This window comes from Hippoglossus hippoglossus, chromosome 20 (genome assembly GCF_009819705.1).
Source record: "Hippoglossus hippoglossus isolate fHipHip1 chromosome 20, fHipHip1.pri, whole genome shotgun sequence".
Classification (NCBI taxonomy): domain Eukaryota; kingdom Metazoa; phylum Chordata; class Actinopteri; order Pleuronectiformes; family Pleuronectidae; genus Hippoglossus; species Hippoglossus hippoglossus.
Window position 1 is genome coordinate 136,505 of NC_047170.1, and position 121,896 is coordinate 258,400.

Consider the following 121,896-nt stretch of genomic DNA (forward strand, 5'->3'; position numbering starts at 1 on the left):
AAGTGCACCACTGGCTTTTCAGACTTAAAAATTATTAACTTTAACTTGGATGATGGAAGCTAACTGTGTTAGCAGCTAGTTTCAGCGCAGTCCGGAGTTCGGTGTGGTCAGTAGCCGGTGTAGGTGGGCACGTTCACACTCCACGAGTTGGAGTTCAGAGGTCAGACCCAGCTACTTCTTTCTGTCCAAATATGGTAACGTCCGGCTCAACCTGGCTCCATATCGCCAAAATGGCGCTGATCGAATTTAAAACTCTCAGCTTCAAAATGGCAGTTCACAAACCAATGAGTGAAGTTCCGCATGGTTGCCACTTGGTTTCCTGCAACATACTTCATAAATGTATTTACTTCGTTTTGTGAGAATAAATTAAGTTTATTTGAGTTACCAGTTCCTGCTGGAGTCGTCAGGCTGGCCATCAAAAGGAGGCCCAGCTGCAGCAGCCAGCCTTAAATGATCTTGAATAGTAATTGGACTGCACTACGTTCCTCGTAATCATGGGGAGGGACATTGCTTCGTTATTAAGATTTTTAGTTGGGACATTTTTTACTACTGTTTTGATATTGATGTTTAATTATTTTTCCTTAGTTAATATTAGATGGCATAATACTGGCATGTTTTGTGTTTTTTGCTGTAATTTGTTTAGTCTTAGTCTATCCCCCTATGTGTTTAAGTGGCCTGATCAACCACTATATGTTTCACCTGTGTGTCAGTTGAGTAGGTTAGTTTGTGCTGTTAACTTCAGTTAGTGCCTGAGTTTAGTTTTTTTAGGTTGACCTTTTATGGGCCCAAATTTGTTGTTAAGCCTATTTTTGCCTTTTTGTTAATAAAAAAAACGTTTTCTTTTGGTAAAAGAACTACCTGTGTCTCTCTGGTCTACCTGCTTGGTCCCCGACAAGCACCTACAGTCTCCAATAAGGCAGTTGAAAAGTCATTTCCAGCCTAACCAAGACCAGCCTTATTGTCATTCAGGTTGAAACCCTGACCATCAATTCCTGTCGCTTTAAAGGGATACTTCACCCAAAAAGGAAAATTCTCTCATTATCTACTCAACACTATGCCGATGGAAGGGTGGGTAAAGTGTTTGAGTCCACTAAACACTTTTGGAGTTTCAGGGGTAAACAGTGTTGCAGCCAAATCAAATACAATTGAATTAAATGGCGACCACTTCTTCAAATGTAACAAAACAAAAGAAACAAAACATAAAATGCCTCCATACTGCTCCTGTGTTGTCATCCAAGTGTCCGTAAGCCTAGACATTCAAATACTGCAGTAACTACAGTTATCATGAGTTCTTGCGACAGCTGCTGTTACTGCAGCAGTAACTAGGAGGAGGATACCAGCAGACATTTAGGCTAAAAACATGCTGTAAATGACCTCTTTTTTAATGTTAGCGTTTACAGGCACTTGGATGAGACCACAGGATCAGTAAGGGTGCTGCACGAAATTTGTATGTGCCCCTCATGCTTGAAGGTGCACTTACACATGAAGCACTCCTTAATATGGCCTTTGTTGTCACCTTAATGTCCCCAGCTTTTTTCAATAAGTTGCCAGTGACATTACACCAGAATAAACAAAATGACTTGAATCTCCAATCTTTTTCTCTGAACATCCAAACTTATGCTCCTTCATGTCACACTGTGAGTACAATGTAGCTGATGCAGGTGACTATTAGACCCACGATGATGATCCACCCAGTGTACATGTCCCCTTTTGAAGCCATCCCTCTAATCATTGGCAAGGACTTCCTTAATCGAGTTGAAGCACTCATTGACTTTAAATATTTGAAGCTCTGGGCACAAGTCCACCAAACTCTGCCTCTCTCTCTCCTATCAAACATGGAAGCACAGTGCTGCTGATGTGCTGTGGTGAGCGTATTGTGTCACTTCTGTTTTTTGCTGGTGTTTGTGTATCGATCTCTGCTCTTCTTCATCTCTGCTAATTCTGATATTATCTGATCCACTGAGGCTAATTTGGAATCACATTTACACTTTACACAGTTTTTCACACTCATATCTCTCCCTCTTATAGAAACTCGTTCGCTAATTCGTGGTAATTTACCTGTCTGGTGTTAGCTTTGCAACTTAGCTTTGGCAGCTAACGATGGCTTTTCCCACTCACTCTCCTGCTCTCTCCTGCTCAGTGCGCTTGATGTTCAGTTACTCTTCTGCCTCTTTTAGTGATAACTGTACGTGTATTAAATGTAGTTAGGATGGAGGCGAGGATTAGCCATTTGGAATGGCGGCTCTGCACCATGTAAGGTAAATAATTCGCTGATATTGTTAGCCAGTCCCCGGTAGCTGGTGCAAGCCAAGCAGCTGTAGCTTCTCCAGCCCCCAAGCAGCCCCCGAGCAGCTGGGAAGCCAGGGCGGCTGGGTGACTGCCAGAAATAAGAAGCATAGGCCTAAACCGAAGCTCCTGCTTCACCACCAACCTGTTCTAATACATTTTCCAGACTCAGCAACACACCCGCTGAGTGACCAACTCTGGTTATCGGTGACTCTATTCTATATTCTATATACACTAGCGACCACAGTTAAATGTTTTCCTGGGGCCAGAGCGGGCAACATAGAGTCATACTTAAAAGTGCTGGCTAAGGGTAAGCGTGAATATAGTAAGAATGTTATTCACGTTGGCTTTAGCGACATCAATGTCAGTCAGAGGTCACAAAAATCAATATTGATTCTGTGTGCACTTCTCAGGTTCTCCAACAGCTATTCTCCCAGCAACCATCCTCTGAACCCGTAGAGGACGCGAAAGAGCCAGACCGAGAAGCGGACGGACAAGGAAATGGAGAAGCAGACCGAGAAGCAGACAGAAAAGCAGACCGAGAAGAAGACAGAGACGACGGTGACTACGAAGACGATGACGGCGACAAAGACTACGACCCAGTGGGTGATGCTTCTGCAGATTCGTCATCCTTGGAAGAAGAAGAAGAAGAAGGACAAGACCACGGCGACACCACCACCACCACCACTGGACTCGTGGAAAGAGAGACCTTCCCGTCAAGAAACGGGGAAATAACATGGTCCTCGAGGGCATACGGCCGAGAGGAGGGCCACTGCTCCTGCTCCTCCTCCTCCTCCTCCTCTGCTGCGGCTCAAAGAGGGGTCCCCCGGGGCCCCACGATCCACGCGATGTCCTGCACCGTTGACCTAGCCTCGACGTTCCGCTTGTTCATCACGCCGACGGTAGAGAAAATCATCCTGGAGATGACGAATCGGGAGGGTTCGGAATATCGGCGATATTTCAAGATGCCCCTAAAACTCTTCCACACGTACTCCAGACTGTTGCGCTTCGACGACCGCGAGACGAGACGAGCCACGGACAAATTGGTGGCCGTGCTGGAGGTCTGGGACGCGTGGGTGTCGCGGCTACCGCACCTCTACAACCCGGGGCCCGAAGTGACCGTGGACGAGCAACTGGTTCCGTTCAGAGGTTATTCTTTTTTTTTGTTTAAAAAAAAAATATATTATGTTATGTTATGTTATGTTATGTTATGTTATTATGTTATGTAGATAGTCCTGCTAGTCCTCGTCCTCATCTCATCTCCTCTCATCTGCTCCTGTTTTTCTCCCTAGGCCGGTGTCCATTCCGTCAGTAACAAATACATCTGCAAGGGCTGCTCACTTGTCTATTGCCCTACGTGTGCGTCCTAATATGGGGTGGGCTATGTGAGGGGGCCAACAGCCGGGGGAAGCAGGGAAAACACAAGGGTTAAAGGATTTTTTTTTTTAAATTTTAAGAATTGACTCCTCTGGCATTAACTTCATAGCCATGTGTCAGTACAATACAGGAAAGTAATCAAAACTTCACTCCCACACTAGTTGATAACTTTGTTATCAGTACAGCAGCCTCATTACAAACAACCCTGGAAACCATCGCCATGCTGAAAAAGAGGAAAGTAAATTCCCATAGTATAGTTCTCAAACATCACAGAAGCTGGGGAGGAAGTGGCGTTCCACCAATTTCAAATTAAATAAGAATTCTCAGATCGAACTGTCTTTTGTGAATTTATTGAAGCAGGAAATACAACAGAGAATATAACAAAAATAACAAAAGAGTAAATCAAAGAATATAATCGACAATCTATCAGAATATATCAGAGTCTATATTCAGCTGAATAGGACAGAGTTCTCAACATCACACTGATGCAGAAATCTGACCAAGAGGAGTTCACTCCTTGGATATTCATGATATTCTGGTCATACCACTATGGTCAGAAAAGGAAAAAAACCTTGAGCCATGATCAACGCAATCAGCACTGGATCAGCGCCAGTGCTTTTGGTTGCAGTAGATCTTGTTTCTTACAAGGTCAAGGGAGGTTCATGCACAAAAGGTAAAATAAAGTCCATGGAGGACAAACCATTGCCCTGCGGCTAAGGAACTCCGCGTTACTTTGGCGTTGACTTCCAGATCTAGTCCTGTAGCAGCCTCCTCCTCTTCCAGTAAAGGGGGAGCCGGGTCGGAATCCTAGCTGAACAGCCCCTGTGCTGATTGGAATGAGCACTCCTCTGTGTAGCAGGGTGGACACCCCAGTGCTGAGTTGACGTCCTACAGATACCCAACCTTGTCTGGTGTTGCTGCACAGTTGACGCATCCTACTTCATTCTTGAAGATTTCAATGCTTTTCTGTAAACGTAATAATATTGTCTGGTTTAAGCATTTTTGTAGTTAGCTTAAGCTTGCATGTGAAGACCCTTTTTAGCCTATTGGTCCACATTCTGATCTCTTCTCAGAGCGCCTTTTAGCGATAGATGGCAACCATGGGGATACGGAATGCACAGGAGGAGTTGCTCCTGGGCTTGCTGGTCACTCGCTCATTTGGAATAAGTCTAGATATAGCATGCACCAGGCTACTAGATTAAATGACCCCACCAACTTTTTCCAATAGAGAAGTGATAACACTCCCCAGCCCATGCCCCAAAGCATCACGACACAAGCTTCTTAATCCAACGTTTTCTCTCTTTTTGCATTGCCAGTGTCATAGCCGCCATGTACCCAACTATGCCAACCACCATTAGAGCCTTGTATATCACATTTAACATGATTAAGCTGTTATAGAACACAGCAGCAAAGTCAATGATCATCCAACTGATGACAATTATTATACTCTGATCAATACCAGTAGGCTTAGTAATGATGGTGACTCTTCCCAATACATAGATGATGAATAGAGACAATGAGAGATGAGGGTCCTTTCGCCAGATGTGGATCAGGCCTGCTTGGACAACTCCCATGACAAGGGCCATGATTCCTAGTGGTTGTTTAATCATCCAGGGCCCACTGCAACAGTAGAGAAACCAAATGGTCCAATGTTTTTAAAAGGAAGAACTCACGTCAGTTTGGTTGGTATCTGTTTGTATGGTGATAGTCATATTAGTATCTATTGTTCTAAGCCACTGTATTTTGTTTCTAACCTGCTCTCAAGTTGTTAGGTTGCTGCTCCCTTCGATCCATAGGAAATCAGGAAGTGCAATGACCAGTGGCGCTGTGGTGCCCTACCTTTATAGGGCTCGCTCCTCCTCCTTCCACAGGGCCAAGAGATGGCTGCAACTCCTCCTTTCACAATGGCAAGTGCTAACACTTGCAGCAATGAGTAGGCCTTCAGCATATAAATCCAGAGTTCACTAACCCATCCTCTTATCCAGCCTGTTACTTCCATCTCATCCGACAGGAGTCCTTTTTTTGGCAAATTCCAATATCTTCAAAGCTTTGCCTGCCCAAAGCCCTGATTATTCTCTTCTCCTTGGATTCCTCTTTTCTTAAGTAGCACTGTGTTGCTATTAAGATCTGTTCTACTATATCAGCTTCTTTGTACTTCACCTTAACTGCCTTGTTGGTTGGATGATCACAAGCTTTTACCAAAACTCGTTGTCCAACGTGGAATGACACCTTTTGGTTTGGGACCTCCTTCTTCTCCTCTTTGCCCGCCCCACTTCTTGTGACGTGAATGGGCGTTGGTTCAGCTCTCCCAGGACGGACAGAAGTGCAATATATTCCAGGTGTAATGGAGAATATCAGAAAAATAAGAGTATGTGTTTTAACGCATGTCACAACCACAGCAACATGTGGATAAGTGTCACTTACTCTGTACAATTTACTTTGAATGTTGAATTGGCAAGGTGCACCATTCTGGACCAACAAAATTCTTCATATTTCAACTTGTGTTTTGTATCCAAATACACATGAGTTTATACCTTGAATACATTTTTTAACTAACAATTTAGTAGCACTTAAATGGCACTTACTTATAGCACTTTGTAGTTTTGCTTTTTTGAAGAAATTGTACTTTCTTGATTCTTGTTGTTCTGGGTTTGTACCCTCATGGTTGAATGCACTTATTGTAAGTCACTTTGGATAAAAGTGTCAGCTAAATGAAATGTAATGTGTTAAGGTGATGGATAAAACAGTAAACAAAACTTTTAATTGTTTTATTTTAAAAGATAAGTGTAAACCAAACTTTAGTATAAGTTGTTGATATCTTGAGTGATTCAAATTAAAAATTCAATTTGGTGATTGGTTTGAAAATTTAAAAAAAATGTTGTTAAGTTATCTGTATTATATTTCAAATAGTTCCATCCACAGTATTAAACTCTCAAATTCTGTTAACCAAATCACCCATAAAATGGAGACAGTTTTAATTTGTATGTTTATTTTATTTTTTTGCTTCAACTGGAGGAGAGACTACGATGGTGTTCGCTTTAGTACCGCCCACTGGAAGTGGTCCGCTTCTTCCCGTTTGATCAGTTTCATACAGAACAAAGTGAGAGTAACCTTTCATACAATGGAACATGAGGCACAGCAACCTCGAGCGAGTGCTCATTAATCTGCGCTACTTTATAATAAATTGTATTATTTATTTAAAATTTCTGTCATAATGTTTGTTTTTGCATTTTGCTGATTTTGAACTGTAGTGATTCTTATTCTTTATTTTCATCGTGTGTCCCAGATAGAAGAGGAGGGTATAGAGACTGTCTGTCTGTCCCTGTTCTCCTTTGGATATGAACTCGAAGGTCATCTAGTGTTTTGATACATTAAACATAACTTAACTATCTGAGTAGTTGAGTACAGTCGCTCTATATATTTCCATTTTTATCATTTTATTTTCATTCTACTACGTTTATTTTACAGCGCTAGTGCTGTTAAGATCAAGACACTTTTTTACACAATGAATATACATGGACTACTTTTACTAATTAAACGGATCTAAATACCCAATTCAACACGTCCTAGCACATTTCATTCATTCCCTCAAGCATATCACACATTATCTAATGTATCTAAATCCTTGATGGATTTTAGGTCAGGAGACAAGGAGGAGCTCAGAGCTGTTCAGAAGGAGCTGAGGAGGAGGATCCGGGAGGGGAAGAACAGCTACAGGAGGGAGATAGAGGACCAGCTGCAGCTGAACACCATCGTCTGGAGAGGCCTGAAACCACAGTCTGGAGAGGCCTGAAAACAACCTCTGGCCACAAGAAAGCTGAGTCCCAAGCTGCAGGGGACCAGAAGTGGAAAAATTACCTCTACACATTCTTCAACAGGTTTGATCAGGCACCTGCCCCTCCCCCTCCCTGCCAGCCCAGCTGCAACCCCCCTCATCTGCTCCACCAGTACACTACCCCACCTCTTCCTACACAGCACTCAGCTCTCAGCCACCCATCACCAACAGCCCAGCCCCCCCTCCCACTCCATCCATCACACTCACCCACTGTTCCAAATTGTCTCTCATAACTAACCAGGGGAGAAAAGAGCTCAGCATGATAAAGGCAAGAAAGGCGGCGGGTCCTGATCCTGCGCTGACCAGCTGTGTGGGATTATGGAGAGGGTCTTCAACATGAGCTTGACGCTAGAGAGAGTACCACAGCTATGGGAGACCTCCTGCGTGATATCGGTGCCAAAGACTCCGCACCCAAAAGACCTCAGCAGCTACAGGCTGATGGCACTAACATCCCACCTGATGAAGACCCTGGAGCGGCTCATCCTAAAACACCTCCGCCCTCTGGAGAGACCATATATGGACCCGCTACAGTTCGCCTATCAGCCTGGCATCGGGGTGGATGACGCCGTCATCTATCTACAACACAGAGGTCTTTCTCATCTGGAGAAGCCTGGGAGCACTGTGAGGATCATGTTCTTTGATTTCTCCAGTGCTTTCAACAGACGCCAGTATGTGAGGATCCGGGACTCTGTGTTGGACACGGCTGTCTGCAGTACGGAGGCCCCGCAGGGAACGGTCCTGGCTCTGTTCCTCTTCACCCTATACACTGCAGACTTCACCTACCACTCACCTTCCTGTCACCTGCAGAAGTTCTCTGATGACTCTCCGATTGTCGGCTCATCACTGACGAGGACAAAAGGGAATACAGAGGACTGATGCAGGACTTTGTGGACTGGTGCCAGCGGAACTGCCTCCAGATCAATGCGGGGAAAACCAAAGAACTGGTGGTGGATTTCCACAGGCGCAGACACTACCCCCCGATACCGGTTAACATCCAGGGAAGGGACAGAGAGTCAGTGAACTCATATAAGTACCTGGGTGTTCACCTGAACAATAAACTGGACTGGACCGATCACACAAGTGATTCAAAAAGGGCCAGAGCAGATTGTATCTGCTCAGGAGACTGAGGTCTTTTGGAGTGCAAGGGGCGCTCCTGAAGACTTTTTATGACTCTGTGATGGCATCTGCCATCTTCTTTGGAGTAGTTTGCATTTCAACTGCTGACAGAAAGAGACGGGCCAGCTCTGTCCTGGGATACCCACTTGACCCAGTGGAGGTGGTGGGACAGAGGAGGAGATGGTGAAGCTGTCTTCTCTAATGGACAACCAGTCCCACCCCCTGCAGGACACCATCACAGCACTGGGCAGCTCCTTCAGCAACAGACTGATTCACCCTAACGCCGGGTTTACACCGGACGCTGAAGCGTGGCGCGGCGCCGCGCAGTGCCAAGGAAGGCCAGGCGCCTCCTATCCGCCCCCCTGTTACACAAATGTGCTGTTCACATGGGCTGCGATGCGCCGCGCCGCGCCCTGCACCGATGGTTTCGGCGTCGTGTCTATTTTTTTCGCTTGCCGCGAGTGTATCGCGCCAGGAAACACACTGAAGAATGATTTTAAACTATATAAATGACATATTTTATATGATATAAATATTCAAATATGCATCCCATACTTTGTATTCCCCTTCTGTTGTCCTGGAGTTTTAATTTTCCCAATTTTCCCAATCACATAATTAAATGTCCCCCTCTGCCCATCCACTACAAGCACACAAGCAGAGAGAAAGAGAGGGGTGGGGGGCTATGAAGACCATCATTTACCCCCGAACCCCGACATTCAATGGGTACAACAACAAGCGGAGAAAGCAGAATCGTGGGCTGACCGGCTCGGAGAAATGCGCGTCCCGTGTGAACAGCCAGGTGGCTGCGCGCTTGAGAATGGTGCTGCGTGGCGCGGCGCTTCCGCGTCCGGTGTAAACCCGGCCTAAGTGTCTGAAGGAGAGGTATCGCAGCAGTAAGACTGTACAACCAGCTCTGCTCCCAGTAAAACTACATGCACCAACACTATGGACTGTCACTTTAACACTTCTCAACTGTGCAATATTCACTGTACTATATTCATTTGTAAATATAAATGTGCAATATAAATGGTTATGTGCAATCCATTCACTGTACATATTCTGACATATAATACAATATGTCTTTACACTGTATATACCGGTTTAATTATATTTTCTATATATTTGTTCTATATTTCTACACACTTCTTTATATTCCTTCACCCAAGTACTGCATGCTACTTATTTGATGTCTTTCTGCTGCTGTAACATTGCAAATTTCCCCATTGTGGGACTAATAAAGGACATACAGTTGCAAGCAAAATTATTCAACCCCCATTGCGTATTAGGCTTATTGGCAAATTGTACAATTTTTCAGCTGTTTGCAATAAACAAAGTAGACAAGAACAGTTGAAATAGTTCAATAAAACTAATATTACCATGGTTTTCATCCAAATTCAACCCGAAATGCTACTTTTAATCACTACTGCAGTCTCAAAATTATTCAACCTCCTGTCTCAAGCACACCTGGTGCAACTAATCAAGGGCTTCATTAGTTCAGGTGTGCTTGAGATAGAACACATAAATACCTGGACTGGCTAGGGGTTTGTTGAGAGTGACGTTTGATTGCATGTTAGAAATATGGCTAAGTCAAAAGAATTGTCCAAAAAGTTCAGAGAAGAGATCATTGCCTTGCACAAACAAGGAAAAGGATACAAAAAGATAGCAAAAGCACTGAATGTCCCTAGAGATACAGTTGGAAGCATAGTTCACAAGTTCAAAGTTGAAGGAACAGTGGCTACACTACCTGGACGTGGCAGAAAGAGGAAGCTATCAGCGGCTGCCACCAGATTCCTGAGGATGCAAGTGGTCAAAAACCCTCGAGTGACTGCAAAACACCTGCAGCAAGACTTGGTGGCAGCAGGCACTAAGGTTTCAGTTTGCACAGTAGGGCACATACTAAACACTGATGGGTTCCATGCCCGGACTCCAAGACGTACACCACTACTAAAACTAAAAGCACTACCTAAAAGCACAAGAAAAGTCGGCTCCAATATGCTGGAAACCATATAAATAAGCCACCAAAGTTTTGGAATTCTGTTCTGTGGAGCGATGAAACAAAACTGGAACTTTTCGGGCCTATGGATCAGCGGTATGTCTGGAGGAAGAAGAATGAAGCATGTGCTGAAAAGAACACCCTGCCTACAGTGAAGCATGGCGGTGGCTCAGTGATGCTCTGGGGCTGCTTTGCTGCCTCTGGCACTGGAAACCTGCAGCGTGTGGAGGACACAATGGATTCAGTCAAGTATCAGGAAATCTTAGGAAAAAACGTCATGCCGTCTGTGATGAAGTTGAAGCTTGGGCGTCATTGGACCTTCCAACAGGACAATGATCCCAAGCATACCTCAAAGTCCACCAAGGCTTGGTTACAGAAGAAGAAATGGAAGATTCTAGAGTGGCCGTCACAGTCGCCTGACTTGAACCCCATCGAAAATCTCTGGTGGGATTTGAAGAAGGCGGTTGCAAAACGCACACCCAAGAATATTACTGAACTGGAGGCCATTGCCCATGAGGAATGGGCTAAGATTCCTCAGGAACGCTGTCAGAAGCTGGTGTCTGGCTATGCATCACGTTTGCAGCAGGTCATAACAGCAAAAGGGTGCTCTACTAAGTACTGAAGATGCTTGTCATGAAGGGGTTGAATAATTTTGAGACTGCAGTAGTCATTAAAAGTAGCATTTTGTGTTGAATTTGGATAAAAACCCTTGTAATATTAGTTTCATTGAACTACTTAAACAGTTCTTGTGTAATTTGTTTATTGCAAACAGCTGAGAAATTGTATATTTTGCCAATAAACCTAATGTGCAATGGGGTTGAATAATTTAGCTTGCAACTGTATTATCTTATCATATTTGGTCAAGAGACTAAGCTCTGTCTTAGAGTGATCAATTCAGCTATCAGTAGTGGATTCCTCAAAAGAACACTCACATACAGGAATGTCAGCACTTATACATTCAAACTTTACTTCCTATTAAATCCATTAATATTGTAGGCATTTGGAAAAAATCATTGCTCATTTTATCATCAGATTTTCTTTTGAAACTTTTGTACATTAATTCATCAGCATTTATCAGGAACATTTTATCACTGATATTTGTGGATCTGGGAACATAAGGCTTCATCTGCTCGAGCTTCTTTAATCTCAGCCATCATTTTTTTACTTTCTGGGGCAAATGACCCAGCAAATGGCCATTCACCATTAGTTCACTCACACATGAGTGCAGTAAAAGACATAACATGCTGTATGTCGATCCTTTTTATCTGCCTATAACTCCTGTTGGAGCAAAACATTTCTTCGGACCGGGCACCTTGTCTTGCCTGTTTATCACTGGTGGACTGATTTTGCTTACTTGATATTTTTTTTTAAAACAAATTGTTCACAGTTTAGTTTTAACCTCGGCTGTGGACTGATCATTTCCCTTGTTGACATATTCACTTCAATTTGAAAAATAAAAAAACATTCACTTATACATTCCTTAAACCCTGCTGCAGCATCAGAGCTTCCACAATTACATTTTGCTTTACTACATCAGTGGTGGCGAACTTAAAGGATTCTGAACAAAAACTCACAAAGTATTTCGCCTTGTGTACACACTCTGCACCTACGCTCCGGGATCAGAAATCCGCATGGATCCCTGTTATGATTCAAACAGAATTGGCCTATTCCCACAACTTCAAAAATGTATTTTCTATAGTTTAAACCTCAGGTGGGTCACTCTGTGTCGAGTGCAGCACATTTTCACTACAGCTCAGTTCAATTCCTTTAATTTCAGTTTTGATTCAGATAGATCAATTTGGATTTGACTCGTTGGGCATGAGGCCAGTCGTCTAAGAAAAAAAACTACAGGTGACTCCTCTGCACACACATACTGGCCTTTGATTGTTTTGTTTTTGTTTTGTTTTTGTCAAATAGCAGACATTTTGCATGTTTTCTTTATGATCTTGTCAAGCTCTGACACGGTAAGGCAAAATCAAAGAATAACTATAAATTTGCAACTGACCGAGGACGGTTGCCGTGTCTCAAGCTCGCCCACAGCTCTGCTCTTATTTCAGTTTTTTTGTTATATATTCTGCTTTATTATGCACACTGACCAAGCGAGCCCTATCATACAATATGAACGAGAACAACTTATGCACATCAGGTCGACGGGAGAAAACACATTTTCACTGCCACCAGCAAACAAAGGGAAATAGGTGGTGTTTACCTGTTGTACCTGGAGCACGGAGGCAACGAAGGAAACAAGGGTCGTGGGCCGGCATCCTAGTCAGGCTGAGGAAATGTGAGAACCGGCCTCCACTACTGAGTATTCTTCGGGCTAATGTTCAGTCTCTGGATAATAAGCTGGCCGGATTTCGGAGCAGGTTGGTTTTTCAGCGGGACATTAGGATCTGTAACATTATGGTTTTCATGGAGACTTGGCTCGACCCCTCTTCAGATCTGGAGATTATTACTTCGGGCTGTTCTCCGGACCTGTAGCAACTTGCAATCAGATCTCCTGAGGGAGTTTACATTCGTCATTTAGCAGCGGTATATATTCCGCCACATGCCGACACAAATCAGGCCCTGGACGAGCTGCATGCAGTTATCGACAGGACAGAGACCTCACAGCCAGAGGCTGCATTTATTGTGGCCGGAGATTTCAACAACGCCAAGCTGAGGAAAGTCCTGCTGAGATACCATCAATTCAATCAGGAGAGACTTGATTCACGATTTAACAATGTTTATTTGACAAGAGCACACAGTAATGTGAATGTTTTAGTCTTTGGCATTTTAGACCCCTGTGTGATGTCATCAGGTTTAGAAAGGGGGTGAAGCAGAGCGCAGAATAGGAATACCCCCCCGGGGTCTAGACACTGGTGGTGGTTCAATTAGTCATGCAACATCCTCTGCCCTTAACCCTCAACAAGAGTAAGGAAAAACTACAAAAAATCTATTAACAGGGGAAAAACGTAGAAACCTCAGGAATAGCCACAGGGGGATGTGAGGGATCCCTCTCCCAGGATGGACAGAAGTGCAATAGATATAATAGGTCTATTGTGTCAGGCAGTCTTGTTGAATTTAGTCCGCGATCAGCCGCCAACATGATCAGATGCCGCCATAATCCACAATCCATCGTCATGATCCATGATCGGCTACCAACATGATACAGGATTATACATATGATCACCATCAATTGAGGTCGGCGATCTGGAAGAGGTGATGATGATTCTGCTGAAGACTGGAGGAGATTGGGGTGGAGGTGGGTTATGCATGTCAATGAATGACGGCTGACTGGGGAAGAGAGGGGATTCAAAGTTTGACAGGTGCTGAATGATTGGCTGAAAGAGACCGTGTTAGATCTGATTGACCATTTAGGTACGCCCACAATCAGCTAATCAATAAGGAGGTTAAGTCTTTCGGACTGAATTTACGGTAAGCTTCATTTCGATCAGGAGAGACTTGATTCACGATTTAACAATGTTTATTTGACAAGTGCACACAGTAATGTGAATGTTTGAGTCTTTGGCATTTTAGACCCCTATGTGATGAAAATTAAGGTCCAAGACCAAATAATGTAAAATGCCAGCAGAAATTATAAAATTGGTATAGCCCGCAACAGAAATTAAGTTGCTTGACAGACAGAAATTAAGGTCCACTGGACGGAAAGTAAAATAGCATGGTGAGTGCAAGATCTAAATGTAGAACCTAATAAAAGGTCAGCAAGGACCGAACTTAAATAAAAGGTCATATGACTGAACATAAATTAAGGTCCAAGACCAAATAAAATAAAATGCCAACAGAAATTATAAAATTGGTATAGCAACCACAACAGTAATTAAGTCAGCTTGACAAACAGAAATTAAGGTCCGCTGGACCAAAAGTAAAATACCGTGTGAAGCACATACGTCACCATGCACGTATGGGGTCTTTCCGACCATGCAAGCTACGAAGACCGTGTATGCAATGAGAGAGGGGAGAGTGACCAGGTGTGAGTTCTGAAGAAGTTGCAAGATAAATGACTTGCTTTGCTAGCATAACTCGAAACAGTGAGCAGATAAAACTAAACCACCTACAGTTATTGCGAGATTTACTTAACATCAGGTTTTTTAAATCTTTGATTGGATGGAAAGTGTTTATATGAGGACGGATATAGGAAGTGAAGGCAGAAGAAGAGCATCTTCCCAATTGTTGTAGGGAAGAAGAGGAAATACCTTGGTTGGCTGCAGAAGTAGCAGCTCCTATCCTGAATGAATGAGTTGAATAGAGTGCGGGCTATAGGTGGCTTTTAATTAGACTTGTTTTAGATGGTGATAGAACCATGTTTTGTTTTTTGATAGAGGAAGTTTCCGGGATGAGGAATACAGGACAACGGGGCTAGTAGAAGGTCTGTTTTGTAGATGCCAGTTGCAACTTGGGAAGGACGGGGGCCATGATGGGCTATGAAGACCATCATTTACCCCCGAACCCCGACATTCAACGGGTATAACAACAAGCAAAGAAAGCAGAATCGCGGGCTGACCTTATATATACAGTCTATGGGGCTGACCAGCGCGGAGAAATGCGCGTCCCGTGTGAACAGCCAGGCGGCTGCGCGCTTGAGAACGGCGCTGCGCTGCCTCGCAGCCTCGCAGCCTCGCTGCGTCCGGTGTAAACCCGGCATAACGAGTGTGGGGGCTCTGTGTGTTTGTGCCAGTGTTACAGTAGTGCTGAACACTGCGGAAGTCTTCCACACTGCTGGCTCACGCATGGGAGAGCGAGCGGTCGCGCCCGAGCAACTGCTGCAGCCTCCCAGTCCCAACGATCCAGACAAATGCCACATGTGAGTGAATCGCGGGCTGACCAGCGCGGAGAAATGCGAGTCCCGTGTGAACAGCCAGGCGGCTGCGCGCTTGGGAACGGCGCTGCGCTGCCTCGCACTCGTCACTTCTGGTGTTCGCTGGTGTTTGTGTATTGATTTCTTCTCTTCTTCTTCAACCCAATTCTGCTATTATCTGATTCACTAAAGCAAATTTTGAGTCACGTTTACATTTGTACTGTTCTTCACACATATCTCTCCCTCTCTTGGCGACTTGTTCGCTAATTCACGGTGATTTACACACTACTCGTGTCTGGTGATAGCTTAGCAACTTAGCTTTAGCAGCAAACGATGGCTTCTCCCTCTCACTCCCTTGCTCTCTCCTGCTCAGTGTGCTTGATGTTCAGTTACTCCTCTGCCTCCTTTAGCGATAACGGTATGTGTAGTAAATGTAGCTTATTCGCCAGTATGGAGGCGAGGATTAGACATTTGGAATCATGGTTCTGCACCATGGAGAGTAAATCTTTAACTGATGTAGTTAGCCAGTCCCCGGTAGCCGGTGCAAGCCAGGAAGCGGTAGCTTCTCCAGCCCACCAGGCAGCTCCCGAGCAGCCGGGAAGCCGGGTTGGCTGGGTGACTGTGCGAGATAAGAAGCGTAGTCCTAAACCAAAGCCCCCGGTTCACCACTAACCTGTTCACGTCTCTACTAAATTTTCCCCACGACAGTTAAATGTTTTCCTGAGGCCAGAGCAGGCCACATAGTCATATTTAAAACTGCTGGCTAAGGGTAAGCGTAAGTACAGTAAGATTATTATTCACGACTACGTCAGTCGTAGGTCACTAAAATCAATATTGATTCGGTGTGTACACATGCAAGGACAATGCCGAACTCTGTAATTTTCTCTGGACCCCTGCCTAATATGACCAGTGATTACATGTATTTGACATTGGCGAAGTTTTTTGGGGAAAACCTGGTCTGATTAGGAGAGGTTGCATTCATCCAACTTTGGATGGAGCGGCTCTCATATCTAGAAATATGACAATGTTTATTAGACAGTCCACACCATGACAATCCAGAGTTGAGACCAGAGTTGCAGTCTTACATGCTTCTCTGCACTTCTATTAGCGCAGTCACCCTCACAATTTACCTCACAATACTTTAGAAACTGTGTCTGCCCCCAGACCACCTAAATTAATTTTTTTTAAAGTAAACAGGAGAGGAGTAATACACTCAAACCTAATAAAATTTGACACAACCAATATATCAGTACCAAACAATAAAAGTATATAATGCGGTTTATTAAATATCAGGTCACTCAATCCAAAATCCCTACTTATAAATTATCTGATTACTGATCATCAGATCGATTTACTATGTCTAACCGAAACCTTGCTGCAAAATGGTGAATATGTAGGTTTAAATGAAGCGACGCCGCCCACCCATGTTAATACTCATATTCTTTGTAGCATAGGCTGAGGTGGAGGGGTTGCAGCAATCTCTAAATCTGAGTTATCTATCAATCCTTGACCGAAAGATAGTTATGACTCGTTTCAAAATCTTATAATCAGCCTCATACATCCAAGCCTGAAATCACATAAACCAGTTCATATAGTTATCATAAATCGTCCACCTGCCCTTTACTCTGAATTTTTATTTGAATTCTCTAAATTTCTTTCTGAGCTCGTTCTTAGGACAGATAAAATCATTATAGTAGGTGATTTCAACATTCATATAGATGTTGCCAAGGACAGCCTTAGTTCAGCATTTAACTCATTAATAGACTCGATTGGTTTTACTCAACATTTGAATAAACTCACTCACTGTTTGAATCACACTCTTGATCTTGTTCTGACATATGTCATAGACATCAAAAACGTAATAATATTTCCCCAAAACACTATTCTGTCCGACCATTTATTAATTACATTTGAATTTACAATTATTGACTACACTGACTCTGGACAGAAATTCTATTATAGTCTGTGTTTATCTGAAAAACCTGTGAACAAATTTAAAGAACTGCTTCTTTCTACACTTACCTCACAGCCATGTGTCAATACAATTCAGGAAAGTTATCAAAACATCACTCCCACACTAGTTGATAACTTTGTTAATAGTACAGCAGCCTCATTAAAAACAACCCTTGACGCTGTCGCCCCGCTAAAAAAGAATAAAGTAAACCAGAGATTAGCTCCATGGTATAATTCTCAAACACGTGTTTTATAACAGACATCATGGAAGCTGGAGAAGAAGTAGCATACCACCAGTTAATATGATTTTCACCTAGCCTGAACAAATAGGAATTAAAGGAACTCTGCCCCCACCTTCATTTGTTTACATGTCACTAACTATCTCACTTTTTCCTCCCATAGTCTCTTTCTCTCTTTCTCTGCAGGTATCTCTGACTCCAGAGCTGCAGGATAACAACTATCATTATTATTATTGTTACTATTATTATTAACAATAATAATGTTGCTGCTATCATTAATAATCAATAGCATCTTTACACTGTAGGCAGATGGCAGCCCACATTGAGTCTGGTTCTGCTAGAGCAGGGGTCGGCAACCCGCGGCTCCGGAGCCGCATGCAGCTCTTCAGCCCCTCTGCAGTGGCTCCCTGTACAGTGTTGTGCATGTTGCGCATATTTTCCGCGAACGGTGAACTTAATGAATCGGTTTTCATATGATGAACGTGAACGTGAGTGAACGTCAAGATGGATGTAAGTGACGTTTTTAAATCATCATCGTATCAGGCCATCATGAAATACCAGGAGCGGGCGAATGTATGTCTGTGTGTTTTTGAGTGTGCTCCCAGACAGCGCACACACACACAGGCCCCAGGGCTCCGCCCTCCCGACCCCGCTCACTCGCTCAGAGAGACACACAAAGTGAAACAGCCGGTCAGTGACTCACCAGCTGCTTCTTAACAGTGGAAAAAGTGAAAACAGAGTTTCTCTGGTCACAGCTGCTCAGAGATAAGCGCTGCAGCTTCTTGATCAGAGCAGAAGCTGCAGTTGGTTTGTACCAGCTTCAGTTCCTGTGTCCGCCTCCAGTCTGACCTGCTCTCACTTTTTGTTTTAATATTTCGTCAACTAAAATATGCGTCACATCCTATTACGTCTAGGGCCCGGCCCTTTTCCCTGCAGGTGGCTAATCTAGAGTTTCTGACCCCCGGCCTTGGTAAGCTAACAATGGATAAATCCCCAAAAAGAAAAGTCTCGGAAGAAAATAGAGAATTTCATTCTGCGTGGACTGATACATTTGCTTTCAATGCCAACGATGCTGGCTTACCTGTGTGTTTGATTTGTGATGAAAAATTAGCAAACAACAAAAAATGCAATGTTGAAAGACATTTCCATAATAAGCACACAGCATTTGCTGAAAAGTACAAAGCTGGAGATGAGAGAAAAGGAGCAATTTCGGAACTGCTGCAGAAAGCTGAGCAGAGCAAATATACTTTCAAGAAGTGGACCAAGTCTGTAAACTCAACTACTGCTGCTAGTTTTGTGGCCACTCAGGAGATAGTAAGGCGTGGAAAGCCGTTCACAGATGGAGAATACATGAAAGAATCGGACTTCGGACTTCAAAAACAAACGTGAAATTGTTTCACGTTTGTTAGAGATATGTCTCTCTCTGCAAAGACCGTCAAGGACAGGGCCATCAAAATGGCAACAAACATCACCAGACAGCAAATTGAGGACATCAATTCAGCTCAAGCATACTCAATAGCCTGTGATGAGTCAAGTGATGTAAACGATATGTGAACTCTGATGGGCTGCAGGAAGAAATCATTGAGTTGATACCGCTAAAAGGCCAAACACGGGGGGAGGACATTTGTGAGGCTGTTGTGAATTGTTTAAAAGCCAAAGAAATAAAAACCACTCACATGGTGTCAGTGGCTACTGATGGGGCACCTAGTATGAGAGGAGCACATAAGGGCTTTGTGACTTTACTTCAGAAGTCGCTAGATCGAAAGCTGCTGACGTTTCACTGCATCTTGCACCAAGAAGCACTGTGCGCTCAAACATTTCCCCCCAAATGTATGGAGGTGATGAACCTTGCTATTCAGATAGTGAACAAAATAATGGCAAAAGAGTTAAACCACCGACAATTCTGTTCATTGTTAGATGAAGTCGACAGCGCATATTCGGATCTACTGCTACATAACAAAGTCCGGTGGCTGTCCAGGGGAGACGTGCTGAAACGGTTTGCTGCTTGTCTGGAACATGTGAAAACCTTCCTGGAAAGCAAAGGCCTCACCTATCCCGAACTGGAAGATCTAGATTGGCTGGAAAAGTTGCACTTCATGGTGGATATGACAAGTCACTTAAACACGCTGAACAAAAGCCTCCAGGGAAAGGGAAGAGCGGCCCTGCAGATACTGGAGGATGTTTTGGCGTTTGAGCGCAAGATGACAGTGTTTGCCAGAGATGTACAGAGAGGTACGTTCTCTCACTTCCCCTCCCTGGGAGAGTTCAAAGAAGAACGTAATCACATAAATTGTGAGTATTTACAGCGTGCAATCATCGTAATGCAAACTGCATTTGGGGAAAGATTCAGCGAGGCAGCAGTGGACACTGCATGAAAAGAAGAATTTGTGTCAGTTAGTGCCCCTGTAAATTTCTGTGAAGGTTCAGGTTAACGACTGTTCACACGAATCTACAGGCAGCACAGAGGACTGCCAGGAACTGCCGGAAATTGACGTGGGGTTCCAGTGAGAAGCTTTGCAGTTGACCCCCCTGCTCCTAGGTCTATGGGGGGGGGGGGGGGGGGGGGTCTTTCACATGTAAATGACAGAGCTGTGATCTTTACAAAAGCAAATCAGAATAGTTTCACTCAGTGCTGCAGAGGTTACACCTTTTTAAAAGGTACTAACTCCCTTTTAAGAAAATCTCTCCTATAAATACATCAGGCTTAGTATAATTATAGAATCATTGATTGTAGCTTGAATAGATTTGCCTTATATAAGTAAGTATGCTATAATGAGTGTAATCAGTGATACAATTTTCAGGGTACATCTGATGATACATCAGAGATGTCTTTCTGCTGACACCAAAACACTGCTTCACATAAAGCATATCAGCTGTGTCATCGTGTGACAAAGTCCCAAACATCTGTCCTCCCAAACTACTGGGAAAAACTCAGCACCATATTCACATGTCCATGGCATACTAAGCTGTTGACTCTGCTGAAATTGCCTCATGGTTTGGACTTCCTATTGTTATTATTAACACTTTTATCCAAAGCGACTTACAATAAGTGCATTCAACTATGAGGGTACAAACACAGAACAGCAAGAATCATGTATGTACATAACCTTAATACCAGAAAGAATAAACTGGTCCTCAGTCACATACTCATCCTATATAAATGTAGAGTACAATTTAAAAACTGTTATAACCGCAGCTTCAAAAGTGGAAAGGTCACTTGTGAGGTTTTACTCTGAAAACGTCACACTCCTAATATAATGGTAGGGGAAACACTGCTGAGCCCCCCCCCACACAACGAGGCAGTCACTGCACATTTGGCCGAGACTCTCACTGCAAGTTCGGATTTGCAGTGTGGAAAATGACGCCATTGTATGTAAGTAACTGTTTAGTAATTGTTTTTTTACTGTGGATCTTCCAACGGTGATGTAGTGAGGCTATTTCCGTTTATTAATAATATACTAATGTTACTCATGTTGTTTTCCAGCTGCCTGTGCTATGACGTACTATGATGTACTATGAACCAGTATGAAGGAACTTCCGGTACATCCAACCCGACCTTGCAGCTCTTGTGGCAGCATTGAAAGGTTCAGGAGTCGACAGGGAAGAAAGAGGGTAAGATTAGATTCATATAGGTGTATATTGTCATTGAACTGTGCTGATTGTACTGATTATGTTTACAGCTGATTGAAGCGGGGCAGATGACATGGCACCATCCTTCCACAGCCAGGAGCTCACCGACCTGTGTGCCACACTTCAAATAAGACAAAAGCTACACTGAATCTCACAGCTACACACCACAGATGTCTACACACTGGAGCAGATTCGGACTCAGTCCCACCAAGAACTTATGACCCAGAGGCAGCAAAGAGACATTTCAAGCTTCCTTGAAAATCTGATTAGTTTTTCATTGGCTAAGCTAGTTGTGTTTTTACAATATTTGTACCTTGTAAATGTTTTTTTCCCCTCTACAATATGTACAACATATAACATCAAGCATCACATGAATAAATGTATAGTCTTCAGTATATGCAGTGCTTTTGGTAAAGGCTAACTAATAATTAATATTAATATATAAATTATTAGTAATATAACTATGTATTAATTATTATTAATTTTGTGTGGGAGGGGTTTACCCACGTGTGTATTATAATGAGCCAGGTTGACCAATAGCAACAGATCTACCAGCCAATCACAAGTGACTTTTCGTTTCAAAGGTCTGTGGTTTCATCCGATGGTGAAGTGAGATAAGTTCTGACAAGCAATTTTGCTGCGATTCATATGCTAATTCGATCACACCTTTGCTCCACGACTCCTCGGTGGCACTCCCCCCTCCCCAGCCCCCCCACTGCGCTACCAGGATTATGTTTCTGCCAATTTGTGTCATGGGACAACGCGGAATTCACAATAACTGCCAGGAATTAGGCGAGTTTGCAGGTGTTTGCAGGGGGGGAAATTCGGCTTTTCGTGCAGTGGTGTGTGTGAAGAGTTGAACTATTTGTGTGTGTGTGTGTGTGTGTGTATGTATGTATGTTAACTATGTGTGTGAACTAAGTGAATAGTAAAATCCCAGGAGATAAGACACAGACACATGCTGAAGTCCTCCTGGCCAAGCCAAGACCCAGACACAGGCTGAAGGCTTCTTCGAGTTCTTGGTGGGGGGAGACGAGGACAGTCTCAGATTTGTCGCCCTGATGTCATCTTGGCAGTTACAAAAGCAGAAATAGTATGCATGAGCAGAAATAACATATTTTGTGGTATAATGGTAACATTTTCCATTCCAACACTTTTAGTTTTTTAAACTTAAATATGTCTCCCCACGTCTCTACAGACTCCCCAAAAATGAGAAAAAACACTATCTCGTGTGCTCAAACGATCCATTCTGGTTTCAAACCCTGTGAGACACCAAATGGGGCTCCAGGTTTCAGGTCTGCCCACAGAGGGTTGTTCCACCCACTGTCTCAGATCAAATTTACCTTTCAGCTTAAGTTTATTTTCCTCACTGACGCTGCTCCAGTGAACAGAGATGTCAAAGGTACAAGGAAAGCACCCCTGTTGCTCTGTTGTAGGCTGCACAAAGCAACAAAGAAGTCTCCATCTTCTCCCTACATCTGAGGATTTGATGGCCCAGTGGGTTAATTGTACACTGCTCCAAAAAATTAAGGGAATACTTAAATCACACAATCATCAGATCTTGATGAACGAATTATTAAAGTTGAGGACAAAATGACGTAACAACGGTCAATAGAAACCAAAATCATCAACCCATTGAGGGCTAGATTCAAAACCACACCGAAAATAAAAGTACAAAATTTTAATCACAGGGTGATCCAACTTGCGTGAATTCCATTATGGCAACTCATAATGTGACTCAGTAGTGTGTATGGCCTCCGTGTGCCTGTATGCACTCCCAACAATGTCTGGGTATGCTCCTGATGAGTCGACGGATGGTGTCCAGGGGAGTCTTCTCCCAGAACTTGATCAGGGTATCAGTGAGCTCCTGGACACTCTGTGGCAGTGTCACCAACAGGTGTGACTGATAAAAAACCCAAGTACACAGCCCTACACAGAGAACCTTCCTTAGTTTAAAAATAAACACTTTATTTTAATCTTTATACATTATAAACACAGTAAAACTGCCAGATGGGGGAAACGGCACCAGAGCACCACCTGAAAGGAATGCAGAAAAAGGTTGTCACCTACTCCTAGGCCTGCTTATAAATGCATACAACCCACACCACAGCACATCATTTAAATATAATTTGCATGCAAGCAATAGAAAGACCATCACCCCCTACAACAGGCACACAAGAATTCATCCTGATATATAAAAACAAACCAAGTTTCCACCCGCACAACAACCTCTTAAGGGCGAGGACACCTAAAGGGTTTCCCCTCCCCCTTTTCAGAACAGGATGCTATGTCTCTTTAATGTGACTGATCTAGAGCATATACACCCCCAGACTTGGACCTAAATTAATCGAAAGGGGAAATAATTCATAAATACACTCTAACATATCATCAGAGGAGACAAACAATAGGTAACAAATTACAATAAGGAAAAAAGTTATTGTCCGCGAGTCTCGGTCGACACAAAAGAAAGAAAAGAACGAGTCCCTCTACCAGTCTCTGTATTCCAAGCCTCGTCGGGATCTTCAGGAGCTCGTTGACGTCACTGACGCTGTCGTCAGATGCACCAATTGACCTCGTCCCGGTGAGCCACAGCGCTGTCGGCTCCGCATACCTCCGCCTGAGGAGGAGGCACACCAAGACACAGACCATGTAAGCCAGCTGATCAGCGTCTACTCAGCGATTACTCACGCAACAAACAGTGCAGCTCGAGATGGTGATCGACCGTAGCCGGTGTGGAGACTGTAATCCGTGGCATACAATACACTGTACTTAAACTTGTTCTCATACCTAACCTTTTTTATATTAACAGCCTACCTCCCTTAGCTTTATTCAATATCACACATACATGAATGCACTGTGCTTATAAGAAACTGTGACCTACGCCTTAGAAAGAATTCAAGCAGCTGCCCCAGGTTCTGAAGGGCAGATAGGAAAGGCGTTGTTTTGTCTGGAAAATGCGCATGCTTACACACACAGAACATACAGCCGTTAAAGCAGGAACACAATGTTCCTCACTCCAATGAACAACAACACCGTATAAACAGAGTCAAGGCTTGTTTGTAAAACACAAAACCAAACACTGTCAGAATGTGAAGATTTGCCCAGCAACTGTCAAAGGAGGGGCGAAACAGGGAGCTGCTCCTCATCATTCGTGGATTCCAGTGCCAAGAGGCTGGGACCACGCTTGCACACCATCTAGGGAGAGCCAAGTCTAAACCACGGCGACTCCCCCTCGTTATTGACCAATGAAGTTCTACCTACTATTATAAGTATTGCACCCGCTGTCCGTTCGGCGCGACTCTTGACTACCCCGTGCTACTAGATGGCCGAGGCTGTGCATTGAGTGCCCATAGCTATGCTGTAACTTTTCATAGCTATGCTGTACCTTTTCATTGCTTCTAAATAAATACTTGTTGAACCAAACCGAGACCGGCTCTTCTCATACCTCGGGACAAAAGAACACGACACCGGCAGAGCATGGAGATTTGAACATACAACTGGTTTGGGAAAGTATGGGCACAGAAAACGGGGCTAGGGGTTAACAAAACCCTGGTACTAGTGGGTGTCTGCTACCCTGACCTACCAACCCACTATCACCCTCTTGAGTTCCTGCAGGGGGGGCTGTCCTCTTCTACTGGCAGCATGTTGGTGAGGCACGAATGTAGATTATTCCGGTGCACTGTTTGCAAATGCCCTTCTTTACCCTCTGGGTGGAGAAGGTGCACTGGCCGGTTTGGCCTCACTTGGGAAACAACCACAAAGAAGGATAAGCCCCAGTAAGGAGCCAATTTTCCTTGGCCTCGTCTTCTGATGTTCCGCAGGAGCACCCGCTCTCCAGGTATTAGTGGTAATGCTCGTGCTGTCCGGTTATAGCGAGCCTGGTCTCTGGCCTGCCTGTTTTGTGCAGCGAACTGGGCCTTTGAGAAGGCCTCCAGTTACTTTCGGTGGTGAGAATGTACCCAACCATCCAAGGAATGACGATTCCTCCAACGCCACTGCAATGGGACCACTCCAACGCACAACTCTACTGCTGCCCCTAGGTTGGCTGTGTCCAGGTGAACTAAGGGGTTACTGTCTGTGAACACAGTGAAAGTAACACCCCACAGATAACCCTTGAATGTTTCGGTGATGGCCCACTTAAGGGCTAGAAGCTCTAATTTGAACGAACTGTAGTTTTGATCATTCCTCTCGGTGGGTATTAGGCTGCATTGGCGATTACCCTCTCCCTACCATCCTGGACCTGCGAAACCTTCCATACTGGCATCTACGTACACCTTAAAGGGAAGGTCATAATTAGCATAAGATAATATAGGGCACTGCAGGAGGGCTTGCTTTAGCTGAAAGAAACTCTGCTGACACCCCTCATCCCACTGAACTGGACTGGACTTTTGAGACCCTTTCCTTCGAAGGAGGCCATGCAAGGGGGCTGCAATCTTGGCATTGAATTGAATGAATCGCCTGTAATAGCCAGCAAATCCAAAATAGGAGCGTACCTGTCTCACTGTCGCTGGGACTGGTCAATCTCTCACAGCTGCTGTCTTCTCTGGGTCGGTAGCTACCCCCTGTTTGGGGACAGATATTCATTTACCTTGCCACACAGGCACCTCTGGACCATGCGTTGGAAAGTTGCAGGGGCGTTGCACAGGCTAAATGGCATCCGCTGAAACTCAAACAGACCAATGGGTGTAGTGAAAGCAGTCTTTTCTCTGTCACTAGGATCAACCTCGACCTGCCAATACCCACTTGCCAGGTCGAGCGTGGAGTACCATAGGGACTCTTTCAGGCCAGTCAGGGACTCACTCTATCCTGGGGACTGGGAAGGCATCCTTGTGGGTGACACAGTTTAATTTGTGGTAGTCACAGAATCTGTAACTTCCATCTTTTTTCTTCACCAGCACAATAGGCACGGCCCTTGGGCGAGAGCTCTCCTGAACCACTCCACCCTCCAGTATTCCTTGAAGAAGGATCCAAAGTTCTGGATACAAGGATGGTTGGACCAGCCGGTATCATTCACTCACAGGTGGGGCGTCACCCTTGGGGATCGGGTGGGGGACCACCCTTGTGCACCCAAAGTCCTCCTCATTATCTACAAAAACCGCAGACCACTTGGTCAGCAGCTTTTGCAGCTGCTGATGCTGATCAGGTGTCAGGTCTTCCCCTTCCAAAGTTCAGGAGGAGGACAGCTCAGCCAGGCCCTCCCCAACTGCACAGATGTCCACCTGGACCCCGGAAGGTTCTGGATTGGTGAAGACCAAATCTTCTTTAGTATGTACATCCTGCACATCAACTTGTTATACCGATGCCAATGGATGTTTCTGGGGCAGTTCAATGGGGTATGGATTAGGCTTGAATAGCCTCACCAGAACCTTTCCTCCCTGCATCCAACCCACAGTCCTGGTTACTAACCACAAGTCTTCCATCCCTTCGACCACAACGTAGCTATCAGGAATGCCAGCACCCTGTGGAATGTGAGTCCAAACCACTGTTTCTTTCTCTGGGGGAATCCACACTGGGGCTTGCTTTTTCAGCTTAGGCAAGCCCTTGAAAGTCAACTGGGTTGGGGTCCACGCTTATCTTTCGGCAGGCCGAGAAAGCCTTCTACCATGCTGCAGCGGCGGTTGGGGGGAATGTCAATTTGACAGCAGCGATTCCGGGGTGAGGGCCCTGAAAGAGACTGTCCTACAAATGTTTAATCACATTCATGCCAAGGATTCCACAAGCAGAGTTGATACAGCCATCTTTCACTACAACTGCCCCCTTCTCTGCTACCTGCACATCCCCAATTTCAAAATCCAATATTGCATATCCCTCATAGGGTATTCTCAGTTGTTGGGACATGGTTTTTGTGAAACCAAAGTTCGGCCTACATGGGCAGTCAAAAGCCTGAAGCCGCATGTCCTTTGTTCCGGAGAAAACCAGAGCCTCCAGAACTCAGTCTCCCAGGGTGCCTCAACGTCACACAGAGGTGTGAAAACCGACAGGAGACACAAGTTTCAACTCCTATTGGTCACTCTGGGCCCCATGACCTGTGAGGTCACTGGGCCAATATAAGGCCTGTTCCCCCTCTCTTCTATCTCTTTTCTACAATCCCTCCGAGGGGAGAAGGCTGTCCAGCCTCTTTCCATTCACCTCTTCGAGAGGAGCACACCACTCCTTCCACGAATCCTCTCAGAGGAGAAGGGCGACGGTCCAGCTCACTCTTTCAACTCAAATCAACTTCATGGAGGAGAGTTGCAGCTTCCAGCTCATCTCACCAAGGAAACCTTCTCGCAATCCAAGCTCTACCAACCTCTAAGCCGTGACGCGATGTCCTGCAGGAGAACTTCAAACAGCAACTGAGCTGCACATCCCAACAGAACCACGAAGGCAGGAGCCACACAACCAGCAAGACGATTTCACAGAACTTCAAACAGCACAGCAACTTCTTTTTTCCCCTTTCCACGGACGGGTAACACAACTGGGCTTAATACTTATACTAGGCTAAGCAAAGACTGTTTATTCGATTCTGTGTGATGTTTATAAGTTTGATTTGTGTTGCTGTGATATTGTGGTTACAAGTTATTTGAAAGTTAATGTTAGTTATGCTCTTCAGTCTTTCCTTGCATGCATCTAGTAACTTTCTCTAATTTGGCACACACACAGACACACGCATATCACAGCACCTAATTATCTCTGACCCCCGCTACATATCGTAAAACATTCCAAAGGGGGGAGGGTGTTATCTCTTTGGCCAGCCGCCATTTTGGAAGCACGCTGACTCACACAGACACACACACATGCATACTCACATACCTATCTTTGTTTAGTAAGTACACCGTTAGTAATTTGTGTTTTTTATACTCTATTATATTCATAATAAATGTTTTTCTTTGACAAATGTTTTTTCATTAATGTTGCATAAGTGAATTTTGCCAACCTCTACACTGTCAAGAACTCCATATCCTTCAACTTAGCTAACTATCTATATGGTAATTTTGGTTATAGTTATTCATTTAATTGTTAATCAGAGTTCCAAATTTGTAGTTAGTACTTTTATGAGACTTAAACAATAAATTGGCTATATTTTCCCTTCCTTTGAAGGGTGGTTCCCCGAGGTAACTTTAATCAATTAAAGTTAATATTTAATATTAATATTTTAAATATTAATATTCAATATTTTATTTCGATAACCAAATTTATTGAATGCCGAAAGTCACACCATTTTATGGTATCACGTTTAATGCATTATTGCACAACACAGGCCATTAGCAGCTCGCAATGATAGACAGGGGAGGTCTCCTGCGTCCCCCACCGGGCCGTCACCACAGATCTACCAAAAGAGAGATTGGCCCAGTTAGGTCACTGAGGATCCAGTGTCTAAGACGAAAGGGATCTTCTTACCTCTCATATTATATTTAGGGGCACTCCCCAACGAATAACTGCCTCTGTGGAGGTGCTGGTTGGGTTCCTGCAGCGGTCGAGGGTCCCAAAAACCTTCCCGCCTAGGTTGACAACACGGACAGTTCCTCTGTACATGGCCAATCCTTACAAATGGGCCTCCCTTGGGCAGCCCACTGGAACTCACGGGCTCCATATGAGGAAAAGGGTGGCATTCTGCAGGGGGCGCTGGTCGTCTCCAATTGGTGCGGCCGAGTGTGCGACTGATTGAGGAGTATTTACCACCATATTATGAAACTCCCAGAATCTAAGGATAAATTACCCCAGCCCTTCTTCTGCTTCTTGTTTGCAACTAAAAAACTGGTCCCTTATATAAGCAATGGACTGGGGTGGCTGGTATAAACTGGCCAGGAAATCCAATAACTTGTTATCTGTGTCTCTGCTGGCTGCTGGAAGCAGTACAACTTCCCTTTAATATCGCCCTGCATTTAAGACAAAATCTACCTTTTGGACTGTCCCCAGACCCTGAACCTTATGCCATCCTTCCCATTAATTGTAGGTACCCAAGGACTTCCCATAAACCAGGGGAGAACCGCATTAATTTAGCACATCATTTAAATATAATTTGCGTGCAAGCAATAGAAAGACCATCACCCCCTACAACAGGGCCCACAAGAATTCATCCTGATATATAAAAAAACAGTTTCCTCTTAAGGGCGAGGACACCTAAAGGGTCTACCCCCCCCCCCCCCCCCCTTTTTAGAACAGGATATTATGTCCCTTTAATGTGACTGATCTAGAGCCTATACACCCCCAGTCTTGGACCTAAATTAATCGAAAGGGGAAAAATTCATAAATACATTCTAACATATCATCAGAGGAGACAAACAATAAGGTAACAAATTACGATAAGGAAAAAAGTTATTGTCCGCGAGTAACATACAAACAGTGCAGCTCGAGATGGTGATCGTCCCTTAGTCAGCTCAGAGAGCACTGTCCTCTCCTTTTTCTTGTCGCAACTTTTGCATGTGTCTCCGCCATTTTCCACCGATCTGCTCGCCTGTCGCTCTCGTCCCCGCTCCTTAACACACCTTGGTCCAATCTTCTCCGTCCATCAGTTTCGGCGCCGTTCGGTCCACAGGTGAACTTTATCATCAGTTAGAGAAAGAGGGAGAAGAGAGAGTAATGGGGGCAAACTTCACACTCACATGATATCTGCTTTGGGCAGGTCAAAAATACATATTGTCAGTATTGACAGTTCATACCGTCCATATGTGAAAGCAGTATTTGGCGGCGTCAGATACACGGACACCCAAAGACATAATGTCCCAAAGGTGCTCAATTAGATGTAGGTCAGGGGAGCGTGAGGGCCAGTCAATGGCATCAATTTACATTATATTACATTACATATCATTTAACTGACACTTTTATCTAAAGTGACTTACAATAAGTGCATTCAACCATTACAGTACAAACCCAGAACAGCAAGAATCATGTACAATTAGTCTTCAAAAAAGCCAAACTACAAGTGAAATAATTTTAGAATTTTATATTTTTTTAAATAGAAACTAAAGGTCCCACTAGAGGACGTCAAGCCCTCATACCACCCTCATGGAGTCGGTTTCTGACAGTTTGGTCAGAAACATGCACACCAGTAGCCTGCTGGAGATCATTTTGTATGGCTCTGGCAGTGCTCCTCCTCGCACAAAGAGCAGATACCGGTCCTGCTTCCTGACCTGTCCAGCTCTCCTTGTGTAATGGCTGGTCTCCTGGTATCTCCTCCATGCTCTTGAGACTGTGCCTGGAGACACAGTAAACCTTCTTGCAGCCGCACGTATGGATGTGCCATCCTGGGGGCGCTGGACTACCTGTGCAACCTGATTGGGCTGCAGGTACCGCCTCGTGCTACCAGTAGTGACAAGGACACTAGCAGAACACAAAACTAGTGAAGAATCAATCAGGAATGATAAAAAGAGAGTAATTGTCTATGGCCACCACATGCAAAACCATTCCTTTTTTTAGGGTTGTCTTGCCTTTGACTTGCCATTGCAACTGTTGTCACTTTCATTAGCACCATATATATTAACCCTTCTGAAATAGGGAAAAAGTAAGAAAAAAACCCACCCGATTAATGTTCCAACTGCATTGGGGATAACCCTGACTTATCACCATAGTGTACAAGGCCAAATTTTACACAATGGGATTAATAGAATGATATCTGAGAATGGAGAATTTAAAAACATTTGAATCTTTGAAAGCTTAGTATCACATTTCAAATAAAGATTTCTAAAATACTTAGGCCAGACATTATGCCTACAAGAAAACCAACTCACTGGAAATCATAGATTCTAACCCATTAGAGATTTTATTTTGGACTATAAAGAGCACAAACATGTTATTAAAAGATGTTTAGTTTGCATCTGGAAAAACTGGCATGGTTAACATCTTGGTGTACATTGGACAAATGTAGAGATAACAATCATAATAACTACAAGTAAAAACGTGCTTATAAAACAATATGTATAATATAAAACCCACAACCATATAAATTATATTAATTAACAAAAATATAGATATTAAAAGTAATAGACATCACAAGTATAAATCTAACTGTCTCCAATGTAAAACTCACATTGGCACCTGGCTTCAATGCCTGTGGGAATGCAATACATTTGAGATACACAGCATTAGACAATCAAGTGTTTGCAAATCTACTTCTATGTCTCCTTGGAAATATTCCTGACACACTAATATAACATCAAGATACTGTTCAATCACCTTTGATACGGGCAAGTAAAGGCATTATGGTGAAATCGGTCAGGGATGACCCTCCCTTTATTTCTATGTGGAAATCACTGATTTCTGAAGTTGTTATGTTGGGGGAAAAAGGATGTTTTATCAATGAGAGATTTATGCTTTTGTCTGGTGATGGAAGAGACCATTGGAGATTCTGGGAATCAAATATGACCTGCTGTATTTTAGTATACTAAAGTTTGTTGTGAGGTATGTGAATAGAAAGAGCTGAATCCATAGACCAAAAGAAATGACTGTTTTCTGTATATCATTTTCATTTTATAATATGTGGGCACTCCACCTCCTTCTTTACGCTGTGGACAAGTCTTGTGGCATTTTGAATTGTGTTCGTGAAGTTTCAATACAAAATAGAGCATACATTTTTTAGTTTTTTGGAAAATAAGTAAACCTGCTAAAAGGTTATTGTCTCTTTTCACATTGCCAGAAGAGGAGTCCTTTTATCTTAGGGTAAGCTTTTAGAGCTTATTACTTTTGCAATGGAGGTTATTTTTTCACCCATGTCTTTTTGTTTATTTCATTTTTAGAAGGATTACATAAACTACTAAACTATTAAATTTTGGTTTCACTGTCTTAAACTAATTTTATGAGAAATATGATCACTTCCCTTTTGAATATTTCTACTATGAGAGCTAGACAATCATATTGGCAGAGTTATTCGCTTTACTGACTGTCATTGTAGTTTGCGGGCTGCATTCAACCCTAAAGTGCGCAATTTGGAAATGGCTAATATCTCTGGCTGTATATATCTTACTGCAGAATAAATCTGGGACCAATCAGACACCTCTCTGTCGGTACTATATGATAATTAAGAATCTAAAAATCTAGTTCATCAAGTGAATAGAATAGAATAGAATAGATTGTTTGACTTTTCAGAGGTCAACTTTACTATGCCTTCATCCAGCAGTTTGTATTGTGTGTCATTCATTGCCATTATCCTTCAGGGGTTTTCTCACAGTCTTCAGGTAGTCCGAGTCTGGATAGCATTCACTGAGAAAACACAAATTTCAAAGAGACGATTACATTTAGGTGGAGCAGTAGGTCGCAAAGTGTTTCTCCCTCATGCTCCCATCCCACTAACTTTGACGAAAATTTGAATCCAGCAAAGATCTGGACCCCAAACATAATACATAGAGCCTTAGTGTATGCAGTGTTTACCTAAAATGTTATACAAACAAAGCTTGTGTCAAGTTTTATCTGGATGTTTTTTGTTTTGCTGCTTAAATGCAGTAATTTTGGCATTTTTGGTATCACAGCCACCAAGCATCTAATTTATTCACTTAAAAATAATAAACAAGACCAGGTCAAATTGTCACAGCCTAGTCTGCCATGCATTGTTTTGATCCTGTCTCTGTTCTCCTGTCATTTCAGATCCAGTCACTCCCACAAGCCTCTGATTACCCCTTCACCTGAGTTTCCCCACCCACATACTCACCTGCATCCTATTCCCTCATTAGTTCCTCTGTGTATATTTACATACATTATATTTAAAATGTACTGCCCTTAAAGGGATAGTTCACCGAAAAATTGAAATTCAATCATTATCACTATGCCGATGGAGGGGTGGGTAAAGTGTTTGAGTCCACAAACGTTTTTTGGACTCCAAAAATAAGAAATTCCTCCATACTGCTCTTGAGGTGTCATCTAAGTGTCCGCAAGCCGCAACATTTAAATTTGACTCCAAACGGCATCATTTACACCATGATTTTGCAATATTAACTTACACTTGGTTCCCTCCATATGCTTGTATTTTTAGGGGGATGGAAGAGTTGACCATGTCCCCTCCATCTTTACCAGCAGCAACAGTGAACAAGAGCTGCTGGTGAAAGGCCTTGTCCAGCAGCTTGAAAACCTTCCTGCCGTCAAGGTTGTCAGGCAGGTAAGCACAGAGATGCAGACCTGAATATGGTTGGCCAGGGTGAGGATGTTTTTCCTGCAGGCAGAGAAGTTAGGTTTCACTGGTGCACCAAACATCACTGTCTCCTATAAATTATTTTCAGGGTATGTACAATTTTGTCAACTTAATATCAACAACTGCATTTGTGACAAATACCCTAGAAATTTATGCAGCTAATTATGGAAAAGATTGAGGTTGAGTGTATTGGCCATGTGACAGTTAATACTTATTCTGCTAAATATCTTGGCTCTCTGTCCCAAACTGTCAACCAAAACTGCGAAAGCCTTGCATTTTTTTTACAGCAACCTCAGCCTGAACAAACATGTTTAAAAAGTTACCCATTCATGTTTTATGCAACTCCAAGTTCAGCTAAATTTAATCAAAGAGAAATTAGATTGTTATTCATGCTTTAATTTTCTCTCATCTAGACTATAGCAGCTCACTCTATATTTTTCAGAGAGAATTACATCTTATTCAAAATAGGGATGTCACGATACCAAACATTTTGTAGTCCATAACAATATTATGAAATATCCACGATTCTCTATAACACGATTCTTGAAACCATCCTATTTACTTCAACACACACTCCTTTATAAGAATATTTGAACATACAAAAAACTAAAGTGGCTATGTAGCCTTCAAACAATAAATAAAAAGAAAAGACTATTAACATTATAAAACAGAACAGTGGCATCTATATTCCTGGATAAACGTGGCGGCACTTCTTCTGCAACAACAAAGTTAAAACACTGTGTTTATGTTTAATTAGCACAGAAAAAGAAAACACACAAATATTAATAATCAGTGCAGGGGGAGGTAGAAAACCCAGTGGGCTTATTTTGAAGCCTCTATCTAAATATTGTTAAAGCGTCACAACAGAGAAGTCAAGAAATTTAAAACATAGATAGCCCAACAAAAAACAAAACAAAAAAGCAACGCAATTATCAATACAAAAATAAAAGAAAAAAGAATGTGTGTATTTGATGTGGACAGGTGTGCTGATTCATCAAAGTGAGTGTGTGGTGTGTATACACATGCATTGACTTCTGAGCATAGTAGTTAAAAACAAATCCTATCTCAAAGACAACAATTCATAAAGAACAGCTATAAAGCAGCAGTTAAATGGTATTTAAAATTTTGTTTTTGCATTTTATAAAAGAACAGTTTGCCACCTGTGAAAAGTCATTCCCTAATTTGGCTCCTCTAAATCTAATTGAAAAGTGATCTCTGCTAGTGAGGAATGTAGGAGGTTGAGGATCTTACGATTGAGGAGTTAAATAAAAGTGGATCTGTGAATTTGGTTTGAAGTAAATCTTGAATTGAAAATCACATTCGAAAAATATTACTTTCATAAATAGTAAGAATCTGCCATTTGGGTGAAATTGTGTGAATCCTGTTGCTATCTGAATAAAACTGGAGGACCAGCATTTTGTGTAGGGCAGTAGGAAAAGTACTTGGCCAAACTAAATTACGATATGATAAGATAGGGATAAATTAGGCTATAATAAAGAATAAGACAGTTTGATGTGACAAGCTGACTAACCCTCCTTACTAAACCACTAGATTTATTTATTTTTCTGTTGAACCAGTCAATATGTTCTCTTCAGCTCAAAGTTTCATCAGCAATAATTGCCAGAAATCTTGTCCTTGAACTTGGGGCATCAAAATTTAACTAGGGTTGTGTCATCTGCAAACATTATTGGGTAAAGGGTATTTGAGACCAAATCATTAATGTAAATAAGAAATAGTAACAGTCCAAGAATGGACCCATTAAGAACACCAAAGATCAGCTTTGCTAGTAGTGGCTTTGCTTGAATAGCATACCTGAAACAAATTGCTTTCTGTTGGAAACATAATTCAAACATGTATGCGAAACACCATGGAAATAGCTTTTCCAGTAAAATATGATGGTTGACTGTATCAAAAGCTTTTGAAAAATCTATTTAAAAAAATACAAATTTCTTGGAATTTTGCTAGCTAATTCATAAGCGATATTGACAAAATATTTAATATATCAAATTGATTATTGAGAGTACTTTCACCTTCCAGAAAGGATGAGGGTTGCTCAGAAGTAGTCTTTTTTCTAAGCAACAACTGATTTATTACTATCCAGGTAGTTTTAATGTCCTTTGAACAACTCTTAAAACTTTTGTTAAAGTATTTCTTTTTCAAAAATCTATTAATATAATTATGTTTATTTCCAGTAGATTTGTAAATTCTATGGGTAAGAGTAATGTGATAAGACTTTTCTTTTTCTTTTTTCTCTTTAGCTTCAGCAAATCAGCAGTAAACCATGGCTTATTAAATTCTTGACAGTATTTCTTAATGAGCCTACCATTTAAAAACATCCATTAAAACTAATAGTAATAACCTTTATAAAGTTTTGATATGCAAAATCAGCATTATCTTCCTTAAATAAATCATTCCATGAAATTCTAGCAAGCATATTTTAACATATTTAATTTGCTCATTATTCTTCTTTGGAATATTTTCTTGGAATCTTTAGCTTTACTGACCTTGATTACAGAGTATTGGAATATGGGGAAATGATCTGACCAGTCTAAATATAAAACACTAGCTTTCATTACATCGTTCGATGAGTTACTTAAGATATATATATATATATCAATGTTGCAGAATTTTCCTTACCTCGTGTAAATTTATGAATAAGAGGGAAAACAAATATTAGAATAAAGGATATTTTAAAAACTCATACATTGGTGTCCAATATACCTAAAGTTTATATCACCTAAAATCACTTAACAATAGCGATAACAGAAAAACCATCAAGTGTTAAATACATTTTTAGAAAGACTTCTTATGTTCAAATGAAGAGTAGAAAATACATTTGGAGGCATGGATACACATGTCAGTAAACTGACTTTCACTGTAAAAAGTACATAGGTTCCAATCATCAAATGATGAAAAGAAGTTAATGTCTGGGTAAACATCTATATTGTAATCGTCAATTGTAAATTTATCAAATGGTTTAAAAATGTGGTCAGCAGGGTCATGGATTTGGTGTGCAGGTTGTCCCAAATTCAGAAGCAAGGTGAGGGTAACGAAAAGTGACCTTTTAGAAAGGTAAAGGCAAAAATATCTATGCAAGTGAACCAAAGATACTAAAGCTGAGTAGTGTTGTCACAATACCAAAACCTTGGTTTCAATAACAAGTTATGAATTTCGATAGCGATACTTTTTTGTTTAAAGAGACGCTCTATTTGAGCCAGTGGCACCAGACTTCTGTAGTTTAAGAAAATGGGTTAGAAAAATTCTGATGATAAATTTGTCATAGCAGAGCATTTAATTAGATTGAGAGGTGAATAGTAGTGTGCAAGATAATCCTGGGTTTGAGCTTCGTCACCATGAAATGCCAGACTTACAATGTCATTTATGTTCATTATTTCCATGCTCAAATAAATTGCAGTTTATCTGTTAAGTGTTTTCTTGTATTCTTGCTTTTAGGGTACATATTATTTGGATTATTGTAAAGATCAAGATCATAACTTGTCAACTTTAATGACCTAACGTGTTATTATAGATTTACATCAGAGAGGATGCCACTGTGACTGACAACCTTGCGATACAACAGGAGATTCATCATGGCGACACCCTGTTGTTAGAGTAGCTACAAACAAATTACAAAACCAAATAAAACACCACCGGTCATCTTCCCTGGATTACAACGCAAACACTGGATGACCTACAACAGCTCGTTGACAAGTATTTCTATAGAATAGACATCATGACTTCACCACAGAAACAACCACGCCGAGAATGGTCCACGGAAGCTGACGACAACGGGAGCATAACTATTGAGGTCAGTGTACTCGAATCCATAAACAATAAACTGTCAATTCTGGAAATACTACACGCAGACATAAAAGAACTTAAGGCCAGTCTCGAATACACACAGTCACAAATTGAAACGCTACAAACAGAAAAAATGTCTGTCTGCTTGTGTCTGTCTGTCTTCTTGTCTTTCTGTCTACGAGTGTATATGTATGGATGTAAATGTGTGTGTGTATGGTGGTTTGAATGGATGTGTAAATGTATGAATATCTGTATCTAAAGCTGATTATTGTGGCTCTAATGTGTGTGCGTGTGTATGTGTCAGAGAGAAAGGAAATACAAGTGTATAAAGGTATATATTATTTATTTTTATTATTTAGTATGTATGTGTATATTAGATGTGTATAGGTAGATTTGATGGTCAAGGATAGATTGATGGAATAACACCGGAAAGCTAAACCTGAACACCCAGTTTACACCAAATTGTCTCTGATTAATGTACCACTGTTACCTTTTTGCACATGATGTATCTATGTGTCTTTGTCTTAGTCTGTCTTTGTTTGTCTCCACTACCTCTTCTTGTTTTCATTCTGCTTATTTGCTTTCCTCCCCCCTCCCCTGGTATCACATCCCCCTTGTTCGGGAAGATCAAGACAAATCAAGATGTCAACAACTGTACCAAACCTAAAAAACAAATCCAGTGGTCACAGCACTAAAATGTGTCACCTGGAACGTACGTGGCATCAACAAGTTTACTTCAAGAAACCAAATTATCAGACAGTGAACACAAAATGTTAAAAAAGCAGCATTTCAATCGAACATACTTTGCCACGTACAACTGCAAAAAAAGAGGCGTCTCAATTCTGATTGATAAAACCACACCACTAATCCACAACCATACCATAACAGACCAAGAAGGACGCTATATCATTATTAATGGAACAATTAAAAACATCAGTCTAACAATTACAAGTATCTATGGTCCCAATGCAGACAACGCAACATTCTATCATGATTTTTCAACATCATCAATAATCATTGAGGGTGACTTTAACACAGTTGTCAACCCAGCAGAAGACAGTTCAACAAACTCGCACCATATCAAAAACTGGCATTCAACACAGAAAATCAAACAATAAACAGATCTGGGTCTTGGCGATACTCAGAGGCTACAAAACCTGTCAGCCAGGGACTAAACTTACTGTTCTCAATCATGATCAATCATTTTCACAATTAGACAACTTCCTGACAAGCAACTCTATGATGACACATCTCTGACCCCACCATTCATCCAATCATCACATCAGATCATGCCCCAATCAGCTTCATATTGCACCACAAAACCAAAACTAAAGCCAACCATAGATGGTGATTCAACACATCCTTACTTAAAGATGAAGAATTTGACTAATTTCAAGAGAGAATGGACGTTTTATATGGAAACCAATGACTCAGCAATCACTTCACCAACACTAATATGGGAAACAGCCAAAGCAGTACTGAGAGGGAAAATCATCTCATATTCAATACAAAAAATAAAGACCAAGACCTAAAAACAAACAAATATGTATCAGTGTATCCTACGCAGCCGAGTACCACCACAGACTGTCCAGGAGCTCACTGATGCCCTGATCCAGGTCTGGGAGGAGATTCCCCAGGACACCATACACCGACTGATCAGGAGCATGCAAAGATGTTGTCCAGAGTGCATACAGGCACACAGGGGCCAAACACACTACTGAGTCACAATATGAGTTGCCGTGATGAAATTCACGCAAGTTGGATCCGCCTGTGATTTAAAATCTTTACTTTGATTTTCAGGGGGGGTTTGATTCTAGCCCTCAAAGGGTTGATGATTTTGGTTTCCATTGATGTCATTTTATTCTCAACAAACTTCAGAATGTACATCAGTAAAGATTTTCAACTTAAATAATTTGTTTATCAAGATCTGAAGTGTGATTTAAGTGCCCTCTACATTTTTTTGAGCAGTGAATATTACAGTGTAAAAAATTGACAAAATCTACACAGAATATGCTCTACAATTAGTGGCAAAATAAGTAATGATAGTTGAATTATAAGACAGTGAAAACCGCTCACTGCGCACTGCCCACCGAATCAAGCCAAACCAAGTGTGCACCGCCATCTCCATACTTTGCCTAAGTTTACAAATTCTGTTGTTTTTACCCAGTCTGAGTTTACACATGTGTCCGATTACACTGTTTATGTGTGTGAGTGTGTGTGTTTGTGTCAGCACAAGAGAGAGAAAGAAGAGAGCGAGAGGGACGGGCTGATGAATGCGTGCGTAGCTATGAAGAAAGAAAAAAGTGAGCAGAAAGCTCTAGATTATAATTTAATTTAATTTAGTCAATTGTAGTATCTGTCATATAACACTTCAGACACTTAAAACTAAATGTTCTAGCCTGGCTAAGATAATATAAAATAAGATAAGATATACTTTATTGTCCCCAATGCAAAATTTGCTTTGGGCACTGTCCAGCCTGCAGTTTCACATAAAATCAAATCAAATCTCTTACACATTGGCCTGTAATACTTGCATACACATGCCACAGTTCACATATACACATACACATCTGCTGACAATGACGTAATATTACACTGTGACATATTGTGCAACCTTTTTATACTAAATATTGCCAAAGAGGTGACATTGCTGATCCCTTATTACATATTGTTGTCGAGGAGCTTAATAGACATGGACAGAAATTAATGTTTATAACGGTTCAGCTTACACTTGGGGACCCTCAATCTTCTGCCAGAAGGTAAAGGCTGAAACTCTGGGTGAAGATTGTGGGTTGGGTCAGACACATTTTTTTGTTTTTGTCTGAAGACAAGTCATATTTTTTCTGCAGGGACAGATGGTTTTTAACCCCCACAATTTTCAGGGCAGTCTGTACCAGACGGTTGATCTACAGACAGGTTACCGTACCAGCTCCATAATACAGCCTGGTAGAGTAACAGCATAAACCTCTGCTCCACTCCATACTACCTGAGTCTGCGTAAAAAGTACAGTTGCTGTTGGAGGCTGGAGCAGAGACTGTCAACATGGGACATGTCGTCTTCTTTCACTCTAATGGAAAGAAAAAATTCCCGAAAATACACATTTCGATGATGTTTGTTTTACTACCCGCTGTCTGTTTGCTAGCAAGACACAAATTAACTATTTTAGTTTTTGTCTTTAGGCTAATTGGCTTTAAACTTGAGGAACTGGTAGCTTAGTCCTTTGTTCATCACCACTCAGCTACACACAAGCAAAGAAAAACCAGTACAACAGGTACAGGAGCTGGGAGGTGCTCCCTGTCTGACATGTTATGATGACTATGTGCTCACTAGTGCACCTTCAGCAGACAGCGATTTGAATGCACAACAATGCATCTAGATTCATTTCAATTTATCCCATCCACAATTTCCTATACTAATGCTAATGGCTGCTTTTTCATCAATTAATATCAGTTAATAAAATCAGTCAGATATGAACTCCCTTTTTATTAAGACAGTGCTTTAAAAGGTGTTGACTGTTACTGTTATTACAAGTGTGCTGTAATTTACAATATAAGATTTTCAATTCAAAAATCAGACTACAACAGTAATTCTATGACAGTGGTCAGTGCTCTCCACACTGATTTCACATTCAGTCAGTTTAGACTTGTGTGCTGCACCTAAGGCTTAAAAGGACAAACTCTGATAGTGTGTGAATCCACATATTTCTGGAAGATGGGGCACCATGCAAGTGAAAGCTCTTCTACAAATCTTTTGAAGAGGAATGCAGGGATACCGCCTGGCCTTGTGGCCTTCTTAGTGCTTGTGTGTTTAAAAAGTGATTGGACTTTAAAGGGGTCTATCACCAGCCTTGCATCCTGTTCAGTTACATGGATTGTCTCTAAAACATCCCTATATTCAGAGGAGTAGTCCTGAGTTTCAAATCTCAAATAAAAGTCACTCAGCTCACATGCTTTCTGCTGGTTATCAGAGGTACTGAGACAATATTTAGCTGGAGTCATGTTTGTGATTGCCTCCATAGTGTCCCACAGGTTTTAGTTGAGTTCATTGCAGTGAAACTCTGTTCAATGATCTCCTTATGTCTAAACTTTACTGGTTATAATTTCTTGTGTATGATTGAAATATATTTTAAGCTAAAAAAAATCTTGAAACTGAATTATGACTTGCTGTCCCTATAAACAGAAGATGGCAACGATTTTAGCATTTAATGCTATCTTACATTCTTGAGGATTACGTTCTTTGTTGGTTCCTGTTTCCATTTGTCTAACTATATACATGGTTTCAAACTTGAAGCAAGTCTAGCAGAGAAGTCATATTACTGTGGAGAACCTATGGGCGACCAAGAAGTAACCCAGAAGCCAGAAAACCTTATCAGCTTATGCACCAAAGACAGTCCCATACACAAGAGTGCAATCATCATCTGGGGAGAATTTAGGGGAATTGATCACCAAACCAGAGACTGTACTTAAAGATGAAACCTGTGTCTCCAATTGCACCCACTATACTTAAATTAAGCCAAAATACTCAGGGTACCTCTCTTATGTCTGTAGCGTCATTTGGACCAATACACACGCTCAACCAATTGTGAGTCAGTCTCAGCTGTCTGTCATCACCTTTTAAAATAAATTGAGTATAGCATTACTTCAAGCAGGTCACAAAGTAAAGCTTAGCTACAATCCAGTATCTCAACTGACTGCAGCAGTACTTTGTACCAGCCCACATTAGCTGGTGGTTCAGCAAATTTTCTCCTTTTAATTGATTTGGCAAAGCCTATGTCGCACACTCTGTTGCACTCTCTATTTAAACAGATTTATCAATCATTAAGTTTTTTTTGTCAATACCATATTCACAAATCACAATTTGTGTGTATCTGATTTAGCCTGTGTAATCTTCTTGCTTCAACGGATAGCTACTTCACAACCCATCTCCACCCCGCACCTCCTTTCCCTACTGAATCTTACCAAATCCATGCCATGTGTTGTCATTGATACCTGCTCTGTTCTGTGATAGGGTCTTTTAGCTTCTGTTCTCCATGCCTCACTTTCAATGAAGCCTCATGTAAGGGTAGGGAGGTGTGCTGAAAATGATATAAACCATATTTGATAAAAAAAAATGATCTCAATTTATTTTACTTTTTATTTGGCCCATGTCTCATCCATTAAGCACACATTAAGCAGGGTTTAGGACCTATACTACAGCGAGCCACCAGGGTACAATTGAGGCTTAGCTTTTGGGGAGCTGTCATGTTGTCCATTTGTATATATAGCCAGTGACTCAAACCAGAAGCCAGACAGTCATTTGACAAATTTTGATAGAGGATCAACTGTAATTCAGACAATAAACAGATGCACGATATTGGTTTAGCCAAGCTTACTGTCTGGATTCCATCTGGAAACATGAAGTTGATCTGTAGGGTGTTGTCATTAGGGAATCCTGGCAGGTCTCTGTGTAGGATTACACAGGTTGTCTGGCCCTCTGGCTGGCAGCCATTTAGTACGTTGTATTTTCTATTCACCCCATCATTAGCTGCATGGACAGCAGATATTATATATGAATTATCCAGAACTGATAATAATAATAATGAAATTTCAATAGACACAAAGAACTAGGAGTGCATATTTGTGAAAGACCTTGTTGCACCAGTGATGGAGGTCCCTGTCCATTCAGATAGCGGTTACAGTGGAACTTGTCGCTGCTCTGGCCAGCACCCATACTGTGCAGCAGGAGACAAACACACAGAGGGGGAAGCAGATTAAAAGGTTTGGATGAATTCAAAGTATTCAATATACAATAATTAACATTGTGAAGAACACAACATTTTAAGTGGATTGCAGTGATGTAAAAGAGACACTCACAAAAGCCAGTTTGACAGTTGTGGTTTTGCCTCAGAATGTGCATTTAGTTAATTAGTTACTTAGTTATTAGCAGTGGATATGCTGAGTCGTTTTGAAGGCAGACTGATGTTCCCCCACTTAGAAAAGAGGGTGTATCTATTCACATGACTGTTGTAGATTTTGTGGATTCACTCTCTGATGTGACACTATGGCCATTACGGTCATTAAGGACTTATGAATTAAGCAGTCGTTTACCACCACCTTAAATGGTGCACTTCAAATACACTCAATAAGATATTATAATGACAATTAAATCAGTTTTCTCAAAGAATTCCCTATCCTAGTCCTAAACGAATTACATATATTCAGTACTAATTGCATCCACATGTTAAACTTGTACAAATGTAAAAAACATAAATAAAATTTCTAATTTATTACTTTTCATGTTTTATGAACACGGTTGTGTTCATATATTCCTTCCTCTATTTTCCCTTATTATATGGGGAAGAATATTGTCCATAAACAATTTGGGTCAATTTGATTGAAATTTTTATATTTTATATGTCCAAACTGTCTGACCTCTCAAAATGCACTACACCTACGAACTGAAAGAAATACTGCGGAAGGTGGCAAAGATGTAGCGGATAACTTTCAATGGACAGAGGATCCAGATTTTCCCCCTGCAATTTTTAAAAGAGCAAGAGAGCTTTTGAGGGATAAAATGGAAATGAGGTTTGGAATGCAATACCATACCAAAACTACAGGTAACTGTCGGCAAGGAACATTTTTTCACAGACCCAGACAGGGCAGCAGTTTGAAGAACAGCACTTTGGAGTAGCGTCTACTGGTTGACGGTTGTCAAATGTCAAATATAAAGTTGATGGAAATATAAGGTCGCTTTGTTTACATTTCCTGTTTATTGGAAGGCAACTTAACTTCAATGTAAATGGTTTGTATTTATATAATGCTTTTATATAGTGCTTTTCTAGTCTTGATGACCACTCAAAGCGCTTTACAGTACAGGTTATTGCCAATCATCCATTCACACAGCACCATTTCTGAGGGGCAATTTGGGGTTCAGTATCTTGCCCTAGTAAACTTCGGCATACAGATGGGGAAGACTAAGATCGAACCACCACTTTGTTTTCAAAGCTTAAATTGACTGAATTTGCATTTGCACTTCATATGCAGTTGAACTATCTTATGGTGAACACTGTGTTATTTAATAGTTCTTTTATTTGTATTTTCTGAAACATGCATCGTCAAAATAAGTAGACTATCCTGTTGTGTTTTCACTATGTTATGATGGGCTAGTTTATGTTGTTTCTCAAAACCCAAATGGACTTGAAGGTTGAAATGAGGTTAACCCTTAGATTATAGGGAGGTTCCTTTCGTATTTGTGTACATACTGGTATGATATATATGTTGGGCCATGGTTTTGTGTGAAACCACACTTCGGCCTACATGTGCCATCAAAGCCGGAAGCAGCATGTCCCTCCAGGACTCCGTCTCCCAGGGGCCATTAAAAACCAGAGCAAGGAACTCAATGTCCCAGAGGGCATCAACTTCACACAGAGGGGTGGAAACCCCCCCCAGGGACACAGGTTTCAACTCCCATTGGTCACTCTGGACCCCATGACCTGTGAGGTCACCGGGCCAATATAAGCTAAGTTCTCCAGCTTCTCGCTCTCGATCTCTCTCTTTCTAAACTCCCTCAACGGAGAGAAGGCTGTCGAGCCTCTCCTGCCTCTTCCTACGATCCTTCCACAGGAGGGAAGGCTGTGGAGCCTCTTCTCCAGCTCACATCTTCTCTTCCCATCCAACTCTTCGAGAGGAGCACAAAGGTGCAGCTTCCAGCTCATCTCAGCAAGGAAACCTCCTCGCCCTCCAAGCTCTACCAACGTCCTAGCAGCGATGCGATGTCCTGCAGGAAAACTTCAGCCAGCAACTGAGCTATACCGCTCAACCGAAACCAGCAAGACGACACAAAACTGCGAACTGCACAGCAACTTCCTTTTTCCCCTTTCCACGGACTGGTAACACAACTGGGCTTAATAATTATACTAGGCTAAGCAAGACTGTTTATTCGATTCTGTGTGAGGTTTATAAGTTTGATTTGTGGTGTTGTGATATTTTGGGTACAAGTTATTGAGAAAGTAATGTTAGTCTGTTATGCTCTTCACAGTCTTTCGTTGCATCCAATCTAGTAACTTCCTCTAATTTGGCACACACACAGACACACGCATAACTCTTCACCTCATTAGCTCTACAGGTCGTAAACATTCCAATAGGTGGGGGACGGGTGTTATCTCTTTGGCCAGCCACCATCTTGAAAGCACGCTGACTCACACAGACACACACACATGTATACACACATACCTATCTTTGTTTAGCAATTAGACCGTTAGTAATTTGTGTTTTTATACTTTATTATATTCATAATAAATGTTTTTCTTTCACAAATGTTTTTTATTAATGTTGCATAAGTGAATTTCGCCAACCTCTACACTGTCAAGAACCCCATATCTTTCAACTTAGCTAACTATCTATATGGTAATTTTGGTTATAGTTATTAATTTAATTGTTAATCAGAGTTCCAAAATTTGTAGTTAGAACCTTAATCTATGAGACTTAATCAATAAATTGGCTATCTTTTCCCTTCCTTTGAAGGGTGGTGCCCCGAGGTAACTTTAATCAATTAAAGTTATTATTTAATATTAATAATAAAATATTAATATTTAATATTTTTATCTTGATAACCAAATTTATTGAATGCCGAAAGGCACACCATTTTATGGTATCACGTTTGATGCATTATGGCACAACATATACATTATTCTTTTAATTAACATTTATTTTATTTTATTATTCTCTTTTCACTGGTCTATTGTTCCTTAGCCTCCTTAATGGAGCTGCACCACATGTTCTGTTCTAACAGCGGCCAGACTCTCTGTGGCTTCATGTTGGGGGGCTGGGTATTCTGCTCTATGATAAATATTCCTTCTATTGTAATGGAAACTTCAAGATCTCGGCAGGTTTTATTTCTTCAATGCAGGACAACAATGTAGCTCACGGTCGCAGGCAAGGAAACCTAACCTGTACCTCCTGCAAAGTGAAGGGTTTGTACCACCAAGTTAAGAGGGGTAAAGTAATAGCCCATTGGAAATCTCTCTCCTCTGACATTATGTGCCTACAAGAAACCCATTTAACTCTGGGTCTCTGCCACAAATGCTTAACAAGGCTATCGTAACGCTTATCCCGCTAATCACAATTATTTAACACAATTACTCTTTGACTTTGGAAAAATCACGCATTTATGGAATTTATTTGAAAAATAAATCATTTCGGCGCACAACAAATTGTAGTTTCAACACTACCTGCAGGGAAAAACTATTGTCCTGTCTGCAGGTGTGTGTGTGTGTGTGTCTGCTCGTCTCTGTCGCTCTTCACTCAAACAGACAATCACAATTATTCAGTTATTAATCGACGGTGTCGGATCATGAATCTGGATCGTTACGGTCACTTTAACACCGATTTTCTGGCTGTGCGCATCACGCTATATCTCTTGTGTGTAGCAGATGAACGGCTGGGGCGGCTTTGGCTAAGAGGGTTAAGTGGTCCAACACTGGAAAAAAATTTGAACGCACTCTTAATAATCACATTGAACCTGATCCTGTCTTAATTGTGCTGGGAACCTCAGATGTCACATCTGCATTGAGAAAGAGCTCAGAAGCAACTTCTATCATTTGATTACGGCTAAATAATTAATTTTAATATTTGGGTAGAATATGAGGGTCCTACTTACAGGCTGTGGCCCTTCACTTTCTAGAACATACTTGACAATGGACCATCCAGACCACTCAGGTCGTCTGGAATAGGTCTGCTTTTTGTCCCTAGAGTCAAAACTTATCATGGATCACCTTTTATTAAATCAAATAGTTTCTCATCATACACACCCTCCCAATTTGGCAGTGTATTTAAGCTCTCTCACTTTGCTTGCCAATGCCTCTGCTGCCTTATGTCAAAATCGCTGCCTGTCATTTCATCTACTCCACCACCCCAGCAACCACCCCTACGCTCCGACAAGGAGTTGAAGATATTTGCTTATCACTCCCCATTATGTAAATATAATCATCTCTGGGGAATTGATCAAGTTATGAGTTGTCTGACAGAAATTAAATTATTAGTGATAGCATGTGTATGTTGAGAGTTAGGCTTAGACTAATTTTCAAAAGTTTTTCATTTTATATTGCAAGTAGGACAAATAATTTTTAATTGGATAATGTATAACAATAAACACAATGCAAGGACAAAAATAGGAAAGTAGTACAAAATAAAAGGACACTAATGACAAATTGAAGATGGACACTATAAAGAAGTCTAAAAGTATGTTTTATATTTATGTATTTATGTTGTGGTGCCGATGAGTGACATAAGAAGAGACTGAAACTGTGTGTTGTGGGTTTTAATGAGTTTATTGCAACAAACTAACCAGATCAGAATAATTGCGATATTTATAGAGAAGCTGTAACATCAGTTTATGCAGAATCAGGACGGGCCTCCTTATCAGTTCAAACACACGGAGCAGGGTTACGCCCAGGGGCACAATGGCTGTGCTGCGGAACGGCTGCATGTTGCGGTTATCAGTTGTTCACATTGGCTGCGGTTCAGCTACTGCCAACACTATATTTTAACATATGGTTTGCCTTGCAATATAAAAGAAATTTATAAGAAACACAATATCTGTAAGAGGTATTAATTTAGTAAAAACAAAGCAAATTAATTTGTAGAGTGCATTATCATACACAGATGGCATTCTATGTGCTTTACAGAAATAAAAGAACCATAAAAGTACAGGTTGGAAGCAATTGTTGACATTACATTAACATATTGGAGTTGGCTAGCTGATTGTAATTGGATAATATGCTTACTAGGGGTGTGCAATATATATCGTCTACGATAATATCTTAATTGTTGTTTTAACGATGTGCTAGCTCACGTTATCGTTATCGTAAAAAAAAAAAAAGGTAAACTGCATGACGCAGCGTCAGTAATGCATCATGCGTCATGCAGTAGGGCCGCTCACACGTATGCTAGAGTTAAACAAGCACAACTGCCGAACATGTCGACTCATGACTGAATTTAAAATGATTGAACAAACAGTGCCAGAATATGATACACAGACACCATCAGCCTTGCAAACTGCGTCGTCAGATTTAATTGCGAGACGTGGATCAACTTCACTAGCATGGCGATGGTTTGACTTTGAAAAGACGAATTTTGTTCAAAAGAGGGCAATCGACAAACTATGTCGGAAATCGGTTACCGTTAAAGATGGCTCAACAACCAACCTGTTTCACCATCTGCGATTTAACCACTGCACAGAATATGCAGAATATGAAAAGATTCGGCAGTCAACAAAAACACAGTCAGCAAACTTTAGCAGAATATATTTCGCCAAACTTTGCAAAATATACTGCAGAAGGTTTTATACTTTGCGACAACAACAGATTTATGGTCAAGCAGAACCTCCGAGCCATACCTCACGTTGACAGTACATTTCATCGTTTTTTTTTACATTTTATTTCACTTATTTGACAAAACTTGAGGTTTGGATTTGGTGACATATGTACAATATGTTGTGTTTTGTTCTTCCTTGAGTGCTGCACACTTCACCTTACAGCAGTGAATGTTTATCCAGATTCTAATGTTCTTGTTCTAATGTTTAATTATGAGTGTTTTATTTCTGTTGGATTCATGTCTTGTTTACATTAAGGGGAAGTGTCTGTTTGAAATGCTTTACTCATACTTGTATGATTAAAGCAGTAATATCTGCACTGGTAAAAAAAAATTGTATTGTATTGAGTTTGAAGTAAATAAATAAGACCTGCTTTCCCTTAACAAGTTGTTTTCACTACTATCATTAGTAAGCAACAGTTTATATCCTAACTTAACAAGAGCAACCTAGTATAATACAATACTTTTTTACAAACACTTTTAAAGGATGCCAAATATCGTCTAATTATCGTTATCTGCAAATTCCCAGAAAATATTGAGATATTATTTTTTGGCAATATCGCACACCCCTAGTGCTTACTGTACTTAAATCCATCTACATCTAAAGCAGGATGTACCGCGGACAACGGGGTGATTGCCTGCGTCTTCCCAAGCTGCTGAGTAAGCTTGTGAGAGGCATCGTGAAGAGCTGCTAAGACAACAACCACAGTGAGTATATGCTCAGTGGGTCTCCGCAAATCCAACGAGCAAATATTGAAAGAAGTGTATTATTAAATAAAGACAACAAATACTTGGATTGTACATTCTTACATTCTCACTGGAGAAGTGTTAAAACATACAGAAGTCAAATATTTAAGATCAAATGAGCGATACATCAGTTTTCAACAGACTATAAAATTCCTGACGGTCTTCAATGTCGCTGCAGGCCTGTGCAAATGCATTCTTGGATACTGGTTCTGAACACACCCTGTGGTTCACTTCAGTCTTCTTTGCTCCTCCATTACTCCCGCCCTGTATTGTTGGCGAACCAAGAACCCATTTTACAAGAACACTCCTACTACTCGACCCCTCACAAACGTTACTCCCGCATTGACTACTTCTTAGTTAGTAATTCTATTATATCTAAAATTAATAACTCAGCAATCCATACAATAATAATCTCAGACCATGGCTTAATCAGCTTTGATATAATACAAGGAACTGCACAAACCGCCTCAAGTAGGTGGCGGTTCAGCACCTCTCCACTGGCAGATACAGATTTTAACAACCTTTTCAAGAGAGAGTGGACAACCTTTATTAAAGCCTAGATATTTCTCCATCAGTACTTATGGAAACTGTAAAAGCAGTCATCAGGGAACACATCATCTCATACTCCACTCACAAGAAGAAAAAGGAACAAGAAAAACAAGAACTGGAAAGCAAACTGAAACATCTACACTCCAAACACTCCTGCATCCCTACTGATCAAACTCAAAATAAGTCAAAACACAGCTTGAAAGCATGATACATCAACAGACCCAATTCCTCGTGCAAAGAACAACATTTTGTTATTTTCAACACAATGAAAAAACAGGTAAATTTCTCACAAATCAACTGGAAAGAAACAGAAAAGTCACTTATTTCAGCAATTCAAGACACACAGTGAATTTTAATATACAACCCAAAAGAAATAAACACAACTATTTGCAACTACTATCAGACATTCTAATCTTTAGACAATGTAACAAATATTTGCAATATTCACTCTTTCCTCAACAACTTTGAACTCCCAAAATTCTCCAAAATAAAAGCCACCATAATAGAGCGATCCTGCAACTCTGAACAACTCAGAAAATCTCTTCCATGCCAAACAATAAGTCAACTGGTTCAGATGGCTACCCAATAGATATCTATAAACACCACTGGCAACTCCTATCTCCTGTTTTTGACCGATTGGTCAATGAAATCAAATCATCAGTAACCATGACAACCCACACAGCTCTTATCTCAGTTTTGCCAACTTTCACCTCCAGCCACAGACCAATAAGCCTGATCAACTGCGACCTAAAAATAATAAACAAAGCATTAGCCAACAGAATTGAGACAGTCATACCTACATATCAATGGTTCATATGCAATTCATTCACTATACATATTCTCACACTTTTACACTGTATATATTAGTTTAACTATATACTTTTTTCGATATTTTTCGATATTTTTTTTACATTCCTTACACTAAAGTATTGCATATTACTTATTACTTACTGATGCCCATTTTTACTGTTGATGCTGTAATACAGCAAATTTCCCTACTGTGTGGATTATCTTATTTTATCTAATCTCAAATGGGACCCGTAAACAATGACAAATGTACACACTGCACATTAAAAACAAGAGATGATTATCTTCATGCCATCTGGCTCTGCCCACCCAATCATTCTGGACAAACATCATAAATGATAAAGGCCTGTCCTAGAAAATCTAAACACACATCCTTTTAACTAAACACATAGTATATTAAAAATCCATATATTTAAATAAAAAAGGCTTTAATAGACGGAAATTGTTTAATTTACTAATGCGATGACCAAATGTATTAAATAACCATGAAATTGATGCACTTTCATTCTCAATATTTATTGTCATAATTAAAATCTTCAACTATACCAGTTGAGATAGTTTGCTTAGTTTACAATAGAGTATATGAGAATGTTCATATTGAAATGTAACAGTTTTGGCTGTTGTTAAATTGTTTGACCTATAATTGATCTGTCACTCCTAGCAATTTCTACTGGCATGAAATCACATATGAGAGCTTAGAAAATCATATTTATATACACACACATATACACTACCGTTCAAAAGTTTGGGGTCACTTAGAAATTTCCTTATTTTTCAAAGAAAAGCACTGTTTTTTTCAATGAAGATAACATTAAATTAATCAGAAATACACTCTATACATTGTTAATGTGGTAAATGACTATTCTAGGTGGAAACGTCTGTTTTTTAATGAAATATCTACATAGGTGTATAGAGGCCCATTTCCAGCAACTATCACTCCAGTGTTCTAATGGTACATTGTGTTTGCTAATCGCCTTAGAAGACTAATGGATGATTAGAAAACCCTTGAAAACCCTTGTGCAATTATGTTAGCACAGCTGAAAACTGTTTTGCTGGTGAGAGAAGCTATAAAACTGGCCTTCCTTTGAGCTAGTTGAGTATCTGGAGCATCACATTTGTGGGTTCGATTATACTCCCAAAATGGCCAGAAAAAGAGAACTTTCATGTGAAACTCGCCAGTCTATTCTTGTTCTTAGAAATGAAGGCTATTCCATGCGAGAAATTGCGAAGAAACTGAAAATTTCCTACAACGGTGTGTACTACTCCCTTCAGAGAACAGCACAAATGGGCTCTAACCAGAGTAGAAAGAGAAGTGGGAGGCCCCGGTGCACAACTCAGCAAGAAGACAAGTATATTAGAGTCTCTAGTTTGAGAAATAGACGCCTCACAGGTCCTCAACTGGCAGCTTCTTTAAATGGTACCCGCAAAACACCAGTGTCAACATCTACAGTGAAGAGGCGACTCCGGGATGCTGGCCTTCTAGGCAGAGTGGCAAAGAAAAAGCCATATCTGAGACTGGCCAATAAAAAGAAAAGATTGATATGGGCAAAAGAACACAGACATTGGACAGAGGAAGATTGGAAAAAAGTGTTATGGACAGACGAATCAAAGTTTGAGGTGTTTGGATCACACAGAAGAACATTTGTGAGACGCAGAACAGGTGAAAAGATGCTGGAAGAGTGCCTGACGCCATCTGTCAAGCATGGTGGAGGTAATGTGATGGTCTGGGGCTGCTTTGGTGCTGGTAAAGTGGGAGATTTGTACAAGGTAAAAGGGATTTTAAATAAGGAAGGCTATCACTCCATTTTGCAACGCCATGCCATACCCTGTGGGCAGCGCTTGATTGGAGCCAATTTCCTCCCACAACAGGACAATGACCCAAAGCACACCTCCAAATTATGCAAGAACTATTTAGGGAAGAAGCAGGCAGCTGGTATGCTGTCTGTAATGGAGTGGCCAGCGCAGTCACCAGATCTCAACCCCATTGAGCTGTTGTGGGAGCAGCTTGACCGTATGGTACGCAAGAAGTGCCCATCAAGCCAATCCAACTTGTGGGAGGTGCTTCAGGAAGCGGGGGGTGAAATTTCTACGGATTACCTCAACAAATTAACAGCTAGAATGCCAAAGGTCGGCAATGCTGTAATTGCTGCAAATGGAGCATTCTTTGACGAAAGCTAAGTTTGAAGAACAAAATTAATATTTCAAATAAAAATCATTATTTCTAACCTTGTCAATGTCTTGACTATATTTTCTATTCATTTTGCAACTCATTTGATAAATAAAAGTGTGAGTTTTCATGGAAAACACGAAATTGTCTGGGTGACCCCAAACTTTTGAACGGTAGTGTATATATATATAATAGTGCACATTTGGACAGCTCAAGGCTCGTTGGATGTGACACAGCTGGCAGCAAGCTCCTTTATAAACCTGAGAAGGTGTGCAGAATTATCCTGGCTTGCTGTGTCCTGCACAACCTAGCTATGGCTCCAAACATCCCCTTACCACCCGGAGCAGAACCGCAACCAGACAGGCATGGAGCCAAATGTGGGGCTTCCTGGAAGGGCTGCAATGCTGCCTCGCTATATCTTAAAGGCATAGTTCACCAAAAAATAAAAATTCACTCATTATCTACTCACCACTATGCCAATGAAAGGGTGGGTAAAGTGTTTGAGTCCACAAAGCACTTTTTGAGTCTCAGGGGTCATGGAAATGTAACATTTAGATCATGCACAATGTAATTATGTTCATTTCCCCTATGATTGATCATTAATACATCTTATACAATGTAACCTTGATAATGCTGAATCCTGACCAACTTAATGAATCTTGACCTGATTGTCTAAACTAATGCATTGTTGATGTCAGCAGAAAATCCTGACCTATGGCTTAGAAACAACCTAAACCAGAGGGGGAGGAACGTGCCAAATGTATAAAGAAAAAGACCAGCTTCCCATCGGTGTGCATATTACATACCAACATTTGTCTTGTGCACCATGCTCTGAGCATTAAAGTGTGACAATACTGTAAGAGATTTGTCTCTCGTTCCTCGTTGTCAGCGTGGAATTACAGAATTGCCACAACAATTTGGGGGCTCGTCCGGGATGCCAAACTCATACCTTCTTCAGACCACTTTCAAGACCAAGTGAAATTCTGCACACAGTCAGTGAAGGGATTTTAAATCGCCCAAGACCCAAGTTGTCTACCTCTCCTGAGGGCAGGTCGTTATCGACTCCCAGGGTGAGAAGAGGTGCCTTGTGAGATCGTGGGGTGAAGAGGGTGTGATACGGCATCTCGTTTTTTTAAGGAGGATGCAGTATTGAAGACCACAGGAGACGTCTGAGGTAAAGAGTAACATTCCTTAGGGGTGATGACCCATTGATAAAAAAAATAAAGAAAAATATCAATAAATGTCAGGTCTGAGAGATATCTCTGTATGCTGAGTGAGTGACTGTGAATTAATATCAAAATAGGGAAAATTAATAGCAAACCTTTGACTAACAAGTCTGATCTAATGGAATCTGCAAAAATTATGTGTGACAAACATGGTGATGACTCCTGTAAACAGCTTCCGTTGTGGGTAGAAAAGTTTGGATTTCCTGATAATGGTAGTTTTAGTATAAATAAAACACAGACACTGCTAAATAAATTGGGAAAATATGAGTAAAACCAAACTAGACTTGCGAGCAAGTACGATGCGGTCCTGAGTTTCGCCACCGGCGTGGCCGCATCCCCCCTGTCACCCCCACGAAGAGGCGTTCGCCCGGGACTCAACGGGAAGGATTGTGAGAGCGTGCCCCCACGTCCACTGGGTGGTGCTGGAGAATGCTCGCTGATCATGTCTCACGATTCAGCTGAGGTCTTGAGTCGGCTGTGAAAAATAGGTTATTCCAAAGAAGTTTGAACCAGAGGGACTACTTGCAGTTTCCAGTTGGTGGCACTGTTGAGCCATTCTGCCTCAGCTAACAAATATTGTCCTTGTGTTCACGTAGTGACTTTCATTGTACATATCCATTTTGAGGCAGATTGGAGCATGTGCATTGACGTTACAGCTACTTCCTGTTTGTTTGCCTTCCATCGAAATGCACGCCATTGCGGTTTGATGTAAAGGCTTAAGTGTCACATCATGGCGTCACCAGCGTCTCAAGGTTTCCCTGACAAATTTTGAGGTCAACTGAAAAATCTAGGCATTACGCAACAGTGTTCTCTCTGGTGTGTACCAAGGGGCAACATCCCGGGCTGAGCGATGAGGCCAATACGGAAGTGCAAAAAGCTGCAGTTCACTGGGTGGCCACTTGAGACTGGCTCCAAGAAGGAGTCAATTCCCATTGACTCCCATGTTAAAAAGCCCGACTTTAGAGCAGAATTAAACCTGTTTACAGCATGGTTCAAAAAACGGTTTTAGTCTCAATCACTTAGTTCTTCCTTCATGACAACTCTGAGGGGGGTGAATTTTTTTCTAACTCACTCGTTTAAATTATATAGAGGTTTGATATTATGAATAATTATCACTTGATGGACAGGTGACGTCACCGTTAGCTCGCGACTCCAGCTCCTAGCCTGTTGCCTGCTCGGCTTCACCTGAGCTAACAGGCTAACAGGCTAACCCCCGTCACCGAACAGGACCTGAGTCTGTGGAGAGGTTTCACTCACATATCGGATGAATAATACGGTTTGATGTTTGGCTTGTTCCCCGGACGGAGAACTTAAAGACGTCTGCGCTCCCGTTTCTGTGGTAAGTAAAGTTTATTTTATGTGTTAGTGTTAGTAGTGATGAGCAGGTATCGGTGTCTCTGTACCTGGCTTGTTAGCTTAGCTCCGCTAGCCTGCAGGCAAGATACCAGCAGTAATGGCGATGCTAACGGGACCGTACGGGAGTTATTACCAACATGAACCGAGACAGGCGACTGTGTGTGTTTGGAGAATAAGCTCCACCACGTAAGATATCTAATGTTATGTAAAGTTGTTTCACTCGCCAACCCATTTGACTTGACTACGTTACACAGATTATTATTCTGCAGAAACAGATTTACTGTGATCAACTGAAACGTGAGTATTTAAAGTCACATCTGCATTTTAAGAGCAGCTGTTTAAAGTAGCATTACGTCTCCTAAAGCTCTTTATTCAGAGTATTGGTGTTGATGTGTTGTAACGTGTTAGTGAAAACTAAACCTGTCGGCTACATTCAGTTTTTTCATCGTTAATCTTAGGCAGACTTTACTGAATTATTGTGTTAAATAAGTGGACATGCAGAATAATGTATTTTTTTGTCACATAAATAAATTATAGGAAGTGTAACTTTACTAGAATAGACATTCACATAGAGAACCTGAGGCTGATGTCCACCACCTATTTCCTAAGCTGAAATGATTATGATCTGATGAACTTTGAAGTAATAAACTTTTATTTTTACCATGTAAAAGTCTGTTAAGGAGTTAACCTGGCACATGTATAACTTTACATATCTGTGTATTTGTGTTGAATGTTCCTCTAGGTGACTCAGACAGCCTGCACCTGTGGATGTCCAACATGAGACACAACTGGAATCCAACCAGACTGAACACTGAGGGTCATCACTTCAACACTGACTCCAGGTTTTCATAACTTACAAACAATCAAAGCAAAGTATTGCACATAATACATAATGCATTAAATTATAAATGCAATACTATTAATGTGGAAGAACTCCATACTGTACATTCATTGTCTTGGTAGTGCACTGTTTAATCCAAAACCATATTCAAATACATAGTTGAATATCCACGAGAAAATAAGGATACAAACTTTGTTCATAAGTAACACTTCCTCTACAATAATGCCATACTTTTATGTTTCCTGTCATTTTATTAGTGACGGACGAGCCTGAAGGACACAGCTGTGCTGACTGTGTTCTGTCTCTTATGGCAAAGAAGAAAAATAAAACACTGGGTTTTTATCTAAAGTGTATCAAATCAGAAAGTAAAAGATAAACATTGTTCTGATAAGTGTTCATTTTTTTAACCAACCATTATGAATATAGAAATTAACTCTATTATCCATGACACTTAGCAATGACTGCCAACTCTAAACAGTTGCAGGACATCTTTAGTTAAGGGAGGAAAACATGAAGTGTTGTGCAGATGAAGCTGGTGCAGGTCGTCCTCATGTTGACCAGCCTGAAGCTGCCGATCTCCACCATGTTGCTGCTGCCACAGTGGATGCTGAGGACATCAGGTGCTGCAGTGCTTCATCTAATGAAAAGAAGAAACTCACTATAAAAGGATGTTTTATGTTGTGTATGTTCCAGCAAAGACTGGTTCTTACAGTTTATTCTGTGTTCAGCAGGTGGAAGCACCACAGATTTCAGACAGAACCAATGTACTGGGCTCTGGGTTTGTACCCTCATGGTTAAATGCACATATTGTAAGTCGCTTTGGATAAAGCATCAGCTAAATTAAATGTAATGTACTGAAAGAAATAAAACATTGTACAAATAGATCAAATGTCTTTCTACCTCATCTGTAATATTCAAGGTGATAATCTCCCACAGAGCTGTTGATAACAGTCCACATCAAGTCTCTCCACTTCTCTCAGTGTGAAAACATAATTATATAATAAATATGAGAACCAACAGTGGTGTGTGGAGATTATAATCATATCTAAACTGTCTAATTCACTGTAAATTTCATAACAGGCTAAATAAACAAGGTGGCAATAGTAATGGTGGTTATACCAGCATGTATCACAACATTTGTGAAACATATAGTTACTATCACATGCAACTTACACATGTAGCGTATTCATATTAACTTATTAACTTATTAAAATCAAGTCACAACCAAACACGGCTGTAGTAGTGTAGTTAATTTGCTTCAATCTGTTCATGTTAAATAAACGGTACCTTTTATAACAATTACATATTAAAAACCACTTGAGGCATGTAAGCAAATGATTATGATAATAGATAAAGCAATAGGTTTTGTTGTTGTGTAGTTTCAAGGTTACTTACCTTGTAGTGAGTTCGTTGTAAACATCGCGACCATCCTGAAGCAACAACACCGCAGCGCTAGCCGGTTAGCAGCCGCGGGTAGCATGTAGCCTAGCTCCTTAGCCTGAGCTAACCAGGTAACGTTGAGCTCTGCGGGCGTGGCTCAGCTGTCAGTCTTCACTCGCGCTCCTCCTCTTTGCCCATTTATTGGTTAGCCAGGAACTAGGAGGAGTCAGCACCGGCAAGATGGCGCCGGGTGAACGCCTACTACTAGCCTAATTTTCACTCTTCAGAAACCAACGGGTGACGTCACGGACCCTACGTCCATTATATATACAGTCTTTGGTGTGTACACACACATCAAAGAGAACTAAGCAGCTAGTCTGACATCATAGCACCAGGCTTTAGCACCAAGTTCTCTTTGGTGTGTGTGTTCCCTTTGGTGTGTGCTATAATCTCATTTCTGATATCTCCTTTGTCCTAGTTGATCAGTGTATGGTAGGGGTAGTACACGGAGAACAGAGAGAGCACTTCCGACAGGAATAGTACGATTTTTAAAAACTAAGCCAATAAGAGAAGTATTGAAAAACAATATCAGAAACATGAAGATGGACATCGACAGCATTCTGCCCATTGTGACGTCCTTTTTCCAAGGCATGACATCAGAACAATGGAATCTTTCGAAAAAAGGCAAACCTGATGTGGCCACAATGACCATACTCGGAGAGAAACTGCTGGAAATTGTCATTTTGATGACACAATCCATCCTAAAGGATCTTGAGAGCACAGCTGTGCCTGTGTCTGAGAAGAGTGTGATTTGCTCTTTGGGCAACACACTTCCTCAGGTTTTTGCACTGGCTCTTGATGTTCCAGATGAGATCAATCCTGTAAGTTCAGAGAATTTGACCCAGTTGACTGCTAAAGAGATTGCAGAGTGTGTCAACTCTGTCCTTTCCATGAGCGTGGACAGTGTGAAGGCAACTACTCCTCGTGTCACACCTCCAAAAAGACTACAAGGTATGATTCAACAGGCCGGCAAAATGATCAAGGGACTCATGAGGAATCTGAAACGTATGTGTGCACCTTCTAAGAGCAAAAAGAAGGTCTACCAACTGGTCAATGAAGATGACAGTCAGTCATCATCCTCATCCCAGAAGACAATCTCAGAAGACAGGGAAAGTCTTCTGTCTGCAACATCCACAACTGTCCAGGAGATCATTAAGGAGGAGGTCTCTCAATACACAGAATCTACTAACGATGAAATATCCGACTATGATTATGATCAGTTGGAATCTGGCTCCACTCTGGAGATTAAGAATGTTGCAGATGACGTTGCTGAGGTGATTGTGGATGAAATCATGTCGCAAAACAAAGATGATCCAGAAACAGCCCAGAGCACACCCTCTCTGAAGAAAGTGTCTGAAAGGATTAAGACATGCGCTGCAAAGCAGTTTGCCCAAGCGTCCATTTGTCGTATTGTGGTCAGACTGAATAACAAGTACTTTGACAGCCTTTACAACCCGGCCTTTGACAAGGTTTTGGGTAAGCAGTCAATGCAATCTGTTACGAGTGATATTGACGCTCTGCTTCCAACAGCAGTTGGTGAGATACAGCAGGGGCAGAATGGGTCTCAATGGATGGATGATATTTTCAGTGGTGAAACCCTCGAGTTAACCAACGAGCTGAATAATATCCTCAGCAATCACATAGATAGGATGAGATCTAAGATGACCTCACGACCAAAAGCCTCACAACCACGGTGCACAAGCATAACGGTTTGTCCGCCACGTGCTATAATATCAGCTGACATCCTTGCCATTGTGTGGTGTTTCCTTGGAGTAATGAGGTGGTGGCTTCACACACAGTCAGAAACTCTCACTTCCACGGTGATAACACATAGTTTAGAAAAAGCTGTGTCAGAGGGCCCGATCGGTGGGGCCAGTCTGCCTTCGGCACCTGGTAACGGGTCTGGCTCAGAAAGCAAGGTGACCACTCCTGAATTCAGTGAAGAATACAGAGAAGAGCAAGAACCAACAGTGGAAGGAAGGAAATTACCCATCAGGATAATTGTTCTGAAGCTGGTTTCGAGGATCTTTGCTAAAGCAAAGTTGTCGAACACTCTCAGATCACCAAACACCATCATCGAGCGTCTACTCGAAAACATATGGGTCGAAATCAAGGATGAAGATTTTGAGATCACCCCAAAAATGATGAAACAACTTGACAAAGCCGTTTTAAAAAAAATCTGCAAAAAGTGGCACGGGGTTGTAAGTGTGCTGTTAGAATTGGAAATGGAAGACCCAACACTGGACAAATATATTGTCTCTGTCGTCAAAGATCTGCTTGTGACACCACCATCAAGATCCAGCACCATCAGCAGGTTCTTCTCCAGACTGTGCAACGCCTTCTCCAAACCTTTTTAATCAAGAATCTTGTTACCAGATTACCAGAATGAAAGTGTGTAACTTGGATAAGTTTTAGTCTTTAGTCCCCCACAGATTCCCATTTCCATTTTAATTGTCGTTGCCTGCGACATTTGAAGGCTTTTGAACAAAGATTTTCAGCAAAGTGACTCTTTCTCCACAGCAGATGTTAAAAAATGAATGTGTGTTTTTGATTGCCCAAAGGCAGCTCCTTGCCGAGTCCTTGCAGAGTGATCACAGTACAGTTCCTCCGGCTGCAGCAATAAAATCTGTACCCTAATGACAAATTATGAGAGGACTTTTAAAGGGGTGAAGAAGAAATGTAATGTAAAACCCTCCAGCTTGTCTTACTGTGAACATGCGTGGTTTTGACAGATGTTATAATGATGATGCAGTTTGCACATGTTCTGGTGTTTACTGCGGCCGTTGAATGTTGAATAAAGTTTAACAACGATAGTTTCCGTCATTTTATGTACTTTTTTATGCACCCAGGTGCTGCAGCTGAAGGAGAACAACTGACGGTCTGATTGCAGCTGACTCGCTCCCACAATATTTTAAGGTCATGTGACATGGTGATGTTTTGCAGCGCTGGTAAAAGTCAGACAAAATTTCTAACCAGCATGCATCACGTTAAATCAGTGCGGTGCAGAGTCACATGAAGTCAAAAGAACCCATGGCTTCCCAAGGTAGCTACCGCTGCTATAGCAACAGTCAATATTTGGGGGCGTGGCTTGTTGGAAAGCCTGGTGCTATGATGTCAGACTAGCTGCTTAGTTATCTTGGATGTGTGTGTTCTCTTTGACGCAACAGTGTTCTCTCTGGTGTGTACCAAGGGGAAACATCCCGGGCTGAGCGATGAGGCCAATACGGAAGTGCAAAAAGCTGCAGTTCACTGGGTGGCCACTTGAGACTGGCTCCAAGAAGGAGTCAATTCCCATTGACTCCCATGTTAAAAAGCCCGACTTTAGAGCAGAATTAAACCTGTTTACAGCATGGTTCAAAAAACGGTTTTAGTCTCAATCACTTAGTTCTTCCTTCATGACAACTCTGAGGGGGGTGAATTTTTTTCTAACTCACTCGTTTAAATTATATAGAGGTTTGATATTATGAATAATTATCACTTGATGGACAGGTGACGTCACCGTTAGCTCGCGACTCCAGCTCCTAGCCTGTTGCCTGCTCGGCTTCACCTGAGCTAACAGGCTAACAGGCTAACCCCCGTCACCGAACAGGACCTGAGTCTGTGGAGAGGTTTCACTCAAATATCGGATGAATAATACGGTTTGATGTTCGGCTTGTTCCCCGGACGGAGAACTTAAAGACGTCTGCGCTCCCGTTTCTGTGGTAAGTAAAGTTTATTTTATGTATGTGTTAGTGTTAGTAGTGATGAGCAGGTATCGGTGTCTCTGTACCTGGCTTGTTAGCTTAGCTCCGCTAGCCTGCAGGCAAGATACCAGCAGTAATGGCGATGCTAACGGGACCGTACGGGAGTTATTACCAACATGAACCGAGACAGGCGACTGTGTGTGTTTGGAGAATAAGCTCCACCACGTAAGATATCTAATGTTATGTAAAGTTGTTTCACTCGCCAACCCATTTGACTTGACTACGTTACACAGATTATTATTCTGCAGAAACAGATTTACTGTGATCAACTGAAACGTGAGTATTTAAAGTCACATCTGCATTTTAAGAGCAGCTGTTTAAAGTAGCATTACGTCTCCTAAAGCTCTTTATTCAGAGTATTGGTGTTGATGTGTTGTAACGTGTTAGTGAAAACTAAACCTGTCGGCTACATTCAGTTTTTTCATCGTTAATCTTAGGCAGACTTTACTGAATTATTGTGTTAAATAAGTGGACATGCAGAATAATGTATTTTTTTGTCACATAAATAAATTATAGGAAGTGTAACTTTACTAGAATAGACATTCACATAGAGAACCTGAGGCTGATGTCCACCACCTATTTCCTAAGCTGAAATGATTATGATCTGATGAACTTTGAAGTAATAAACTTTTATTTTTACCATGTAAAAGTCTGTTAAGGAGTTAACCTGGCACATGTATGACTTTACATATCTGTGTATTTGTGTTGAATGTTCCTCTAGGTGACTCAGACAGCCTGCACCTGTGGATGTCCAACATGAGACACAACTGGAATCCAACCAGACTGAACACTGAGGGTCATCACTTCAACACTGACTCCAGGTTTTCATAACTTACAAACAATCAAAGCAAAGTATTGCACATAATACATAATGCATTAAATTATAAATGCAATACTATTAATGTGGAAGAACTCCATACTGTACATTCATTGTCTTGGTAGTGCACTGTTTAATCCAAAACCATATTCAAATACATAGTTGAATATCCACGAGAAAATAAGGATACAAACTTTGTTCATAAGTAACACTTCCTCTACAATAATGCCATACTTTTATGTTTCCTGTCATTTTATTAGTGACGGACGAGCCTGAAGGACACAGCTGTGCTGACTGTGTTCTGTCTCTTATGGCAAAGAAGAAAAATAAAACACTGGGTTTTTATCTAAAGTGTATCAAATCAGAAAGTAAAAGATAAACGTTGTTCTGATAAGTGTTCATTTTTTTAACCAACCATAATGAATATAGAAATTAACTCTATTATCCATGACACTTAGCAATGACTGCCAACTCTAAACAGTTGCAGGACATCTTTAGTCAAGGGAGGAAAACATGAAGTGTTGTGCAGATGAAGCTGGTGCAGGTCGTCCTCATGTTGACCAGCCTGAAGCTGCCGATCTCCACCATGTTGCTGCTGCCACAGTGGATGCTGAGGACATCAGGTGCTGCAGTGCTTCATCTAATGAAAAGAAGAAACTCACTATAAAAGGATGTTTTATGTTGTGTATGTTCCAGCAAAGACTGGTTCTTACAGTTTATTCTGTGTTCAGCAGGTGGAAGCACCACAGATTTCAGACAGAACCAATGTACTGGGCTCTGGGTTTGTACCCTCATGGTTAAATGCACATATTGTAAGTCGCTTTGGATAAAGCATCAGCTAAATGAAATGTAATGTACTGAAAGAAATAAAACATTGTACAAATAGATCAAATGTCTTTCTACCTCATCTGTAATATTCAAGGTGATAATCTCCCACAGAGCTGTTGATAACAGTCCACATCAAGTCTCTCCACTTCTCTCAGTGTGAAAACATAATTATATAATAAATATGAGAACCAACAGTGGTGTGTGGAGATTATAATCATATCTAAACTGTCTAATTCACTGTAAATTCCATAACATGCTAAATAAACAAGGTGGCAATAGTAATGGTGGTTATACCAGCATGTATCACAACATTTGTGAAACATATAGTTACTATCACATGCAACTTACACATGTAGCGTATTCATATTAACTTATTAACTTATTAAAATTAAAATCAAGTCACAACCAAACACGGCTGTAGTAGTGTAGTTAATTTGCTTCAATCTGTTCATGTTAAATAAACGGTACCTTTTATAACAATTACATATTAAAAACCACTTGAGGCATGTAAGCAAATGATTATGATAATAGATAAAGCAATAGGTTTTGTTGTTGTGTAGTTTCAAGGTTACTTACCTTGTAGTGAGTTCGTTGTAAACATCGCGACCATCCTGAAGCAACAACACCGCAGCGCTAGCCGGTTAGCAGCCGCGGGTAGCATGTAGCCTAGCTCCTTAGCCTGAGCTAACCAGGTAACGTTGAGCTCTGCGGGCGTGGCTCAGCTGTCAGTCTTCACTCGCGCTCCTCCTCTTTGCCCATTTATTGGTTAGCCAGGAACTAGGAGGAGTCAGCACCGGCAAGATGGCGCCGGGTGAACGCCTACTACTAGCCTAATTTTCACTCTTCAGAAACCAACGGGTGACGTCACGGACCCTACGTCCATTATATATACAGTCTATGGGCATTACATGTCTAAGTATAAAACATGATACTCCCTGTCACAGCTAGGGGCGCTTTGACTATTAAAGTCTATTTGCATATAGAACTCTTCGGGGTGGGTTTATTATAACACAAATAGTTTCACAGTAACTTGAGCAAAAACATGAAAATTACAGCTACTTGAAGGTTTTGGGCGAGACATCAAGATTTGCCGGCATGCCAAGGACACGCCCCCTGATGAAAACTCACAAGTTTGATTCTATGGCATCACCAACTCCTTTAGGCTCTCCTGACCAAATTTCACATGAATCGGGTGAACGGGCTAACAGCAGGACGCTCAAATGTAAAACGTGACATTTCCTGTTACAGCTAGAAAAAAAATTACAGCTATGACTATTATTGAATATTATCATATTGAGCTATTCAGGGCGGGACTTTTGTCATACATATGTGGTTTGAGGCAGATTGTACAATATACTTGGAAGTTATAAGCACTTGTTTAATGGCGAATCATCGAAATTCTCAGGCAAGGCACCCAAAAAGACGAATAGTTTATAAACATTTTAATCAGAAAGTCTCTTACATGACATAAACCTAACGTGAAGTAGATCGCATGAAATTTCTAGGAGAAGTACGAATTTGTAGCACGTGTGAAAACTGCAAAAATTCATATTCAATCCAAAATGGCCATCTTCCTGGTGGGTGTGTTGTAGAGTGTCAAGAATATTTTTTGTGTCTGGGCATGATATACATGTGTGCCAATTTTCATTACTGTAGGTGAAAGTAAGAAAATTGTAGTGGGCGCTATTGAGCCATATGTTCCCGAGCACATCAAAATACGTAAATCTTCACCAGACCTGACGGGTGAGTTTTCGAGTATGTTAAGGCCCCCAAAAATCCATTTCTTTCGTCAGAAGAAGAATTCTAGCAAAAACAATAGGTCCTTGCACTGTTGTGCTCGGGACCTAAATAAATTGGATAGCATTTATGATATGGAGAAGAGAATCAAAAAAAGAAACAGACAGCCAAGTAGTGAGCAGAGGCGGAAGAGGGAGGGGAGGGAAACTAATCAATGTCCTCAGCTCTCACATTCACAGAAAGAACTGGATCTCCTTCCTGCCTCAGCCACACATCAGAGTCATCCAAACCAACAGCCTGCTAACTCATGGGACATCCAAGGACCGTCTGCTTCAACAGAACACACCACATCAGGCTGCAACCCTCGCCGCACAAAATAGTCTCGGGTTGGACAGACTCAGTCCCATATCCACAAGAACAAGAGCACGAGACGTCCACAATCTCCCAATGATTGAGTTGCCTAATCCTAGAGCAGACGGTGATTTGCTGATGTATGTCTACATAGCCTGGACACCAGAGGAGGAAGTATGCAACACTAAGGAATTATTAATATTGAAGGATAACATTTTTTTAAATTTCCTTAAGGAAATCAGAGAGGGAGGTATGCGGGATGATAGAGGTAGGTTTGGTGTACAGGTGGAGCTGGAAGTGCTCTGCATAGCAATGGAAATGTATGAAAGATATGGCCAAGAGGAGGTAAATAGATGATAAACAGAAGGGGCCCCAGGACAGAACCCTGGGGAACACCAATACTGACTGGAAATGGATAGGATTTGAAAGATTTGAGTTGGATGAACTGAGTTCAAGGGTGTGTTGGTGATGCCAATGTTGGCTAGTCTGTCAAGGAGAATATTATGAGACATTGTGTCAAAGGCTGCACTCAGATCAAGGAGGATGAGAATGGTTATCGCGAAGTTCCTACGCGATCCATGGTGTATATATTTCTGAAGGGGGATGATGAGCGATGTCCAGGCAGCGATGTATTCTCTCACAGTGCTGTTGTTAACAGTCCACATCAAGTCCTTCTCTCTGTGTAAATATAAATATATAATCAATATGAGAACTATTTACAACACCGTTGTGTGGAGATTATAATCATAGCTAAACTGTCATGTAATTACGCATCTGCAGTCTAATTCACTGTGATTCCTTAACTAAGCTAAAAAACTAGGTGGTGATTGTAATGGTGGTTATACAGCCTGCATCAAAACATTTGTGAAACACAGTATAGCTGCTATCACATGCAACTTACACATGTAGCTTATTCATATTAACTTAAATTTCAATCAAGTGACAACCAAACACACGACTCTTAACAAAAAATTTGACTGAGGTTAGGGGTTAGCTTTACCAATTACCATAATTACATATTAAAATGACTTTACACATGTAGGCACATGTAGAATGATTATGATAATAGATAAATCAATACATTTTGTTGTATAGTTTTAGGGTAACTTACATCTAGGTATGTTCGATGGGACGACTGCTACCATCCCAAAGCAACAAGACCTCAGTGTTAGCCGGTTAGCAATACCGGGTTGCATCTAGCCTAACTCCTTAGCCTGTGCCAACCAGGTATAGTTGAGCACCGGGGCTGTGTCTCAGCAGTCAGTCTTCTTTCAGCCCACCTCAGCTTGACTCACGCTCCTCCTCTTTAACCATTTTTGGATTAGACAGGCCCTTGGAGGAGTCAGGCACCAGCAGGGTGGGTGAAACGCCCACTATGAGCTTGGAATTCGCTCTTCAGAAACCAAGGGGTGACGTCACAGACACAATGTTCATCTTCATATACAGTCTATAGCACAGACGCATTCACAACAACAACACAACCACGACTGAGCCACCTGCTCGCCCAGGCGATGTGGATGCTCTAATCTGATAACATGGATGCATGGATGAAAAGCAAGACGCTATAAGAGGCACTCACTTGGAGCTCTACCGGAAGGATGTTAGAGCAAGTCCTTGCGTCCGGGTGGCCCTGGAGAATGCTTGCTGATTACGTCTCACAATTCAGCTGGTTCAACGATTCTGGAGTCATGTAAATTCGATGACATTTGAATCAGGGGCAACACTTCCTGTTTCCAGCAATTGGTGCTGTTGAGCTTTTTTGCCTCAGCTGCTAAATATTTTCCTTGGGGTGTGTTTATCTAGTGACTCTCATTGTACATGTCAAGTTTGAGGCAGATTGGAGAATATGCAGTGACGTTATAACCACTTTCTGTTTGTCAGCGTTCTATTGAAGGTCTCACCATAACCCTACGCCTTCAACGTAAAGGCTCAAGTGTCACAACATGGAGTCACCAGTGTCTCCAGGCTTCCCTGACTAATTTTGAGGTGGATCAAATGAAAAAGCTAGGTGTAGTATGTCAAAGTATAAAACATGGTATTTCCTGTCACAGCTAGGGGGCGCTGTAACTATTAAAGTATATTGCCATATAGAACTCTTCGTGGTAGGCTCCTTATCACACATATACAGTTTGACAGTAATTGGAGCAAAAACATGGAAGTTACAGCTACTTGAAGGTTCTTGGCGAGACACAGAGATTCTCCGCCATGCCAAGGACACGCCCCCTGATGAAAACTCACATGTTAGATTCTATAGCATCACCATCTGCTTTAAGCTGTCCTGACCAAATTTCGCATGCATACTCTGAACGGGCTTGCTGCAGGACACTTAAATGTAAAACATGATATTTCCTGTTACAGGTAGGGGGTGCTATGACTATGATAGAATATTATTATATGGAGCTGTTCAGGGCGGGACCTTTGTTGTACATATGTGGTTTGAGGCAGATTGAACAATATACATGGAAGTTATGAGCACGAATCATCAAAATCTGTCGCCACGTCACAACCACGCCCCATGAACTCACAGTTTATATAACTTTTAATCAGAAAGTCGCATGACATAAACCAAATGTGAAGTTGATCGCATGAAATCTGCAGAAGTACGATTATAGGGGGCGCTATTGAGCCATTTTTGGAGACATGTTTCCGAACACATTCAAATACGTAAATTTTCGCCAGACCTTACCCACCTGCCGAAATTGGTGTGTTTTCCAGTATGTTAAGGTGCCCAAAAAGGCATTTCAACATGCAGAAGAATAAAAACAAGAATAATTCTAGCAAAAACTGTCGTGCTCTGGACCTAATAATCAGAGCAATCCCAACTGGGTCCTCACAGTGGTTGCTGCTTGGGCCCTTAAAATAATAATCAGAGCAATCCTCATAGGGTCCTTGCAGCTGTTGCTGCTCTGGATCATTGTTTGCGCAAAAATCGATATTAATTTTGGTGACCTCTGACCGATGTAGCTGGACTTTGTCACTGCTCACGAGAATACGAATTTCACTGTACCTGCACTGACGCTTAGCCAGTAGTTTTAAATATGACCCTATCACCCGTCTGGCCCAGGAATACATTTACCTATGGTTGCTAGTGTCCTTAACTTCACATTTCTCAGAATTGAATCTCCAGTAACCAGAGTTGGTTCCTCAGCGAGTGTTTCGCAGAGTGGGGAAAATCTATTAGAGATGTGAATGGGTTGGTGGTGAACTGGGAGCTTCAGTTTAGGAGTTCTCTTCTTATTGCAGAAAGTCATTCAGCACTCTTGGATCCCGGCTGCTTGTGAGCTGCTGGGGGTGCTGGTAACGCTAAAACTGCTTGGCTTGCACTGGCTACTGGCTAACTAAATCGGATAATGACTTAGTTTCCATGTTGCATAGCCACGCCTCCAATTGACTAAGTATCGCCTCCATCCGGTCAAATAAACTATATTTATTACAAGTACTGTTATCGCTAAAGAAAGCAGAGGAGTAACTTAACATCAAGCACACTGAGCAGGAGAGAGCTTACTTATTGTAAGTCGCGTTCGATAAAAGCGTCAGCTAAATTAAATGTAATGTAATTAGAGAGAGAAGCAATCGTTATCCGCTAAAGCTAAATTGCTATGCTAACAACTAATGAGAAGAACATGTAAACCACCATCAACTGGCAAACAGGTTGCTAAAGGAGAGAGAGATGTATGGGTGTGTAAACAGATAAGTATCACTATGGCTGGAAATTAGCCTCAGGGAATAAGAATGGAGATTAGGAGAGATGAAGACGAGCAGAAATCCATAAGCACACAATTGAAACTGTAAGTGATACAATATTGTCACCGCAGCATGTCAGCATGTCTTTAAAGTAAAAGAATGCTTGATTTGTTGCTGTAATGCTGAATTCTACACCTTGTATTTTGAGCAGTTGTGAACTTGGGTGTGAAGATTGTGTCGCTTGCTAAACAGACCTCTTAAATAGCTGAGATGCAATGTATGAAAAAATAACCCCAGTTCACGTGAACAGTAATAACTCAAATTCAGTTTCATTTAATGAAAAACACTGACTTTAAAATCATCATTCAAGATAAACCAGGTAGGATGAATGAAAACTTCACTCTGATGTATACTGTAGGTCTGTTTGAGGAGGGCTCACTAATGACAAGAAATACTTCTGAAGTAGGCTCTTCAGCAGACCAAGCAAATAGCCCATTCTAAACAGGCATGTTTAGGCCCTGCACTAGTTAATTTAATTAGTCATCAGAGTTCCAAATTTATAGTTAGTAATTTTTATGTGGTCATTATATTTCTATTTTTTTCAATTGATTCTCCACTTGTTCTGCTTGTCCTGTTCTAATCGAACAGGTCTGTGGAAACGTGCAATGAAAGCCTGTAGTTTTTTGCTGTTTAGTTTAATAGGTTTGTGTTCACTACTTCACCACAATCACACATTTGGCAGACGCCACAACCAAAGAAGGTATCCGACATTCTAATCATTACAGTAACATTATCAACAGTGTGGTGTTATTACCGTCATCAGTACCTGTCGAAATGCTCTTCACCAAATTGTAGTGCAATGCCCTTGTTTTCTTCCGTCCCTCTACTGTGCTGTCCTGCAGTTGAGATGTTCAGTTCACAATGACTTGCGACAGAAAAAGGGGAAAGATAAATGAGTGTGTGAAGTTGCTAAACTGGTGTAGCAGCTTTGACAGGTATGGTAGTGTGTTCGTGTGTGTGAGAGGAGGACAGAAAACAGTCTGCAGGTATGCGTGGAGGCGTGGCAGGTGAGCAAGAAATACAACAGCAAATTACTGCACTTCTTGCAAAGAAACAGCCAAAGAATACTTCTGCTCAAAAAGTGTTTTTACAATTATTTTTGACAATGATTTGAAATTCATCATCTACTTTATAACTAATTCCCCTACTTTCCAGAACCCAAGATTTCGGAAAACCAATTTTAAGCATCAAAACAGTTCATCCGCAATGGTGTAGTTTTACAAAAAAAGATTTGAAAATTTTAATTTAATCCTACACTTTTAGAGTAAAATTTTCTTTTTTACCCTAGGTGCGCTAGGTCAAATTTGAGCCCCAGTATATAGACAGACGTGTCATGAAAAAGTATATAAAACACTTTTGCATCATGCTAATGCAAAAGCTTATTAAGGCAAATTTAAGATAACATATCAAAATCAAGAAAATGTCCTTAGACGTCTTGTTAATACGGGGCACCGCCCCCTTCAACATCATAAAAAAAAAGCCTATTTCAACAGGTTAAACATAATTTAATCAGACAATAATAGTTCACTCATATAATGCGCCTGGTAGACCCTAAGCACCTGTGTATATTTGATTGTTTTCAAATTGTATTTCAATCAATCAATCAAATTTGATTTGTATAGCCCATATTCACAAATCACAATTTGTCTCATAGGGCTTTAACAAGGTGTGACATCCTCTGCCCTTAACCCTCAACAAGAGTAAGGAAAAACTACAAAAAAAAACCTTTTAACAGGGTAAAAGGGTACAAAGGGTAGAAGCTCGGTTCCGCAGCTTAGAACCTCCTTTAGCTGTAGTTAGCCAGCCCCCGCTAGCTGCCACAGAGATACCTAGCTTAGCCTTCGCTGGCAGTCCTTCGACTTGTCCCAAGCAGCCGGGAGCCCAGGGTGGCTGGGTGACTGTCCGGAGGGGGCATAGTGCTATCTTTAAAAAGCCCACGATTAAAGACCCACCAGTTTGAGTTTCAAACAGATTCTCTCCACTCAACGACGCACCCGTTGAGAAACAAACTCTGGTCATTGGAGACTCGGTCCTGAGAAACGTGAGGTTTGCGACACCAGTGACCATAGTCAATTGCATGCCAGGGGCCAGAGCAGGCGACATTTAAAGGGGACATAGCATGCCCATTTTACCACAAGTTGATATGGTTCCTTGGGGTCTTAATGAAATGTCTGTAACATACTTTGGTCAAAATACCACAAGGATCATTTCAAACAGCACCCTTTTTACCCTGTATAAAACAGCCCTCCACAGAGCGACCTGTTTTGAGTGCCTGTTCCTTTAAATGCTAATGAGCCAGCTCCCCCCTCTCCCCCCATGATTTTAAACGATATAAATTACATATTTTATATGATATAAATTATCAAATATGCATCCCATACTTTGTATTCCCCTTCTGTTGTCCTGGAGTTTTAATTTTCCCAATCACATAATTAAATGTCCCCCTCTGCCCATCCACTACAAGCACACAAGCAGACAGACAGAGAGAGAAAGAGAGGGGTGGGGGGGGCTATGAAGACCATCATTTACCCCCGAACCCCGACATTCAACGAGTACAACAACAAGCGGAGAAAGCAGAATCGCGGGCTGACCTTATATATACAGTCTATGGGGCTGACCAGCGGAGAGATGCTCGTCCCGTGTGAACAGCCAGGCGGCTGCGCGCTGGAGAACGGCGCTGCGCTGCCTCGCAGCTGCGCTTCCGCGTCCGGTGTACCCCGGCGTAACTACTGTAACCCGGCGTACAGTAGAGCTGAACACTGCGGAAGTCTTCCACACAGCTGGCAGTGTGGAAGACCGCTGCGAGGCAGCGCAGCGCCGTTCTCCAGCGCGCAGCCGCCTGGCTGTTCACACGGGACGAGCATTTCTCCGCGCTGGTCAGCCCCATAGACTGTATATATAAGGTCAGCCCGCGATTCTGCTTTCTCCGCTTGTTGTTGTACCCGTTGAATGTCGGGGTTCGGGGGTTACAGTAGCGCTGAACACTGCGGAAGTCTTCCACACTGCCGGCTGTGTGGCGCTGACACAAATTCCAGCTCACGCACGGGAGAGCGAGCGGTCGCTCCCGAGCAGCTGCTGCAGCCTCCCAGTCCCAACGATCCAGACAAATGCCACATGTGAGTGAATCGCGGGCTGACCAGCGGCGAAATGCTCGTCCCGTATGAACAGCCCGGCTGCGCGCTTGGGAACGGCGCTGCGCTGCCTCGCAGCCTCGCTGCCTCCGGTGTAAACCCGGAAGTAACGAGTGTGGGGGGACGGGGGGTGGGGGGGCCAAGACCATGTAGGGAGACTTCCAGTTCCTTGTTACGAAACAATACCCAGGAAGCGCAATGGAGTCGCTCAAGCATGACGTTTCTGACTTAGAGGAACTATAACAAAACGCGCAAGTGTTTTTTCCCCAGAGTTTTTGGGTTGGTAGACATGCCAGATACCCACATTAACCTGTAGAAGCACTAACAAAGTGGAATTTGCATGCTATGTCCCCTTTAATCAAAACTGAAGCTGCTGGCTAAAGCTAAACGAAAATACATTAAGATCATAATTCACGTCGGCAGCAACAACTCCCGGCTTTGTGTGTCGGAGGTCACTAAAGTTAATGTGGAGTCGGTGTGTGCTTTTGCAAAAACGATGTCGGACACTGTAGTTTTCTCTGGACCTCTTCCAAGACATGTTTAGCCGCATGTTGTCTTTTAACCGCTGGCTGTCGAGGTGATGTCCTGTAAATTGTGTGGGCTTTGTAGACAATTGGCAAACTTTTTGGAGGAAACCTGGTCTTGTTAGGAAAGATGGCATTCAACCCACTTGGGATGGAGCAGCTCTCTTATCTAGGAATATGACTCAGTTTATAAACCCCAAATGACAACCCAGAGTTGGGACCAGGACGCAGAGCTGTAGTGCTACACACTTCTCTGCGCTCCCTCTGGATCAGTCACACAACCACAACCCCCGAGACTGTGTCTGTCCCCGACCCATTCAATTATTTAAATCAAACAAAAACATAGGGAGAATTCCACACAAAAAAACAATAAAAATGAACACAACCTCTGCAACAACACAACAAACAAAGACTTTTAAATGTGGACTTTTAAACATAAGATCACTGTCATCAAAGGCTATTTTAGTAAATGAACTAGTCTCAGATCACAAAATAGATTTATTGTCCCTCACTGAGACCTGGCTGCATCACGATGAATCTACCCCCCCAGTCATGTAAATACACACGTTCCGAGACTTTGGCCGAGGAGGTGGAGTTGATGCTATTTTTAACTCCAGTCTATCAATTAATCCTAAACCTAAACTAAGCTACAACTCATTTGAAAGTCTTGTGCTTAGTCTTCCACACCCATCCAAGAAATCGCAACAGCCAATCATATTTGCTGTAGTTTACCGTGCTCCTGGGGCTTATTCTGAATTATTGTCGGTGAGTTTAATATTCATGTTGACAATAACAATGATAGCTTTAGCGTAGCATTTATTTCAGTACTAGACTCAATTGGTTTCAGTCAGTGTGTACACCAACCTACTCATTGTTGTAACCACACACTTGACCTTGTACTATCATACGGTGTCAAAATGGAACATCTAATAGTACTTCCATAATCCGATTCTATCAGACCATAATTTAATAACCTTTGATTTCTCATTATTACAATACATGCCCCTTATAAAAAACTAATTTTCTAGATGTCTACCTGATAGTGCTGTAGCTAAATTTAAGGAAATAATTCCAATTACATTTAACCCCTCCAGCAGTAATTTGGATCCTGTATCGCGTTGGCATCTGATAGTGGTGGTGGACCACGATCGAGGTGGCAGCTGATGGTGGATCCTGATTGTGGACTATGGTGGCATCCGATCGTGATGGTGGATCCTGATCGTGGTGGCTGCTGACCATGGACTATGGATAAAACAAGACTGCTTGATATACAATATTTCTCCTCAGATACTCTAGCATTACTGACAATAATCCATCAATTAATTTACCTTCCATTATGCTACAAACTGTTTATTCTAACCAATGCTGCAAATTCCCTTATCTTTCTGATGTTCTCCTTTACACTTGACATCTATTGCACTTCTGTCCATCCTGGGAGAGGGATCCCTCACATGTGGCTCTCTCTGAGGTTTCTACGTTCTTTTTACCCTGTTAAAAGGTTTTTTTAGAAGTCAAATAAAATTTGATTGATTGATTGATGTGCTCCTTAGAATCATGAGTACTAAAACAGAGTTTCAAAGATAATTTTCTTGCACATTAAACTACATTTATGAATTTATAATCCAACAAAAAATTAAATACAGTTGTGGATCAAGGTAAACATGATCTTCCCTGTTGGAAGATTAATCTCTAGTGCTTCATAGTTAGTGAGAATAAATTACAGTAGAACTGTTAGAATTGAGAAAGCACAATAGTAAAGTAGTATTTCATATGGATCTTACAGCACTTGATGCAGTCGTCTGTTTACTGTATGAGTGAAGTCCAAAGACTGGAGGAACACAAGCTGCTCGTACATTTAAAATGTTCAACAGTGTGTAGTTTAACAGTCAGTCCAGCAGCCATTATTTATCACAGTTCATGCAGCAGCTCACGTGTTCTGACGTCTCATGTTCTGCAGATTAAAAGTGTTAAAAAACATGTTACACTACACAATTTAGCTTCGGCTAGAACTCATTACTGCTCTGAAATATGTGGACCACTGGCTTTTCAGACTTGAACTTTGAACTTTACCTTGGATGATGGAAGCTAACTGTGTTAGCAGCTAGTTCTCAGCCCAGTTGGGAGCTGGCTGTGGTCAGTAGCCGGTGGGTGTGTTTACAGTCCTTGGGTTGAGAGGTCAGAGGTCAGACCGAGGTCCTCCTTTTTGTCCAAATATGGTAACATCCGGCTCAGCCTGGCTCCAAATCGCCAAGATGGTACTGATCAAATTCTAAATTCTAGGCTTCAAAATGGAAGTTCCGCAACCAATTGGTGATATCACCCTAGGTTGTCACTTGATTATAGCCTTTACTGTATAAGGGTGACCCTGCTGGCCCCCTCTTAGCAGCGCCACCACATCCAGGCACATTACTCCGCAGGTCAACTAGTGATTCTGCTCCTCTGGTCTTTTCTTATCACTCACACATAGAACTGATCTTTATAACCCTGCTGAATTCATATTTATGTTTCTGGATAAACGGTGCATCGTTTCTTCTGCAACAATAAATTTAAAACACTGCGCTGTGTCATAATCTGCGGGAAGATCTTGGCACGTGTGTGTTTGTGTGTGTCTGTTTGTCTCTGTCGCAAACTGACGATCACATGTATTGAGTAAATAATCTATGGTATCGGATCACAAATCCGGATCTTTCTGGTCACTTTAACCCTGATGACCTGGCTGTGTGCGTCACATCTCGCCTCACGTTGTGTGGCAGATGAAGTACCCGCACGCAAAATATTTTTTCAATGTGTTTAAAATACATGTCTCCTAAACTCAAAAGCGAAGCAGACAAACCCAAAGTAAACTTCACACACACACTCACAGTTGCATAACAAACCCACGTCACATGCTGCGCCAGAATGCCTGTATGTGGGACACCGTTGATCAATGTAGTTGCTGCTGGACAGTTTTTAATATGAGCTTTACATTGTGGTAATTATAATGATAATTTACATTTCACACGTTAATACTAACCACTGGGAATTTCACCGTGGTTAATCCTAAAACCGGTAACTGTTTCATCTCTACTGCCAGCTGAAGCCCAGCAGAAGTTGGGTGATGCAGCAGGAGAATGACCCTAATTAATAAAGTAAAGCTACGATATGATTGGTTTAAAAAAAAGAAAATACGCCTCTAGGAGTGGTGTGGTCCGAGCCCAGACCTTAACCAAATAGAGTTGCTGTATAATAACCTTGACAGAGCCGTTTACCAGACATCCTAAGAATATGGCTGAACTGAATCAGTTCCATTAGGAAAAAATGGTCAAAAATTACTCCATTTGCATGTGTTATCTGCAGCTCCAGGAAGTGCTTGTAAGGTTATTGCTGCCAAAGGCTGTTCGACCAGATATTAAATCAAAGGGTTCAGTTAATTTCCACTAGGACTGAGAATGTTTGATGGATGTATTCAATAAAAACATGAAAATTTGAATTGTTTTTGTTATTAGGCTGAGCACTTTGTGTTTGTGTATACTTATGACTTAAATGCAGATCACATGACATTTTATGACCAATTCATGCAAAAATAGGTAATAAAATGGATTCACTTACTTTTTCTCGCCACTGTACATGTAACCTCTTGATTACCAATTTACCTTTTAACCCTTTTTTTCAGCAGAATCTAGAACTTTGTAAAAATATATACTTGAACTCGCAGAATTCTTAAATTCTACCAGTCAGTGAATGATTCTAGGTATCTCTGGGATCCAATAAAAGGTTCATAAGAAATATGCAATTTCATACTGCCCTAGATTGAATAAAGAGGTTCACAGTTCAGTTATATGCAAAGCATATACATGGGTGGAGCACAGAGAAAGCTTACAGCTTATAGGCCATTATTGTATTGTATATTTATCTTAAATTACTTATGTAAGAGAAGATTATATCGTTTTATTTTAATGTGGTAAGATCATGACAAATGTTTTTAATTGATTACATTCATTAATTTTTGCATAAGGCTGAAATGTGATAGACAGTTTTTAATACTTTAAAAAATATCATAGGGTAATACAGTAATCAAACTGTTTGGTATACAGTATCTGATATGATGTCTAAATAAGCTACATATAGGTTTTCGATATGCTTGTAGAACATAAAAATAACGCCTCTGTTTACCATCTGGGACGACCAACACATTAAGTAACAATCCACCATCACCAAAACTGTTAAAAGTTAAAAGAAATACTGTCCAAACCATGAACATTTCATATCAAGAAACAGAATACAAAAAAGGGAAGCAAGTTTAGCTAGCTGAGCAAGCATTCATGGTCATTTTATGTCTGCTCTTCACTTGTTCTTGGCAGCCAGTGGTTTGCGGCTTATCTTCTTACTTTTATCATTGCTCTTCTTCGGAGGTTCAGGGTTGGCTTGCATGTGTCTGCCATAGAGACTGAGAAGAGAAGAAGAGAGGAGAGGAGAGGAGAGGAGAGGAGAAACGTCTTTCAGTATACACTTGAACACATGGACAAGCCTGTATGGTTAAACATCACAGAGGAACACTGACTTTCTAAGCCTGCAATATTCATGACAATAGAAATCGGAACAAATGGGTGATTGGGCTATTTAAAGGGACTAAAAATTTACAATTTTTGTCGATGATGAATTTAATCACTGGCAATCTTTCCCCTTTCATACAAGGAGCTTCAAGAAACCTCTCATATGAGACCAAACTTTGTGGAGTTTTTGGTTGGGCTTCTTGGTCATGTAGTTCTAAAAAGAGATTTCTATCTAACAATGTATCACTGATGTACATTAGACATTGCTGCCATCAAAGTAAAGTACAGGCTTTGAGAGAATCAGTGGGGACTTCCAGTGATCTGGTCGACTAAACATCGCATGCCTTGTGTGTTCTAAACACCAACGATGCTGCTACTGTGATAGATCTTAGTGCTACTGTTGTCAATCTGCTCATATCTGTCTCTATCTCTGTCTGTTTTTACTCTCTGTTCTTATGTAGTCTTATATGTTATTGTTCATTTGTTTAGCAAGGCTGGTTTCTAATTGACCTTGTTTTCATGTCAGTCCTTGCTGGTGTTTGTATGTTTGTTTTACTTCAGTGAATCATCATTTTTTGCTTTGCTGCTGCCCATGTATATCTTCTGTTTATGCTGTTTATCTCTATATTTTGCTTTCACTTTATTGATATTGTGTAAATCAAGATAATTGTTGAACATGTAACTTGTTATTGATTTTAGGCAGCCAACTTCACAACTAGACAGGGACTACAGATGAAAATTTGACTCTTGGCTTAGTGGAAATGCCCACTCACACCCAGGTATGCAGCAGATATGCTTCCTGTGTAAACAGAGGAATGTCAGATGCAGCAGATCAACGATGCATCTGTCATGCGCTCCACATGCACCCAGTGCGGCATGGGCGTAAGCTCCCAAGAACCTAAGAAAAACACTGTTCAGGATTTTGTCCCCAAAGGTAGCCTATGACAGACACAGACACTGAGGATCTTACAAACCCACAGTGCTGGAAAAATGTTGGTTTGAGTAAAATGTCTTGTATCCTCTCATCTCTCTTCCTCCATTTAATGTCAACACAGCATGCCAACTGGGAATGAAATGCTGCCAACACCCTAATGTCTGCCACCCATCAAATGCCTACAGCAGAGACAAACCGAGGGAAGGAGTGACAGGCATAACCCCAGTGGATAAACTGTTATTCAAGAGAAGACAATTTATGTCCTTTTTGACTTTTATGACTACTGTATTTTCTGTCAGGCTCTGTACTCAACTAAATGCCAGGACACTATGGTATGTGATATATTATCCTGAGCCATCTTGTTTTATTTCCTAGGCTCCACCTAACTGGCCATAAAATAGCTGTATTTTATCACCATGATGATCCCTTCAGCACTATGAGATCGACATTGGTTTTGAATTAAATGTATTATTAACAAATGTTGGATGGATTGCCATGAAATTAGTTTAATTCAATCCCAGGTTGAGGATGATAATCGCCTTGATGATCCATTAACCTTTTCATCCAGCACCATTACCAGGCTAAAAAACCCTACTTCATTAAATTACCAAAGATGGTACTTGCAAAACAAATTTCTTATTCCTATCAGCCACATATGGAATTTGTGTAAATGATAATGAGCACATGTTAGCATAAATAAAACATTTATTAATGGATACACGTGTGTAGGCTTATTAACATGAATACCTCACACATATATTTGTAACATATGATATGCATATGATATGTCATTTCACATGAGTCCATGTGAAATAGAGAGGGTATGGTTTATTGAACAGAGTACAGAGCTGCTGGAGGACATCAGGACTGTACTTAATGATTGTGTGCAGTCCTTTTAAAGGGATAGTTCACAGAAAAATGAAAATTCACCCATTATCTACTCACCACTATGTCGATGGAGGGGTGGGTGAAGTGTTTGAGTCCACAAAACACTTTTGGAGTTCAGTTAGGCTAAACACATGGTGTAAATTACGCTGTTCGATTCCAATATGAATGTTTGGCTTACAGACACTTGGATGACACCACAAGACCAGTATGGAGGCATTTTCAGTTTAACACTTGACCATCGGAATAGTGGTAAGTAGATAATGGGTGAATTAAAAAGACTTTTGACGACTAAAATATAATCACTTCATTTTTGAGTCCAAGTGACAACTGATCAAAAGTTGAAGAAATTCCCTCAAGCTGATATCAAGACATCATGTTCAAGAAAAACATACTTTGTGAGGCCATCGTGACCTTTGACCTTGGGCTACCAAGATGAAATCCAAGCTCAAGTGAATGTTTGTGTCAAAAGAGTGAGAATTCCCTCCCGGTGTTTCGGAGATAATGCATTCACAAGTTAAAAAATGTGATCATGCTTGAGCCCAAGTAAATGTTTGTGACACATGTAATGAAATTCCCTTTGGGCATTGCTGATATATTGAGTTCAAAATAACTCAAAGTCATGTGACCTTGACCTTCTTGAGTCCAAGTGAATATTTGTACCAAATTTCAGGAAATTCCCTCAAGGCATTCTTGAGATATCACGTTACACTTATTTTTCTAAAATAAAAAAGTATTTAAAATCCTTGCAGTTCAATGTGAAAAGTAAAAATAAATATTGTTAGAAAAATTATTGCATTACACTTAATATGTGTCAGTTGTTTACCACACAAATACAGCTCTGGAAAAAAATTAAGAGACCACTCCAAATTTTTCTTAAATCAACATCTCTACGTGTATGGCAGCCATTCCATTCCAGTGTCTGTTGAATTCCAATACAGGCAGACCTGATTCTACTTAATGAGGTACTGATTAGGTGATGACCTGAACCAAATCTTATTCAATGAAGAAAAGTATAAAAAAACAGTGCTGTGGTCATCACTATCCTCTTGTAATAGGACCAGCTGGATGGCAGAAACAGTGCTAGTAGTACCTCAAAAGTAATTGGACAGGATATAAGCTGAATATGCAGAAGTGTAAGGCAATGACGCTAGGAGCTCCTGCCTGTAGAGAACTGAAAAAAGAATACTCATGGTAATGGGATAAGGATAGAGTCAAGTACTTAGGAACTGTGATGCCAAAGAATATTAAGTTACTATATCAATTGAACTTCAACTGTCTGGAAGTACAGATCAGGCAGGACCTCAATTGGTGGAGAACTCCACTATCATTGGGCAGAAGAATAGATGCAATTCCCGCCCCTTTTTTGTTTTTCACGGGATATAAGTGACTTTGAACGTGGCATGGTTGTTGGTGCCAGACGGGCTGATCTGAGTATTTCAAAACTGCTGATCTACTGGGATTTTCACGCACAACCATCTCTAGGGTTTACAGAGAATGGTCCGAAAAAGAGAAAATATCCAGTGAGCGGCAGTTGTGTGGACGAAAATGCCTTGTTGATGTCAGAGGTCAGAGGAGAATGGGCAGAGTAGTTCGAGATGATAGAAAGGCAGTAGGTCAAGTAACCACTTGTTACAACCAAGGTATGCAGAATACCATCTCTGAACGCACAACACGTCGAACCTTGAAGCAGATGGGCTACAGCAGCAGAAGACCACACTGGGTGCCACTCCTGTCAGCTAAGAACAGGAAACTGAGGCTACAATTCGCACAGGCTCACCAAAATTGGACAATAGAAGGTTGGGAAAATGTTGCCTGGTCTGATGAGTCTCAATTTCAGCTGCGACATTCAGATGGTAGGGTCAGAATTTGGCATAAACAACATGAAAGCATGGATCCATCCTGCCTTGTATCAACGGTTCAGGCTGGTGGTGGTGGTGTAATGGTGTGGGGGATACTTTCTTGGCACACTTTGGGCCCCTTAGTACCAATTGAGCATTGTTTAAACGCCACGCCTTGTTGAATCTATGCTACGAAGAATTAAGGCAGTTCTGAAGGCAAAAGGGGTCCAACCCGGTACTAGCAAGGTGTACCTAATAAAGTGGCCATTGAGTGTATATGACCATTATTATTACGCTGCCCAAATGCAATTCATACGCAACTGGTTAAATGACAATTCTGAAGCTCGGTGGAGGCTAATAGAGAATGGTAAATGGTTTTGTATTTATATAGAGCTTTTCTAGTCTGGATGACCACTCAAAGCTCTTTACAGTACAGTTGTACATTCACCCATTCACACACACACATTCATACAGTGCATCTATTAGCAGCACTTTCTTGTTCTATGAGGGGCAATTCGGGGCTCAGCATCTTGCCCAAGGACACTTCGGCATGCAGATGGGGAAGACTGGGTATCGAACTGCCGACCTTCAGGTTGGAGAACGACCGCTCTTCCCCTCAGCCACAGCCGCCCAAGAGAAGAACATTTGTCGTGTCTCAATAAAAAACAAATAATTCAGGAAAGAAAATGAATGGAGGACACAAATAACTGACAATACATTAACTAGAAATACACTTGAGGTGTGGAATGAAATTAAGAGATACTGTGAAATGACGGATGACCTAATAGTATTGAGAGAGACAAAGAAAGACCCTGAATTTGAACCTAATAAACAAGATACAGCTTTTAATACTTCGGCAAGAAAGGTACTGACCATATTTGGCAATGTTAACAGGAAAATGGATTGAATTAAAAAAATGTTTTCCTCTCTGCATATGTATATTTTTCAGTTTGTTTTGTACAAATGTATATATATAAATAAATGTGTATGATAATATGATATATTACTGGGTGACACATTTATGTATATTGTTAAAACATTTCTGTCATCCTAGGTTAAGTGACATGGGTGAGAGGCATGTGGTGACACAATGAGAAAATGAAAAACAATTTTAAAAAAAAGAGTACTGATGTGTAAGCTATACATTTTAAGTTAGATGTGGAGAAACTTCTCCTTTGAATGTTGCTTATGTTATGGCATTATTTAACTTTTTCATCACTCTCTCAGGAAATACTGTATGGATCTTGATGTAAAGAAGTAACACATTTATGGTGTTGAGATTGTACAATTTGGTGCAGATATGAGCTACGCAGTCATGTCTAGGATTCTTCAGCATTGGCAAACTTATGTGCCCTACTGAGTACCAGACTACGTTGCCAACAAGATTGTAAATTGATTGACTTAATTCAAAGAGCTTTAAGGAAATACCAGGTGACTATAGAGTCAAGTGATCTTTGAATAAATAGGGTCCTCCCTAGTGAAGATACAAGGATAGTAGTGCAGATGGACAACATCATCCATCATTCTGCTCATTGTGACTAAAATGGTTATTTCATGCTTTTATACAAATAATACACAGATCTAGCTGCATATCAAGATAGGGATTATCCATTTTTTGTGTGTGTGTTAAAGTGCAGCTCAAGAGATGAAATGTTTGGGGCAATTAAATGTAGAAGAATATAGTCGAATGGATTCAAATTCCAGATGATGTCTTTATGGAGTTCTGCTATTCCTCACGGCTTAATTAACTGCAGCAAAGTTCTGTGTGTATGTACATGTAAAGAGATTGAAAGTTGATGTTCGCTTTTCTTTAACCATGTGCATAAATGTATATGTGTGTGTGTGTGTGTGTGTGTTACAATATATATTTATATGTGTGTGTGTCTGGCCATTGGTCTGATGGGGGCCTTCCTCTCACAAGCAATTTAGTAGCTTCCCTTACTGGCAGAGGGATCTTACTAGGAAGGAGAAGAAACAGTGGAGATAAAGGAGGCAGTATGGGGTGGCAGAGAAAAAACACAGGAAATTAGTAGGAAACGTTCCTAATTAAGATTTATGACAAACAACCAGGGCTTTTAGCCAATGCTGGTAAAGCCCTCCCCCCTCATCATTGATTAGTTCGATTTCCTGCTGACCCATGAGTACTGTGAGAAATGCATTTACAGTATGTGTCTATTGTAGTACTTTATAATTCATAACTTCAACGTCAAAATGTAAATATCCTCTACCTTAATTGACCACATACACAGATACACACACAAGTACAGTCAACATTTCTCTGCTGCATTTGACATCTAGGCTCTTCCCTGTTAATACACAGATAAAGTGAAGCGTTTATATTCAGGCACATCCTCACTGGTTGTAAAATAAGTCTTTCCCAAGGTAGGTATACATTGAGACACAACCAGGTACTCAAATGCCTTGCAGCAACAATTGAGACAAAGAGGACTGAGAGGGCCTCCTCCACTTACCAGGAGTGGTCAGATGGAGCAAGCCAAAGACTGGGAAATGTTGGTGGACTTACAATCTCATCCCATCACATATTGTCACTGCCACCCGGAGACCAAACCTAATACTCTGGTATAGATCTCGGCTTATGTTTGGAATTAAAAAGTAATCTTGAGCTCGAAAAGGTTGGTGACCACTGTGCTAGAGGTTTCATCCAGTTAATGAGGGAGTTTTTTCTCTCCACATTTGCCAAAGTGCTTGCTCATTGTGGGAACTTTTGGGTTTCTCTATGACTTTTAAGGTCTCAAACTTTTATGTTAAGGGCCTTAAGATAATGTATATGATGATTTAGCGATATACGAATAAAATTGAATTCAATGTGAACGTACCTGTGACAATACAACAACACTGTCAGTTCAAAAGCAATGAGAGAGAATTTACTGACTAGGTAACCAGCCGTTGGTTGACCATTAACCAGCTGTTTCAAAATTAAAAGCAAAGAACAATTGAAGAACTATGGCCTCAATTTTCCAAGGGAAATACAAACTATACCCTAATTGATATAATTATAATTATCATTATAATCGTCATTATTATTTTAAAAATGTATTAAATTATACAATTATCAAGACAGTTTGTCCTGCCTGCTACCTCTGAATATCATTGTCCAATCAGCTGCAGCGCCAAGCCCTGTTTAATAGACTATGGGGCGATAGAAGCGTCATCAATACCCCCCAATTGCTTGCAGTGAATCCAGCTGGGGATCCCCTGCTGTGTTCTCACATCGACTTCTCCTGGACTTCTACAGACTTTATACCAGGAGGTCAGGCAGATAGAGTCAGCAGAAACTGCGGAGCATCTCACTCTGACATTTGCGCTCACACATGCACCTTCTCCGGAGAAAATCGGAAAAACTTCGGAGTCCAGTGCATGTTTGAAAGCAGCCTCTATTACCTCTATGTCCTTGCACACCTGGATTTGGTTTATCCCAGCTCATCCCATTCTTACTCACAGGTCCTCTGCAGACCTCATCAGACAAGATTGGGAGCATATTTGAAAAACTTCATGTCCCTTAACCGATGGTCTATGGGGTTAAAGTCTAGGCTTTGGCTGGACTAATAAAGGATTTATCCTAAAGTCACTTCTGCGTTGGCAAACTTTAGGAAGACCCCTAGTCGTTCCCTCACTTTTTTCATCTCAGAATTATTGACTCCACTGTGCTTTTAGAAACATCGGGAATGTATATATACCCTTGCCCTCATCTAATCTGTTGTGAAGTTTGACAAACATTTCCCTGGACTTCATGGCTTGGTTTTTGTGCTCACATGAAATAATAGTACAGAGGTCGATCCAGCCAGTTCACCGCAGGACTTGTAGTTATCTGAACAAATGCAGATCTTATAGTCTCTGTGTGTGTGTGTGTGTGTGTGTGTGTGTGTGTGTGTGTGTGTGTGTGTGTGAATGCAAGTGCATGTGTGTGCGCACAGCACTTACTACTTGTAAGTCTCTGAGCGAACATATTCAAAGACATGAGAGACACCCAGCTGGAACTGGTCTGCAATAGGAGTGACCCAGGGATTATTCTCTGCTTTAAACACCTGTTTAGGACCAGTCAAATCCAGATTACCTGCAAACAGAGAGAGACACAGAAATAAAAACATTAGCCGACATAATTAGCCAGTCCCCAGTAGCCAGTGCAGCGTCTACACATACGCACACGGGATAGGAAAACTTAAGCGGTACTTGGTGATACATGCACAGAATATTATTTCAAAAATGTTAATCACTCAGATCTGCATGTCTGCTATTTATCTGATATCTGAGTTCTTATGTAACGGTTATGTCTCATGAGCACAAACAACACTGCTGGTTTAATGCTAATGATAAAGTGGATCCATAATCTGGCTTTAATTCACCACCTCACGTCTGCATGACCAGTTTACGGTCTCCAAAATTTTTGTACGAGTCAGAGTTAGCGTACAATTGTCCATATTCTCCAATCATGATGTGATCTTGTGTTGGCCTTCTCGCCACGCCATGGCAACTCAATCTGACACTGTATGTCGATCTCACTGCACAAATCAGCAGATGAGGGAAGAGAGGAAATTAAATAAAGCATGCGGCAAGGGCGTGACTCCGCTGCTCACTTCTCTCTCTCCCTCTTACTGTCTCACACAGACTCAGGTGGCGTCTTTGACCCGCCAGAGTTTAAACATTGATTTGTTTGAATGACGCCACAATATTAACACTGATCATCACATAATGATCAATACTTTTCTTAAATGGGTCAAATCTTTTACCACACTCCACTCGCTCTCTTCCACACACACACACACACACACACACACACACACACACACACACACACACACACACACACACACACACACACACACACACACACACACACACACACACACACACACACACACACACACAGTCTTCAGACTGGGTAAAAACAACATGATTTGTAAACTAAGTCAATGTATGGAGAGCTGGAGGAGATGACAGGATGCAGTGCGCAGCGCGAATGATAGAGACACAGAGAATAGCAGTAAATTACTGACAGAGCCAGTAAAAACTGTTAAAAATAACTATTTTACTACAGACCCAAAATGAACACTGTAAGTGGACTTAGTGGTGCTGTGCATGGCTGCCTGGGTGTCTCCCCGGCCTTGGTGGCGCTGTTGCAGGGCTATGCACCCCTTGATTCGGGCATTTTGTGGTACCTGGGTCTGTGTCCTGGCTCTGTTCTGCCTGGGGCAGGTGAGCTGTGCATGGCTGTCTGGGTGTCTTATTAGTATTATTCTTCTTATTAGGCTTGTTTTTATCAAAAAAAATTGTATTATTTGTTGTAGTGTTGTGTTAAATAGATGTCTTTGCTGGTAGTTGTTTTATTTTATTTTAATTTATTTTAATAGCTAGCAAGCACAGCTACCTTCAAAATTGAGCATTTGACAGTTTGCCAACGTTTATCAACGCTCACTCAGTATAAAGTTAACATACCAGGTTAGATAGAGCTACACTTTACTTATAGTAGTCATAGGCAGCCACCATACAAGATTTTTGATTGGTATGCCTATTCCAAAACTTGCTACCAGCAACAATTCCATGTCAGCTGCTATAGGTGGAACTCCTCCCAGGCTTTGGGACACATTGTCTTCAGACACCTCAGACAAAATCTTTTGGACAGCCTCCTGATTTTCAACTAAGCATTGTGTAGTATCATAGTGACTTTTAAGTGAGCGGGTGTTACATTAGGCTATGTTTTTTTTACATCATCAATCAATCTAATTTTATTTGTATAGCCCATGTGTGACATCCTCTGCCCTTAACCCTCAACAAGAGTAAGGAAAAACTACAAAAAAAAACCTTTTAACAGGGTAAAAAGAAGGTAGAAACCTCCACATGTGAGGGATCCCTCTCCCAGGACGGACAGAAGTGCAATAGATGCCACGTGTAATGGAGAACAACAGAAAGATAAGAGTATTTGCAGCATTGGTTAGAATAAACAGTTTGTAGCATAATGGAAGGTCAATGAATTGATGGATTATTAAGACTGGCTGGATGTGCAGCAAATCCGGGGGTGGTGTTTGGTTGCTTGGTTCATGGGGCTGAAATAGGTGATGGACACTTTGTTCTCACCTGCTATATAAATTGTCTAAGAGATCATTAAACGTGTATGGATGGCTGGGAAAAGTATTGCATTTACTCCCTCTTATAACATGGCCCTTTATAGTCTGTATGGTCTGTTCTTATTTTCTGCATTTCTGAGGACAGCAGGGTGTCGTGCAATTGGTAGAGTTACTCTCTTTCCTGCCATATTTCTTCTTTGGTGGTCTCCTACCACCCATTGTGATTGTGATCAATAAGCCTGGTTACCAGTAGATAAGAGTGCATGGTCTTCTGTACATGGCAGCTCCTCGTCATCATCCATGTTGTGGCTTTGTAGGTGTGGTGCTGTATGTGGTGGCAGCAAATGTCTCATCTGGCCTGTGTCAAAGATGTAATGGTTGTCCATATGTGTGGGGATCGATGTCTGGTTGAATGCACAATGGTGTCTTCATTGCCATAACAATTGTAAATTTTAGTCTTCAGTAAGTGTGAAGCCATCTTGAAAGACAATGAAAAAAATCTGGGTAGCATTTGGAAGCTAATCACTGTGACAATAAACTAGTTTAATTAAGGTACAATTCATTCACAATAACACCGGCTAGCTAAGGGTATTTGCGCCGGGTATTTGTGGCCTTGATTAGAATAAACAGTTTGTAGCATAATGGAAGGTAAATGAATTGATGGATTATTGATATTGATATCATAGGCATAATTATATAAGATATCAGGGGGAAATTTTGAATTTTGACTGTACTCCACATCCACATACTGATACTATAGCAGTCGGACCTACATATGCATGTGTGCATGCACATACTGTATGTGTGTGTGTGTGTGTGTGTGCTCATGTGTTGCCAGTACCAAGTTCAGGGGGAAGGACGGTGAGTCTGTTGCCCTGGATGTGAAGCTCTTTGAGTTGGGCCAACTCCCCAATCTCCTTAGGCAATGAGGTCAGATCATTATCCCTCAGACTCAGCTGGAAAAAGGAAAGAAAAATAGAAGCAGAAAACAACACACGAAAAATTAATCATCATCACGCATCATGAATTTGTTAAAGGCACATACAGTAAAAACACATTCTGACTCAATTTACGTACTGAGTTACTTTTTAACTCATGATAAAATCTAAATCCATTGATTTTTCCTGTTATCTTGCAAGTATATTTTCTTTCTCTATTTTCTTGTAGTTTAATCTTAAATTACTGACAATTCACTTTCAGTTGCAATGATGAGAGCAAACAAATTTAGTAGAGTCCAAACATGGATTTCCTTGATATCCTCACAACAACTCTGGCTCTTGAAAAACTCAACATGAGAATTATAACCATATAATTACAAAAATCCGTTAAAAATACAATGTGTGTTGGAGTGATAGGTAAGGTGTGAGACAACAGGGCCAGGAGGGACAGAAATAATCAATGTGCTGAACAAAACTCCAACATATTTGAAATGGTAATATAATTGAAGATCAATTTGTAGTGGTCAGTGCAAATCTCTTAGGCCACAAATATATCAATGTATGTGAAACACAGACAAGTGTAAAAAATACTTGAAACTTTAGTGGGTCATATGACGTTAGCTGAGTGGAGTGTTCTTCAATATGGCCCAAAACCCATTTGTGTTCAAATTAATAGAATGTGGCTACATGCGTCCTCGACCACCGGCATCCTGGGTTCACATGCGTTCTTGGAGGTGTCCACTTGTGATCAGATCACCGGAGATGAATGTTAATATCTGGTATGAATAGGGCTCCTCAGTCAAGAAAACACAAAATCTCAATCTGTTAATAAACACATTTTTATTATTCGTAGGTCTGGATGATCTAAACATTTATGAATTGGAAGGCTATTTGTTTTGTTGGGATCATCATTCCTTTAGTGTTGGATACAATTCAATCTAAAAACTAGAAATTGCGCACCGCGGATGTATGCCTTGGCCAACCAGTGCAGTTCCTGTCTCCGTAAATGTTTTTTTCCCCAGATCGTTCCTGTGGTAGTGACCTTGACCTATTACCAAAAAATTCTAATCAGGTCATCCTTGAGTCCAAGTGAATGTTTGTGGCAAATGTGCTGAAATTCACTCTGGGCATTCCTGGTTTATCGTGTTCACAAAAGCGGGAGGTCACATGACCTTGACCTGTTGGCTCCAGTCTTGAACTACTCAGGTCAAAGTCTTTCATGTAGTTGTGGACCAAGTAGGGTCACTCTGACAACATCATAAATTAAAAAATTTAAAAAATTCAGCTACAGGCTACAGGTCGCCACACGAGTAGCACCGTGACTAGAAAGCCCCATTATCAACCATTGTTGATGATGAAAATTTACCTCACCTAATTACACATAACTCATTGATTCAAATGTGAAGCGTAAATGGAAAAAGTTGCCTCAAAGCTTAGTTTCTAATTAAATTCTATTATATGAGTGTTTGACAGAGCCTGCTTGCTCATTTGAATAAAGACCAAAATTGAGATTAACAACTCTTTTGTCTAGTGATATTAACAGGGTTTATCTTATCTCTTTACAAAATAGCATCAGATGTCCAACATCTAACAACAGGATCACTATAGTATGCATAGACTGTCGAAGCAATGGATTGTGACCTTGCTGTTGAGTTCCACCCTTTTGTGTTCTGTCAACAATAACTTACTATTTGCAACTTTGTCAGCTTCCCGATGTCAGCAGGCAGGACCTCAAAGTCGTTGTCACTCAGATAGAGAGCACGAAGAGTGGCTGAAAAACAAATATTTCTGTTAGAGCAATACCACCAGTCAAACCCAATTAATGACAGTGCCGGGTTTGATGGGCGCGTTTGTCAATGTGCAGTGGAAAAAAAGAGTCAGCCTTCTCTGTGTGGAAAAAAGTATTTCACAAAGAAGTAACAAAGTTGTCTCTTTTAACTGTTACAACATACATCTAAAAAGCTGCTTCTGTTGTAGAGCTCTATTGATCTTTCAATCTAAAATCCATAATACACAGACCAATGTCGACTCTGGCAAGGCCCCTCTTCCTCATGCTCAAAGTAAAACCCAATCCATTAAAGTCTGTTAACCAGCTCACATGCTATATAGTCTATTTAGTCTGTATTGTTGCCGGTTGTGATGGCAGCACTTGCTGCCACACAGGGACTTTATTTGTGGGTAACCCTCCTGCACTCATTTTAGTTATAGTTTACATATATTTGTTTACTAATTTAGTTTACCTTTTGACCTTATTTATTTTACATTCAGATTAGTTGACAGAACATTGCTTCCTGTTTGTAGTGTGCACAATTAGTTATCTTATATACAGTCATACTTTAGATGTATCATTAAGATTACCTTAAGCTCTAATTTTCCTCAGATACCAGCTTTTTATATACACTCTATTGTTACCAGTGAGGGTGGTGCTGCTGGCTGCTGCAGTTGGAGGGACATCTCATCATGCTGAAGCAAAAGGATGCACTCACTGAAGCAGGGCATTAAATACAGGAAGTGGATAGTAGGACTGTACCATCCATGTGCTTGCCACATTATAGGCGAGGTTGATTTGGGTTTATAATGTAGGATTTGTTTATTTCTTTAGAATATATTAGTTTGCTGTGACTTGGCTTTGGTTCATTGGTTTAATGTTTATGCCGACTTCACTGTTCTTTTGTAGTTTAGCTATTAGTGTTTCTCTTTGCCTTAGCCTCTTTTGTTTTTTAGATGGCCTAATCAGTCATTATATATGTTCCCATTTGTTTGCAGTTGGTTAGGTCTGTTTTGACTTTGTTCAGGTCAGATGAGTTTGTTCAGTTATGTTTGGTTGAAATTTACAAAGTTAAGTTCTGTTCCATTGATCTCTTATGGGCCTATAACTTTTGTTCATTTTTAGGGAAATAATAAATATGTTTGTCATCTTACTGTGTTAGAAAACTTAAGTTTGTGCAGTTTGGTTCAGTGGGTATCCTTGTAACCAGGCGAGAAGCTTGATATAGTGACAGGATGGATCAGTGTTATGTTATCCATAACTCCGAATCGAGTGCAGACCACTTTTTCATTATTGCCAATGTGTGGACATGTGGTGTGGCGGAATAAAGACCACAATACAAATTTGAATTTTACCAGAATTTCCATCAGTGGGATCCCTTTTAATCTGTACTCTGGTAATATGATTGGTCATGTTGCAAAAGCAGTTTATGCTGTTTTAAAAAACAGTTGTTACTACCTAGATGTAACTTCAGTTCTGTATACGTTTAGCACCATAGATATAATTCATATATTTGAGCGCACTGACTTTGTACATATCTGTATTTAATTCAATCATGCACTGAACCCTGGCTCCAAACTTTCTCCAGAGTTTCTTCAGCCAGTACAAACTCCAGATGCGCCCATGTGAGAAAACAACAGGAGCTCCTATGGAGGATACACCACCAGCGAGTGGGTCGATTATGTTTCTAACACACGACAGATGAAAAATGAAAAAAAAAAAAATATATATATCTCAGGATGAAAAAGAGGTGCTATACACGTAGAAAACACTGAATGGTATTTCAAGAGAACTTTGGGTGATAACGACTGGCGCTGTGTACTTACTGAGATAGAAGAAGTTTCCAGGTAGTGAGCTCTGGTTCAGGTTGTTGTAGGTAAGGTCCAACACTTCCAGAGCTGGCAGTGAACCAAATCCTCTCGGCAAACCGCTGAGACGGTTCATGCTGTAACACACACATGCCAAACATTAATTTCATGCACAAACCAACCACAATAAAGTTGCCTTTTATTTTAACCATTTGCTTCTCAACTATTAACCTGAGGGCCATTGGATGACTGAACGTATAATTGAAGCTGGTTCACTTAAACCACAATGACAACTTTTGCTGCAACTCTAACCTGCTTCAAAGCAGGTTGAATTTAATGTTCGGATCAAAACCGGTCAATGGCCAATCAGATTAGAGAAAAAAAAGTAATTATTCAATAGGATTCTGACAAAACATTTTATCGTAAAGTAACAGGAATTGAGAAAGATATTTTTATGAATAAGTGGAATTGTTTTGCTATTCAAGGCTTTTTATGCATTTACTGGTTTTAAAACAGCTTTAATTAAATAGAGGGAGAGATTATAACACTGAATAAAGTGTGGAAGGTAAACCCAAGGCTTACTGAGACAGTTGAGAATCTGCTTCATAGTACAGGTTCTCTATGATGGCCTGAACACAGACATCTTCACTCCATCGATACACTCACTAAATCGAAATCATCATATGTCATTTAATCTGTGATAATAAATGACCGAGATATATTATGTTATTAATGAATAAAGATAATTGTCAACAGTCTTTGTATCATTGCATTTGATATCATATTCACCACCACACTCAGAGTAAAGTCCAATTCATTCTTCTGTATCGAAGCTACACCGTAGGTACGCACGTACACACAGGGCCAATGCCATTGTGAGGATTCATAGTTGTGCGTAGGTGTTTGTGAGTCGCGCTATAATTACACCGCCGAAACCCTAGTGGCAGTAGAATTTCTATTCTGGTGTTGAGTTACTTCCAGTTTCTGGCCCGCATATTTACAAATTCTCTGGCATCTGTCTACTTCAGAACAATGGCGAGTGTTACAAGCAGATCATGTTGTAGTTGGAGGTGATAGATGTTGAAGAGCAATTCATTTTTCTTGAAGAACTGCAATGAAGAAAAGAAAGACATTATCCGGGTTCATTCCTTCAAATCAATTCAAAAAGGGCAGCGACTCTGCCGCAAATGCGATGCTAAAAGGCGGACCAATCACAGCTCTTACGGTTTGCGTCGGCTCGACGTGTAATTACATTTTTGGGGAGGTGCACATCAGGGTACGGCGTAGGGGTCTGCGTTGGGTACATGTCTACGCGTAGGCTACAGCGTGGCTGCAACGCAGAAGCCTGAATTGGCCTTAAATAGTCAAAATAGCGCAGGTCTCAAGCAGCTCCTTACTAAAGACCACAAGGTTACCAGTATACGCAATATTGTTATCGAGAGGATTCCCCTATAATGTATCTTGTATTCCAGGCTATCAATTGCTTGGACAAATAATTAATTAATAGATTAAAAAGAATGGCAGTATGGGGCAATGAAACATCATGCACTTTCATAATCTAGTGGGCATACCAGTAAACCCCAAATCTGGAGGTATTTGGGTACCCCTCTTTAAATCAATTAGGTGTTAAGCAGCAATATGATCTAAACCACAGTTTCCTGTGTATTAATTCCTGTCTCAAACTGCGCCTACAGAACCAGTCTGAACTGGCTCAGGCAAACAGCTTTAGTTCTCCTATATAAGATCCTTGCATTTGACTGTTCTCCATCTTCACTCTGAGATCCCTGTGACTCTCTGTGTTGATCCTTTCTGCAGAAAGCCCCTATTAAAATACACGTAGATAACTTTGGTGTTCCAGCCTCTTGTATTTCCAGATTTCCATCACACCACCTAATACAGATCCGATTTGACACAGTTGAATGGGGTACTATAATACTGTCACCATAACTCAGCAATGCTGTCTTTTTCAGAGATTCCTTGTACAGTACATGTTAAAGATGTTATACAGTTGTTAATAATTCTCCAGAAATTGACAACATTGTTACTTAGCAGCTTCTTAGCCAGAGAAATAGCCCTCATGGCTTGCTTAAATTTATTAAACAAATGGCACATTGTATCTTACAATAGTGAGCTTCTTATACTTGAGCACCCTTGTCTGGGACTACCTGCCATATCCCATGATTTAAAAGGTTCACAGGCTTTATGACGACACTCCCTTCCCATACTTGTTCCAATCAGGCCAGTTGATATGTTTCTTTTCTTTACACTTATGTTAAGGCTTACTGCCTTCAACACTTACTATATCATTATACAAGGAGCACAGATCACCCCTGTGTTCCTTATTCTTAAAGTTAAAACCACTACACATGATTGCCTATTTTGGTAAATTAATATCACTTAAGGATTGCTGCTATAGGCTTAGATTTTCAGGGGCAGAGCGTCTCTTTCCGTCTCTCCCTCATCTGTATTCATCACATTAATTTCTCATCAAAACATTACCGACTTGACTTCTTCAATAGCGTTATCATTAAAATTACCATCTCTGTCTGACATTTTCTTCTGCATAAATATTTAAACCATTGATTGACTCTCCATTTATGTTTAACATGACCTTTTCCCATTAATGTTTTAAATATTGTTATTTTGTTGACGTGCTCTGCTACACTTTAAACAATCTATTGCACTTTTGTCCATCCTGGGAGATGAATCCCTCACATGAGAATTATTGTTCTCACATCCCAAAAGTGCACATTTGGGGCAAATATGTATTGACAAAGTGGAAAAACATTAGGTTGAGCAGAGAAAAAAAAGTATATTGGAAGAACAGTACTAATAAGTGCACCAAAGAGAGGGAACTGTTACCTCTTCAGTAACCAAACTAACCCTGACTCATCCATCCTTGTTGGCTTTTTAACTATGCAATGCCGTCCCACTAGACTAATTGATGTAACATAAATGTAACATAAAATATTATTGTATATAATTTTCCCAAAACAAAAAATAAATTACAAATAACCTCAACACCAAACAATATACTCTCAGAGAAAGTGCACTTTTTTATTTTTACATAGAAGGCTTGTTGGCCCCTGTTTAAATTGAGTAGTACGGGGACCACACAAAGAGGGAAGTATGGTAGAACTACAACAACTCATTACAACAGCTAACTATGCCGTATTTAGTGCACACCCTTGGCAATCTACCAGACAGGCCAGACCTGTACTGAAATGTTCAATGTTTAAGCCACCAATATGCGATTCATTACTAAGACGGAAGAAAAATAATAATTCAATAATTTAAATAGGGTCCTCGCAGTGGTCACTGCTTTGGCCATAATCAGAGGCCAAGGTTAAATAACTGGGTGCTTGGTAGGCTTTAAAAGTTGAGGATAACTCTCCGGGTCGAAAAGAGGCTGTGAGATAACATCTGGGCGATGTTTTTTCCTGGTAGTATTCAGCCTTCAACTGAACCTGGACACTACCTCTCATACTGAGAAAACAGAGCGGGCGGATCACAATGGCCTGGGGGAGACTACCTACATCACCTCGATGCTGGAGTGCAAGGTGACCCTGTTCAATCTCAATCAAGTCCCTGTATCTTCTGTCTTTTTTGTTTTTTATAAATCAGAGAGGTCTTGTTGTAAAAACTCGAGACTGTCTATGTGGTTGGTCTGTTTGTCTTCAATCTCTTTATGATGCTGTTCCAGAGCATGGCTGACAGTGATGTTTTTAATCTAAGGCTTGGATTCTGTTGATTCGGTCAGTGTTTGCCAAAAATGAGTCAGTATTAGCCATGGCCGACGCTGGCGGCTTGGCATTTCTAGTTAAAATGTGTTGATTTTCAAATTAGCAGCAAGAGTTGTTTCCTTTCTTTAGTTGGTCAGGGTAAGGAATTAAGGGAATTATTCAGGAGATTCAATGCATCCAATTGCTACGCAGCCATCTTGGAACCCCTTAGATTCAGTGTTTGTTTCCTAGTTTAATCTGACATCGCTCATGAGTGAGCCAAATTTTCAAACTGCCAGCCATTATCAGCCAAACTATTAGCCTAAATGGTAACTTTGCTGTCAATGATGAATAACACAGGGCATGTTTTAGAAAACAGGGTTAAGAGGATTAAGTTAAACCTGACATTTTGGTTTCAGAACAGGTGATTATAATTAGTTTACGATCGAGGTGGCTGCTGACCGTGGAATATGATTACAAGACTGCTTGATATACAATATGTCTACTCAGATACTCGACCATTACTGACAATAATCCATCAATTAATTTACCTTCCATTATGCTACAAACTGTTTATTCTAATCAATGCTGTAAATACCATTATCTTTCTGATGTTTCCCTATTAAGCGTGGCATCTATTGCACTTCTGTCCATCCTGGGAGAGGGATCCCTCACATGTGGCTTTCTCTGAGGTTTCTACGTTCATTTATCAGGCAAGGGGACATTGGAGCACTTTCTTAACTGCTGCTCAAAGGCTGGAAAAAAGCTGCAGACAAAAAGCTGTTAAATACCCCTGGAGCCAGGTATCTGACCTTGCAACTGCACATGACTGGCAGTCATCTATGTACTTGGATAAACAGCTGAGGTTCCCTAGGCACATTGTTTCGACCACCCTGAGGCCAAACATTTTCCTGGTCTCAAAAGTAACTAAAAACATCTTGTTGAAACTGACAGTCCCATAGCAAGACCATTTGGAGGAATCCCACAGGAAAAAGAATGCCAGATGCAGACATTTTGCAAGCCAGAAGTGCACTGGTATCACCAAGATGCAGGGGAGAAGAGCCATCACAAACATCACAGACACAGTAGAGAAAGCCTTCAGATGGCTCTGAGTCAGGAGAGGACATCCTTGAGAAGGAGCATATGTCACCTGCACACAAGTCAATGTCTGTTGAACTCTGCTGGGTCGCCTGGGAGAGGGTGGATGCTGTTGAAAAACACCAGATGATCCCAGAGTACATCACTTATGATGTGTTCAGGAGCACGAAAGAGATGTATTCTACAAAGAGAGCCCCCTCAACCACAACACAAGGTATCTCTTTAAGATAAGAGTAGCAATGCAGCTAAGTAGACCTGCAATGTTAAATTAATTGATGTTGTTCCTGTAGCTCCCTGTGAACCAGATGTACAAGATGTACTTGAAGAATTGACACTAAGGCTGCAGATGCAAAAGTGGCAAAAATAAATCACAGATTCTTGAGACATGTGACACCACACATCCAGCAGTTGAAACTGCTGTGGGGTTTAAAAATGAAAATATTTCCAATTGTAGATGTTATGAGGGATTAATAATAGAATGTATTCAACACAATTAGGTCCTTCAATTTAATTTAATAATTATGATGACAAAATTATGAAAAAATCGATGACACTTACTGTCTTCCTACTACATCTAAAACAGCATGTCCGCAGAGAAGGGTTCAATCATTCAAGTAGGTTCTGTTAGCATGTAGCACAAAGCTGAAAAGAAAATGGCCGCTACATGAACTCCATTTGTTTTGTGAACAAAATGCCAATTATGTCAACACCGCCAGATGTCAACTCTGTCAGATTTCCTTTCTGACGGTGGTGACAGGCAAATAACGGAGTTGAAATTCAATGGGAAGGTATAAATATAGAAATAGATTATTAGTTTGTCTCATAATATATAAATACTAAATATGTGGCATCAGCATTATCTGCTTTTTTTTTATTGCTTTTGTGAATTGACAGTCATCAACTCTATCAGGGTTTAATTGAGGGAACATAGTGCTTACACACACATAATGGTGAAGATACATAGACACACTTTATAGGTCTAGCATAATGTGAGTGAAAATATATTTGTGGTTTTGGTGTCTGATGGTGTTGACAAGGCAAAAAACACATTTTGTTAAAAAAGAGAAAAGTTGGGAGGTTGTATCAAAGCATAGCTCAGTAGTTTAGTACATGGTAGATACATCCATGTAGTTTATTTGTCTGAGCTTCAGGTTTTATTTTTTCAATATTGGATCCTGTTTTGTATCAAGAATCAGTGAAATACAACTGCTGGAACCTCTGTATAAAGTGGGTAAGGTGCAACTGGTGGATTATATTACTGGTCTGAATATAAAAATATAAGATACTGTCCTGCATTTGCACTTGCAGGAAACATAGAATACTTCATTGAAATACAGAGTGAATTAGTTCATATTTGACACTGGGTAGGTGATGGGTCAATAAGAAATAATTGTAGCATATTGTGTATCTGACTGAAAGGGTCTTTCACGCCATGTCGGATACCTCCTTCAGCCTGTGTGCTTCAGCTGAAGAGAAGGGGAAACTTGAGTTACTTTAAGGAAAACTGCTGGTAAGCAGGTTAGTTTCATGACGTATGTGGCCATAGAAACGGACTCCGATTTGAGCAAAAATGGATTTTTGAATCAAAAACCTGGAGTTTGCTTCAATTCTTATGCAACGATCTCTGAGTTTTAACTCACCCCTTTTCTGAAACAGATGTTTACTTTGTTCAAGATAAAATACAAAACTTAGTTCAGTGAAAATACAATATTATAATATTGCTGTCTACTTTACGGACATTTAGTTGATAGTTACAGTCGACTCAAGTGGAGAATTATTTAGGGCCGAAATTAAAATCTATTGGGCTCCAGCTTCACACTGTGATTGCTAGGAGTATGGCGGTGTAAAAGTAAAGAGGGTTTAAACTTATCTCTCTCTCAAGCTGTCTGGCCCTATTCATACTTTGCATTAACATGAAAATGGACTAATCACAGGCACAAGTGGACAGTTCATACCTGTTATTAGAATGTGTCTTCAAATGGATCTCACATGACCACTTGCATCCCCACTCTATGTACAAATAAACACATACATTATTTCCATTAGCAAAGACCAAATGTGTTGTTGCATTTACAGGTGGGAGGCAGCAATGCACTAACTGCGACTAGACTGCTGGAAATTAAAAGGAATAGAAGTAGAAATAAAAACTATAATGACTGGGTCTTTTCTTTGGTATGTTACAGACAAACAAAACCATGTCTCTGAGGGCTTATTGAAATATCAGACATTGTGAAATGTGAATAGCCATCTTTCACAATTTGATAACCAACTGCTGTAGTACAAATAAGTACGTAATTCTGCTTATGCAGAGGATGACAGTTAAGTAGGCAGTCCTTTAATGTGGCCCAGGACACATTTGCAACACAGAACACTGCATCATCTCTGCGATGAGATCTCAAAGCCTCTTCATTGTAGCTATCCACTCTTAAACGGATCACTCAAGATGGATATTTAATAATGTAATATTAGGATTTTTAAGACCAATGCCATCATTACATACACAATTATTTCTGGCAATTTTGACGTGTGCAAATCAAAGATTCACAGATCACCGAACTTAATCTGTAACATCTCCCGCCACACCTTTTGAGTGTTGGTATCGGTGGACTGCAAGTGAAAACTTTTAGAACCAATACGAACAACCCGACAATCTTGCACAATTCACACAGTGGCCAGTGTAGAGCTGTCAGAAGACACTTCAGACAAGCTACATTGTTTGAGGTATACCCTTTATCTAAACACATTGTAGGTTTTGGTCTTTTCTATTGAAAGTGAGAAAAATAAAGAATAATAAGAATAATAAGAAACTTTTTCAAAAGTCAGATCCCAACTTTACTCTACACCTACAATACAACAAGCATGAATGAGCTGTACGTTCTATTTCAATGTCAACTCTATGTCAGTTATATTATGTGAGACAAGTCCACTGACAAATGACAAATGCACACAACCAAAAGGAAAAGACACATATGATGGAAAGTGAATGCACAGACTGAATACCAGTATGAGGCTTACACTAGTCAGATGATGTTTGTTTGTGGATCAATACACACCAAGGCTGGCCTCCTAATCCCTTTGTCTTCAAAATACCCTGCTTGTACACTAAAAACAAACATTTGTAAATACAAGTACACTTCCACATCATTTTGTAGTTGGATCTGATTATATTTTGTGTTATATACACAAATGAATAACTCTTCATTTTGGGTTTCCATGGGGAGAGACACTGCAGAGAGAGTAGAGCTTGTTGCGTGAACAAAAGAGTGGAACATACCCGAGGTTGAGGTGTTTCAACTTCTGAAGACTGCTGATCTGAGTTGGCAGCTCTTCAATCTGGTTGTTGAACATGTTTAAAACCTCAAGGTTCTTCAGCTCAGAAATGTTAGCAGGGACCGCTGGAAAACACCGTCACAGAGGAGAGAAATAACAAGCATGTCAGACACACAAACAGTCCCAATTCCTGACTAACATGTAATTATCATTAGCTGCAATCTTTTGACAAACCACATGTAAGTAATAATAACATTAGGTGCTGTGTTGGCCCAGCTTCTACAGGTTGACATTTGAACAGCAAACATTGCAGCCTCTCCATTTACGACCAACTACAGTTTTATTCAACCACGGTTTGTGGCAGCAGAGAGGGACAAAGATCAATGGGCTCTGCAATCCTCATAAACTGCGTTGCTCTGCTTATGTCTCTGTGTTTTGTCTTTGGGGTGAACCAGTTTCTGCATCAGTGTGTTGGTAGGCTTGAAATGTACTGGGATGTGGAGTTTGTTGAAAACCCCAATACATTGGGGAAACTAAACAACCCCTTCATAAACGCATGGCACAGCACAGGAAAGCCAGCTCCTCAGGTCAGTGATTGGATATCAATTTAATCGTCAATGAGCTTTCCACTTAGGGTCAGATCACCTGAGACACCTGTGATGACCACAGTGGAAGCAGTGAAGCAGTACATAAGCAGTCCTAGTGTCTTCAGATCCCTAAGCCAATTACGTTACCTCATTGTCAGATCTGGACTATGAATAAACAGTTAGATGTGTGCAATCTGTTCAGCTCCAGCAGCACATTAAAAAAACATCTGAAAGTAAAAGTCACTGAATCAGCAAGCACTGATGAAAGGGTGCATCTATCTAAAAAAAAATGTTTATAAATCCTAAGTACACCACAACAATCCTTTAGATTTTTTTCAGAGGGTAGAGATGAAAACAGGTTTATTAATACACCTCCTGAATCTGTTTCTATAGATAATATTTTTTGTGTAGTCAATTGTAGCTGTAACTAATTGTTCCTCAGTTCTTTTACTTATTTACCAGGAAAGCAGAGCTTGTAGTGAAATATGAATGTATTAATGTTTCTAATTGTATAGTTTAATTATAGACTTTTTTATAATTATCCTTCCCATTCTATATTTGAATGCCATGCAAATTATGTTCATACACAACTAGTTGTATTCTTTCATCAAACAATTAACACAAATGTTAGTATGAAGTGAGTTGATGGATCAGGAGTGATCTCTGCTGCATCACTTTATTGCAATGAACTCTTTCTGAAAAGTCATTACGCAAACACTTCCCCGCTTCATATGAAATACAAAAACTATGACATAAGGACATGAGCTGCCCTAATTACAACATAAACAAATGTGACTGTCACAGACTGTGACTGTAGTAAACCAATCGAACTATATGAACCTTAAAGTCTCAAACTGGAGGGAGGAGCTTACCTGCCAGCTTGTTGTGGCTGAGGACCAGCTGAGTGATGTTGGACAAAGTAACTGAAACAAAGTGAGACATCAAGTCAATACAGCACTGACCTGCACCATTGATGAACACTTCCGTTTGTTTACTCGTGTATCTTGATGGTATGTAGTATTTTAATTAGGAATATACGATCATTATAATCGACTCAACCAGTATTGAAAGAGCAGCAGCACATTTATATTTAGAAGACATTCACTTACACAGTCCTGGGATGTCCAGCATGCTCGAAATACCTCTGTCGCACATCTCCACTTCTGGGATGTTCTTGTCCCGACTCTCCTCCACTATCTTCTTCAAAGACTTGGACATTTTTCTGGAAACACGCGTGAGGTTGGAAAATCCGTGCTTCGCACAGAGTAACGGACTGCGCAGTCTTACCGTTTGGAAAGAGTACAGAAAAAGACAAATATTAGCTCACAAATTCCACATAGACCATTCGTATAAAGCTCACACCCTACCGGAAGTTAGAGCGAGAGCCACTCTTCCATAATAGGATACTTCCTGTTCCTCGAGGGGCTCAGCCCAAAGATTGTATAAAAAATGTTCAGCTGCATCTTCTCGTCATACAGACAGCTCGTCTCAAGGTCTGGCCGCAAACAAATCCTACAAACTGCAACTCCAAATTACTGAATTTTAGTATATGACTCAGCGTTACAGTTTGAAGTGCAGATTGCTTTCAGCTTCTCAATTTTACTTTGTGTTTCTCAGTTTATAGAGTTTGGCCATTACGGTAAACGTTCACGAGGCGGAGCTTATCTGTGGGGTGGCTCTGCTGATCTGTTATTGGTCCGATACACTGTCAGTCACAGGAACCGTGGAAGTGACTGAAAATAAATATATCCCAAAAATACATACAAACATACATACATACAAACATACATACATACATACATACATACAACTTCAGTTCCAAGGAGGTTGTTTAAATTTTTTTTTAATCAACTTCATTTACACCTCAGAGACTTTACAAACAAGAAAAAATATATATATTGGAAAATTGAAGCGAATTTAAATAAATTAAGCCCATCAACAACACACAATATGAAGTAAAATGTATGGTTTTTACACTATGTAAAAAAAAATGTCTATGTACAAAAAAATGGGGGTACCCAAACCATAAGGGTAATCGAGTAGAAATACCTCACTGTATAACTGCTATATTATACAACAATACCAGCGGAGTTTAATAAACTTTCAGATGAACATATACAAATTATAATGAGAAAGTGTAAAAATATATTGAGTGTGATCAATGTATAACCATATCAAAATCAGGAGTGATCAGATATGCAATAAAAATATGAATGTAGTGCTTGTTAGAACCATCTTAGATTATGGATGTATTAGTTATGGTTCAGCAGCAAAGACTTTATTTAAGATGTTAGAGGTGGTGCACGGTCAGGCTTTGAGACTTTGTTGTGCTTTCATAATGGCTCCTGTGTTCACGCATCAGGGTGAGGTGGATGAAATACTGCTGCATCTATAAAACACAATTAGTTAATAATGAACTAATGGACAAATCTTCAACGGCTTTTTAAAGATTGACATCGACAACAAAGTTACCTCTCTCTTAAATATATAATATAAAACTAAATTATTAAAATAAAATATACACCTGAAATATACATTATATACAAAAATAATTGCTAATAGTAGTGAGTCCAGGTCAGGTCATCACTGATGTGATGTCGCAGTGAGAAAGAAGCTAAAGACATAACATGAAGACATACCTGCAGTATGATTACCTGTGATAACATCCAGTGTTTTTCTTTATTCTGGATAAAATTCAATATTGCATCTTGGTGAAGATTAGTTAAATACATTGCATCAAACATCAGTGTACACTGATGGATCCAGCCTTACAAGTCTCTGGGTTTGTACCCTCATGGTTGAATGCCCTTCTTGTAAGTTGCTTTGGATGAAAGCGTCAGTTAAATGATATGTAATGTAATGTAATATCAGTGGATAGAAGAGTTACAGATTAAAAGGTTATTCTTGTCTTTGCAACCATGTAGATACCAGTTCACAAAGACATAAAAAACAATGAAATTGTGAATGCATTACAGGTACATTTTCTGAAACATGAAGAGATCATGGAAATTTCACTCAGTAAATCTGAAGCCAAAGCAATAATCAGAAGTGACTACAATTAAGTTTATTTTAGGCATTTAGTTGTGATGGTGAAGTTCAGAGTGAGGTGCTGGAGAATGTATTATTGCACTGAGTGTCCTCACTAAGATAAAATCACATGTGTGTTTATGTGTGTGTGTGTCTGTTTATGTGTGTGTGTGTGTGTGTCTGTTTATGTGTGTGTGTGCGTTTGTTTAGTGGTGAGGTAAATCTGAGAGAGGAAGTGCTCCACGCCACTAGGTGGCGGTCGTGCACCGTTTCGTTGTTTGCCAACACCAATTGTGCATTAAGAACAACAGCTGTGGACAGAGGGGCCGTCATGTGCACCATGGAGAGTTTGCGTGTGCTCGAGCTCTACAGTGGAATAGGAGGGATGCATTATGCATTAAAGGGTGAGCTGGTGTCATCGCGGTTTTATCTTGTTAGAAGTATTACGCTAGATTGGTTGGAAACAGATTCACGTTACGTTGTCTTTTATTGGAGCACATTACCGTGCCCTGACTGTCCAGGACCAAACACACACTGTCTGTTAGTTTCACTGACCACTGCGGTTAAGTTAGTTAGTTTACTCGGTGTGGACAGAAGCAGGAGGGCCAGGAAATATTGTTCATCAATTGTTGTTAGAGTGGTTGTAAACATAACTTGTAGGAGCTGGTTAGTAGGCTAACAGCAGCAGTCCACATAGCAGTAGATTACTCTGTTTACGTGTTAGCTAAAACCATAGAACAATATGACCTGAACACATGTTACATGTAAATAAATCCTAGCGAAGACAACTTTGTCGACCTTCAATAAATAATAAAATTTGCTATTATCATTTTACCGATTATATATACTATGTCTATAACGCTTGGTGGAATTACTATAGCTTGTGTATCAGTAAGTTCTGAACATTTACAGTACATTTTAACAACACCGCAATAATAATGATAATTTTGGTAACTATAATCGTGATACAACGTTTCATCTCTACAACCCACTAAACATGCGTTGTCGCTCATTCGGGTAGAAAATATAACTAGTTATACATTTTTAATGCACAGGGTTTTGCTGTGAAGCTGAAGGTATGTAATGAAACAAAGCTAAATTATGTTAAGAAAATATTTTTATCTAATTTTTTTTCTATCTCCAGAGAGTGGCATACCTGGCCAGGTGGTGGCTGCTGTCGACATAAACACCACTGCCAATCAGATCTACAGGCACAATTTCCCTGACACCCCGCTCTGGAACAAGACAATAGAGGTGCGTGATAGTAGAGGGTTCAGGCATGGCTTCTTGCATTTGAACAAAAGAGAATTTCAAATGTCTACACAGCCCAACTAGTCTGTTAACCTGTAGCAGCCTGTCAGTATTGGATTTCCTCTCAGAGAAATGTATGGGACTCCAGCCTTCTGGTTGTCACTCCAACCAAACATTTTAAGGCATGGTATTTTTTCAAGATTTGGATGATTTCATGATACAGCATGGCCCATACATTTATTGTGGCTTAGTCTACTCTCAGGAGTACATAGAATTTAAATTATTTTATCATACAGTATACGATGGAGGGATTTCTTTTTACTGTAGGTAAGTAAGAATCAAGTATCATATTAATAAATGCAAGCATGCTCAGGTGTAGCTTAGTTGTGCAACTTGACCACAGATTAGTTGTTTTAGAAAATTATTCAATTGTCAATGAATAAATCTATCAATCAAATTTTATTCTTATAGTCCATATTCACAAATCACAATTTGTCTCAGGAAAAACTACTAAAAAAAACTATTAACAAGGGGGAGACACATGTGTGGGATCCCTCTGCCAGGACAGGCAGACGTTCAATAGATGCCGCATGTAACTGAGAACATAACAATATTTACAACATTAATTTGAAGAAACAGTTTTTAGCATAATGGAAAGGTGTGTCAATGTTTAAAGTATTCATAAAAAAGAAAATGTCTGATAGAGATCAAGGGAGCGTCAATGACAATTGAAATGGTCTGTCTGTATGTCTGTCTATCCCTATTTCTATCTCTCTCTCTCTATTAGTGTTGTAACGATACCAACATTTTTGTTTTGATACAAATACCAAGTCATGACTTTGAATTATTATAATTTTTTAAAATCATTAAGAGCACCAGACTTCTGTCCCCAGTGTGCCATTCTGTGGTGTTATATTGCAAAGTACAAATGTTGTGTGTGTCCTGTGGTGATTTATCCTGTTAAAGAGACTAAATTGTGGGTAATAAATTATTGTCTCAAAACAGTCCACGTACTATTGGTGACAAACAATTTCGTACAATATTCTGCCTAGTGAAACTTTACAGCTGCTGCTTAACCTGTGCTATAGTGGTATTGAATTCATACCATGTGGGAAATATACCGGTATGTTGATGATCAGGTATACAGACCAGCACCAATCCAGCCACTCTGTGATCCTTCAATCATTGTTGAAATGGATGATCAAGATATCTGAAATGCACACATATATAGGGCTGTAATGGCTCATCTTTTAACTTTGTAATGTTAAAAGTTGATATTTTTTCTTTGTTGACTCTTAGGGCATACCACTAGATGACTTTAATAAATTATCTTTTGACATGATTTTGATGAGCCCTCCTTGCCAACCTTTCACCAGGTAGGTCTCATATGTTTTGTATGCATTGTAATCCAATTGTATTGAATACTTCAATTGTGGATTTGAGGGCTCTGCCCCCAAACACTCAACACAGTCCTCATGCCATTACCAGCAACAAATGTTCTGTAGTTTCTGCAACAACTGGATCACACATTTGGTGGTATTTTAGATCGATCAATATATATATATATATATATATTTTTAAACAAAATTCCACAACTCAGTGGGTCTATCTGCAAATTACAGTGCTATGATATGTCTCATTTAGATTGTAGAAACACATGCAACTTTGTCAATCAGTAGTATGCATTATTAGACCTCTTTCTGCATTTGATGACCCTGAAAGATTGATGTCAATAGTCACTCTTCAAGTATCCACTCTCCTTTGACTGTTTTAGGGAGATTCATTTGGCTGATCACATTTCAACGAACATCACTCTGCCAACAAAACAAAGATCAGTTACAACAAGCTCCTGAATTTATATGGATGAAAAAGTATTTTTGGATGAAGAGAGAAACATAAGTCTGTGCCAGTACTTCAGTGCAAACAGTTCATTCAATTAGCTTGCTTTTGAGGCTGTGACATTTCTTGAGCAGCTTTGCTCCATCAAGCTCCAGAAAAAGTCTGTGGAATACTTTCAAGGTGTTCTTGAGTGTCTTGGAATACTCAAGGTTGAGGGCATAGATCAATCCCATCAACAGCATACATTCACTCCACTCCAGCCTCAGTCAACCAAGGTGTGCCGCAAGGCTCAGTGCTGGGCGGGCCCCCTGCTTTTCACCATCTACATCCTCCCGCTTGGTCGTATCATCCGTCCACATGGCCTTAAAGGGATAGTTTACCCAAAAATTAAAATTCACTCATCTACTCACCATTATGACGATGGAGGGGTGGATGAAGTGTTTGATTCCACAAAACACTTCAGGAGTATCAGGGGTAAACGTTGTTGCAGCAGAATCCAATACAATTGAAGTTAATGGTGAAATAGGCTTAAGACACGATGTAAATTACCTTGTTTAGGCACCTACATTCATATTGGGCTCAAATACAATAAATTACAGCTTTTTCTTTCCTCCACACACAAACAAACAAACAAACAAACACACACACACAAAGAGCAAGCAGGCTGTGATGACACAGTGAACCAGGAGAAATGAAAATAACATGACTTGGCAACATCTACACTCGTTACTGCAATACAAAGCCCTGTAAAATGCTTGATCAAACCCCTGTTCAACAATTAGATAGAACATATATAGTTTCAACACTGTCACCAGTGTCCCATAAAAAGGGCATTTTAACTTTTGATCTTTATTTGTACTTTCGTATATTGTTTAAATTGAGTTCTTCTATATTGCTGTAAAGTATCAATCCCACTATATTAAGTTAATGTTTGTCCTAATTGTGTGCTATACAAATACAATTGAATTGAATATAGCTCTTTGGTCCTTTTTCTGGATCTTCACTCATCATGTTTCACTTGTTTGTATTATCATCTCTTTTTTTTTTATTTACATGTTTGAAATAAATAAAAATGGAATGCAATCATCTTTGTTTAATCATTATAGTATTTTTTTCTCTTAATCACTGTATAAAATGTCTTCTATCAGTTTGAAATCTTTGTTGTTTCTCCATGCAGGATAGGTCTTCAGGGTGACATTCATGACCTCAGAACCAAGAGCTTCCTCTACATCCTCGATGTTTTGCCAAGGTCTTTAATCTCCATATTCAATTTTTCTTTGCCCTCTAGCTGGCATGAATGAAAAAGTTTGCAAAATGTTCTAGCCTCAAGAGATTTTTACTCTCAGCTAAATATGCTTCCCATATAAATGAAATAGTATTTTTTTTAAATTAGAAAAACATGAAAGGGACATCAAAACTTTGAAAGTTTATATCTCATAAACCTGCATTCTTTCCTGAATTTTTGATATGACAATCTTTGGTCATATAGCAGTTAATGGGTAAACATTTTTTATGGATTGATTGAAAATTTCAAAATGACACACGTTACTCAAAACCATAACATGTCAAAATAAATGTTGAGAGAATTCCATTTTGTTTGTGTTGTCACAACCTGTCAGGCTAGATTTGTTATATTGTGTCTAGGATTCCTTAAGCGGCTTTCAATTTTTGTAGGGGGCCAGCTTCTTTTAATTATCCCTGCTTTATTACAGAACTAGTTAAAGGAGTCTGAAATTACATTAGATATCTTTAAAGAAATGTAGAATAGTTCAATAGTAAAAAATTATACCATATGCGTCTCACCATTTTGGGTTGTGATAAGTTTTCAATTTTTGTGCAAAATAACTTCTGTTAGCATATGGCCTTGCAACCAGGGGTTACCAGTCTCACTGAACACATGGCAGCCACTACTGTGACTGAAAAGTGTCAGAAATACTAAAAGAGTCTATACTCTGAAGGTTTATAGCCTGGCATCTTGGTAAAGTTCTCTTTGACTGAGCACATAAATCCTGCTGCCATCCCACTTTCTTTAGTTTGTGATACCGCGGCTAAAGCTCAAATTATAAAGCATTTCACCATTGTTTATCCTTTCAGTCATCCCATCAGTGTTTTTGCTCTAAGCTTTTATGCATTATGGAAGTGTAGCAGGAGTGGTACAGGTGTTTATTCCACACAGCTTTATAAGCTGTCTCTGTGTGTGTACTATCTTAAAAGTATGATTTTTGTCAGTATAGCCTCTAACATTCTCTTCCCAACTTACATATGGTGATGGTGTCCAGGCTGCACAGGCTGCCCCGCTTCATTCTGCTGGAGAACGTGAAAGGCTTTGAGACTTCCTCTGCCAGGTAATGATGGAGACAACAAGGGTTAAGCACCTTGTCGGCATGCACCAACATGTACATTAGGCAGGTTGTTCTGATTTCTTGCAAATATGTTTTTTTTATTTTCCTGTATAATGGAAATGTTTATCATTTTATAGGTAAATCAAGCCTGTGAGGAAATGTCCACAGACATGTGTATTTCTATTTCTATCTAGAAAACAAGGTGGTTCACTGCCACTCTTACAACACCGTAAAACATTATTCAGGAATTAGGTGTAATATGTTTTCTCATAAATGTCTCATTTTTAGAAAACCTCTGAACAACATGACAGTTTCCTTCATGTCCTCAAATATATATAACTGAGTTGTTTTTACTTGCGATCTTCTAATGTGAAATGAGTTGAAAAAATAAATAGTTCTCATTAAATCAATGTTTTAAAGAAACAAAACTAGAATAGTAACAGAATTATTTTATTTGCTTTGTAGAAAATTAAGTATCCACTCCCATACACTGATGGTTTAAGCCAGTTGGAACAGTCTCACCTATTATTATATTTATTTTCATTAAATTTAATAATAAATTTCATTCGTAAAGCGCTTTTCAAGAAACTCAAAGACACTTAACATAGAATGTTCAAGAAAGACACACTAAAGATAAAAACATAACATTAAACATTAAAAACAGCTCTGAAGAGGTTAGTCTAGAGTAGGGATTTTAAATAGTCTGTAATGACTGACCATGTGACTAAACTCCACTAAACCTGATAAACTCATATTTTAAGTTTATTTAACTTGGATCTTCAACTCTTGTAGCAATGTTGATCTTTAACCTTATGTTTTGTTAACATATTTTCAAACATGGGGAGCTACAGTTTCAAGGTCGAAGAAATTTAAAATGCTGAACAGGGAACATGGTGTTAATGTGTGATATTGATTGGAGTTGGATCTGAAAATGAGGTATAATCAGCTAATTAACAATATATTTCACATTGTTAACAAATTCAAAAGGGACATTTTTAGAACTTTTCAAATCTAAGAACTATGAGCTCTATGATCTTATGTCCTTGTATTATACTTCTGCTCTATAGGAATATTTTGGTGAAAACACTGATGGAGTGTGGATATACTTTCCAGGAGATCATGGTCTCACCCACAAGTGTAAGACACACTCACTCTATGACTGATATCATTAAATACAGTACATCTGTTCTGTGAAAGCTCTAAATATGTCTACAACATGTTTTTATTTATATTCACAAATCCAGGTTGGGATTCCTAATTCAAGATTGCGTTATTTCCTGATTGCTAAGCTTGCAACAAATAACTTAAGCACCCAGACAAAGGTAAGCCTTGCTTGTGTCCTGTGAATTGTAAAACTATTTCAATGTACCTTCCAAATAACACAGGTCTAACATTAAAGAGCAACATTTTGTATAAATGCTACCTGCACTGAAGAAAAAGTTAAAATATTTGCAAATCAGTTAAATTCAATTCAATTTATTTATTAAGCGCTGAGTCACAACATGCATTATCTCAAGGCAATTTACATAGTAAGTTAACACCTTACAATATCACACAGGAACTCAAAAGTTCCCACAATGAGCAAACAAACTTTTTATAAAGAAAATTACACTGCAGCAAGTCAAACAACTTGCAGGTGTCGCCAAACAGAAAGGACCTGAGGACATGCTGACCCCTCCATCATGAAGACCTTGTAAGAGGACAGACAACACAAACATACAACTGGCAAACCCAAGTACACCGAGAGATGAGGAGGAGTCAGGTTTTGGTACTTAGCTCTACCAACAAAAGTGACTGTAACATCATGTTTATGTATTCAACCTTTTACTGAACAACTGGATGTTATTTGACAATCATATGATATCCCACTGTTTTTTTAACTCTGTAATTTACTACGCCTCTCTATGTTTCCATCATTCACTCTGCGCAAAGTCGCTCAACGTAGCTACTACAATGTACTGTAGGTTGGCCCTTTATCTATAACCTGACCTTTGGTACTGCTTAAATAGTGAATGGAGTATCTACGGAGTTAGACAGGCACTATACTTCTGTACAGATATAATGTGTAATATACATAATATATAGTGGCATATACAGTAATGTGTGAGGATGGTTTACAAAATCCATCCTAAGTTTTACAAAATCTGTTGATTTTTACCCAGACTGAGTTTACAGATGTGTCCGATGACACTGTGTGAGCAGAGTCAGGACGGGCACAATTATGAATGAAAGATTTTACTCATTTAAGACATGTATAGATCATGTGGTGATTAGTGTTGATATTGTGACGGTTATTTCAAGCAAAATCGTCATTTAAACTGTAGGGTTTCAGAGATGTCAGCTGAGTCGGTGTGTGTGTCTGCGTTTTTTTTTATTCAAGGTCATAGTGGCCTCACAGAGCACATTTTTTGCCTTGTAAAGGTGATATCTCTGGAACACCATCGAGGAATCTTGTCACATTTGGCACAAAAATTCATTTGGAGTCAAGGATTGACTGATTTAATTTTAGTAGCCATATTTCAAGGTCACGTTGGCCTCACAAAGAATGTCTCTGTTTTTCTTGAACGTGATATCTTAAGATCAGCGTGTGAATGTCTTCAAATTTGGTACAAACATTCACTTTGACTCAAAGATGAACTGATTACATTTTGATGGTCAAAGGTCAAGGTCACTGTAACTTCTCAAACACATTTTCCCTTGTGAATGTAATATCTTTGGAACATGCCTTGAGATAATGTAATTATAATTTGACACTATACAAATACAATTTAATTGAATTTTATCTTATCCTTCATCGTAACACTGAACTCAACATTACTGCCACCTTGTGGTCTGTTAATCTCTACACACAATCATTCAAAAATAATAGCAATTTCATTTTTATAATATTTAACTCTTTAACTGTTTTTAACTACCTGAATAACTGCATGAATTACTGTGTCAATGAACTTTGAAGATTTACAAAGTTCTTTGAAATATGGGTGCTGTGAGAGCTGCCGGACCTGATGGCATATCTGGCCAGGTCCTGATGTTCTATGCTAACCAGCCTTAATGATGCTCACATTTGTTGGCTATTTGATGATTTGCACACTTGTTGTGCTTATATATAAGGTTTTTGACAAAGAATGTAACCATAGATTTCAGATGCCCACCTACATCCCTCTGAGTATGATTCGTCTGAGCTGCCCACAGACTTGTATCCGACCCACACAAGTACCTGCCAGCCAGAAGAGGACTTGCAGGGGGGTCATGTCCTGTATAAACTGGAGACAGCAACTGATGTGCAGCGGAAAATGATTCAGAACAACAATCTGTCTGTCAGGCAGATCCAAGACTTCCTGGAACCACAGATGGAAGCAAACTTGGAGAACTTTCTCCTTCCTCCTAAAACCCTACTGCGATATGCTCTGCTCTTAGACATTGTTCAGCCTTCATCCAGGAGGTCTGTCTGCTTTACCAAAGGGTGGGTATGGTAACCATCTTCATTTAAATATCACTATTTTCACTTGTGTCATTATCAAGCCCAGGAAAGTTACAACTGAGGCACCAGATGCGATCTCTACCACCATTTCCCCTGTCAAAGGGGGCTGCATTCTATAAAGACACAAGGGAAAGGAAATTGTAGCTTCTTGGCAGAAAGAATAATTAAATGCACGTCACACTTAAATGTGCAGGAAATGTAAAGATCTTGATTATTTTCTTTGAACTCATGAGGCTATTTGCCATTGATTTGATTTCAAATTATAAGCCTGCTAGTGTTTCTTACATAATTGTGTTTGTAATCTTTACCGAATACTGTGCTCCTTAATTATTTTGCCTGTTCACACACATTTTTAGGGGCACATCTAGATAGGCAGGCGGTAGAGCAGATCATCCATTACCAGAAGGTTGGGCGGTTCGATCCCTGTCTCCCCGATTCCATGTGCCACAGTGTCCTTGGGCAAGATACTGAACCCCAAACTGCCCCTAACGGCTGTGCAGACTGTATGATAGAGATAGTGCTGTACGTCGGTGTATGGCAAAACTGCTGTAAAGTGTTTTGAGTGGTCATCAAGACTAGAGAAATGCTAAATAAATACAGATCAGTTTGAATGAACAGTGGAATTAGAATGTAACAGAGGCACCAAATCTGGGCATTAACAGAAAAATATTTTTTCCCCAGACCCCCCTAGCTGGTTACTTTTTCAAACTGGTTTGTTAGAATCTATATCTATCTATAGAATGCTTGATAGTGTCTCACCACTGCTATATATCTGTCCAGTTTGATCCACTGTTAAAATGATGAATTGGTAATGCCGCTATTTAACAGTGTTAATGTGTTCTATTCCCTAGCTATGTACGGTATGTGGAAGGAACTGGCTCAGTACTGACAAGCTGTATGGAAACAGAGGTAAGAACAATGAGTCTCATTCACCAATATTTTCTTAAGTTCTTAGATTTGTCTACATCAGATTCATGGCATGTTCTTAAACTGCAGAATTGTTCGCACCTGTGTTATTATATAGATGAATCCCATTGTCTTCGTAAATTGAAAGCCCACCAATTATTCCAACAATTAGCAACCTTGCCAAAGCCCATAAAAAGGTATGAGACTGCAGGGCTGTGTGCACACAGAAATCACAGAAATTGTAAAGAACATTAAATAAGTCAAGAATGCCTTAATGAAAATCTAAAAGTTGTGGCACACTTGACTCAAAACATAAAAGAGCTGTTCAATTTTTTGTGTCAGAAGTGGATATAAAATAACACAAAACGATACATGGTATTCAGCTACACGTTCCGTGAATGCCACACTGTTGATGGAATAAAAAAGAAATGGTCTGATCTCAAATCTGTAGTCAAAAAAGCTGGATCAGTGCATAGTGGCCATCATTGAAAACACTGCTCTGCCGATGTACCCTCAGCTTCATCTAAGCTAAACTGTGGATACCTTTAGCGAGCCTGTCAGGACCCAACAGGCTGGGCCGGGTTCAGACAAATTTTTTATAGGATATTTGTGTTGTGTATGAGCCACAACAGTTGTCGCTGTAGTTACTGCAGTATGCACGGCAGTTGTACGACAGGCTGTCGGAAAGGGTGTATTGTTGTTCTGTGAGAGCTGTCGAAGTTATGTGCGTCACAATAAAGTTAACTGTGTGAACTGAAGTCGCGGTCCGTGAGTCATTAGACATAACAATTTGGTATCAGATCTTTCACGTTGGCTGGGCTGATAAATATATATATATATATTTTTTTTACACTGCACACAGAAAACAAGCATTCAAAATGTGTCGAGGTAACACAAAGTCATTGCAGGTTACATTTTCTGCATCTGGTTCGGACACAAAAAACAGAATGGCTGTCAGGTTTGGGTTGGGCTCTTTTAGTTTTCTCTTGGACTCTGAGAGCTTCAGACCAAAAATGCAGCCGCTGTCTGACACATAGGTGTGGTGCGGTTGCTTTGCCTGGGTAATCACTCGTCTCAGATTTAGACGCCCCCTTGATTATTTTAATGAAACAGCCCCGGCTGAGCATTACACCGTGAAACAGGAAATGACAATTTTACATAGTTTGGGGTACTTCTCCTAGAAGGTTGACCACATCCACCTTAAATGTGGTCAGAACACTTTACCAATCTCCTTTAAATATTGCATGTTTGATACCATAGATGGTCAAACTTCACATCTTTAGCTACTTGTATTTTTATTAAAATTAATTTATGTCAATTAATAAAGAATACAAGCTGCTTTCAGGGTTTTTTAACAGTATTATTTTGCAAATACCTCCATCAGCAGGTTATTGGAATAGATAGTAAAATCTTGTCACAAAATGTATATGGAAAAGCCAAACATACAGAATGAGAACTACCATATTACGGTATGATTTAAGATTATGAGGTTTAAATGCCCCATATTTTGGTGATTAATACATCTCAACTTTGTTCAATTTCAATTTGCTTTTTTATGTTGATTTGTGTACTTTGCAGATGGAGCATGCGTTTACTCATCTGGACCAGTGCTCTGAAGAAGAAAAACTCAAGCGGCTAATGAAATTGAAGCTCCGATATTTTACTCCAAGAGAAGTTGCCAACCTCATGGGTTTCCCTCAGAGCTTCTGTAAGTCACTAACCTGTCAGCCCTTGTAAGGCCAGAGATTTTATTCAATCAATAAGTATTGCCTGTGTATCCAAAATCGTGTTTAGCTTATTCCTATGAATCAAGTTTGAACAAATTTTACATGATACACAATTTGAATATATATATATATAGACTATTGTGCTGCTGCTTGAGTAATGCTATGACAGTGTCAGGTTTGCTTGATACCTCTATACCCTACATAACTACACTACTTCTTAAAGATGTGTAGAATTTAGTGACACCTCGAGGTAAACTTGCACGTTTCAGCTGAATACCCCTCACCTCACCCCCCTTCCAAATATGAAAGAGAACCTGTGTTAGCCTTCAGTTGTCATAGAAACTCAAAGGGTGTTTAGTTTGTCCAGTCTGGGCTACTGTAAAAAACATGGCGGCCTCTGTAGAGATGAACCGCTCCCACTAGGTTCATTTTATATTCAATTTCTGCCAATAGATCCCTTTCACCTAAATCTAGATTTTTAAGTCTAGTAGTAGTTGTATTGGACAGAGTCTACATCCACATTAGTACATTTTAGTTTTAAAATGCATCACTTTTGCTATATTAATGGCTGGTGTCCACACTACTTTTTGAAAGTCTAAAATGAAGCGCTTTGGAAACAATTGTGGCCCTGTTTAGTTTGAAAACTTTAGGGATGCGTTAAAGTCTGGAGGGACAGACACTTTTGAACAATATCGCTGCCACCCACATTCATTTCCTGATTGCTTCTTATCAGTCTGGACGTTGCCAACACTTATCACCTTGTCACCCACTTTTTACCATTGCTGTTCCTCATTCTCAGAATTTTCTGCAACCAACTGCAGTGAAGATGATTTGTTCCCTGTTTACAACATCTACACTACTCACTACTACTGTTTTAGTTTTAAAACATGTATTATTCGATTCGATTTTGAGTTCCTCAAGCATGTCACAACAGTGAAGATAAATTTAACCAATCATATGAATTCAGCCTTAAGTAGAAATTAGTAGTGCATCTTTTCACCAAATTTGGCCAGATGCAGATGTGTGAAATGAACGTCTCACATTTACCAACTGAAATTACATTTAAGACAATGCCAGGCTTGATGAACTGTATTAAAATGCGATTAAATTGATGTGTTGCGTGAATCTTTGGTGAAACACAAACACTCAAACTAAAGTATTCAATGCACACTTTTCTGCAAAACACACCGAGAGAATGATAGTAATATGTGGACAGGCAAACACCATGACAGATGCTCCTGCATCCTTATTTGTTGCATGTGCTGATGAGTGAGATGAAATGTGCATGGTTAGCCTTCAGTATAAATCACAAACTGATGCTGTGTGTGCTGCCTCTGAAATCTGGCAATTTAGGCCAAAACAATGCCATAAAAAACGCACAGAATGATGATTGCTTCATTTTAGTTTTTTTTCAATTCTGTAATATTGATTTCTGTATGACCCTATTGGAATGATGACATACCCAGGTATACCCACTTGTCTATTTTATTTTGCAGGCTTTCCAGAACAAATCTCAACCAGGCAGAAGTACAAAGCTCTAGGAAACAGCCTGAATGTTGTGGTGGTGACCAAACTCTTACAAACGCTACTCTCCTAGCATTTGGGATGTTTCTCTGGAGAAACTACGGAATTATTCCTAGTCATTAGTGAGCCCTCCTCGATCAGTTCAGAATATACTGACTCTTTTTAAATGTTAACTTGCTGGACATTGTTTGTATATATTTTATATATATTCTATGATGCAGACTAAAGTTAGAAAACGTTTTGTACATCCTACCTGTTTTATCTGCAATGGTTCTAGTCAATGTTTTTCATAAAATGAAACTGAATTAGCTTTATTACTATTCACGTGTGTGGTTTATATATAAGTTTGAAAGATTTACTGGTGTTATTTTTTTACATTTCATGTCGACCTTTTCAGTAGTCTTTTAAGTAATCGACAAAATCTGCAGACCCAAGTTCTCAACCTTTCAAAATATAAACTCTGTAATTCAGCTTGATATGAAGCATTACGGTAACAAAATAAAGGTGATTTTACCATTTTAGCAATTAGTCTTCAAAGTTTATCAGTTTTTATTTTGTTGTCAGTCTGAAAAAATTTGTTACACATTTGTGAAATTACTAGGTAGATTTTTCTTGTTGGCTTATTCAGGACTGCCTTCCACTATTTAGCACTATATTATTGGGGTGATTGCTAAGGGATTGCTACTGTACTTGCTGTACAGATATTTTGGGAGTTGCGACACTAGTAACATTCACTATACCGGATTTTCATGGTTTTCAGTGGTTCAAAAAATAACCTTCACTTCCTCTTTATGACATCATCGTCAACCTTATCATAAAGTTAACTTGTTTCATTCATGACACATTCATCACTTATATCTGTAAAGTCTGACCCTTATTTCAAATATGGCATTCCTCCAACATGCAGAGCACAAATCCATAACACAACAAGTCTACATCCATGACATAGGAATAAAAAAAGTTCATTAAATAGTAAAAGTGCAGAGAAGCTAGCAATTTTCACTGATACAAAAAAAAAGTTCATCTAAAGGCCATGCTTGCTGTCCCATCTCTGAGCCCTACTGGACAGGGCCGTCTTCAAGTTCTTGCAAAGGTTTTGCTAGTGGAACAAATCATTAAGTTTTCACAGATCACAAAAGGTTTTCACAAGACAGAGCATTTTTAGCAATTATACAAGCAGTTTTTTTAGTGAGTGAGCTAATGGCTAAACATTCAGAAGGAGAATTTGCTAAGAAGCCTCAGCATGTTTAGTATTTTTATTGTAGTTGTATACTATGTATGTCGATTTTTGTTATCAACTGTTCTAAAGAATAAAGAATGCTGAAAAGCAACTGGTTGGTCTTTGGCTGTTGTGGGGAGACCCCGGTGGCATCTACATTTGCTCGCTTCCTAAATACATTTTAGGAAGGGAGTTTTTTCTCTTCTGCCTTCAGAAGGTTTGCAAGGCAATGCCAACAGAGGGAAAGGGTTTGATGTTTAGGCAAGGCCCAAAACCTGTACTGGCCCTGAGGATCATGGTACATGTCCCTGATCCGCCAAACACAGCGAGTGGGATCACACGTTGATTTCCCTGTCTCAATGCTCCGTGCTACCAGAAGATAGGCAGCGTATCCCTTGCTTCCCCAATTACCAATCACAACATCATTTCTGTACTGTCGGTGCAAACGCAAATAGCCATCTTCAAGACAGTAGAGGATGAAGTTTCACAGCGAGCTAATGCAGTGGTCCTGGCCACAGCATTTTCTTTCCAGGTCTGTTGTCATCTCCATGCATTTCCCACATGTACACCTGGATACAACAGCATGCTGGTTATTGTGCATCATCAGGGCATTAAAAACTAGGCCTGGCTCCCTAAGGCGTCAACCCCTTATCAGTTGAATGAGAACCTAGGTAAACAGATTACAGAAGCAATCCCACTAGGCAAATGTTTTATTTCATAAGCTTCTTTGCTAGATTACAATTGTATCTGCTGTCTTATGGTAACTACATTGATAGTTTGTACTGTTTGGTCTTACCTTTAATTGTATGAGCTAGGATTTTGTTTATTGTTTATAGTTTCACTCAAGTGATTGAGAGTTAAAAGGGAACCAGCTAAGGTTAAAGTGCTTGATTTTTATTCCAATTCTGTTAAGGACTAAGTTCTATTTTACTTTCTACCTTTTGAGGTAAATAGACTTTGTCCATAATCAGTTTTTGGCAAATTAGGAGATTTTGTGAAACTCACCTGATCACTGATTAAAGTGACAAGTTTCTCTTGTGTTGAACTCTGCTGAGTTTCTATTGCTGGGCCATTACCGCCTGGTGCCTGATTGACTCATGAGCAGGGGGTGTGGTCAGCACAGCTGTAGCCAACCATCATCAACTCTGGTTTAAAAACCAGGAATTGTTTGACGCGTCAGCTTCAGCGTCTGTGAAGACTCATCGTATGAAGACTCGGAGGATAAAGACAAAGGAGTCTTTCGTTGATGTCATAAAGAGGAAGTGAAGGTTATTTTTTGAACTACTGAAAACCATGAAAATCCGGTATAGTGAATGTTACTAGTGTCGCAACTCCCAAAAGACTCGGAGGATAAAGACAAAGGAGTATTTCGTTGGAGTCTTTCGGGGGAGGCTGAGTATAAAGCTGCTGTTTCTTTTTATTTGAATATGTGTATACTTTCCGTGCGCATTTCTACTTGTAGATACTATAGGCCTCGCACTCGTTCACACCAATACCGTAACCTTTCCTCTCTTATCTATCCCACCCGTTCCACACATACCCAACATCTTGTCACGGGGCCTATGGAACTGCCAGTCAGCTACCTGCAAGACAGACTTCATCTCTGGCTTTGCTACCCAGCAATCGCTTGACTTCCTTGCTCTCACTGAGACTTGGATCACACCGGACAACACATCCACCCCAGCTGCTCTCTCATCTGCCTTCTCTTTCACCCACACACCCAGACCCACTGGTAGGGGTGGTGGTACAGGTTTACTCATCTCCCGCAAATGAGTTTTTCTCTCTACCCGCTTCCACTTTTTACCCCAACGTCTTTTGAATTTCATGCTGTGACAGTTACTCATCCGGTACAATTAACTATTGTTGTTCTCTACCGTCCACCAGGTTCTTTGGGAGATTTCTTGGAGGAATTAGACGTCCTCCTGTCAAACTTCCCAGAAAATGGCCCTCCACTTATCCTTCTGTGTGACTTTAACATCCAGACAGAGAAGTCATCTGACCTATTACTTTTACTGTCTTCTTTTGCTGTCTCACTCAGTCCTTCCCCTCCTACTCACAAAGCTGGTAACCACCATGACTATATTTTCACCAGAAACTGTTCAACATCTAACCTCACTGTAACCCCACTTCATGTCTCTGACCACTTCTTTATATCTTACTCTCTCCCACTATCTCAAACTGACAACCCTACCACATCAACAGACTCTGTACCTGTCCGTCGCAACATTCATTCCCTCTCTCCCGCCTCTCTAGCCTCCTCTGTTTTATCAGCCCTCACTTCCACTAACTCTTTCTCACTCATGCATCCTAACTCTGCCACAGACATTCTCCTTTCTACTTTGTCCTCCTCTCTTGACTCTCTCTGTCCTCTTACGTCACGACAGGTCCGCAAGTCCTCCCCAGCTCTGTGGTTGTCTGACTCGGTGCGTGCCGACAGAGCCACTATGCGAGCATCAGAATGGAAATGGCGGAAATCTAAACACCCTGATGACCTGCTCACTTATCAATGTCTTCTCTCCTCTTTCTCTGCCTCTATTTCCACAGCCAAAATCACTTTTTTACCAAACTACAATTCAATCCTCATTCTCTAACCCCAAAAAACTCTGCTCCATCTTTTCCAACCTCCTTGACCCCCCAGTCCCCCTCCTCCTTCTTCCCTTCTACCAAGCCACTTTGTCAACTACTTTACAAAAAAGATAGATGACATACGCTCCTCATTTTCTAATCCTCCTTCTATAACTACATTTCCATCAACTTCATCTTCATCCCCTTCGCTTTCCTCTTTCACCCCCCTGTCTCCCAATCAAGTTCTTACCTTGGTAACCTCCGCCCGCCCGACCACCTGCCCCCTTGACCCCATCCCATCTCACATTCTCCAGTCTATCGCTCCTGACCTTCTTCCTTTTCTCACCCATCTTATCAACACTTCCCTGTCAACTGGCTGTTTCCCTAACTCTCTGAAGGAGGCAAGAGTAAATCCTCTCCTGAAGAAACCCACCCTCGACCCGTCTGCAGTAAATAACTACAGACCTGTCTCTCTTCTTCCCTTTCTTTCCAAAACTCTCGAGCGCGCTATCTTTTATCAACTCTCCTCCTATCTTCACCACAATAACCTTCTTGACCCTCACCAGTCTGGTTTCAAGGCAGGCTACTCAACTGAGACTGCCCTCCTTGCTGTCTCTGAGCAACTTCACACTGCAAGAGCAGCCTCTCTCTCTCCTCTGTCCTTATCCTTCTAGACCTTTCTGCTGCATTTGACACAGTGAACCACCAGATCCTTATTTCCTCCCTTCAGGATCTGGGTGTCTCAGGCTCTGCTCTCTCCCTGATCTCATCCTACCTCAATGACCGTACTTACCGGGTAACTTGGAGAGGATCTGTGTCTGAACCTTGTCCTCTCACTACTGGGGTCCCTCAAGGTTCCATCCTGGGTCCCCTCCTCTTCTCTCTGTACACCAACTCTCTCGGCTCTGTCATTCACTCACATGGCTTTTCCTACCATAGCTATGCTGATGACACCCAACTAATCCTCTCTTTTCCCCAATCTGAATCACAGGTAGCAGCACGAATCTCTTCCTGTCTGACTGACATCTCTCAGTGGATGTCTGCACACCACCTGAAAATTAACCTTGACAAGACTGAACTACTTTTGCTTCCAGGGAAAGGCTCTCCCACCCATGACCTTACTATTAACTTTGACAACTCCGTGTTAACCCCCACTCAGACTGCTAGGAACCTGGGTGTGACACTCGACAGCCAACTCTCCCTTACTGCCAACATTACTGTAACAACACGTTCCTGTAGATTCATGCTGTACAACATCAGGAGAATACGTCCCCTTCTCACTCAGAAGGTGGCGCAGGTTCTGGTCCAGGCCCTGGTCATCTTACGCCTAAACTATTGTAACTCCCTCCTGGCTGGTCTACCTGCTAGTGCCATCCGACCTCTGCAGCTCATTCAGAATGCAGCAGCTCAACTGGTCTTTAACCAACCTAAATTCACTCACACTACTCCGCTCCTCCGCTCCCTTCACTGGTTACCGGTGGCTGCCCGCATCCGTTTCAAAACATTAGTACTTGCGTACCATGCTGCGACCGGATCGGGTCCAGTCTACATCCAGGACATGGTCAAAGGTTACACCCCAGCCCGTTCACTCCACTCAGCCCAGCCCAAACCGCCCCCCTCACTATGTGCGACTCCCCAGTTAAAACAGTGGAGTCTTTCAGATTCCTAGGGACTTTAATTGCACAGGACCTGAGGTGGGCGGAGAACATTACCTCCACCATCAAGAAGGCCCAGCAGAGGATGTTCTTCCTGCGGCAACTGAAGAAATTCAACATGCCGCAGAAAGTGATGGTCGAGTTCTACATGGCCATCAATGAGTCCATCCTCACCTCATCAATTACCGTCTGGTTCGCTGCCTCCACTGCCAAGGACAAGGGCAGACTGCAGCGGATCATTCGGTCAGCTGAGAAGGTCATCGGCTGCGACCCGCCGGCTCTCCTACACCTGTTCCACTCCAGTAAGAGAGCAGGCAAGATCATTGCTGATCCTTCCCATCCCGGTCACCACCTATTTCAGAGACTCCCATCCGGAAAAAGGTTCCGGGCTATCAAGACCAAAACCTTGC

General features: G+C 40.6%; 3 protein-coding genes across 4 annotated transcripts; 1 reads left to right on the top strand and 2 right to left on the bottom strand.

Moving 5' to 3' along the window:
* Positions 1–32,024: 32,024 nt before the first annotated feature.
* On the bottom strand, positions 32,025–69,743 carry dtx3l1 (deltex E3 ubiquitin ligase 3L1). Its single transcript, XM_034571841.1, has 5 exons — positions 69,596–69,743; positions 42,756–42,838; positions 42,500–42,651; positions 33,140–33,348; positions 32,025–32,405 (listed from the first exon to the last, which is right to left on the bottom strand). Exons 2-5 carry the CDS (start codon positions 42,835–42,837, stop codon positions 32,336–32,338), a joined length of 513 nt encoding a protein of 170 aa, XP_034427732.1. The 5' UTR covers position 42,838; positions 69,596–69,743; the 3' UTR covers positions 32,025–32,335.
* A 7,019-nt stretch (positions 69,744–76,762) lies between these two features.
* rsu1 (Ras suppressor protein 1) lies at positions 76,763–101,340 on the bottom strand. Its single transcript, XM_034571837.1, has 8 exons — positions 101,060–101,340; positions 100,823–100,873; positions 99,368–99,488; positions 91,292–91,410; positions 89,386–89,468; positions 87,601–87,715; positions 84,619–84,751; positions 76,763–76,910 (listed from the first exon to the last, which is right to left on the bottom strand). Exons 1-8 carry the CDS (start codon positions 101,166–101,168, stop codon positions 76,808–76,810), a joined length of 834 nt encoding a protein of 277 aa, XP_034427728.1. The 5' UTR covers positions 101,169–101,340; the 3' UTR covers positions 76,763–76,807.
* A 1,917-nt stretch (positions 101,341–103,257) lies between these two features.
* On the top strand, positions 103,258–116,568 carry trdmt1 (tRNA aspartic acid methyltransferase 1). Of its 2 annotated transcripts, none has more exons than XM_034571829.1 (11): positions 103,258–103,381; positions 104,122–104,231; positions 105,528–105,604; positions 107,245–107,316; positions 108,347–108,412; positions 109,477–109,546; positions 109,654–109,731; positions 111,547–111,872; positions 112,742–112,799; positions 114,375–114,504; positions 116,020–116,568. In XM_034571829.1, exons 1-11 carry the CDS (start codon positions 103,309–103,311, stop codon positions 116,118–116,120), a joined length of 1,161 nt encoding a protein of 386 aa, XP_034427720.1. In that variant the 5' UTR covers positions 103,258–103,308; the 3' UTR covers positions 116,121–116,568. The 2 variants fall into 2 exon arrangements, with proteins under 2 accessions (XP_034427720.1, XP_034427721.1); XM_034571830.1 differs by having other exon boundaries at positions 103,380–103,517.
* Positions 116,569–121,896: the final 5,328 nt, after the last annotated feature.

Coding starts and splice junctions, on each gene's coding strand:
- dtx3l1 (XM_034571841.1), bottom strand. CDS start 42,837: ATGGGTGCTGGCCAGAGCAGCGACAAGTTCCACTGTAACCGCTATCTG. Junction 42,652..42,755: donor TCCATCACTGGTGCAACAAG/GTCTTTCACAAA, acceptor CTGTCCATGCAG/CTAATGATGGGGTGAATAGA. Junction 33,349..42,499: donor TTCCAGATGGAATCCAGACA/GTAAGCTTGGCT, acceptor CTCTGCCTGCAG/GAAAAACATCCTCACCCTGG.
- rsu1 (XM_034571837.1), bottom strand. CDS start 101,168: ATGTCCAAGTCTTTGAAGAAGATAGTGGAGGAGAGTCGGGACAAGAAC. Junction 84,752..87,600: donor CGTCCTTCCCCCTGAACTTG/GTACTGGCAACA, acceptor CTCTGTTTGCAG/GTAATCTGGATTTGACTGGT. Junction 76,911..84,618: donor CGCTCAGAGACTTACAAGTA/GTAAGTGCTGTG, acceptor TTCTCTTCTCAG/TCTCTATGGCAGACACATGC.
- trdmt1 (XM_034571829.1), top strand. CDS start 103,309: ATGTGCACCATGGAGAGTTTGCGTGTGCTCGAGCTCTACAGTGGAATA. Junction 105,605..107,244: donor CCTTGCCAACCTTTCACCAG/GTAGGTCTCATA, acceptor TTCTCCATGCAG/GATAGGTCTTCAGGGTGACA. Junction 109,547..109,653: donor TCATGGTCTCACCCACAAGT/GTAAGACACACT, acceptor TCACAAATCCAG/GTTGGGATTCCTAATTCAAG.